At 35.4% G+C, this 107422-nt stretch overlaps 2 protein-coding genes across 5 annotated transcripts; one reads left to right on the forward strand and one right to left on the reverse strand.

Moving 5' to 3' along the window:
* Positions 1-211: 211 nt before the first annotated feature.
* Positions 212-98439, reverse strand: LOC102801496 (calcium uptake protein 3, mitochondrial-like). Of its 3 annotated transcripts, none has more exons than XM_085497751.1 (14): positions 98203-98439; positions 59621-59774; positions 45142-45252; positions 23399-23446; positions 22655-22737; positions 22118-22165; positions 12349-12437; positions 9639-9678; positions 9367-9504; positions 4929-4970; positions 2710-2818; positions 1784-1873; positions 1477-1544; positions 212-448 (listed from the first exon to the last, which is right to left on the reverse strand). In XM_085497751.1, the coding sequence occupies exons 1-14, from the start codon at positions 98416-98418 to the stop codon at positions 374-376; spliced, it is 1311 nt and encodes a 436-aa protein (XP_085353877.1). In that variant the 5' UTR covers positions 98419-98439; the 3' UTR covers positions 212-373. The 3 variants fall into 3 exon arrangements, with proteins under 3 accessions (XP_085353877.1, XP_085353875.1, XP_085353876.1); XM_085497749.1 differs by having other exon boundaries at positions 22076-22165; XM_085497750.1 differs by lacking the exon at positions 4929-4970 and having other exon boundaries at positions 22076-22165.
* Positions 98440-99158: 719 nt separating this feature from the next.
* LOC100313599 (FGF13-like protein) lies at positions 99159-106885 on the forward strand. Of its 2 annotated transcripts, XM_078008662.2 has the most exons (4): positions 99159-99188; positions 101229-101536; positions 104213-104319; positions 105371-106885. In XM_078008662.2, the coding sequence occupies exons 2-4, from the start codon at positions 101230-101232 to the stop codon at positions 105704-105706; spliced, it is 750 nt and encodes a 249-aa protein (XP_077864788.1). In that variant the 5' UTR covers positions 99159-99188; position 101229; the 3' UTR covers positions 105707-106885. The 2 variants fall into 2 exon arrangements, with proteins under 2 accessions (XP_077864788.1, NP_001161536.1); NM_001168064.1 differs by lacking the exon at positions 99159-99188 and having other exon boundaries at positions 101056-101536.
* Positions 106886-107422: the final 537 nt, after the last annotated feature.

Consider the following 107422-nt stretch of genomic DNA (forward strand, 5'->3'; position numbering starts at 1 on the left):
GTACACTTGATTGTGATAACACATCTTTCATGCATGTGAACACACAATATGTATGTATACAACACTGTGTTGGCATTATTACTGCCCAAGTCTAAACCTTGCATACCATTGGATATGGTTGATGACATATTAGAATTTGTGATTTTAGTGAAAAAAATGGCAACCAGAATGTCATCAAAACTAAAAATAATTGTCATTTACAAAAAAAAACTTTCTGACAAGAGTTAACAAGTAGTTTATAATATTGAGCTGAACAAGACATATTACAATAAGTAGCAATTAGTCACAAGTGCAAATAATTCTGACAAATTGCTTTCAATGTAATACAATAAAAATGTAATAAATAAATGATTACAGAATGTACATAGTGATATTATGCAGAGGCTTTCATTTCATGCTTCACACAGGATTTAAATCCTTCCCATCCTTCATATTTCATCAAATGGTACTGCAAGACAAAATAAGAATTATGGTGTAAGAAGTTGAACACATGTATCAATATATTGTTACACTAGTAGTACATATATTAACAGATGTACAATGCATTTCCACGAGTCAAAATAAGGCATATTTTAATGTGTGCAATTTTAGGTTCATGTGCACTTTTATTAGAAATGTGTTTCTAATATGGTGCACACAATGTATTATTAGATAATTGTCAAATATGTTGTGTAATATGTTTACTTGTGGTGTATTTTTATTATTATTTTTTGAGCTTGGACATGGCCCCCAAACTAATGTTAGCACATTACCCCAAGGTACATATGTATTAAATTTGATCAAAATCCAGTCAGAAGTTTTTGAGATTTTGCTTACGCAGACTGAAATGAGAAAATTAATATGTAAATTAGCTACTAAATCTGCACAGGCATGGCTCCAAAACTAATCATGTCTGCACATTACCCCAAGGTACATATGTATTAAATTTGATCAAAATCCAGTCAGAAGCTTTTGAGATTTTGCTTACGCAGACTGAAATGAGAAAATTAATATGTAAATTAGCTACTAAATCTGCACAGGCATAGCCCCAAAACTAATCATGTCTGCACATTATCCAAAGACACCTCCTCACACTAATAAAGAAAGATAGAATAGAAACTTGTAACATATTGGTACATCGCTGATGGGAAACCATCGAGAAAATCTATTAAACTTGTGAAAACAGCTTAGATTAACAAAATCAATCCCTCTTCAATCACAAAATAAACACTGTACACGTTCAGTAATGTAGCAACCAGAGAAACTGAAACTTGTCTATTGCAAAAGCATGACTGATAAATTTTGCTTTATTTATTCACTTGGTTTTATTTTTTCTGAATAAATGAAATTTGCTAAATTAAAATTCCCCAGAAATAGACCTAATTGTTTTAGTGGAAAATTCATGAAGTTGTAACTCAGTGAATATGCTCAACATATCAGTGAAAATTAATTACTGTAATAGCATTTTTTATTTTGGAAGATGAGGCATGTACTCACTCTGAATCCTCTGTTTACTCTGTCTTTCATTACTCCAATGAACTCTTTATAACTAAGTTTACCATCACCTATAATAAAACAAAGTATTAATGTCACTTAGATAGTCTTAAAACGGACAGGTTTAGGGAGACACAATCGCAGACAAAGCACACAGCTGAAAATATTGATTGAAGTTTGATTATAGTACTTGTGGATAAAGTATACTGTTGACCATGATAAGATAAAAGTATTATTCTTGGTATACAAGAAAGTTTTGTAATCATCACAAATGACATACAATCACAACCTCAACAAACAATAGACTTACCATCTTTATCAAATATTTGAAAGACTGTGTTCACTACATGTGGTGCTATGTCGTGACCGGTGGAAATTTTAACAGCTCTTTGAAACTCGCCTGTGAATAGATTGGATAATTAAATTATGTTAATTAGGATAGTCAAAATGAAAAACAGCTTGCACCAGCAGACGAAGGGCTAAGGGTGATAATTGATTTGATTTGTATGACTACCGGTACTTGGAACAATCCAGTACAGCAGAGAATGATTTACTTTACAAACCTTATATCAAAGTCCAATCCTGTAACCAAAATATACTTTGAACAGTATCCAAACTTATTCATTTTATATCAAATTAGCTTAATTTTTCAGAGAATTTTATTTCCTGCCAAATTAATGCATATACTTTCTTGTAGCAATTATAACTATAATTATTGACACGTATCATAATATATATACCGGGGTATATATATATTATATTTCACCATTGTGTCATGATGATTGCAAAGGATTGTTATTGGATGTGAGGTAGTTTTAATTTATGTAAGCTGTTATAAAATACCTGATATACCAAATTTGTTTGTGTTTAGAAGTAGGCCCCAAACGTGAATAACAGAGAGTAAGCTTAAATCCTTCTAGCAACTGAAATCGGCAAAAATATTATTTTGTATTACGAACATAATGCGTAATTAAGAAAATTATGACCATCAGGTATTTTAAGGTTCAAAAGAAAAACATGAAAAAAATAACTTTACAGAATTGTGTAAACAACGTCTGGAGTAGTTGGTTCGTGACCCTCAAAATGCAATCAGACATACAGTGTGAATTACACGAATAAACCTTGCCGAAATACAAGTGCGAATTTTCGTCACAGCTCAATGTATCTATAATTGCTGTACACTAGTTTCAGGGCCCATTTCATTTAACCACGATGTCAGAAAATATCAGCACTTACTTTGTGATATGGGTTGGTTTGCTATAGTATACATTCTCATGGCAATGCTGAAATCATCAAGTGTATTAAGAAACTGAAAAAAGTCTTTAAATTCCTTAAAATTAATCCCCTGTAATAGAAAAACAAGTATGAGATTGAAACATAACAAAACTATGAATGCATTGCCTATTGGAAAATAAACATAACAAATGGTAATACAAAAGGAAGGTAAAATAGAAAACAAATCAGAGAGAAGACCTATAAATGTGAAATTAAAAAAAACAGTGGTGTTAGTAAGAACTTTAATTATTTCCCTTCATGTGTGATTTATATTACCACAGCCTAACTCTGACAGCAACTTTAGCCAATCAAAATGAGGGTCATACCATTGATAGTACCATGGCATGAATAAATGAAATTTATAATTTTACCATCACTCACAATGGCAAGTAAAAATAGTCATTTCCTTCATGTTTTCTTGTCATAGATAGCTGTAATGGCTTGTATCTTGGATACAACACACATTAGATTAAATGTCTGCCAAGATCTTGTTGAAATCAAAAAAGCCCCAAGAATTAGTTCCCTCTTGTCACCATGTCAACTGTTCCATTGATCTATGTGACCATGGTATTCGGAACAGTGGACAAATGATGAGAGAGAATATAATGAATATTTATATTAATATTTATACTAGAAAAACAAACAAAAACAAGCTTCCAGTCATCTTACTCAACAAGATCTCAGCGGCAATTAGTGTCATAGATATATTGATTTGACAAAGTGCACAACACAATAATAATTCATTGCATGTAATTATAAGCTCTGTTCACAATCTACTGTAAAATGACTAATTTTCACTGGGTTTAAATTTCGCTGATTTAGCATTTCAGGCATATTCAGTGGGTTATAAATTCACTGTTTTATCATTTAGATAATGTGTTCTATGCTAATAATTAATCCTTTTACAGTATTGTAAAGGCATAATTTATAAAATGTCTTTTTCTCATGTAAACAGTAAATCTCTATTGTCTGAAATTATGTCGACATATTTTCCAAAGGTGGAGAATAGTCACATTCTAAAACAATGAGTCCTTGCTAATTAATATTATATTTCATCTAGAAAAAACGATAAGATCGAAACTTCTACAATATCAGCTGCTTCGTGTGAATTTCCTTCAAGCTGTACATACTTCTGTATGACTGATCATTACAGTTAATTTAGGAAAACTGTGATTTCAGAGTGAGCTTAAAAGTGAAACACAGACCGTGCTGCTAGTACCTACATGGCATTCTTAGCTACATACAAATACCAAATATACAAAAAAGATGAAACAGTAACACGAATGAACTATATATAAATATATTTATATATATACAAGCACCACTTGAATATATTCACATTAACAAATGAATATTCATTTCTGTAGTGGTTGATGTTTACTAAGAAAATAAACAAAGTTTTGAAATCTTATTACCAGTACATATAAGATACAATACCCATATTTAAAAATAATTCATTTTATGAACGCATTCTGTTGTCAATAATATAAGAAATCATCATGCCCAGCCTAGCAATACATACACTGATCACGCATTCAGTCTGTATTAAACTGGATGAACACAGCTACCAGGGGTACCGGGGGGTAATCACTTTTGTCACAAGTATTTCCAGCAATTTTGCCAAGTTCACCTATATATTTGAATATTCAAAAAGAAAAATTTGGAGTACACAAAACAGTTTTTTTTTTCAAAATATCAAGCTCAGTTTGTATGTACTTTTTACCAGAATGACAACCAAAGTAGGACTTAACACACTACGGGGAAAAATAACTATTTCTGTACTCACTCTTTTTCATACATTTGATAGAACATTTTGCTCAGAAAAACATCAAGAATTTATAGTGCTTTTTGATGTTCTGAATTTGTACTAGTTAGCCGTGTCCATCCTTCACACAAAATTAACATAATACATGCATTAAGCAAATACAAAATAAACAGCATATAAACAAAGGATGACATATAACACAAAAAAAATAGAAAGAAGACATATTAACAAATCATATATTGACTAAACAAAGATAGTAAACCTGCCGTGCAAATAAACATTCCCTGGTGACATCATGGATGGCAATAACAGAAATTGAAACCAGAATGACATCGCCATGCATGAACATATCCCTAGGCTAACTGAATAGAGTAAGCAACCACTGATGCCCAATGCCATAGTATAAATACATTACCTGCATAGCTAATCTATCTTGACCTTGCTTTGTCTTTTCTACCTGTAAGTGGTAGCAGTAATAAACAAATATTCTACTTTATACTGAAATGTTCACATCAGTAAACAACCAAAATTGTCTTCGTTTTCTTACAGAATGGTTTGACCCCCAATAATGTGTTATTTATGAAAACCCAAGGGTGAGGCGATAGTATTTGTACAATACTTATACAAGTAAACTTTGGGTGCAATTTGTTTAAATCTTGGATGCATTGTATTTGCTGTGTTTTATATAAGCATGGTATTGTTTGGGTTGTAAATACAAACTATTATTAATATTATTATTATTGAGTAATATGTGTACAGGTACTTGGTTTTGTCATTGTGATAGTCAGTGCTATGCTAGTCAGTGGAAACAGTAGTTACATTCTGAAACAAACTGTCCATTGATTGTCAAAATTTGCTGATTTGCAGAAAAATTGCTAATGACGTAGTAAATATTGTTTGTAGAAAGGTCAGAAAAGTTTCCACACATATCTAATTTGTATCATCACAACAAGTTTTCCAGATCTGGTAATATGAAAAAATTAACCCAGTGGCAGTGCTATCTCAGTCTCTCATTTTTAACCGAACACCATGCTGTTTTTCTTTACTTGTTTTATCAGACATTCAAAAAGATTTTATTGATTGAAATCTCTTTAATCAACTGATAGGTACATCATGATATCTATTCAACACATGACCATCATTCACAGCAGTAACGTTTAGTACGAAATATCACAAACTGATATTTCACATAAAATGTAATGATAAGCAAAAACATCATCAGTTTGTTTGTGCTTGAACAGTACACAGAGAAAATGTGCAATGGTATCGTTTTTATCGCTGCGATATAAATATTTCAGAAATGATAACAAGCCATGGATCACTTTAGAACTAGCATGTCTACTGATGCCATAGACAAAATGTTGCATCTTAATTTGGGCTGTTGAAATTCAATAACATTTTTCATAAAATAAAATAATGTACACAATGATGTATGTGTGTGTATATGATTTATTTTTGGAGTATTGAAAGGAAAATATAAACAAAATATAACAATTTGTATTTGTAGATAACAATTACTCACAAATCGCAATGACAATAAACTCATTATAATGCTGACTGAAAGTTTATTTCGGGAAATATCGCTATGAAGAATAATGATTCTATCGATTTTGAACATCAACAGCCATAAAATTATCATGCCATTCATAAAGTTTCATTTTTTCTCTGATGTTTTGACAATTGGAGTTGGTTGGTCATGTGATAAAAAGATTATCTGATACCATCTATTCGTAGAGTTGGTTGATACAAGTGACTTTAAGTATTATCCCGCAAACCACTTCATGTAATAACCTCATAATATATATCAAGATATATTGCCAATCCCTCCAAACCGGTCAACAATTGAAAACACTCCTCCCAAATGAAATGACCAACAATCCCACAAAGACAGCCAACCATTCTGCCAGCCAGACAACAACAAACATTCTTTTTACAACATAACAATAATTCATAACAGTCACATTAGTAAATATTAATTAAATTTAACTAACTTGATGATAACATATATGGGCCAGACTACAACATATAGGGCAACAAACAACACACAGGACAACAGTACAACACATAAAAAAAAGCATAACATGCTAGACTACAGAACAACACACAGGGCCACGAAACACACAGGGCCACGGAACAACATACATGGCCACAGAACAACATACAGGGCAATAGTACAACCTACAGGGCCACAGAACAACATACAGGGCAATAGTACAACCTACAGGGCCACAGAACAACATACAGGGCAATAGTACAACCTACAGGGCCACAGAACAACACACATGGCCATAGAACAACATACAGGGCCACATAACAACACACATGGCCATAGAACAACATACAGGGCAATAGTACAACCTACAGGGCCACAGAACAACACACATGGCCATAGAACAACATACAGGGCCACATAACAACACACATGGCCATAGAACAACACACAGGGCCATGCAACAACACACAGGGCCACAGAACACACAGGGCAATAGTACAACACACAAGGCAATAGTACAACACATAAAACAGCATAACATGCTGGACTACAGAACAACACACAGGGCCATAGAACAACACACAGGGCCACGAAACAACACACAGAACAACAGTACAACACATAAAACAGCATAACATGCTGGACTACAGAACAACACACAGGGCCACAAAACAACACACAGGGCCACAGGATAACAGATAGGGCAATAGTACAACAGACAGAGCAATAGTACAACAGACAGGGCAATAGTAAAACAGACAGGGTAATAGTACAACAGATAGGGCAATAGTACAACAGACAGGGCAATAGTACAATGTACAGGGCAATAGTACAATACACATGGCAACAGTACAACACACATGGCAATAGTACAACACACAAAACAACATAACATACAGAACAATACACAGGAATACAGAACAACAGACAGGGTAACTATAAAAAATGCAGAGCAACAGTGGAACACACATCAATAGTACAACACACAGGGCAATAGTACAACACATAGGGCAATAGTACAACACACAGGGCAATAGTACAACACACAGGGCAATAGTACAAGACACAGAGCAATAATACAACACACAGGGCCACAATATACAACAAAACAAAGCAATGATACACCACACAGGACAACAGTACAACACACATGGCAACAGTTCAACACACAGGGCAATAGTAAACCACACAGGGCCACAATATACAATAAAACAAAGCAATGATACACCACACAGGACAACATTACAACACACAAGGCAACAGTTCAACACACAGGGCAGACAATAGTACAACACACAGGGCAATAGTACAACACATAGGGCAATAGTACAACACACAGGGCAATAGTACAACACACAGGGCAATAGTACAAGACACAGAGCAATAATACAACACACAGGGCCACAATATACAACAAAACAAAGCAATGATACACCACACAGGACAACAGTACAACACACATAGCAACAGTTCAACACACAGGGCAATAGTAAACCACACAGGGCCACAATATACAATAAAACAAAGCAATGATACACCACACAGGACAACATTACAACACACATGGCAACAGTTCAACACACAGGGCAATAGTAAACCACACAGGGCCACAATATACAATAAAACAAAGCAATGATACACCACACAGGACAACAGTACAACACACAAGGCAACAGTTCAACACACAGGGCAGACAATAGTACAACACACAGGGCAACAGTACAGCACACATGACAACACATAAACTAACAATCAGACACAATGGACCACAGTACAGTGCACAGAGAAAACAGTACAAACACAGGGTAACACATAGGGCCACAGTAGATGTACACAAAGCATTTAGTGTTGTAAAAACATCAGCCATATAATACACAAAACACATGGCCTAAAGATACAACAAAGATAATTAAAAAGCAATAAATTATATTTGACACACAGAATTCATGCATCACATTATGTCAAAGCATGCTGAGCACACAATAAAAAGCAAGCATCAAGTATTTAAACACTGACATAAAGGTAAAATCTGATATCTTTAAAATTAATCAAAGTTTATACGACATTACGTGGCACCATTGGTAAAAAATATTTCCTATTGTCTGTGTTGTGTGCACTCAGGATTTGTCTTTTGTTTTTCAATGATATCCTAAAAGCAGTCTACAATTTTGGAGATGAAATGATTTTTTAAACACAAATACATGTAAGCAGGGAATATATCACAATGGCTGCTTTATCAGCACAATTAGTCATCAGTTAATCTTTTTAAATTACAACAGACCTATATAACACAATTGCCTGTGTGAGCAGACAATTGGCCACCAGTCAGTCATTTTGAATCAAATCTGTAAAACCAAAATAAGGTCTGACATTTTATGTATGTACATTTTGTATCAATAAATCCATTCATGTCCAAAATCTGATTTTGGTGAATGTCACCACTAAAGTGGCCGCAATTCACAGCTCAATAAATTGGACCCTGAAATTGATGCAAGTGTATACGCATGTATGTGTGACGAGACGTGATGTACGTATGAAGTTTGAATTGAATATGATCCTTCAAGGTACATCTGAAAAACAAGTTTGGACATACAGACAGACGGATGTCCATATGGAGGTGAAGTCCTTGATTGTTCAAGTTATAGCAAACACAAGAAAGACAGGTTGTACAACAAAAACAGTGAACAATTTTTCTCTTGTATCTTTCTTTTCATCTAAGATATAGACAGCTTTTATTGCAATGCAGTAGTTGTTTTCATAACAAAGAACTTCAGAATAAAAGATTAAAATGTGATATAATTCCTTTACCATAAAGGTTGTGGTTTATAAATTACTGTAGCGTCAGCTGGGAATAACTTACCTTGTCTTGTTGGATACGTGTTTTCAGTCTCTCAATGTAGTCTTCTCTCTCAGTATCAACTGCACGTGTATATTTCAATAACACTTCTGCAAATTCTTCTTCTGAGATGGTGTTCATGCCTTTGGAAAACTCCATGAAGTAAGACAAGCGTTAAAGAAAAACAATGTGTCAACTAGAATATAAATTTACTTTGTACTCTTATATTAAACACTGGCAGTGGTATAACAGCAGATTGGTAAAACTCAGCCTGCAATCAACTGTCAAAAGGATATTTCCAATTCTAAAACTTCAACCTGTAAATCATCCATGAACCTGTAAAAAGAAGACAGACAAGTTGTAATTAACTTTCAGCAGTCATTCAGTAGGAAAAAATATCATGAACCTGTAATAACAATAAAAGTTCAAAGTGTGGCACACATTTTTTTTATAGTTATCAAAACGTGATTATTGTTAATAGCTCCACACAAACCATTCAAAGTTCAAGTTCACTTGACAAGTAATTGTCTTCATCGTACATTATTAGGAAATGCAAATTCTAAAGATGTAAGAATTACCCCGTATTTGCAAGATGGCGGGCATGTTTGAAAACTAAACTAAAGTTCCAATTATATCTTCACCATTTTGTTCAGTTCTGAGGTTCATACATCAAGCGGTTGTATAGACATGATGTACAATAGTAAAGTTATTATAAGGATACAGCGAGCAAATGCAATGACTTTAGCTCATTACCCCTCATACAGTACTCATTCCGCCCAACCTCCCGCTTTTATCGCTTAAGTTCCGACCGATTATCGCTCAAGTTCGACTGCTCGCTGCTTTCCGACCGGAAAATGACCGCTTTTTTTCTCGCTCGCTCGCTCGGTTTTGTTTGCTTGTTCGCTCCTGCTATGGCTGGCTTCAGAAACATTGTCCGCTTGCCAACCAACCGCTGGAGTAACGATGATCATACATTGTATGTATAGTATGAACTTATGTTTTTAATTGTAATAAATTTATGTTTTAATGACGATTCAAAATACAACGCATATTGCTTTTCTGTATTGGGAAGGGGGACAAAGACGCCTTCAAATCACTTGACACATTGTAACGTTCGCTACGCAAGTCGAACTGTGACCTGTATTTACATATTTACGTCCTTGTGTGCGTAGTTCAAGCAGCTATATAACTGGTCAATCAATCGTGATATGTATTGAGTACTAGTATTTGTGTGTAGTGTGTGTGTTTTTCTGTGTGTGATTTTGACTAAATTTATTCTGAACGGCGCTCAAAATAATTTGATACTTTGTTATTTGCGAACGCAACTCACACTATGACCCTTACTCAATTTGCATAAGTAATACGAATGCTGTAGTTCAGAAAATCTATCGGGTTAACTATTGCTTGTGTCTGGGAGCGCAACACAAAACTGCACATATAATCATCGCATAGCTGAATTTCTACAAATCAATTGGACTTAAACTACTAGTATAATGACTGTGACGATTAATCACTTGTCTGAGTACATGCGGCAACGAATTATTGGATTGGCAGCAGCCGGACGAAAAATGAAAGAGATCTCAGAACAGTTAATTGTTGAGGAAAACATAAAACAAAACAAACTCAGCCAGTGATACATTCCGAAAATAAAAATACAAAATAAACGCAATCAAAGAAGCCGACCACGCACGTTGGAAATAAATAAAACGTGTTGTGACACAGTCTCATCAAACTCTTTCACTCGCGCAATATAATTATGTTATTTCCCAAAGCACTTATATTTAATACATTGACGAAAAACATCGCAAGAAAAAAGTAAATCAGGCTTGTAATTACTAGTAACTCAACTCGAACGCAATGTTGATCACTGTAAAAGTGGATAAATTCGAACCGTCACCAAATTCAAAATTCAAACAATCTTGTTGAATGTCAATCAAAAATAAACTCGATGTTTAAAAAGACAAAAACAACAAATGTGCCATTTCAAAGGGAATCCTTACAAAAAATGTCTGCAATTGTGTGACCATGATAACGTGCAAACAAGGAACAGAGCTAGTGGTCCACCAAGGAAACTTAGCAATGGGGCAGTTAGATGTATACGGCTGTTGAAAACAGAGACTCTTCGATCTTATATGAGGTTCACGTGGAAGCATCATTTTCAACTATTACCAACAACACTATGATAATAAAGACTTTCCGTTTTCGACATTGTGAAATTCTTTTGTTTTTATGTAGAAAAATACAGTAATTTTACCAAGTAAAATCATATTTATTGAAGTTATTGTTCATACACGAGTTGTCGAACACACTACATAGTTTGTAATTTCATCCAGCTCCTTTCAGTCACAATTCAAGACAAATAAAAGGCACAAATATAGATAATATAGCAAATTATTTTTTTCTGTAATATTCGTGTGTAATCAGTAATTATGAAATTAATTTATGGGTACATATGGAATACATTTCATTCTGAATTATTCTTAATATACATTTCTAAATTAGTTTGTCAAAATCAGTTTTTTTTCAGGGTTTTTCCCCAAAAAGGGAACAGGAAGTCATTTTTTTATTATTTATTGGGAACGGAAAGTCTTTATCGTAGTGCATCGCCTCGGTTGTTTATGAGCTCTTCGGGTCGCTAAAACTGTAAGACCACCTCTGTTGGGGTGAACATTTGTATTATTATACCGAATAAATCTTAAAACAGAAATTGTGGCACTCAATCATGGCAGTCTTCCAGGTCATCGTTAGAAAAGCGGAAATTGTCTGGTCGAATTGAACAAAGCTAGCCAATAAAAAGCAATCAAAATCCAGAAGCGGGCGAGAGTTTGGGCGAAATGAGTACTGTACATGTACTTTGTGGTATAATTTCAGTCCCTTTGTATTATCTAGATTCAGTACATTACTCTAAACAAGGTTATAAGAGAATGCTGGAGTAGAAATACACAAAATACACACTTAAGTGCATGGATGTAAAAACTGATACACTCATAATGTTGGTTCACATACCTATAAAATGTTTGGAAATCAAGAGTGTCTCTTCCTTTATGGCCAAAAAGATGTACCATCAGTGTTGTCTTAGGTGGACCTTCCAGCGACTGTTGACAATAAACAATTTAGACACCATTGGTAAGAAAAAGTAGAATTGATCAATCTTTCTGTCAATTTTTTATGTCAATCAATATTTTAGATGGCAACCTATGATGGTAATACTGGCGTAATTACTGATTACATGTGACAGTCAATCTACCCTGCCAACTGGTGAAATCACTGGATCACTGATTACATGTGTCAGTTAATTCACCCTGCAAACTGGTGAAATCACTGGGTCACTGATTACATATGTCAGTCAATCTACCCTGCCAACTGGTGAAATCACTGGATCACTGATTACATGTGTCAGTTAATTCACCCTGCAAACTGGTGAAATCACTGGTTCATTGATTACATATGTCAGTCAATCCACCCTCCCAACTGGTGTAATCACTGGATCACTGATTACATGTGTCAGTTAATTCACCCTGCAAACTGGTGTAATCACTGGGTCACTGATTACATGTGTCAAGTCAATTCACCCTCCCAACTGGTGTAATCACTGGGTCACTGATTACATGCGTCAGTCAATCCACCCTCCCAGCTGGTGTAATCACTGGGTCACTGATTACATGTGTCAGTCAATCCACCCTCCCAACTGGTATAATCACTGGGTCACTGATTACATGTGTCAAGTCAATTCACCCTGCCAACTGGTGTGATCACTGGGTCACTGATTACATGTGTCAGTCAATCCACCCTCCCAACTGGTGTAATTACTGGGTCACTGATTACATGTGCCAGTCAATCCACCCTCCCAACTGGTGTAATCACTGGGTCACTGATTACATATGTCAGTCAATCCACTGTCCCAACAAGTGTAATCACTGGGTCACTGATTACACCTGTCAGTCAATCCACTGTCTCAACAGTTGTAATCACTGGGTCACTGATTACATGTTCCAGTCAATCCACCGTCCCAACTGGTGTAATCACTGGGTCACTGATTACATCTGTCAGTCAATCCACCCTCCCAACTGGTGTAATCACTGGGTCACTGATTACATGTGTCAGTCAATCCACCCTCCCAACTGGTGTAATCACTGGGTCACTGATTACATATGTCAGTCAATCCACTGTCTCAACAGGTGTAATCACTGGGTCACTGATTACATGTGTCAGTCAATCCACTGTCTCAACAGTTGTAATCACTGGGCCACTGATTACATGTTCCAGTCAATCCACCCTCCCAACTGGTGTAATCACTGGGTCACTAATTACATCTGTCAGTCAATCCACCGTCTCAACAGGTGTAATCACAGGGCCACTGATTACATGTTCCAGTCAATCCACCGTCCCAACAGGTGTAATCACTGGGTCACTGATTACATGTTCCAGTCAATTCACCCTCCCAACTGGTGTAATCACTGGGTCACTAATTACATCTGTCAGTCAATCCACCGTCTCAACAGGTGTAATCACTGGGCCACTGATTACATGTTCCAGTCAATCCACCGTTCCAACTGGTGTAATCACTGGGTCACTGATTACATATGTCAGTCAATCCACTGTCCCAACAGGTGTAATCACTGGGTCACTGATTACATGTGTCAGTCAATCCACTGTCTCAACAGTTGTAATCACTGGGTCACTGATTACATGTTCCAGTCAATCCACCGTCCCAACTGGTGTAATCACTGGGTCACTGATTACATCTGTCAGTCAATCCACCCTCCCAACTGGTGTAATCACTGGGTCACTGATTACATGTGTCAGTCAATCCACCCTCCCAACTGGTGTAATCACTGGGTCACTGATTACATATGTCAGTCAATCCACTGTCTCAACAGGTGTAATCACTGGGTCACTGATTACATGTGTCAGTCAATCCACTGTCTCAACAGTTGTAATCACTGGGCCACTGATTACATGTTCCAGTCAATCCACCCTCCCAACTGGTGTAATCACTGGGTCACTAATTACATCTGTCAGTCAATCCACCGTCTCAACAGGTGTAATCACAGGGCCACTGATTACATGTTCCAGTCAATCCACCGTCCCAACAGGTGTAATCACTGGGTCACTGATTACATGTTCCAGTCAATTCACCCTCCCAACTGGTGTAATCACTGGGTCACTAATTACATCTGTCAGTCAATCCACCGTCTCAACAGGTGTAATCACTGGGCCACTGATTACATGTTCCAGTCAATCCACCGTTCCAACTGGTGTAATCACTGGGTCACTGATTACATATGTCAGTCAATCCACTGTCCCAACAGGTGTAATCACTGGGTCACTGATTACATGTGTCAGTCAATCCACTGTCTCAACAGTTGTAATCACTGGGTCACTGATTACATGTTCCAGTCAATCCACCGTCCCAACTGGTGTAATCACTGGGTCACTGATTACATCTGTCAGTCAATCCACCCTCCCAACTGGTGTAATCACTGGGTCACTGATTACATGTGTCAGTCAATCCACCCTCCCAACTGGTGTAATCACTGGGTCACTGATTACATATGTCAGTCAATCCACTGTCTCAACAGGTGTAATCACTGGGTCACTGATTACATGTGTCAGTCAATCCACTGTCTCAACAGTTGTAATCACTGGGCCACTGATTACATGTTCCAGTCAATCCACCCTCCCAACTGGTGTAATCACTGGGTCACTAATTACATCTGTCAGTCAATCCACCGTCTCAACAGGTGTAATCACAGGGCCACTGATTACATGTTCCAGTCAATCCACCGTCCCAACAGGTGTAATCACTGGGTCACTGATTACATGTTCCAGTCAATTCACCCTCCCAACTGGTGTAATCACTGGGTCACTAATTACATCTGTCAGTCAATCCACCGTCTCAACAGGTGTAATCACTGGGCCACTGATTACATGTTCCAGTCAATCCACCGTTCCAACTGGTGTAATCACTGGGTCAATAATTACACCTGTCAGTCAATCCACTGTCTCAACAAGTGTAATCACTGGGTCACTGATTACATGTGCCAGTCAATCCACCGTCTCAACAGGTGTAATCACTGGGCCACTGATTACATGTGTCAGTCAATCCACCCTCCCAACTGGTGTAATCACTGGATCACTGATTACATGTTCCAGTCAATCCACCGTTCCAACTGGTGTAATCACTGGGCCACTGATTACATGTGTCAGTCAATCCACCGTCTCAACAGGTGTAATCACTGGGCCACTGATTACATGTGTCAGTCAATCCACCGTCTCAACAGGTGTAATCACTGGGCCACTGATTACATGTGTCAGTCAATCCACCCTCCCAACTGGTGTAATCACTGGGTCACTGATTACATGTGCCAGTCAATCCACTGTCCCAACAGGTGTAATCGCTGGGTCACTAATTACATCTGTCAGTCAATCCACCGTCTCAACAGGTGTAATCACTGGGCCACTGATTACATGTGTCAGTCAATCCACCCTCCCAACAGGTGTAATCACTGGGTCACTAATTACATCTGTCAGTCAATCCACCCTCCCAACTGGTGTAATCACTGGGCCACTGATTACATGTGTCAGTCAATCCACCCTCCCAACTGGTGTAATCACTGGGCCACTGATTACATGTGTCAGTCAATCCACCCTCCCAACTGGTGTAATCACTGGATCACTGATTACATGTGTCAGTCAATCCACCCTCCCAACAGGTGTAATCACTGGGTCACTAATTACATCTGTCAGTCAATCCACCCTCCCAACTGGTGTAATCACTGGGCCACTGATTACATGTGTCAGTCAATCCACCCTCCCAACTGGTGTAATCACTGAATCACTGATGACCCAGTGTACCTAAATACACGGCAATTACAAAATATAGGGAAAACAAATAAACAAAATACAAGAATAAATAGAAAGAGAGAAAAACTGATACACACTAGACTTACATGTACATTGCACTATAGTAATGTGAATAACAGTAAAAAGCAACGCTGCAATTACTAGCAATATAAAATGACATGCACAAAGGTTGCAGTGAGAGTGCTATCTGTATTAAAACATTAAATATGTGGTTACACAATCTATAAATTGAATCTAAGTGGACAGAAGAGTTTCAGTGAAGTGACTTGCGCAGTGAAACACACAATACTGAAGTGTGGTGAGCAGACAAACAGCTGGCATTTCTGAGAAAAATTACAGCGAGGGAGTCATCACCTGCACATGTGACTGACAGCGATAGGGTGTTATTGTTTACAAATATGTGTCTACCTACGAGTCTTTGCATTTTTAGTGTATGTTGTTATTGTTGCTTAGTGCTCAATGTCCACATGTGCTAAGAGGATGACTCCTTCGCTTTAAAGATTAGAATATATAGAGGCCAGAAAAAAAAATGTTCATGTTTTAGCTCATTGAGTGCATCAGTTAAAAATCTTAATAAAAGGTTTTTGTCAGAAGAAAAATCAAAATAAAACAACATATAATTTAAAAACTAATCAACATGCAGACTTTTTTTCCTGGTCTAACAAGAGATGTTTGGTGTATTTCTTTCGTGGTGAATGACAACAGGGCTTGAACTTTGGAGTTGAGAGGACAACCGTTCAAGAGGCTAAAATTTATAATGGCCTTAGCATATAGATAAAATATAGGGATATTAAGGAGTGCACTAAGGCAAACTCATTGGACATCAAGACAATGACCTTTGATGTGTACATGAATTTCAAGCCCTGTGACAGTATAGATATATAATATGTATGCACACACACAACATACTACTATCTAATATATAAAGGTTGAAAGAGATCATAATATATTTTGTGTCCAAGTGATATGGGCTGATATGTTATACACACAGGTTATGTCCACATGAATAAGTGTAACTGCAACCTGTACTACAAGGAATGTGTAGAAACCTAAGACACCTAATAGAAAAATATTCATCGCAGAACTTGCAATCAAAATGGCATCTTGCTAATTATAAGTATCTATACGTGAGAGAGAGTTGATGCAATTCTCTGTCTCAGCTAACAACATTCAAAATAGATGACTGCAAACAAAGTGTCAAAATTGAGAGTAAAAAAAGAACACAATCACCATAGATACCTGAGGCTTGAACTGAAAGTTTAAAGAAGATTGCTCAGACCCCATCTTGGAAGAAAAGATAAAATTAAACAAAACAAGACAAGTGGTGTATATATCATTATTGAAGGTGAATGAATAGAATTTGTAAAACATGCAATAATGTCAATTGATGTTGTACATGTACCTTTACAATAATAGGCATTTGAGATAAAGGCAAATATAAGAGAGTCCATTGCAATTAGTACATGGCATTTTAAATATCTCATTGAATAATTTAATATTTAAAACATGCTGTGTATAATCATAGACACTAGAAAAAACAAGGATGTAGTAGAACAGTTGTACTTCCGTTAATGTACATGTACAGGTGAACAGCAAATGTTCAACAAAATGCATCACACTGGCGCCTCAAAGCGCATTGTCGTCATCAAAAAATTTGCAGGTAGTCAAAGTGCACAAAATGACCAAAAACAAGTTATTCTTTTGTACATAGCAAATAACATGGCTGAAGGACTTTTGAGAGCATGTCACATTATAACAATATGTGTTTGGCCTGATGATTTGTTATTAATTTATCTACAGAAACAACCACAGTGTGAAAGTACATGGCATGTTTCTTGGTTTTTCTAGTGTCAATGTGTTGTTTGATTTGAATGATTATGTGTCATGTTGACTGTTGATGTGATGTTATATCGATAGAAGTTTTAGCTGGCATGATTATAGATTACGCTGTTTTTTCATGAAATCATATTAGCTGTTGTAATCATTGATTGAGCTGTTTTTTCACTAAATCATATTAGCTGTTGCAATCATTGATTGAGCTGTTTTTTCAATAAATCATATTAGCTGGCATGATTATAGATTGAGCTGTTTTTTCATTAAATCATATTAGCTGTTGTAATCATTGATTGAGCTGTTTTTTCACTAAATCATATTAGCTGTTATAATCATTGATTGAGCTGTTTTTTCAATAAATCATATTAGCTGTTGTAATCATAGATTGAGCTGTTTTTTCAATAAATCATATTAGCTGTTGTAATCATAGATTGAGCTGTTTTTTCAATAAATCATATTAGCTGGCATGATTATAGATTGAGCTGTTTTTTCACTATTAAAATCATATTAGCTGTTGTAATCATAGATTGAGCTGTTTTTTCATTAAATCATATTAGCTGGCATGATTATAGATTGAGCTGTTTTTTTCACTATTAAAATCATATTAGCTGTTGTAATCATAGATTGAGCTGTTTTTTCATTAAATCATATTAGCTGGCATGATTATAGATTGAGCTGTTTTTTTCACTATTAAAATCATATTAGCTGTTGTAATCATAGATTGAGCTGTTTTTTCACTAAATCATATTAGCTGTTGTAATCATAAATTGAGCTGTTTTTTCAATAAATCATATTAGCTGTTATAATCATAGATTGAGCTGTTTTTTCAATAAATCATATTAGCTGTTGTAATCATAGATTGAGCTGTTTTTACACTATTAAAATCATATTAGCTGGCATGATCATAGATTGAGCTGTTTTTCACTAAATCATATTAGCTGTTGTAATCATAGATTGAGCTGTTTTTACACTATTAAAATCATATTTAATAGCTGGCATGATCATAGATTGAGTAGTTTTTTCAATAAATCATATTAGCTGTTGTAATCATAGATTGAGCTGTTTTTTCAATAAATCATATTAGCTGTTGTAATCATAGATTGAGCTGTTTTTACACTATTTAAATCATATTAGCTGGCATGATTATAGATCACACTGTTTTTTCACTAAATCATATTAGCTGTTGTAATCATAGATTGAGCTGTTTTTTCAAAAAATCATATTAGCTGTTGTAATCATAGATTGAGCTGTTTTTACACTATTAAAATCATATTAGCTGGCATGATCATAGATTGAGCTGTTTTTCACTAAATCATATTAGCTGTTGTAATCATAGATTGAGCTGTTTTTACACTATTAAAATCATATTTAATAGCTGGCATGATCATAGATTGAGTAGTTTTTTCAATAAATCATATTAGCTGTTGTAATCATAGATTGAGCTGTTTTTTCAATAAATCATATTAGCTGTTGTAATCATAGATTGAGCTGTTTTTTCAATAAATCATATTAGCTGTTGTAATCATAGATTGAGCTGTTTTTTCAATAAATCATATTAGCTGTTATAATCATAGATTGAGCTGTTTTTTCAATAAATCATATTAGCTGTTATAATCATAGATTGAGCTGTTTTTTCAATAAATCATATTAGCTGTTATAATCATAGATTGAGCTGTTTTTTCAATAAATCATATTAGCTGTTGTAATCATAGATTGAGCTGTTTTTTCACTATTTAAATCATATTAGCTGTTATAATCATAGATTGAGCTGTTTTTTCACTAAATCATATTAGCTGTTATAATCATAGATTGAGCTGTTTTTTCAATAAATCATATTAGCTGTTGTAATCATAGATTGAGCTGTTTTTTCAATAAATCATATTAGCTGTTATAATCATAGATTGAGCTGTTTTTTCAATAAATCATATTAGCTGTTATAATCATAGATTGAGCTGTTTTTTCAATAAATCATATTAGCTGTTGTAATCATAGATTGAGCTGTTTTTACACTATTAAAATCATATTAGCTGGCATGATCATAGATTGAGTAGTTTTTTCAATAAATCATATTAGCTGTTGTAATCATAGATTGAGCTGTTTTTTCAATAAATCATATTAGCTGTTGTAATCATAGATTGAGCTGTTTTTTCAATAAATCATATTAGCTGTTGTAATCATAGATTGAGCTGTTTTTTCAATAAATCATATTAGCTGTTATAATCATAGATTGAGCTGTTTTTTCAATAAATCATATTAGCTGTTATAATCATAGATTGAGCTGTTTTTTCAATAAATCATATTAGCTGTTATAATCATAGATTGAGCTGTTTTTTCAATAAATCATATTAGCTGTTATAATCATAGATTGAGCTGTTTTTTCAATAAATCATATTAGCTGTTGTAATCATAGATTGAGCTGTTTTTTCAATAAATCATATTAGCTGTTGTAATCATGGATTGAGCTGTTTTTTCACTATTTATATCATATTAGCTGTTATAATCATAGATTGAGCTGTTTTTTCACTAAATCATATTAGCTGTTATAATCATAGATTGAGCTGTTTTTTCAATAAATCATATTAGCTGTTGTAATCATAGATTGAGCTGTTTTTTCACTATTTAAATCATATTAGCTGTTATAATCATAGATTGAGCTGTTTTTTCACTAAATCATATTAGCTGTTATAATCATAGATTGAGCTGTTTTTTCAATAAATCATATTAGCTGTTGTAATCATAGATTGAGCTGTTTTTTCAATAAATCATATTAGCTGTTATAATCATAGATTGAGCTGTTTTTTCAATAAATCATATTAGCTGTTATAATCATAGATTGAGCTGTTTTTTCAATAAATCATATTAGCTGTTATAATCATAGATTGAGCTGTTTTTTCAATAAATCATATTAGCTGTTATAATCATAGATTGAGCTGTTTTTTCACTAAATCATATTAGCTGTTATAATCATAGATTGAGCTGTTTTTTCAATAAATCATATTAGCTGTTATAATCATAGATTGAGCTGTTTTTTCAATAAATCATATTAGCTGTTGTAATCATAGATTGAGCTGTTTTTTCACTGAAACATTTTAGCTGTTGTGATCATAGATTGAGCTGTTTTTTCACTAAATCATATTAGCCGTTGTGATCTCAGAGTGAGCCATAAAAAGAGCATCCATTCAATTCACACTTGTGAGGCAATGTGTGTGTATGCTCAAATGATGTATGGTGAAAATAGAGTGGTACTCTGGTACTTGCAACTCCTATATATCAAAACAAAGTAATAAGTGCATTTTGACACATCTACTACTTAGAGACGCATTTACATTCATAGAGAAGAAGAAACTAGCAATTCATTGATTACTATGACTTAGTGAAAACAAACTACAACCCAATTATAAGGTGCTTAATAAGAAATTTTGCATACAAACAATGGGTAATACTTACCTGCCCATACATTAAATCATAACGAAACAAGTAAGCATTTAATGCTTGATGTAAAGTCCATCTAGTCAAACAACAAATCTTAATAATATCAATTTCATCAATTTTTACGTTAATAACACTTGACCATAGTAGTACTTTTCTAACATTTTGCTACGACTTTCATTAGTTGTTTTTTTTTTTCGTTTTTTCCCCCTTTAAAGGTGAACACTTAAATATCTCCATTGGAATAAATCCCAAAGTGCACACGGTTACAGTAAGTCTTGTGGAAAGAAAAGGCGACAGTATCTAAGCCCTGTTGTATGAGAAGAATAGCAAAAAAATAGAATTGCTTATGGAAGATTATAAATTCAGAGAAACAAAATCTCCAGAAAAGCGTGCAAACTCATAAGCATAAAATTAGAATATTTGACAAAAATCAGAAATGAAGATTAATAAAACTGCACTGTGGCGTAAGTATTATAAGCCAGACAGAATGAAAAGAATGGGAGAAAGCGGAACTACAATTTGACTAACTGTATGGTGTGCAGAGATTATATACCGCAGGAGATTTAATGTGAACACCTCAAGGGGATGGACAGATACATACAGTGTCACGGTCACGGCCCAGGTATTTGGATACTAAACTCACACTTTTACTTGGATCAGTATCAGTTTTCTTGCCAAATATCTCTTCAATCTGTAAATATAAATTATACAAAAAAATTATAATCTACACGTAATTACGACAGCTACATATGAAACTATTGTAAGCTGTCTTTCTCATTGTCTTGCGAGAAGAACTGACAGCCCAGCCCAGCCCAGCCCAGCCCAGCCCTCACATATTAAGAACTTGCTACCGAAGAGGAGTGTCAAAGTCTGACAAAATGAACCAGATGATCACCATACAGAGAGACAGGCAGGTTGCTTGGTGACATGTGAGGGTATACTAGCCATGTCAACAACAACAACAACAATGAATTAATGAGCAGTGTAGCAGTGTACCTAACATGTAGTGTACCTAACATCATCATGTCGTGCAGTGATGTCAGAAGCAGAACATGTGCAATAGCAATAGCAATATGTGAAGGTGATTTCTCAATATTCAGTTGTCTACTTTCAATCAAATAAAAGAATAGAGACTGGGTGTATAGTAATAGTACAAGTACATTACAAAAATTATTCTTACCACTAAAAACTCCTGTCTATCAACTTTTTGGTTACCATCTCTATCAAACATATTGAATGCAATCTTAAATCCACCCTGTGGTTCTAGAGAAAAAGAAAGTATTAAATAATTGATTAAATAATTAATTAATACAAAATATTATTTTACATCTAGCACCAATAGAATTTGCCATTCTGTAAAAAGCCAAACAAAATACATAATCCAAAACGTATCAGCACTCGTAATGTATCACTACAAGCAAAGAGAAGATGTATAATAATACAGTTATCACGAGAATACCACAAAGTATACACTCAGGCAGTACAGGCTCGCATTCAATCTCTGCTGTCCTGGCTTTGTTATTCTCATGATAAGCTCATAATACAACAGATATTGGAGCCTTGGAGGAGGTGAGGTTCATTAGGCAGGAAGGTGGTCAGGAGTGTGGGATCTAGATAAAAAATTAGTTAGTACAAACCCTTATGTCGTGTCTTGTATCAAATTTCCTCAAACACAATCAATTGTTTCCATGAAAATGGCTTTAGACAACGGCCATTTTGAATCAAATCGTGAAGCAAAATGATATACAAGATACTGTGCTACTAATTTGTGACATGAATCTGGCAAATTTTGTGATTTTTCATTTCTTTCCACTTGTGACAGAAAAAAAACATTGCAGTAATAGCCATGATGACTACAATTAGTTTACTCCATTAAAGATGCCCATGTTGTGGTTATGAATATATTTTGATGAGAAATACTTACTAGTAAGAATGCACAATAAAAATACATATTCCGTGTATGATATTATTCCTGTGAAGAAAAATAGAAATTCTAGTAATTAAACAAAAAAAACTTGTAGACTACCTTATTTGAAAAACAAATTGCCTCAAATGAAATACAAGAAGTCTGAAATGTCTTCCTGTCTTCAAGTATTCAAAAAAATAAACTGAAAGTTTCAAAGATATGCAACAGAATCACAATTGATTTCTGGCATCTGCTGCCCTCTAGTGGTTACACTCACAAAATGGTTCGTTTTTATCGAAAAGTCCTCTTAAAGTCACATACACATGTATTAGAAGCTGCGGCTTGTATTAAAATGCTACAATGCAACAGAGAGGATACAGATTCTATTAGAAGCATCTACATATAGGAGAAATTGTAAATTTTTAGTTCTCAATTGTTCAAAAAAATAGGGGCAGCTTTTATACATATTTTATGGTATTACTAATTAGCATATCACATCAGTTATATGGTGCTTGTTAACCAACTCCGCTGCCCTCCAAAAAAACATAATTCAAGAGGGCTCACTTAACTATGTCATTTGTGAAGGTCTTTTTCTAAATTAAAAGTACCACTGATCTGAGAATCAAGACAACTGTTGATTGGACACCTCAAAACTGGTTCTTTTTTCTGAGGTTCTTGAAATCAGAAAGGTTAAAAAATCTGTGTACTTTTCTTCAACTTTTGTGACAGCTTTTGAGCTGCACATTGTTTTTGTCAGCATCTAGGCTAGACAACATGTGTAGTTCTGGCAAGAAGAAACAGAGTCCAGACATGTGGCTTTAGCAAGTTATCTTTAAAACCCACATTTTTGAAAAATGCACCAAAATTGAAAGACAAATAGCCCTGACTACAGAGAAAACCTCAATCAACATTTAGGGTATTTTGTGGCCCAGTGTGACTGTATTTACAAAGTTATGCCTTTTGTACGAACTTATGTTTCTCTGTGAATGGATGTTAAAGATGGCAGCATTTGCCAAAGTTCAGTTGCATTTTGTTCAATACAAATTTATTCAGTTTGTAATACATTATAAGTCTCAGTCTCTACCAAATACTGTTTCAGAGCTTAATTATTTGTATTTTTGCTGATTTTTCTGGCAGCTAAATGCGCTCAAATATTTCCTTTTCCACAGTACCAGTAGTCACTGTTTTTGTAATCAGCGCCCTCTAAAGTTTCAAATTGTATTCATGAAAAGTATACTATGCCCTCTACAGTTTAAAGTTTGATAAATTTCATCATTGAACATTGCTGTTCATTCAGCATATCAATTGCCATCCCAGACTAGAATCGACTAAGTAGTCTTGACGCAGTAAGAATATGCACATTTGTTAAATGCCCCCACACAATACCTCAGGTGGTGACTGATTAAACGTGAGGTGAAAGCCGGGTCATTACCTATAACCGAAATAAATGCCTACAAAAATATTGACTTTTGGTAAATTGGCAAGGGTTGACAGAATGACTTGCATGCAGCAATACTCATGAATAAACACTACACTGGCAAAATTACTCCACTCTTTTCTTTCTCTTCAATCAATGCATCGTTAAGTCCTAAATATTTACTGATAACCCTGGAATTTGTATTTTGATTAAAAAGATTACATACGCTTGTACTGTGGAGCACTTATAAGTACAATGGCTAATACACGGGGACATGCTGGCAATGGATACCGTGGGTATGTATGCAATGCTCGACTACATTTCAGGTACCCCTTTGTCCATTAAAAACAAATAATACCGGTTTTATAGAGGGATTGAGATAAAAAGGTGAGATAGTCACTTGTAATGAGAATGCAACAAAGAGTAATAATCTGACTTCAATGGTGCACTGATGGGGAAGTATAACTGCCCATTGTTGGAGCCATGACAAAACTAAACACACCGTGAACAGTATAATGCAACAACATGGCAAAACACTAATATAATTGATATGTTGACATCAATATGTTTTAAAGAACACTACAATGCAGCTCAACACTGCAGAACACTAATATAATTGATATGTTGACATCAATATGTTCTAAAGAACACTACAAAGCAGCTCAACACTGCAGAACACCAATATAATTGATATGTTGACATCAATATGTTCTAAAGAACACTACAAAGCAGCTCAACACTGCAGAACACCAATATAATTGATATGTTGACATCAATATGTTTTAAAGAACACTACAATGCAGCTCAACACTGCAGAACACCAATATAATTGATATGTTGACATCAATATGTTCTAAAGAACACTACAAAGCAGTTCAACACTGCAGAACACTAATATAATTGATATGTTGACATCAATATGTTTTAAAGAACACTACAATGCAGCTCAACACTGCAGAACACCAATATAATTGATATGTTGACATCAATATGTTCTAAAGAACACTACAAAGCAGTTCAACACTGCAGAACACTAATATAATTGATATGTTGACATCAATATGTTCTAAAGAACACTACAATGCAGCTCAACACTGCAGAACACTAATATAATTGATATGTTGACATCAATATGTTCTAAAGAACACTACAAAGCAGCTCAACACTGCAGAACACCAATATAATTGATATGTTGACATCAATATGTTTTAAAGAACACTACAATGCAGCTCAACACTGCAGAACACCAATATAATTGATATGTTGACATCAATATGTTCTAAAGAACACTACAAAGCAGCTCAACACTGCAGAACACCAATATAATTGATATGTTGACATCAATATGTTCTAAAGAACACTACAATGCAGCTCAACACTGCAGAACACCAATATAATTGATATGTTGACATCAATATGTTCTAAAGAACACTACAAAGCAGCTCAACACTGCAGAACACCAATATAATTGATATGTTGACATCAATATGTTCTAAAGAACACTACAATGCAGCTCAACACTGCAGAACACCAATATAATTGATATGTTGACATCAATATGTTCTAAAGAACACTACAATGCAGCTCAACACTGCAGAACACCAATATAATTGATATGTTGATATCAATATGTTTTAAAGAACACTACAATGCAGCTCAACACTGCAGAACACCAATATAATTGATATGTTGACATCAATATGTTCTACAGAACACTACAAAGCAGCTCAACACTGCAGAACACCAATATAATTGATATGTTGATATCAATATGTTCTACAGAACACTACAAAGCAGCTCAACACTGCAGAACACCAATATAATTGATATGTTGACATCAATATGTTTTAAAGAACACTACAATGCAGCTCAACACTGCAGAACACCAATATAATTGATATGTTGACATCAATATGTTTTAAAGAACACTACAATGCAGCTCAACACTGCAGAACACCAATATAATTGATATGTTGACATCAATATGTTCTACAGAACACTACAAAGCAGCTCAACACTGCAGAACACCAATATAATTGATATGTTGATATCAATATGTTCTACAGAACACTACAAAGCAGCTCAACACTGCAGAGCACCAATATAATTGATATGTTGACATCAATATGTTTTAAAGAACACTACAATGCAGCTCAACACTGCAGAACACCAATATAATTGATATGTTGACATCAATATGTTCTACAGAACACTACAAAGCAGTTCAACACTGCAGAACACCAATATAATTGATATGTTGACTTCAATATGTTCTAAAGAACACTACAAAGCAGTTCAACACTGCAGAACACTAATATAATTGATATGTTGACATCAATATGTTCTAAAGAACACTACAATGCAGCTCAACACTGCAGAACACTAATATAATTGATATGTTGACATCAATATGTTTTAAAGAACACTACAAAGCAGTTCAACACTGCAGAACACCAATATAATTGATATGTTGACATCAATATGTTCTAAAGAACACTACAATGCAGCTCAACACTGCAGAACACTAATATAATTGATATGTTGACATCAATATGTTCTAAAGAACACTACAATGCAGCTCAACACTGCAGAACACTAATATAATTGATATGTTGATATCAATATGTTCTAAAGAACACTACAAAGCAGCTCAACACTGCAGAACACTAATATAATTGATATGTTGATATCAATATGTTCTAAAGAACACTACAAAGCAGCTCAACACTGCAGAACACCAATATAATTGATATGTTGACATCAATATGTTCTAAAGAACACTACAAAGCAGCTCAACACTGCAGAACACCAATATAATTGATATGTTGACATCAATATGTTTTAAAGAACACTACAAAGCAGTTCAACACTGCAGAACACCAATATAATTGATATGTTGACATCAATATGTTCTAAAGAACACTACAATGCAGTTCAACACTGCAGAACACTAATATAATTGATATGTTGACATCAATATGTTTTAAAGAACACTACAAAGCAGTTCAACACTGCAGAACACCAATATAATTGATATGTTGACATCAATATGTTCTAAAGAACACTACAAAGCAGTTCAACACTGCAGAACACTAATATAATTGATATGTTGACTTCAATATGTTCTAAAGAACACTACAAAGCAGTTCAACACTGCAGAACACCAATATAATTGATATGTTGACATCAATATGTTCTAAAGAACACTACAATGCAGTTCAACACTGCAGAACACTAATATAATTGATATGTTGACATCAATATGTTTTAAAGAACACTACAAAGCAGTTCAACACTGCAGAACACCAATATAATTGATATGTTGACATCAATATGTTCTAAAGAACACTACAATGCAGTTCAACACTGCAGAACACTAATATAATTGATATGTTGACATCAATATGTTCTAAAGAACACTACAAAGCAGTTCAACACTGCAGAACACTAATATAATTGATATGTTGACATCAATATGTTCTAAAGAACACTACAATGCAGCTCAACACTGCAGAACACTAATATAATTGATATGTTGACATCAATATGTTCTAAAGAACACTACAAAGCAGCTCAACACTGCAGAACACCAATATAATTGATATGTTGACATCAATATGTTTTAAAGAACACTACAAAGCAGTTCAACACTGCAGAACACTAATATAATTGATATGTTGACATCAATATGTTCTAAAGAACACTACAATGCAGCTCAACACTGCAGAACACCAATATAATTGATATGTTGACATCAATATGTTCTAAAGAACACTACAAAGCAGCTCAACACTGCAGAACACCAATATAATTGATATGTTGACATCAATATGTTCTAAAGAACACTACAAAGCAGTTCAACACTGCAGAACACTAATATAATTGATATGTTGACATCAATATGTTCTAAAGAACACTACAAAGCAGCTCAACACTGCAGAACACTAATATAATTGATATGTTGACATCAATATGTTCTAAAGAACACTACAATGCAGCTCAACACTGCAGAACACCAATATAATTGATATGTTGACTTCAATATGTTCTAAAGAACACTACAAAGCAGCTCAACACTGCAGAACACTAATATAATTGATATGTTGACATCAATATGTTCTAAAGAACACTACAAAGCAGCTCAACACTGCAGAACACCAATATAATTGATATGTTGACTTCAATATGTTCTAAAGAACACTACAAAGCAGCTCAACACTGCAGAACACTAATATAATTGATATGTTGACATCAATATGTTCTAAAGAACACTACAAAGCAGCTCAACACTGCAGAACACCAATATAATTGATATGTTGACATCAATATGTTCTAAAGAACACTACAAAGCAGTTCAACACTGCAGAACACTAATATAATTGATATGTTGACATCAATATGTTCTAAAGAACACTACAAAGCAGCTCAACACTGCAGAACACCAATATAATTGATATGTTGACATCAATATGTTCTAAAGAACACTACAAAGCAGTTCAACACTGCAGAACACTAATATAATTGATATGTTGACATCAATATGTTCTAAAGAACACTACAAAGCAGTTCAACACTGCAGAACACTAATATAATTGATATGTTGACTTCAATATGTTCTAAAGAACACTACAAAGCAGCTCAACACTGCAGAACACTAATATAATTGATATGTTGACATCAATATGTTCTAAAGAACACTACAAAGCAGTTCAACACTGCAGAACACTAATATAATTGATATGTTGACTTCAATATGTTCTAAAGAACACTACAAAGCAGCTCAACACTGCAGAACACTAATATAATTGATATGTTGACATCAATATGTTCTAAAGAACACTACAAAGCAGCTCAACACTGCAGAACACCAATATAATTGATATGTTGACATCAATATGTTCTAAAGAACACTACAAAGCAGCTCAACACTGCAGAACACCAATATAATTGATATGTTGACATCAATATGTTCTAAAGAACACTACAAAGCAGTTCAACACTGCAGAACACCAATATAATTGATATGTTGACATCAATATGTTTTAAAGAACACTACAAAGCAGTTCAACACTGCAAAACACCAATATATAGTTAATATGTTCGCATTAATATTCCACAGAAAGCTACAAAGCAGCAACACTGCAAATATAGTTGATATGTTCACATAGAGATACCACTGTAAAGCAGCAATATGGTTCATAAAACAAATGAGATATATGAACAATTAATTTATTATGATACAGAGTTAAATGAGAAAAGTCTACCAATGCTATGAAACTGATATTGTGGACTGTAAAAGGGCGCACATACCACAACACTTCAAATGATTTTAACACACAACATAAGACTTTAAAGGTTTCTATGGAAGGATAGTAAATCACTCATTGTATTTGAGCTAGACGAACAGTAGAATGGAAAATGACTTGACCAGTCTACTATAGATATTTTAAAAACACCCATGAGAAATCTATCCTCTCCCTCAATTAAATCACGTCAATCATTCCCTAGAAGTTAAATAAATCAATGTTGATGATGGAGACTAAGTGACTTTGACCTTCAGCAATCATCTTTATTAAATTGAATATTCAGATGAAATTCAGGTCAAGTAAGTAAAGATGATATTTTCAAGTACATTTAAAAATTTTGAACAAAGACAAACATAACACCACTTTTTGCATGGTGTTTAGCATTAGAAATTTTGGAACAGGAGGTAAAAATTAAAATTGGTTCATCAGTGACAACCCGTGAAATTGGTTAATCAATGATAACTAGTGAAATTAGTTCATCAGTGATAACTAGTAAAATTAGTTCATCAGTGATAACCAGTGAAATTAGTTCATCAGTGATGACCAGTGAAATTGGTTCATCAGTGATAACAAGTGAAATTGGTTCATCAGTGACAACCCGTGAAATTGGTTAATCAATGATAACTAGTGAAATTAGTTCATCAGTGATAACTAGTAAAATTAGTACATCAGTGATAACCAGTGAAATTAGTTCATCAGTGATGACCAGTGAAATTGGTTCATCAGTGATAACCAGTGAAATTGGTTTATCAGTGATGACCAGTGAAATTGGTTCATTAGTGACAACTAGTGAAATTGGTTCAACAGTGACAACTAGTGAAATTGGTTCAACAGTGATAACCAGTGAAATTAGTTTATCAGTGATGACCAGTGAAATTGGTTCATTAGTGACAACTAGTGAAATTGGTTCAACAGTGACAACTAGTGAAATTGGTTTATCAGTGATAACTAGTGAAATTTGTTCATCAGTGATGACCAGTGAAATTGGTTCATCAGTGATGACCAGTGAAATTGGTTTATCAGTGATGACCAGTGAAATTGGTTCATTAGTGACAACTAGTGAAATTGGTTCATCAGTGATGACCAGTGAAATTGGTTCATTAGTGATGACCAGTAAAATTGGTTTATCAGTGATGACCAGTGAAATTGGTTCATCAGTGATGACCAGTGAAATTGGTTCATTAGTGATGACCAGTGAAATTGGTTTATCAGTGATAACCAGTGAAATTGGTTTATCAGTGATGACCAGTGAAATTGGTTTATCAGTGATAACCAGTGAAATTGGTTCATTAGTGATGACCAGTGAAATTGGTTTATCAGTGATGACCAGTGAAATTGGTTCATCAGTGATGACCAGTGAAATTGGTTTATCAGTGATGACCAGTGAAATTGGTTTATCAGTGATAACCAGTGAAATTGGTTTATCAGTGATGACCAGTGAAATTGGTTCATTAGTGACAACTAGTGAAATTGGTTCATCAGTGATGACCAGTGAAATTGGTTTATCAGTGATAACCAGTGAAATTGGTTCATTAGTGATGACCAGTGAAATTGGTTTATCAGTGATGACCAGTGAAATTGGTTCATCAGTGATGACCAGTGAAATTGGTTCATCAGTGACAACCCGTGAAATTGGTTAATCAATGATAACTAGTGAAATTAGTTCATCAGTGATAACTAGTGAAATTGGTTCATCAGTGATGACCAGTGAAATTGGTTCATTAGTGATGACCAGTGAAATTGGTTCATTAGTGATGACCAGTGAAATTGGTTTATCAGTGATGACCAGTGAAATTGGTTTATCAGTGATGACCAGTGAAATTGGTTTATCAGTGATGACCAGTGAAATTGGTTTATCAGTGATAACCAGTGAAATTGGTTTATCAGTGATGACCAGTGAAATTGGTTCATTAGTGACAACTAGTGAAATTGGTTCATCAGTGATGACCAGTGAAATTGGTTTATCAGTGATAACCAGTGAAATTGGTTCATTAGTGATGACCAGTGAAATTGGTTCATCAGTGATGACCAGTGAAATTGGTTCATCAGTGATGACCAGTGAAATTGGTTCATCAGTGATGACCAGTGAAATTGGTTCATTAGTGATGACCAGTGAAATTGGTTTATCAGTGATAACCAGTGAAATTGGTTCATCAGTGATGACCAGTGAAATTGGTTCATTAGTGACAACTAGTGAAATTGGTTCATCAGTGATGACCAGTGAAATTGGTTCATTAGTGATGACCAGTGAAATTGGTTCATCAGTGACAACCCGTGAAATTGGTTAATCAATGATAACTAGTGAAATTAGTTCATCAGTGATAACTAGTGAAATTGGTTCATCAGTGATGACCAGTGAAATTGGTTCATTAGTGATGACCAGTGAAATTGGTTCATTAGTGATGACCAGTGAAATTGGTTTATCAGTGATGACCAGTGAAATTGGTTTATCAGTGATGACCAGTGAAATTGGTTTATCAGTGATGACCAGTGAAATTGGTTTATCAGTGATGACCAGTGAAATTGGTTTATCAGTGATAACCAGTGAAATTGGTTTATCAGTGATGACCAGTGAAATTGGTTCATTAGTGACAACTAGTGAAATTGGTTCATCAGTGATGACCAGTGAAATTGGTTCATCAGTGATGACCAGTGAAATTGGTTCATCAGTGATTACCAGTGAAATTGGTTTATCAGTGATGACCAGTGAAATTGGTTTATCAGTGATAACCAGTGAAATTGGTTTATCAGTGATAACCAGTGAAATTGGTTTATCAGTGATGACCAGTGAAATTGGTTCATTAGTGACAACTAGTGAAATTGGTTCATCAGTGATGACCAGTGAAATTGGTTTATCAGTGATAACCAGTGAAATTGGTTCATTAGTGATGACCAGTGAAATTGGTTTATCAGTGATGACCAGTGAAATTGGTTCATCAGTGATGACCAGTGAAATTGGTTCATTAGTGATGACCAGTGAAATTGGTTTATCAGTGATAACCAGTGAAATTGGTTTATCAGTGATGACCAGTGAAATTAGTTCATTAGTGACAACTAGTGAAATTGGTTCATCAGTGATGACCAGTGAAATTGGTTCATCAGTGATGACCAGTGAAATTGGTTCATCAGTGATGACCAGTGAAATTGGTTCATCAGTGATGACCAGTGAAATTGGTTTATCAGTGATAACTAGTGAAATTGGTTTATCAGTGATAACTAGTGAAATTGGTTTATCAGTGATAACCAGTGAAATTGGTTTATCAGTGATGACCAGTGAAATTGGTTTATCAGTGATGACCAGTGAAATTGGTTTATCAGTGATAACCAGTGAAATTGGTTTATCAGTGATGACCAGTGAAATTGGTTTATCAGTGATGACCAGTGAAATTGGTTCATTAGTGACAACTAGTGAAATTGGTTCATCAGTGATGACCAGTGAAATTGGTTTATCAGTGATGACCAGTGAAATTGGTTCATTAGTGACAACTAGTGAAATTGGTTCATCAGTGATGACCAGTGAAATTGGTTCGACACTAACTAGTGAAATTGGTTTATCAGTGATAACTAGTGAAATTTGTTCATCAGTGATGACCAGTGAAATTGGTTCATCAGTGATGACCAGTGAAATTGGTTCATCAGTGATGACCAGTGAAATTGGTTCATCAGTGATGACCAGTGAAATTGGTTCATCAGTGATGACCAGTGAAATTGGTTCATCAGTGATGACCAGTGAAATTGGTTCATCAGTGAAGACCAGTGAAATTGGTTCATCAGTGATGACCAGTGAAATTGGTTTATCAGTGATAACTAGTGAAATTTGTTCATCAGTGATGACCAGTGAAATTGGTTTATCAGTGATAACCAGTGAAATTGGTTTATCAGTGATAACCAGTGAAATTGGTTTATCAGTGATGACCAGTGAAATTGGTTTATCAGTGATGACCAGTGAAATTGGTTTATCAGTGATGACCAGTGAAATTGGTTCATTAGTGACAACTAGTGAAATTGGTTCATCAGTGATGACCAGTGAAATTGGTTCAACACTGACCAGTGAAATTGGTTCAACACTAACTAGTGAAATTGGTTTATCAGTGATAACTAGTGAAATTTGTTCATCAGTGATGACCAGTGAAATTGGTTTATCAGTGATGACCAGTGAAATTGGTTTATCAGTGATGACCAGTGAAATTGGTTTATCAGTGATGACCAGTGAAATTGGTTTATCAGTGATGACCAGTGAAATTGGTTCATTAGTGACAACTAGTGAAATTGGTTCATCAGTGATGACCAGTGAAATTGGTTCAACACTGACCAGTGAAATTGGTTTATCAGTGATAACTAGTGAAATTTGTTCATCAGTGATGACCAGTGAAATTGGTTTATCAGTGATGACCAGTGAAATTGGTGTATCAGTGATGACCAGTGAAATTGGTTTATCAGTGATGACCAGTGAAATTGGTTTATCAGTGATGACCAGTGAAATTGGTTTATCAGTGATGACCAGTGAAATTGGTTTATCAGTGATGACCAGTGAAATTGGTTTATCAGTGATGACCAGTGAAATTGGTTCATTAGTGATGACCAGTGAAATTGGTTTATCAGTGATGACCAGTGAAATTGGTTTATCAGTGATGACCAGTGAAATTGGTTTATCAGTGATAACCAGTGAAATTGGTTTATCAGTGATAACCAGTGAAATTGGTTTATCAGTGATAACCAGTGAAATTGGTTTATCAGTGATGACCAGTGAAATTGGTTCATTAGTGACAACTAGTGAAATTGGTTCATCAGTGATGACCAGTGAAATTGGTTCAACACTAACTAGTGAAATTGGTTTATCAGTGATAACTAGTGAAATTTGTTTATCAGTGATGACCAGTGAAATTGGTTTATCAGTGATAACCAGTGAAATTGATTTATCAGTGATGACCAGTGAAATTGGTTTATCAGTGATGACCAGTGAAATTGGTTTACCAGTGATGACCAGTGAAATTGGTTTATCAGTGATGACCAGTGAAATTGGTTCATTAGTGACAACTAGTGAAATTGGTTTATCAGTGATGACCAGTGAAATTGGTTCATTAGTGACAACTAGTGAAATTGGTTTATCAGTGATGACCAGTGAAATTGGTTCATTAGTGACAACTAGTGAAATTGGTTTATCAGTGATAACCAGTGAAATTGGTTTATCAGTGATGACCAGTGAAATTGGTTCATTAGTGACAACTAGTGAAATTGGTTCATCAGTGATGACCAGTGAAATTGGTTCAACAGTAACTAGTGAAATTGGTTTATCAGTGATAACTAGTGAAATTTGTTCATCAGTGATGACCAGTGAAATTGGTTTATCAGTGATGACCAGTGAAATTGGTTTATCAGTGATGACCAGTGAAATTGGTTTATCAGTGATAACCAGTGAAATTGGTTTATCAGTGATGACCAGTGAAATTGGTTTATCAGTGATGACCAGTGAAATTGGTTAATCAGTGACGACCAGTGAAATTGGTTCATTAGTGACAACTAGTGAAATTGGTTCATCAGTGATGACCAGTGAAATTGGTTTATCAGTGATGACCAGTGAAATTGGTTCATTAGTGATAACCAGTGAAATTGGTTTATCAGTGATGACCAGTGAAATTGGTTTATCAGTGATGACCAGTGAAATTGGTTCATTAGTGACAACTAGTGAAATTGGTTCATCAGTGATGACCAGTGAAATTGGTTTATCAGTGATGATCAGTGAAATTGGTTCATTAGTGACAACTAGTGAAATTGGTTTATCAGTGATGACCAGTGAAATTGGTTTATCAGTGATGACCAGTGAAATTGGTTCATTAGTGATAACTAGTGAAATTTGTTCATTAGTGATAACCAGTGAAATTGGTTTATCAGTGATGACCAGTGAAATTGGTTTATCAGTGATAACCAGTGAAATTGGTTCATCAGTGATGACCAGTGAAATTGGTTCATCAGTGATGACCAGTGAAATTGGTTCATCAGTGATGACCAGTGAAATTGGTTCATTAGTGACGGCCAGTGAAATTGGTTCATCAGTGATGACCAGTGAAATTGGTTCAACAGTGATAACCAGTGAAATTGGGTCAATGATGATAACCAGTGAAATTGGTTCATCGGTGATAACCAGTGAAATTGGTTCAGTGATGATAACCAGTGAAATTGGTTTATCAATGATAACCAGTGGATTTGGTTTACCAGTGATAACCAGTGGATTTGGTTCACCAGTGATAACCAGTGGATTTGGTTCACCAGTGATGACCAGTGGATTTGGTTCACCAGTGATGACCAGTGGATTTGGTTGGATTTGGAGGTGCTAGGCTTGTTTATTTTAATTGATTGAAATGAAACAAAAAATGGGGGAAATTAAATGTAACAGAAATGACTAGTGAAATCAGTGTAACAAAAATTAGTGGACTTGGTTCATCAGTGACAAGTGAAATCTGTGTAGAAGTGACAACTAGTGATATCATAGTAGAAGTGATAATTAGTCAAATCAGTGTAACAAAAATCAGTGAACTTGGTTCGTCAATGACAAGTGAAATCAGTGTAGAAGTGACAACTAGTGGTATCATAGTAGAAATGATAATTAGTGAAATCAGTGTAACAAAAATCAGTGGACTTGGTTCGTCAGTGACAAGTGAAATCAGTGTAGAAGTGACAACTAGTGGTATCATAGTAGAAGTGATAATTAGTCAAATCAGTGTAACAAAAATCAGTGAACTTGGTTCGTCAATGACAAGTGAAATCAGTGTAGAAGTGACAACTAGTGATATCATAGTAGAAGTGATAATTAGTCAAATCAGTGTAACAAAAATCAGTGAACTTGGTTCGTCAATGACAAGTGAAATCAGTGTAGAAGTGACAACTAGTGATATCATATAGAAGTGATAATTAGTGAAATCAGTGTAACAAAAATCAGTGGACTTGGTTCGTCAGCGACAAGTGAAATCAGTGTAGAAGTGACAACTCGTGATATCATAGTAGAAGTGATAATTAATGAAATCAGTGTAACAAAAATCAGTGGACTTGGTTCGTCAATGACAAGTGAAATCAGTGTAGAAGTGACAACTAGTGATATCATAGTAGAAGTGATAATTAGTGAAATCACTGTAACAAAAATCAGTGGACTTGGTTCGTCAGTGACAAGTGAAATCAGTGTAGAAGTGACATCATAGTAGAAGTGATAATTAGTGAAATCAGCGTAACAAAAATCAGTGGACTTGGTTCATCAGTGACAAGTGAAATCAGCGTAACAAAAATCAGTGGACTTGGTTCATCAGTGACAAGTGAAATCAGCATAACAAAAATCAGTGGACTTGGTTCGTCAATGACAAGTGAAATCAGTGTAGAAGTGATAATTAGTAAAATCAGTGTAAAAATGATGATGAGTATAAAAGTAAGTATAAAATAGGTATGTACAACCTATTTATCGTATCAAATATTTTAATTGATTGAATGAAGCCAAAAATGTGAATAATTAATTATGAGACACCTTACAGGTGTTAATTATTGTCTTATTTATTTTGTACATAAAAATGTTTTCACCTGATTTTAGTCGGAATTCTGTACTATTACTAGAATCAAATGAACTAGTATTTTGATTCTATCATTTGAAGAATGTTGAAGAAACGATCTCAGGTTTTACAACTTTAAACAAACAGTATAATTTAATACAGATTTCTCATACGTCAAAACTTTCAACAGAATGAGCTCACAACCTTGTCATCAAACCTTGTTTTCACATTTTCTTCAGTAACTCCTAAAGTCTATGAGGAAATTCCATGCCTAATCCCCACAAATTTTGAATTTCAAGGACTAGTCATGCTTAATTGTGCATTTGTGGAATCTGAAATCTTCACAAATCGGAGCCAACATGTTTGAAGTCGCATGAACCCATTTTGATCATTCACTAGGTTATGTAATAACCACCGATACTGTAGAATGTATAATTTTACTGTTTTGAATTTTCACGATTTTATGTCATTCATGAAGACAACATTTTACAAACGCCACTAACAATCGGTGTCATAGAACCCCAGAGAAGTTTTCACTGCGAAATTTCAAAACTCATGAAATCCGGGAAAATCTATCTCTTGCAAAATTTAAGTGGTTAACACTAGTTTTATTCAAACAAAATAAACTCTTAGGTAACTGTGTTCTAAAAGCTGGGAATCATTCTGACGGAAAGCACAACAATAGTGCATTCTAGGAATTTCCAATTTTCTGGGTTTTATACAAAAATAATTTAATTTATACATGTTGTACACATGAATAAAACATACACACATAAATCAACCACAAGTGGGATGGTGACAAGAGTTATCGTCCAAATAGCGATTTCTTGGAGAAAACCCAAAATCTCAAATGTTTGGAATCTTTATGCGTACAATGTCGTAGGTGATTTGTTCAACAAAATATAACTTATCCCCAGTGAAGGTGAAGACAAGTACCTTTCTAGAACTAGACCACAGCTGGTATAACACACAACTTTCCTTCATGCTTGCCTTGATGAAGAAAAACAAAATAGGTTTGCCAATTTGCACTGCTGCTTGCTTGAGCACACATGGAGCAAACAGTTGCCACGCTCTACCACAAACACAAATAAATGAGTAGAAAGACCAATTGTGTTTTGAGTTGAAGATCACTAAAAACTAAAACAGGAGAACTGAGAAGCCCTCTTACAGAGTTTACAGACTGTAACTAAAGTGAGAATAAACAAACTCATTAAATCAGAAAACATGTTGCATTTCTAATTTATGTACATACCTAACACAACCGAGCAGAATGCCTTTCTGGTGAACCTCATTTAAGTAAAGGGAGACAAGTACCAACAATAATAAATTATTGAATGTGATTTCTGTAGGGTGAAACCAACCTCTGTTTAGATATTAGATTGCACTCAAACATCAAGTGTTCTAAAAACAACTCTGCTTTCAAACAAAACATTAATCTCTTTCAGTAGGTGCTCTACCTCCGGATTTGTATAGAGGAAGTAGTAGAGATGGAACAACACACCGATTTGTTTCTCTATTTCACTTCAAGTGTTATTTTACGTTACCTGTTCAAGTCAAGTGATTATAATACTCTTGAAACTGAAATGTTAGAATGGTTAGGATCAGCCAATTAATCAATCAAGTAGCAAGCATGCCTCTACATGTGCACTTGTATTTGCAGTATACTGTAAACCGCTTAATTTTCATGATTTTATCATTTTATGGCATTTGTGAAAACAAAATTTCATGATAATCAATGACATTGTACGGCTCCAGAGAAATTATCACTGCAACAAATTGGTCCCTTGTGAAATTAAAGCAATTAACAATATTTACCAACCCAAACTGCCATTAGTATTATTAACCATTTCACCACCAGTTCCATCTTTTCATCACAAATTCACAAAATACTCCTATTTATAGTCTGCACTTTCCTTCAGAAGACTGGGGCAAAAATAGCCAAATTTTTTGAGTAAAAACTGAAAATTGTCTCACATTTTGTCTGTTGGCTCCAAAATTAGGGTTCATTTCCAGAAATATTGAAGAATATAAGAAAAAAGTGCATTCTAAGTTTTGAATTAAAACCATATTTCAATTACTACTGGTCGGTGAATACCAAAGGACTCTGGGTTAACATAGCTATTCCTTACTACAGTATGCAAAGTATGCATAAAACAGTATCGTAGTGATTGTATCGTCTAATTGGTAGTTGAGTGCATACTTTGCAGTAATCATATGATAATAATCTTAACATACATTGCAATGGATGAAAATCGATACATGACAATAAACAAAAATTTAAAAAAAAAATACAATACAAACATTAATAAAAATAGGGAACAACTTCAAAATAGGAGACAAAAAAATCTTTAAGAAAAATATTTTGAAGAAATAAACTATTACACTTATACATTATTAATAGTAACCCAATAAAGTGATTATGATTATGACATTTTCTTTCTTGTGATCATAATTTAGACATACACTAACATTTATGCAAAAACATTCTGCCTTCAGTTATATTATTTCAGTTACATGTACATGCTACAGAAAAGTGCGGAGGGGGGGTATCATAAATGTTACACTTTAGAAAAAGTTCCATAAATGGATTATACTGTTTTGCCGGATGCATTAACAACATTTGTTGATATTTAACTTAATATATAGAGACAAACTAATTATCACAATATGTTGTTTCAAAATGTCACTTAATAATTGATTAGAACATATGTCATCAACTTTTCATTATTATTAACCAGATGAAAACTAAAAAATGCAAGGATTTTTTGAAAAAAATTTCTAGAAAAATCCATGTTAAAGCAATAATAAAGAGTAATCATCAGCATACAATTAAGAGTACCTATCTTATTATGAGCGTACAACATGTGATTTTTTTCACCATACATGCAACTAAAATATGGAGATATGATATCAGACTTTTTTCCCAATTTAGCTCATCTGGTTCTTTTTTGTGCCTAATTCTCAAAAAACTTTGATTTCAAGAACTTGTCAGAGACTTTATTTGTACGTTGTACGTTTTCGCAGGTTGTGGTGTCGACATTTTATTGTCACATGACTCCATCATGATCAACCGCTAGTTTTGTAATACTGTAAAATGCTTAATTTTCGCTGCTAGAAATGTTCTCAATTTGAAGATTCTAAAACATTTGTAATGCATTTTTTCAAAGTCGCTGACTGTAATTTTCGCTGCTACAAATGGTCTCGATTTAAGATTCTAAAACATTTGTAATGCATTTTTTCAAAGTCACTGACTAATTTTCGCTGCTAGAAATGTTCTTGATTTGAAGATTCTAAGGCATTTGTAATGCATTTTTTCAAAGTCGCTGACTGTAATTTTCACTGCTACAAAATTTGATGGAAAATTAATGCAGCTACAGTAATTCATTGATAGTTACAGAAAGCCAAAATACTTATTTTATCAATTTATCCTACTTGTATTGAAATAAAACTAACAGACAAAACCTGATCTAAAATTCATTCATGACACTAAGCAGAGATGTATTTGTGCTGCAAAATATTTATATTAGTTAATTCCAGTTGATCTCTAACTATATAGACATAAGTAGGATATTGGGGTTTAAAAGCGTATCGGAAACACTACAACATCTAAAATTAGCAAGAAGTATGAGTCAGTGAGAAGTACCCAGAGGACTTAACACGTAAATGAGGAAAAATTGTTTTTGTATTCTGAACTTTCCAGACCTGTGGATGTCAACGGCTTGATGATTCATCTTTGTCTGTTGTCTTCAACAACGTTTATTACTACTATGTAGAAGTTCAGTTATAATACGCACTTGGTGTACAAAGTTATCAGGAATAAAAAGTTCTCATTATATCTATATCAAGTTTGGAGGTTGTATGAATTTTGAGGTAGTTTGCTCATACTCAGAAATCCTTGAAATTCTGCAAGAGGGGTTGGATTATTGTATTGTTCAAAAATCTGAAATAAAAATTTATGGTTATTGAACTAAGTTTCTAAGTTTTCCACAAAACAACCTTGTAAATTGCATTTTTTGAATAGTTTATAATTGGTTCCTATAACAGAAACATTCAATCATATCTAACAATTTTGTTTGGTGACCTATGCTAAAAAAAAGATACATATGACTGTCATGAAAAATGGGAGAATTTGAAATATTAGTATAAGTTATCCATGTTATTCATATCCATGTTATCTATGGTAAATGTTCCGAAATGAACCCTTTTTAGATTATTTTGTATTTGTTTTCTTGGAAACACATTCTTCTTTCTTGGTAAAAACTTTAAATATGAATGACGTACACGTATGTGATTCATCACAAAAATTTGTGAATGATTTACTGGGATCAATTGAGAAAGTGAGAAAGTTAGGCAGATAATTGACTTTACACAAAACTTTACTCTCTTTTGTACAATTTAATGGAATGATATATATAAAAAAGAATTTCTTTTAACCAAAACCAAATTGCTATTGTAACATTTGGCATCATATGTTACAAGACTTTCGCTATTCAATTATATAATATGACAATTGCTGATAAACAAAAACTTTGATGTGACATTAAGTCACCACTGTCTTGATAGAGTTGGAGGAGATCCAACATAATATGTGATGACTCATTTAGCATGCAATGTATCCCAGGAGGAATACATAAACAAGCATGTCAAGTAGTTCTGACTCATACTGTACTCAAACGCTATTTACAAATTTACTATCGATTCCAAGTCGGGCCGTTGGATGCATACACATTTGATTCACATAGCCAAACATTACTTCTCTCAGTTCAATTTGTTTCATACAGCGCTTGGCTTAGTTTGTTTGCATGGCAGTCTCATTACTTGTCCAATATGAATCGGCAACTAATCATGCTATACTGTAAATATACTGTAAAATGTTTTAGTTTCATGGGAGAACAATTTTAGCGAGACAGTGAAAACGGTGAAATTTTGTAGCAGTAACAATGTGTCAGGGTCTCACATCCCCTCTGTTGCATTTAATAGAAGACGCAGCTTCTAATACAGATTTTACTTGCTGTTCACTTGTCAGTGTCCAGTCAGGAAGGGTTGCAGCCCTTCTGCATATAGGAGTTTCTATCCTCAGTGTAACACACTTGTTGCAAAGAGTAGAAGCTACATGTACAGCTGAATAACTACAACCTTTTATTTTAAATTTGCATATATCTAAACAGTGGTTGAATTCATTGAATTCAGTATTTTGAGGCAACATAATTTCTAAAGCCAAAATTTCTGGAAAAAAAAAACAATGTTAAAAAGCCCTAGACTGAGGTACATGTAAGTATGCCCCCCCCCCCACCCCACCGCCTCTAGAGGTGAAGTGCAATCAAAATATGTTTGTGATTTAAACAGACTTTCAATATCTAAGTTAACTTACAGTGCTCATGTACATGTAACTGAGACTGCTCTTTTGAGCAGCAAATGAGAAAATCTATGTGAAAACGACAAGTGAGATCTCATGCAAGTTTCAAATTATTTGGTTTAATGATACTTACATTTTCGCATACAATTGTAATAGAGACTGTGGTATGAAGTATGATTTTATAAAAGTTTTTCGTTTGTGTTCAGCATGAAGTGTTCGTATGCAAGACTTGTAATTTCTATGTTCATATTAAATTATAAAGGCAACTAAACTGCATGGTTTGCCCATATTCATATAACTGACATGATCAAAATATACATACGCACAATCACTATGGAGCCGATATGCACACTATATGAATCAAAATCCAACTTGAACCAGCACATGATATTATACTGATTTCAAACTATCGGAATATCAATTTAAGTCACGCACTTTGAGGTACTCGAACCAAGAATTGTATATAAAATTGAAGTAATTCACACCTCTAACAACAGTGGATTCCAGACCAATCTATAGAAGGACTGTGATCAGCAGTAACAGAAGAATGTTTTTGGTTGCGAGTGTTGTAATGTATTTGTCAACATTGAGAGTTGGGAACAATGTGGCGATCTATCTGCACTAAGAGATGAAGAAATACACACTGAAGGAATGACCAGAATGTCACTCAGGTCAACAGTGAAACTTCAGATTGAAGTTTGGAACTTTACAGGTTTCAGCATTGATGTACTTATATAATAACTAAGGTGAGCAGTGCCGTCTAAAATTACAGATTCCTATTACACTGGGTACACACAAAACACATTACATGGTTTTACCAGTCCAATCAGTAGAGTGTAATGTCTTATAAAAGAGAACTAATGAGTCTGAAATATGCATTATGTTATGAAAACTGAGTTGAATATCAAAAGTAATTACTATTCATCTCAATGTAAAACTAACAGTGATGAAATATTAACTTGCAATGTACTATGGGTATGGCTGTTGCATTGGTCTGTTCAATGTCACCATTGTCCAGCTGGCAATTGATACAGTCAAGGGAGGCATTTTGATAAATTAGTTTTGTAACAAGTTCAGAATTTTTACCAGTTCATACATGTATTGTATTAAGTGATGAAATATTAACTTGCAATGTACTATGGGTATGGCTGTTGCATTGGTCTGTTCAATGTCACCATTGTCCAGCTGGCAATTGATACAGTCAAGGGAGGCATTTTGATAAATTAGTTTTGTAACAAGTTCAGAATTTTTACCAGTTAATACATGTATTGTATTAAGTGGAAGGGTTATAAAAGACCCAGTGATGAAATATTATCATATGACGTACTAGTTGCTGAAATTTGGGGGTCCCATCATGAATACTGACATAAGGTCTGGGATGTATCTTCAATGAATAAAATTGAAATGAAAGTGAAACCAAGCGTATTACACACACAATGTAGTGTCATTTATCAATATAGCTCAATATATATTACATTCACGAGGGTTTTATTTTTGTCATTAACAATTAGCAGACAGGGACATCGCCAGATTTCAACATGATATGACAGGCAACAGCTCACTATACCGCTAACCACTAGGTACTGTGAATCAAAACATGACATGATCCCAGGAATCCAAGTCCAAGCTCAATGACTTGATTTTTCGACCACTCATTAGCAAATATCATGTAGTAAAAAAGTATTAAAACACATGTAATGATATTCTCATACAGGAAAAATATGTCTTGATTGATGAGAATAAAGGAATTGTCCATGGTGAAAATTAATATCATAGACCAACAGTAAAACATAAGAATATAGTATTATAGATTTCAACCTAAAACATCTGTATGTTTTTCCAGAGATTGTACATACCATTATTTATTGAAATATGATTATTGCTTTTTGAGATAGCAGTAAAACAAATATACAGACAGTTTTATTATTATTGTAATATTACGGCCAATTTGAATCAAAAAGTGAAATATTACATCTATAGATAATTTTAAATAACCTACCATGGGTGATGTCAATAGTAAGTCTGAATAACTACATCTAATAGGGGATTCACAAGCACAAACTTATGAAGGCATTAAATGTAATGCACAAAATACCAAAACCAAATATTTTTTAATCATATCCCTACAAATAATTGAATGTTGTTCTTACCTTTATCATTTAACTGTCTAAATAATTTAGATGATGCCTTGCGTTTAGTCGGTGTGCTGTGTAACATCTTGGTCACTTCCTTCTCTGTTAAACGAACTCTGCCAATACGAGCTGATTGTACATAAAACAGAAACAGAAAAAATATAAGATTTCAGTCATTGTTATGCTATGTTTGTACATTGTTTTCTGCTAACCCCATCTGGTATGGCATAAAGTGAATGCATCAATTAAAGCAAACTAATCTGCATGGGGAGATGTCACCTGTGCCTACAATGGTACTAACAGAAAACATAGTAAAACTGTGGTTACCTTGCCCGCTGTGGGTATTCTTAAGATAAACAGGCTTACTAAAGGCCATATTACACAAGGCAGTTCATGGGGCAATGCACCAAGCATTATATCCAATGCCTGAGAAAATCCTCACGTCAGTTTTTCAGGCAGCTAGTTAGTTGCCTTGTAACGTTTAATGTCGTCCTTTGCTTTGATTGGTGCATTGTCTCAATAATTGTGTTGGTTAAACTGGCCTTCACAATGAACTTGAGTAACATCTAGTGCAATGTTTTAGTAATCGACTTTAAAATTCTATTTTATTTATTGCATTGAAAGTTATGATACCATAACATCATCTACTATAAATGTAAATGACAGTTTTGTGTCTATGGTCTAAATAAGTCATATTTATATGATTGAGTATACAATACATGCAGTCGTTTGCATGTACTTCTGTAGGAGATACATTTCTAATTAAGCATTATGGTACCCATGAAACTATATACCTGTAACCATATATGCCCTATAAGTAGTACATCTCCAATAAACTGCTAATAAATCGCAAAAATTGCAATTATTGCTGAATTATTTTGACCACAGAAACACATGTGCACTATATGCTAAATGAAAGGTAAGACCATGGCTAATCTTGCTATGTATCCAAATTTTCCCTATGCAGTCCGCCATAATGAAGGTCATGGGTTCCAGTCTCGCACTAGTCGACTTGCGATTTTTTACTTGTCATTTATAGATGTTAATTTCCATTGCTTGTACATCAAAATCTGTTTCTTTCCATTATAATTATTCGCATGCGCTACGAATAAAGCATGATCAGCTAGACATTATTAAATGTGTTCGCCACTGCCTACAAGCACCGAGACACTTGGCACCAGAACACAACAGCAGGATTAAGAGATCACTTCTGGCACACAAGACACACAATAGAAACTGATAGAAATCCATTGATAGCAAAATGGTAAAACCTATAATTGCAGAGCTATTGAAAATCTTGAAGTGGATAAAGTAACATCTTTATCTTCTAGAGCATCAATTGCAGACATGGATCATTTAATCTCAATGTTTTGTCCCTGATCACGGATGACGGTATAAATGAATGTATACACAGTCAGTTTTTACATCAAAGCAACCCGAACACTGTCAAACTATATCAGTTGTAAAAGGTCCACATATATGAATGCTAAACTACTTGTTAGCTATTTAGACATGGTGATGACTTTTGAATGACATTATCATAAGAATGCAACCAGGTGCCCACTGAACATGACATTGGTTTTCATCTTTTTCTTTAATGGCTATAACAATACATGTGTGGCATCTTTATCCCCTCCAAGCATACATGTAACTAAAGCAAAAAACATAATAGGAACATTTAATTGATTATACTGATGTCGAAGGTCAACCGTATAAAGTGTCTTGACAGGATGGTAGAAGAGTATTTAGGGAATAAAGGGCTCCACACTGCCAATTATTGCATGATAATATGACAGTATTCAATCAAACATCCAACCCGATCCCTGTTATAACACAGTTAAGAACATTTAATTCAATTACTGTATTGCTCTACTGAAAACACATCTTCAGCACAAGCGCACACAATTCTAAAATTGCATATATTGAATTTAGAAATATGCATTTGACCACCACTTTGTCATTTACATAAACACATATGCTTTTAATAGAGCACATTTGACAAATGTATAACACCACAAAATGTAATACAGTTTAAGTGAAAGCTTATGAAGACAGAATTTTTTTGTAAATTTTTTTTGGCATATCAAAGACACTTATATTTTAGTTATGTGTACAATGTGAAAACGCATTTCCAGAAGAAAGGAAATTATTTGAATTATTTACAGTGAAACAATCATAGCGGTTTTGTTGCTTAGATGTTTCATTCAAATATAGGAATAAATTAAATCTTGTTGACTGATGCAAAATTGTTTTCACATCTGACAAGCAGGTTCCATGTCATTGCTAACATTCACATACATGTGCTGAGAGCGTAAAAATACCATCTGAAAATCTTGCAATGAAAATGCTTCTGTCCATTTATATCTAAATGCCTCTAGTGTTCAGCTAATATTCTCAAAAAACATGAAAGACAGTTATCAGAAAGAAGTTACGCAACAATTCGAAGGACAATATGTTAAAATAAGTTCTTCAGACCTTTTGATCCCTAACCCATATAAAATGTGATGGATATTAATGGAGACTAGACATCTATCTTGTACATTTTGACCAACTCACTTGATATACAGTATGTGATAACATAAGGAATTTGCCCAGCTGCTGATTACTGTTACCATACATATAAGATTGCAGTTACATTTGTCTTCACTTCACAGTTGTCAGATAATGCATAACTGCAACAGATGAATTGTATATATAGTTCAACAATGGACTACAAATACATGTAACAATGAAAATAATGATTATTTACATTTGGTTTTACACCATAAACCAACTAGTCAACCAACTTCTGGTGATTGGCCACTTACATTTGGGTTTACACCATAAACCAACTAGTCAACCAACTTCTGATGATTGGCCATTTACATTTGGTATTACACGATACACCAACTGGTCTAACAACTTCTGGTGATTGGCAATTTACATTTGGTATTACACAATACACCAACTAGTCTACCAACTTCTGGTGATTGGCCACTTACATTTGGTTTTACACCATAAACCAACTAGTCTACCAGCTTTTAGTGATTGGCCATTTACATTTGGTTTTACACCATAAACCAACTAGTCTACCAGCTTTTAGTGATTGGCCATTTACATTTGGTTTTACACTATAAACCAACTAGTCTACCAGCTTTTAGTGATTGGCCATTTACATTTGGTTTTACACTATAAACCAACTAGTCTACCAGCTTCTAGTGATTGGCCATTTACATTTGTTTTTACACCATGAACCAACTAGTCTACCAGCTTCTAGTGATTGGCCATTTACATTTGGTTTCACACCATAAACCAACTAGTCTACCAGCTTTCAGTGATTGGCCATTTACATTTGGTATTACACCGTAAACCAACTAGTCAACCAACTTCTGGTGATTGGCCACTTACATTTGGTTTCACACCATAAACCAACTAGTCTACCAGCTTCTAGTGATTGGCCATTTACATTTGGTTTTACACCATACACCAACTGGTCTACCAACTTCTGGTGATTGGCCCGTTACATTTGGGTTTACACCATAAACCAACCAGTCTACCAACTTCTGGGGATTGGCCATTTACATTTGGTATTTCACCATACACCAGCTGGTCCTGGTGAATGACCATTATTATATGGTATTACACGATACACAAGCTTGTCTACCAGCTTCTAGTGATTGGCCATTTACATTTGGTATTACATCATACACCAACTGGTCTACCAGCTCCTGGTGGTTGGCAATTTACATTTGGTATTACACCATACACCAACTAGTCTACCAGCTCCTGGTGGTTGGCAATTTACATTTGGTATTACACCATACACCAACTGGTCTACCAACTTCTGGTGATTGGCAATTTACATTTGGTATTACACGATACACCAACTGGTCTACCAGCTTCTGGTGATTGGCCATTTACATTTGGTATTACACCATACACCAACTGGTCTACCAACTTCTAGTGATTAGCCATTTACATTTGGTATTACACCATACACCAACTGGTCTACCAACTTCTAGTGATTGGCCATTTACATTTGGTATTACACGATATACCAACTGGTCTACCAGCTTCTGGTGATTGGCCATTTAAATTTGGTATTACACCATACACCAACTGGTTTACCAGCTCCTGGTGATTGGCCATTTACATTTGGTATTGCACGATACACCAACTGGTCTACCAACTTCTGGTGATTGGCAATTTACATTTGGTATTACACGATACACCAACTGGTCTACCAGCTTCTGGTGATTGGCCATTTACATTTGGTATTACACCATACACCAATTGGTCTACCAACTTCTGGTGATTGGCCACTTACATTTGGTATTACACCATACACCAACTGGTCTACCAACTTCTGATGATTGGCAATTTACATTTGGTATTACACGATACACCAACTGGTCTACCAACTTCTGGTGATTGGCAATTTACATTTGGTATTACACGATACACCAACTGGTCTACCAACTTCTGATGATTGGCAATTTACATTTGGTATTACACAATACACCAGCTGGTCTACCAGCTCCTGGTGATTGGCCATTTACATTTGGTATTACACCATACACCAACTAGTCTACCAGCTCCTGATGATTGGCAATTTACATTTGGTATTACACGATACACCAACTGGTCTACCAACTTCTGATGATTGGCCATTTACATTTGGTATTACACCATACACCAACTAGTCTACCAGCTCCTGATGATTGGCAATTTACATTTGGTATTACACGATACACCAACTGGTCTACCAACTTCTGATGATTGGCAATTTACATTTGGTATTACACAATACACCAGCTGGTCTACCAGCTCCTGGTGATTGGCCATTTGCATTTGGTATTACACCATACACCAACTAGTCTACCAGCTCCTGATGATTGGCAATTTACATTTGGTATTACACGATACACCAACTGGTCTACCAACTTCTGATGATTGGCCATTTACATTTGGTATTACACCATACACCAACTGGTCTACCAACTTCTAGTGATTGGGCATTTACATTTGGTATTACACGATATACCAACTGGTCTACCAGCTTCTGGTGATTGGCCATTTACATTTGGTATTACACCATACACCAACTGGTCTACCAACTTCTAGTGATTAGCCATTTACATTTGGTATTACACCATACACCAACTGGTCTACCAACTTCTAGTGATTGGGCATTTACATTTGGTATTACACGATATACCAACTGGTCTACCAGCTTCTGGTGATTGGCCATTTAAATTTGGTATTACACCATAAACCAACTGGTTTACCAGCTCCTGGTGATTGGCCATTTACATTTGGTATTGCACGATACACCAACTGGTCTACCAACTTCTGGTGATTGGCAATTTACATTTGGTATTACACGATACACCAACTGGTCTACCAGCTTCTGGTGATTGGCCATTTACATTTGGTATTACACCATACACCAACTGGTCTACCAACTTCTGGTGATTGGCCATTTACATGTGGTATTACACGATACACCAACTGGTCTACCAGCTTCTGGTGATTGGCCATTTACATTTGGTATTACACCATACACCAACTGGTCTACCAACTTCTAGTGATTGGCCATTTACACCATAAACCAACTCGTCTACCAGCTTCTAGTGATTGGCCATTTACATTTGGTATTATATGATATACCAACTGGTCTACCAGCTCCCGGTGATTGGCCATTTACATTTGGTATTACACCATAAACCAACTAGTCTACCAGCTCCTGGTGTTTGGCTATTTACATTCGGTTTTACACAATATACCAGCTGGTCTACCAGCTCCTGGTGATTGGCCATTTGCATTTGGTATTACACCATACACCAACTGGTCTACCAACTTCTGGTGATTGGCAATTTACATTTGGTATTACACGATACACCAACTGGTCTACCAGCTTCTGGTGATTGGCCATTTACATTTGGTATTACACCATACACCAACTGGTCTACCAACTTCTAGTGATTAGCCATTTACATTTGGTATTACACCATACACCAACTGGTCTACCAACTTCTAGTGATTGGGCATTTACATTTGGTATTACACGATATACCAACTGGTCTACCAGCTTCTGGTGATTGGCCATTTAAATTTGGTATTACACAATACACCAGCTGGTCTACCAGCTCCTGGTGATTGGCCATTTGCATTTGGTATTACACCATACACCAACTGGTCTACCAACTTCTGGTGATTGGCCCGTTACATTTGGTATTACACCATACACCAACTAGTCTACCATCTCCTGGTGGTTGGCCATTTACATTTGGTATTACACCATAAACCAACTAGTCTACCAGCTCCTGGTAGTTGCCAATTTACATTTGGTATTACACCATAAATTTAAATTTGGAAATATACCATGTTGACCCTGAAAGCATTCAGAGGTCTATAAACCAATAGTAACACTCATACCAGGAGAGTTCACATTCCACATGTTAGAAAGCCAGTATAGCTGTTCCAGTTTTCCCTCATCTCATAAAATGCCTGACAGGGCATCTAAGCTTTCACACTTTGACCTACTTTGACAATTTCACAGTTCAAGTGTCCATTCATAATCAGTCTCACTATTACTATTATTTGGCATCTCAAGGGTACCATCATTTTGTTTAATATGGAAACTTTTATTAAAAAATTCTGCAAAGAAGTAGCTTTACAATATCAAAAAGACACATCAGCAACACTACAAATGCATTATTGGGTTAGATTTGCATTTGAATGCATTTGGGCCAGAATAGGTACATGTGCAATGTCAATGGTTGAAGATGAAAGCTTTGATCTACAAATAACATACACACATACAAAGGGGAAAAGTTCAGCATTTTTTTCCCCACAAATGACTACCAACTGTAATAATAGAAAGGAAGGTGGTAAGTATGTTACAAGGACGTTTAGAGTGCATAACCCTAAAATCATAGTACATCCCATATTAAAGTTGATGAAGCTAACACCTGCTGATAAAAGAAACATTTCACATTATAAAGTTCTTTGTTTGGCCATAGCTAATTGTTCTGTTGGCATGGCAATCAATTATTGCAAATTCATGTTACTGAATTTGCTTTTTTTGTAGTGTATGTACTTATGTAAAAGATAGAGGGTCCCATGGTCAAATTAATTAATTAATCCAGTAAATTCAATTTGTGGTTAATATGTGCTTCTATATGTTTATCTGTTTAAACTAATTGATATTGCTTTCATCCAGGTGTTTGTTGCTGATGGACATGAACATAACTGGATAGGTCATTCTGACCATGATATTGTAGCTTTATATCTGTGCAGAATATATTTAGCATGTTGTTTGCGATGTCAGAAATTTGAATTGTGCATGTCAATTTGTCATTGTGAGTGCACTATTTTAAACTGTCTTTTTGAGACTAAGCATTGCAGCGTAATAGAAAGTAATTAATATTCTAATAAAGAATGTTAATTTAGTCTCAATTCAAAGATGGTTAATGTCAGTATCAAAAAGATTCACACTTCTTTTTCAAGTTAGGGTTATATATAGGTTATAGCATCCTTGTTAAACTTGACTGGAAGAGACATTGGATATAATTAAATCAATGAGTGTCTAGACATCTAAACGAGTAATGCTTCCACCATGGAATTGAAACAGCATAAACCATGGCAAGTTTAAAGTTTTATGAGCTATGTATGCCAGTCTAGGTGAACCTGAGCATGGAGAACTAGGGTATTTTTGACCTTCTTGAGAACCAATGAACCACAAGATCAGCTCATGTTTTTCAACTGGCTAATAAATTTCTATTGGATGACGCAGAACCAGACTAGCACATACGATAAGTATAGTTCAACAAAAAAACTGGGGTATATATTGAACTTGGTGGAAACCACTGAACTCAATAATGAACTCATACATTTCAAATGACAAATAAATTTCCATCAGCATGGAGCCAGACGAGTATAGAGTAAATCAAGTTCAACAAAAAAGTGGGTTATATATTGAACTTTTTGAGAACCAATGAACTAGAAAATCAACTAACACTTTTCAACTGACAAATACATTTCTACTGGCACAGAACCAGACTAGTATATACAGTTGATAAAGTTCAACAAGTCAGAAAGCAATTTAATGGAAGAAGTCAAATTGAAAATATCCCCACAAAACTAAGACAAGTCCATCCACATATAAAATATCGAAGCATTGAGAATGATGAAAAAAAGCATTTTCCATAAATAATGACAGAAATATTAACCAAAATTAAATTTATTCATACAAATTGAACAAGTTTGAAAGAGGTTACTAAAATTAAAGATTTGAAGATATCACAAAATGTGATATCAAGATATTCACTCATACAAATTCGAAGCAATCCAGCCAGTCATTTTCACGAAGAAGTGTAAGAAAAATGACAAAATTTCCACTAAAATTAGAGAATTATTAAAAGTTATCATGATAAAATGAACAATTCTAACAGAGGTTCATCCAAGGTACCTAATTATAAAATAATCAAAGCAATCAAGCAGTTTTTAAAAAGTTAGTATTTCTTACCAAAAATATTCACTAAAATTAGATAATTAAAGTTAACATCAAAAAATGAAAAATATCAGAGAAAATCACTCGAGGCATCATCCTAGAAGGTATTAAAACCATGTGGCTGAAAGTTTTTAAGAAGTACGTTATGCTTAACAGATCATCAGTAAAATGAAAATTAAACAGTTATGTTTTTTATGCTCATGTGCCGAATAATATGCATTGGCCAACGAAATTTATGTATGGTGTTTTTAAAGCAATGTCCTTTAATAATAATATGCATAGGGTATGAAGAACAAAATATTGATATTGTTTGTGTATTCATGTCCTTAATAATATGCATAGAGAGTGGATAATAAGAATTGACTGGGAACTATGGATGGGTGGGGGATATATTCCATTTAATGTATGTGCATGTCCCAGACACTGAATAAGAATGTGGGACAAAAAAAGCTAAGGAATGCCTGAAAAAAATAAGAGGCCAGAATCTGTTACATGTTAACATCACATATAATGAGACAGCTGTGTGATTTATGGCAGTACACTTGGTCAATGAATTCAACAGACATAATTCTTTCCATCCCATTTAGAGGTGAGCTGGTTATTAAATAATGAAAGCTCCTTTTACATTATGAGCATGGGTGTTATCTGCAGCTTTAATTGCTCTTTTAGAAATACAAGTAGACCAAAAGATGCATTTAATTGTTAAGAACGTAGTGTATACCATAATGTATACAGTGATGAAAAACTCTATATTGCTGCCAATTATACTGTAAAATACTTTATTTTCGCTATTTTCGCTGAGGGATTGATTCAGTGAAAATGACATTCAGTGAATATATCTTTCTCCTATATATTACTGTGGAATACTTTATTTTCGCTGGAATTAATTTTCGCTGAAAAGGCTTTTTGGGTGTTTTGTGTGGAATTTATTTTCACTGATTTTTGATGAGTTTAATGTAAAATATAGGAAAAAAAGTATATTCGCTGGATTTTATTTTCACGGAAACATCCCTTCAGCGAAAATAGCGAAAATAAATTCCAAGCGAAAATAAAGTATTCTACAGTATATTACATTCAACTCATCAAAAACCAGTGAAAGAAATTCCATACAAAACACCCAAAATGTTTAATCAGCGAAAATTAATTAAAATTAATTAAAAATAAAGTATTTTACAGTACATGTATTTCCCAAACATTATCCAGTTTGCAATAACATTGGCTATGTATGCAATTCAAATCTCATAAAAGTACACATACATAGGTCAAAAAACCTCATCTTCAAATTGGTGCCGGTTTGTGATTCACACATTTGTATGAAGAATTCTGTACAACCAATAAAAAAAAAACTGAGGTCATGTAGGATAGTTCGGAATGTACAATATGTACCAAATAAATCTGGAAATAGATTTCTTTCTCTTCTTAACTTACATGCTATATAATTTTTATCAGGCTGTTTACATCACATCTTGGATGTCTGACAGACAGTGATGCATTTTTGATTACATTATTAAAGGTAGTGAACAAAAGTCTGACAACCACAGTCCAATTTACTGTACACCACTTCTACCAACATGTCACATCAGTACTGTTGTTCTATATATGTACCATTTTCATCAAGGTAAAAAAACAGTGGCGTTCACATTAGAGATCTCGGCACTTGCCGAGACTCAGAACCGAGTCAGCAAGTGCCAAAACATGTATGTGAACAGTTGAAACCAAGTCAGCATGTGCCAAAAAAAACGTACTCGGTACTGAAAGATGCTCGGGACCAAAACTCGGCACTTGTCGACATTTGCTGCATGAATTTAAGAGAACATGTACTGATTCATTCTAGTATGACATGACAATGAATGAATGGATGGATATAATTTCAATTAGCAATTATTATCATCATCATATGCATGTAATTTTTTCCATGTTTTGGGTCATATAACAGATCAACGAATAAGGGTGTAATTTCGGCACAGTCCAAGTCGGCCCCAAGTGAGTCCCGACTAACATGAATGCAACTAATGTAATCTCTCTGCAAAACACAAAGGACTACAAATTTTGGTATGTGCCGAGATCCCATAACATGAATGTAGCAAGTGAATACTGATTTTGCTTACAGAAATGACTGAGGTCAAATTAAGTTATGATCTATTACTGTTGAGGGAGAAATTTTCACTGGGTTTAATTTTATCAAAATTGATTTTTCAGATATGTTCAGTAGCATTTAAATTCTTTGGTTTCTCAATGAAACGATGCATTATTTTATTAAATCTAAGTATTCACTGGGTTTTAATTTCATGTGAATAACAAGTCATTTTCAATGACATAATCTCAATGTATTAACTATTATACAATACATTCTTACCAATTAATGGTGTAATACATGGAATTTACATCTCAATGTATTATACATTACATTCTTATCAATTAGTGGTGTAATACATGGATTTTACATCTCAATGTATTATACATTACATTCTTACCAATTAGTGGTATAATACATGGAATTTACATCTCAATGTATTATACATTACATTCTTACCAATTAGTGGTGTAATACATGGATTTTACATCCCAATGTATTATACATTACATTCTTATCAATTAGTGGTGTAATACATGGATTTTACATCTCAATGTATTATACATTACATTCTTACCAATTAGTGGTGTAATACATGGATTTTATATCTCAATGTATTATACAGTACATTCTTACCAATTAATGATGTAATACATTGAATTTACATTACATTCTTACCAATTAGTGGTGTAATACATGGAATTTACATCTCAATGTATTATACATTAAATTCTTACTAATTAGTGGTGTAATACATTGAATTTACATCTCAATGTATTATACAGTACATTCTTACCAATTAATGATGTAATACATTGAATTTACATTACATTCTTACCAGTTAGTGGTGTAATACATGGAATTTACATCTCAATGTATTATACATTACATTCTTACCAATTAGTGGTGTAATACATGGAATTTACATCTCAATGTATTATACAGTACATTCTTACCAATTAATGATGTAATACATTGAATTTACATTACATTCTTACCAATTAGTGGTGTAATACATGGAATTTACATCTCAATGTATTATACATTAAATTCTTACCAATTAGTGGTGTAATACATTGAATTTACATCTCAATGTATTATACATTACATTGTTACCAATTAGTGGTGTAATACATGATATTTACATCTCAATGTATTACGCATTAAATTCTTACCAATTAGTGGTGTAATACATAGAATTTACATCTCAATGTATTATACATTACATTCTTACGAATTAGAGGTGTAATACATGGATTTTACATCTCAATGTATTATACATTACATTCTTACCAATTAGTGGTGTAATACGTGGAATTTATATCTCAATGTATTATACATTACATTCTTAATAATTAGAGGTGTAATACGTGGATTTTACATCTCAATGTATTATACATTACATTCTTACTAATTAGTGGTGTAATACATGGAATTTACATCTCAATGTATTATACATTACATTTTCACCAATTAATGGTGTAATACAATTTTGCATGTCTAATGTATTATACATTATTATACATTTAACACTGAAAACAATATAATTTGTCAGTCAGTAAAATGCTGTACGAACATGTTCGAAAGTGTTACAGCCCAAAACATTTTTCGTTAGTATTTTAGCAGCAGTGCAATACAAGATTCTATAATGCTCGGTACATGTAACAGAAATGGCTTTGTTACCAATTGGCAATGTGAGATAGACTTTTGTAACGCTATGTATTACAGCAGTTTTGTATCACTATTAACATGCAACAGAAATGGCACTGTTACCAATTAGTGGGTAAGACAGTGGCTGTTAGCATATACTAAACATAAAAACAACTTGAAAAGTGTGCCTACAAAACAACATCTCAACTTCTCCCTAATGAGAAATTCAATTTTTGCCCACCACTCTGCCTGTTATGTCTGCTCTGAATGATTGTTGTTTACTTAATGATATCAATTACATGTTTACAGAGTTCTCAGTACTGTCGATTACTACACATGTAGAGTATGTTCTCACCACCCATCAATAACATTTAAGTATTCACGTACACATGTTAATGTATGGTACATGCAGAATTACAATTTTTTTTATCATTTGAAGTTGCCCACAGATTACAAAATAATCTGAAATTTGGGCTAAAATAAAATATTCGACAATATGCAGCAGAGTAGATAGATCTATTGTGAATGAAAGTAAGATGGAAAGAGGAAGCATTTCTGAAACAATCACCAGCTAATCTTATTGTTATTATCATATGTAAAGGACACAAGAGTCTATCGGCAAAATAAGCCATGATTGAAGCGGGAGGGTCGTCACCTGAGCACACGCGGGAAATGAGTCCCAAGCGGCGATTACAACATACGCTAAAAACGCAAAGGCTCATGGGTAGACACTTGTTTGTAAACAATGACATGCTATGGCCATCTGACGCATGCGCAGGTGACGACTCCGCTGCTTTAAATTCTAAAGATGTATTTTTATTTATTGTGTGCTTCTATTGGAGATGGGTTTATAATAAAGCAAATACGTTATACCTTAATCAGGTATTATTTTTAATTTCTCTATTTTCGCAGATAAGTGAAATTAGATCTATGTGAACATGTAAAATAACAATAGAACTTGTTTCTTATTGTGAACGTAACACCCAGTGAATTTGCTCAATACATCAAAAAACTGAAAATTAAACGCCAGTGAAAATAAATGGTTCTACAGTCTACCAGAATACAATATTTTTTTGTCAGATCATTATATCAATACAACAAATGGTGTAACTAAAAACATTGTAAACGCTCTCCAGTAACAAGTGAATTGGCCATGTGCTTCTAACAATATACCAAGCATGTATGAACACAGGTATATTCTTGTATTGATATTAAAATACACTCTGAACAGGGCATACTGTAAATAGGTTAATTATTCACTGGGTTTTAATTTGGTTTATTTCGCTGGCTGGAAAATGCGCTAAATTAAAACCCAGTGAATATGTAAAATTTAGCATAGAACACATTATCTAAATGATAAAACTGTAAATTTAAAACCACTGAATATGCCTGAAATGGTAAATCAGCGAAATTTAAACCCAGTGAAAATTAATCATTTTACAGTACATAAATATAATAATTATGTAAATGAGCATATAAAATCAATTATATCTCTACATTACATAGATATTATTCAGCCAATTGTGTTTTCTCACCAAATTTCATTACATGGCCAGTGACTTTAATAAGACGTCAAATAAAGTTCAAATCAATTAACAGATCCCTGAAACCCTCTGCAGATGGCTAAAATGAATGGGAATTTAAAAACAGTGCCAGCCAGTGATGTGTCGAATATACAAGACGACAAAATTCAATATTACCCAGTGTTCACAAGAAATGATGTTTGAAGGACCAGGTATCAAAACACAGACTGTCCAAAAGATCAAAGCTTATCAAACAAGTCATTTTTTTAAACAGCATTCCCTTCAAACAAATTCACCACACCTCTACTGTGTACTGTACACATGTTTTGTTAGGATGATGTCAATTCTGCTATGTTTTTTTGTAAAGATAAAACACAATGAAAAGCCATTTTTCAGTGACAATTTGAACTCACTAATGTTAGTAGTTCGTATATGCCATGCTTCTGTGTATGTAGGGCCATGATTTAATGTTTAAACCCATGATTCCTTTGACTCCACTGTATTAACCCTAATATCAGGTTTTCTTACCAAGCAATTTACAATATTCAAATGACATCTACTATTTGGTAATGACATCTACTATCCCTAAATCTCAGATAAAATCAAGTTCTATTACTAAACAAGGATTAATTCCACCCATACAATGATTCAAATGTGTTGATTATTTTCACTATATTTGGAATGAGTCTAAACATCGTTACTTTCTTCATGTATGCCATCAACGGACACAAAATGAAAAAAGCCATTAAATCCTACCTCTAGGCTCTTCCTGTGTGACTGACTCTAGGAAATCCTGAGGTGTCATAAACATTTGACCATCATATTCACAGGAAGCAAACTCCTGGAACCTCTCCTCTTTTTTTGAGAGATGCGGAGTGAGAGTATCATCCTGCTCCTTGGTGTCCTTCTCCTGTAGACAAAATAAACAAAACAAAAAACAAGGTTGAATTAAGTAAATAAACCAAAAAAAATGAATGGTTCCACATGTGTAAGAATCTGAAGTAATGAGGAGGGTAACCTTCCTATGGCTGCTATATTGGCCTCAATTATCAGTACCAGTAATTACTGTAAATTACTTTATTTTCACTTGGAATTAATGTTCGCTATTTTCGTTGGAATGAATAATTTAGTGAATCTACAAAATCCCGCGAATATACATTTTTTTTCCATATTTTACACATAAATCATCAAGAATCAGTGAAAATAAATTTCATACAAAACACCCAAAAAGTCTTTTCAGCGAAAATAAATTCCAGCCAAAATAAAGTATTTTACAGTATTAACTGCGAACCTAGTCTTCCAACACTTTAACACTATGCCAGTCACTAATGGTGAATTACTTCACGCTATAAGTACCACAAATTTATTATTTACCACCACTGGTTAAGATGAATTTCAAAGCATGAAAATTGTCATCGTTCAGAAACAAGTTAACAGCTAGTACCAGTATCTATACATTAAATACTAAGTGGCTATGAAAATGAAAAAGCAAAAATTCTTTCTCTCCCTATTAAATTACTCTGAAACATTTCCACTAAATTTTAAACCATTCAGTACATGACATTTATTCTGCATCAAACAAATCACAGAAAAACACGACATTAAGTATTCTAAAAGTACAAGTTGTAGTACATGTAAGTTTAAGTCTATTGCAAGTTTACTGTGACCTGATTTTGCAGTTGAATAGTTTATATCGTCATTACACAAACTACTACATAGACAGACTGAGAAATGCCTTGTGTGTGATTACCCAACTTATTTAACAATAGCAGCACTACATGAGTTACAGGATTCCATTCCAGGATTCACTGGACTCCTATATCTTTTATATTCACTGCAGGCGACATTGAATGTCACTGTTGCCTCACCATACTTAATATGCAAATTAAAAGTGCTCATATTATACACAAATTGTAGTGCATTTTTGCTACAGAAGCTAAAATCTTGTTTGCAACTATATGACTGTCAAATAGCAATTTAATGCACTATCTTGGTGTAAACCAGGCTCGGTCGAACACAAGCACCTGTTGACTTTAACCAAGGTTTCAACAATGTCGCATTTGTTAGTGAATGAATCTCGGCCAGTGGAATTAGACTTTCCATTGAGTCTGTGGCACCTCACCCAGGGTAGGAGGGTCAATACTTAAGTGGTGTTCAGCTTAAGGTAGGATTTGTAGCTCTACCAATCTCATCGCTGACGCAACAGCCACTATGCTGCCAGTGACTGGTGCATAAGGTTTGAAACTTTGTAGCATTTTAATTTTAAGACAACAAAATTTTGCACAATTTTGTGCTTATAAAAACACCAATAATGATCAAATATTCTGGCAGGAAAATTAACAGTTTATATAATATTTCATAATACATGATTCCACTTTGAACAGATATTTTCACATATACATTATCCTGAACTGGTATTCAGGAACTGAATGTCCTTATGCCCTTCCTACCATGTTTTGGTATTAACATTATAAATCAATGTACTTTGTACACAAGTTATAATAGATGACTCCCAAACTGGTCACGAACAGGATGTGAGTGGGAAACTATGCAATTTAATATGAAAGTCAAATTGGTGGGAGACTCAGACCTCCACTTTCGGCATTTTCACAGTACTGTTAAAGTATAAATTATTCACTGATTTTTAATTTTATAATTTTTTCTGATATGTAAAATTCACTAAATTAAATACACAAAATAACAACAACAAAAATCATCGTTTTCCTGCCAAGTTCGTAGACTTAAAAACCCAGTAAACATCAAAATTGTGAAAATTAGTGGTTTTACTGTACCTACATGTTTCCTGGGAAAAAAAAAAGAATTTAATACTTTTTGAGCAGGAAGATCCTAACTTGACTTTGACTGACATTGTCCCCAACAATTTTTCAGGTTTATTCTTTGAAAAATGAGAATGTTTGTTTTTTATTTTGAACTCTGGACTGGGAAAGCAGACATCCAGAAACCAATGTACACACTAGTCATCATTGATTGGACTATTTGTAATGAGGTGATATGGGTTTGAGCTTGTGTTCATTCAAGCTTGTCACATAGCAAGACAAATCTGTGTTAACATCACTATCAATTTGGTTGATTTGATAATTTGACATCTTTGGCAGAGACAATATTGCATTCTGTGATCAATCATAGTGCTTTATTGGGGTCATGGTGATATAATTTGACAAGGACTGTAATTTCATAAGTTGTGGGAAATGTACACCTTCAATGCTTTTTGGTGCGTCTAAATGCCAGACATCGTTTTGGGTTTTAATTTCCTTTGCTAATACTTCTGAATTGTGTGAATTTATTTTTTGTTCAGCTTTATTAAAGAATGTAGTATTTTAAATACTGGCCAATTCTCATATTTTCACACATACATATTCAGGTAATCAAACTTGCCAAACAACAGTCACAAGACCCCAAAGCGAGACGAAAACACTCAGTACAAAATTACACTATACTGTAAAGGGGTTAATTATTCACTGGGTTTTAATTTGGTTTATTTCGCTGACTGGAAAATGTGCTAAATTAAAACCCAGTGAATATGTAAATTTAGCATAGAACACATTATCTAAATGATAAAACCGTGAATTTAAAACCAACTGAATATGCCTGAAATGGCAAATCAGTGAAATTTAAACCTACTGAAAATTAGTCATTTTACAGCATTCCTTGCTCTATTGGATTTGTGAAAGTTTATCACTAATCCCCACATATAAAAAAAGATGACGGATTGATTCCCACAAATTACCATTTTTCAAATGAATAATTATCATCACATCCTGTCTACAGTAGTCTAGGAATTGTGTCTCAATTATAAAACAATCCAGTTAGTCAAGTAATTTGATATGAGCTGTGTACATGTTACAAGTCTCATTAATTCATCTCTCAGGGCTTTTTCTACATCCACTTCACAACACCAGCTACTGTATGTGCTGCTATTTACAATATCACACAAAGAGAAACACAAATAATTTTAATGTCAATGTTTTGATTTTGCCCATATTCACTTGGTTTTAAATTCATGGAACGGCCAGAGTAATTTTACATATTGGGTAGAACTAGTGGATTTTTTTTATTGGCGGAATTAAAACAATGTGAATAATTATGTATTCACTGAAATCATACTCTGGTAGAGAACAATATGTGGATTAAGGGGTTGACCATTTGAAACTCAGGGGTATAGGGAAGGGGAAGTAGAACTATTGAGGCAAATCAATTTTTCTTTACTTATTTTCGAGGTAATTTTTTTTTAATGAAGGTGCTGCTAGAATTGATTTTGGTTCTTGTGCTTTTCTTCGTTAAATGTGTACAAGATTATATTTTAAAAATATATTTTTGTTATTTTTTCTGTAAATTCCAGTGGAATTTTATTTTTCAAAGTTTGCATACCCCCCCCCCCCCTCCCAATGCCAGAAATCTTTCACCTCCAAGTTTCAGATGGTCAATCCCTAAATTTAAAAATGATTCACCAGACAGTGACGGTGGTCCACAACATTTAGCTACAATGTTTCGAATTTTTAGCAACCTTGAACAATTAGTGTACATAGACAACTGTAAACAAAACAGAACACAATAGAGTAATATCACAAATCACTTAACTACAAATCAGCCACTGGGCAAATGTAGTAACTTAAACAGCAGAGTTTGCTTTTAACTTGTCAATAGCTAGGGGGGTCAATGCAGTGGTCGGTCGGTAGATGATCATATATTACTTTACATGTATATCCAGAAACCCATCAGTGTAACATTGCCGATTTACTGTGCATCTGCAGGTTACGTTACAAGAGAACTTTAAGGAGGTACCGGGGGTATGTATAAAAACCAAAACCTACACGCAAAAAATACATGTTTTATTCAAAAACACAACAATGATATGAAAAAGTACAGCAGAAAAAGTCTAAACAATTGCATTTAGAAATGACCAACATATTTCACAATAAAGTAAGTGAAAAATATTCTTTCACCAGAGCAGGTAACATTAAAGTTTTACCAGCCCAGTCAGAAAGTTATTAATCGTGCATTAAAGATCATTTTAAAATACACATCATTCCCATTTCAAAGTAAGCACCACAAAAACTATTTTAAATTGTAACACCCATCAGAGAGGGAATGGTGTTCAACTTAATCCAACAGTATTATTTGTATTGAAACAGACCATGAAAAATGTTGCCAGACCACCGGGCATGCAAGTTTTAATTTTAACCAGCCCGATTGGAAAGTTACCTGTCTTGGATGTATGGGCGAGCAGTGATTTCAAACACTGACAAAGTGAATAAATTATGAAAAAAACATTGAGCAAATCAATATCAGTTGTATTGTTTAATTTGTCAAACTCTGAGAAATTGTTTGTATTTTTGGTTCTGTGCAATTCAGTGCAGTGCTCGTCACATTCAAGTCATGGCTAGAAAGTCACTTTCAACAGGTAAATATGTTGATTTACAACACATCATGTTGTTGCGTCATCATGTAGTTTTACGATCCCAGTGTCGACCCGCACTCATAGATCTAAAGAAGGTAGTTAGCACTGTGAAAGTAAAGCTCTCACCTCCCTCCCTAAGTGACCCACTTAACCAATAACAATAAGACAGAACACCGCAAAATGGATAGACTATTTACAAAAACGATGACAAATTGTTGTTGCACACATAGTGAACTACTGGTCTTTGTGAGACATCGCACGTGGTGAAACATACTCGCTTCAAACAGACCAGTAAATTGTTTGGAAAACACCATGCACTAAGCGTAAATAAATAGTCTTTGTTGTAACCTCAGCTGATGCCGACAATAGTCATATTCTTTGACACGTGCGACCTGCCCTCAGAAGAAATGGCGCACAAACTCTGAGTAGGTTGTTAAAAACAGAAAGGAGTGATGCCGAGGATCACAGACAATTCAGATTGAGAGATTATAATAATTATTTTTTAACACTTGCAGCCCTACAATATATAGAAGTGAAGCATAAACTTTGGTTATTATTAGTTATCCACATTATTACAGCAAAAAAGATATGTACAGTGATGAAAAAGATATCATTTAACTTGTAGTACCAATGCATAATCCGTTTTCGTTCCATTACAAAGGGAGTATACCAACAGAGATTTCCAGACGTCTCAATGCTTGTAGTGAATCTAAATAGAGAAATCAAGACGTCTCAATTTTTATATATCCAAATAATCAGTATTGTACCTATAAAACTGATACTTTTCAAGTGTGGTTTAAAGACACTAGATTATTGATTTTGTTGGTAAGCAGATGTTAAAAAGCAGGTGCTTCAAGCTTATATCTTTAGTGTAAAGAGAGTTCTCCTGCTTTATAAAGACTATCTTTGATATTCTGAATTATAAGCATTCACAGAGAAAAAGTTCAAAGGTTTTGCACAGTATGATTTTTAGCAGATATTACATAGTGTGGATCATTGAATGAATGAATGAATGAATGAATGAATGAATGAACTAATGAATGAACGAATGAACGACTGACGTATAGATGGACAACCAAAATGGCTGCCAGTCTACCCTCTAACACGACTGCTTTCTAAGGATCTTGAGTTGAAATATAATCCCAAAAATCAAGTTGGGGGGGGGGGGGGCTTTTTGACTGCTAGGGAGAGACGTCTTTGAGACGGGCTAATTCGACAGCGGAGTTAAAAAAAACTAAAGATGTGGCTGTGAGTAGCTTTTGAAGGCACAAACTAAACTGTTGCATAATGAGATTTTACCAGGTGTCATAACTATAAGCAAGATGTTTTTCAAGACCACTGTATCATTGTCTGAATGCACCATTTGCATACCAGTAAATAAGTGGTAAGCATAGTTTTGTCACTAAAAATAGTGCAACCTCCCTGCTTAAAAGACACATTGGTGTCTGTGAGTCTGTCAAATTTGATTAAACGGAACACAAAGAACTCCTATGTGCTCTAAAGATATTGGAGGCATGGTATAGATACTGAAACATGGTTTCTACAAATGTCTACACATGCCAATGTTCCAAGTATACAGAAATCATATTAAATACTTCATAATAATCTGCAAATCAAAATTGTGTATGTACCTAAGGATGCATGGTCTGTGTGCCAACTCTGAACCATATAGAGGATTTTTTATTCACTGTGGGATTTTGCATATTGTGTGAAAAGTGCAGATCGTACATCTGCTGCAAAATTCAAGCAATATGAATTTCTGTTTTTAATGGCTCAATTTTGAAATGCTAATCTTTGAGAGGGAAATATTGTGTTGTGATAACCTTACTTCATCAAAACGGACCATCATCAAAGGTATATAGCGAATTATTCAGCATAAAAATAAAACAAAATATTATAGGCTGAATTGCTCAATATGATATGCAGTCTTTAAGTGTTTACCAAGTATTGGGACAATTTTACTTTAAATCGTGGACTTTTCTAAGGTCTATTGTTAAATATATTTTTTTTGAAGAAGAAAAAAATCACCCAGAATTGTAAGATCCCAACCTGTGATATTTTTAATATACAATAACGACTGCAATTATGGTAGATCACATATTTTCAAGCGATTTTTGAAGCATTGGGCTAGATCAGAGTTTGTTAGAACAATAAACCCCACCCTAAATAACATCAACTTGAGGTAAGCTTTTATCTGTGTATCATCAGAACACACAACATTGTATGAATATTTATTCCACTACTGCATAGCCATGTGAATGCCTCATAGTAAGAATACAATGAGGACAATTTAATATATATCTTATCTATCTGCCTTTGGGAGGGAATGGGATAAAAAACACAAGAATATGGCCTAGAATGATGTCAAATTGAATCAGCAAATATAATCTGCTGGGAGACTTGATACTGTGACTGGTAGCGGTACTACACCAATACCATCATCTGTCAGCTAGACATCAAAACTCTGACAAAGAAAATATACAAAGATAACAACTGAGTGAAAACGGAGCCAGGCTTAGCTCAAAGTTTAGTCTATAGAAGTTCAAGTGAGAAAGGCAACAACCTGAAGAATCAAGGACATAGACAGAAATGACTAATTATATGAAAACAAACAAATAAGACAGTACATTAACACACTATTGGAAATACTTTGTCCCCAATTATTAACATGATATCCTTGGGGGGAGAAATAGCTGCCTGAAGCAGAGGAAATAGTTGCTGATGATTTCATGGGGTTAATGAAGGATACAGGGTAAGGATTCACTAATGTTTGTTGATGGGCTTCACTAAGTAGTAAGCTGAAAACAAATATAAATTTCCAAGTGACAGATTGAGATAGCTGAGAAGAGTTGAATGGTCATCATAGTAATGAACCCAATACATATATATATATATTGAAGGTTCCGTTTTCATATTTTCTATCTGTTTGAATAAAAGATTGAAATCAAATAAAGAGGTCCTTGACATACATGTATATACACAGAGACAGGGGAACCGTAACAACTCCCGCTGTGTGCCTGGTACAACAGTCACAAAAAGAGTAGAGGTGACTTCATGGGCAAACATATCTATCTATCATGAAGTTAATATCTGATATGGATTAACATGAAGAAGCATACTCATATTCGGTTGAGGAAGTTAATCATATCAAGAATTTAAAAGATATGACAGTATGCAAAATGTTGACATATACAATAAAGATCTCACAAAACTAAAAAAAACTGCGAGATCCTTTGCTATGTGTGTGAAATCGAACATAAAAACAGGACAACGAAGGTAGTAGTGATGTCAAAACAGATTCAACAAATGTAACAAGGGTATTTCCATGCTTGATAATTTGATATACTAGGTACATTTGACGATGGCTAATTTTGATGAAATACGAGTATCTCAAAGCAAAATTTGTTGGAAAGCAGTTTCATTTTTGATTATTGCACAGTTATGTACAAATATAATTCATAGATTTCAGTTTAATTGCCAATGTATTAGCATATGACAAACTACTAAAATGGACATATCTTCACAGATAGGTCTGTATTTTCTTTTTCATAAATGTTCTCCCCATCGAGAATTATGTAATCAGAGTAAAGTAATGACACATTTATCTCAAAAATGTGGTCTGTGACCCCAATTTTTTCATGCATATGATATGACCATGCATAGCAACAAGCAATATTTTCGCAAAGTATCACCAACTTTCAAGAAATTGTCTTGATCAATCTTAAGTCAACACTGGCCAGTCTTAATCAATATTAAATCAACATCGTTCAGAAATACAATTTTATTTAAGTACATCTACTATTAAAACTGCATAGAAAAAATGTTGATGTTAGCAACTTAAAACTGACAATGATTCTAATTACATCCAGCAATGTATACCACATGTATCGGTTCCATTTCAATATTCACAAGTATATATTTAACTTCTATGAGTAAATATAACTATAATCGAGAAACTCAAAACTGAATCATAGATCAATATCTGAAGTACAAAACCAACAGAGAAAGAACAACTTCTCATGCCCTTCAACACAGAAGGTCAGAGTTTCTTTGAAGAAGAATGAATAATAGTATTGTTATAATTTGATTGTTATACATGTCTATTGTTGAGATATACATGGGTATAAAGTACTTGCTAGCACAGGAGTCTACCCTGCATTCATCAAGATTAAAAAAAGAAGAAAAGGAATTGTTTGGTAATGTCAATAAAGCATGTTACCAAGGGTATAGAGGGAGATTTCATAGATTCTAGAACTTATAGCAAGCATAGGCACAATCTATTGGGTACTATCCATTCTAAGACTGCTCGCTTTATGCTTATATTCTGTTTAAGACAGTTGATTACACAAATCAGGAGGATTTAACCACAAAGGACATCGAACACCACTCTTGATCTTCATGATCCCTTTTTTAAAAAAAAAAAAATCATAAACAAGTAATCTGACGGTCAACTAGTGCCACTTTCCTACTAGAACATTGTAGTATCCAACACACACCCATAAATGCAATTAAGCCACAAATAAGTAGTTTGGTTCTGGTTGTTGAGAACAAGCCAATCCAACAAATATTAAAACAATCAGGCGGGTAGTTTTTCAAGAAAAAGTTGAAATATCATTTTGTGACAAAAATATTTGTGAAAATAGATAATTAATAATGTCATCACAAAAATAAAATCTGATAGAGATTGACAGAAGATGCCAACATGTACATATAAAATATCAAAGCAATCAGGTTGGTAGTTTTCTAGAAGACAACAGACGTGCAGGTGATCGACAATTACCTATATGAACATCTCGGCTCTGTCACCTATAATGACAGCAGAGCTAAAACAAGTTCATGCACCCCTGTGTTTTACTTACTGCAATTTGACATGTTCAAGTACAGTATTTGCTCTATGAGAAGGACATAAATAAAATGTAATATCAATCATTGAACAAGCCATGCATGGCACAGTCCCCGTTAGTTATGTTTATAGTAATATAGCTGGAATATAACCATGTCAGGAATATGATATTTTTAACATTAAAATGATTGACATTTGTATCTGATCGTCAAACAAGTACTTGTCCATATTGAGAATTATTGCTCTGGAACAGCATTCAAAATCAGCCATTTTGAATACATGTATATATATAACATGATGTATACACATATATAAAATTTGAATATAATCAGTCAAAGCATTTAAGAGATATGGCTCTAGAAGCCCAATCATTAAAACAAAATGGTCGCCAGTCAGCTATTTTGAATCCAATCTGAAAAATAAAATGACATGCATCAGGAACCTGTAATGTCTAACGTGTGTTATAAGTTTGAACAAAATCCATCCATAAATGCAAGAAATGCTTGATATTCGAGAGTTTTTTCAGCACAAAAATAGCACACTTTGAAAAAGATCATCAAACCAATATATCCGTATATCTGTGACATGATGTATAATGAATATGAAAAATTTGAACATAATCAGACAAAACAAGTCAGACATATGGGTCTGGAAACCCATTCATTAAAACAAAATGGCCGCCAGACAGCCATTTTGAATCTGATCTGAAAAATAAAATGACGTGCATCAGGAACCCGTAATGTCTAATGTATGTACCAAGTTTGAACAAAATCCACCCATAAATGCCAGAGTTGCTTGATATTTGATGATTTTTTAGTACAAAAATGACAACCATTCAGCCATTTTGAATAGGATCGTCAAAACAATATATCTATGACATGATGTATAATGAATATTTAAAACTTGAACATAATCAGACAAAACAAGTTGGAGATATGGCACGAGAACCACATTGATTAATACAAAATGGCCGCCAGTCGGCCATATTGAATGTTATCTGAAAAACAATATTATTTGCATCAAGGTCCCATAATGTCTAATGTAAATACCAAGTTTGAGCAAAATCCATCTGTAAACAGCCGAGAAATGGTTGCTTTTTATGATTTTTTAGCAAAAAAATGGCCGCCATTCGGCCATCTTGAATCAGATCGTAAAACAAAATGATGTGATGTGCATCAAGGTCCTATAATGTCCAATGTATATACAAGGTTTGAACAAAATCCATCTGTAAACAACTGGAAAATGCTCGATTTTGATGATTTTTAGCACAAAATTGGCTGCTATTCGGCCATCTTGAATCAGATCATGAAACAAATTGATGTGCATATGTATGATATCATGTATGATGTATGTGTGAAGTTTGATTGTGATTGGTCCAGGCATTTCTAAGATACATGCACGGACACACGGAGGTCAAAACATAAGTCCCCGTTTTCGGACTGTGTCCGAACGGGGACTAAATATGACCTTTATTTGACCATAAACATACCTCTGTCTTTTACATAACACATGTATAACTACAAATACAATCCAAGGACTTATATTTCTACATCCAAAATTATTAGTCAGCCATATTTTATCACTTGGTATGCATACAGATGACGTCAAATATTCTTGTGAAATTGGCATTGACTGATCAGCAAGAAGACATGGACTGATAGCAAGAGAAATATTACAGGAAACCAATACCATTAGATTTTAAGATCAAGACTATTGAATGTAGAGATAAAGTATTTTTAGATTTCTTACAACACATGACACACCATGCATATCCACTTACTATAGACTTACAAAAATTTCTTTAATAAAAAGAAAATAGATTATACATTCAAGTAAAAGCCCAAAGTAGAATTTGAAACTTGATATGCTTTAGCAGTTTATGCCATATATATGTAAATATTTCAAAATACCAAGTTAGTAGTAGAAAGTGGTAAAAATAAAGTTAGAACTCTTGAACCCAAGAAAGTCTCACCAGAAACTCCTGAGAACATAGATCACGTTTTGCCCTCTTCATGGTTCTCAAAACATATGACCATACATGTGCATACATGTTATCAATCCTATATATAGGCTTCGAGTTACACTCTTGTTGAAATTGTGAACATTTTATATGGCTTATTTAATAAGAAGCCTGTTTTCAGGACATCACAAGACAGAGACTAAGAAAACTGGTAATATGTAAATGAGGTAATTTAATATGCAAGAATTTGGTCAAAAAACTAATAATGACCTCTGCATACATATAGATGTAATATGTAAATGAGCTGATTAACATCTATGAGTTTTTGGTTTGAAAACTAATGATGACCTCTTCATACATATAGATGTAATATGTAAATGAGCTAATTTTACATACAAGAATTAGGTTTGAAAACTAATGACCTCTTCATACTTGTAGATGTAATATGTAAATGAGCTAATTTTACATACAAGAATTAGGTTTGAAAACTAATGACCTCTTCATACTTGTAGATGTAATATGCAAATGAGCTAATTTTACATACAAGAATTAGGTTTGAAAACTAATGACCTCTTCATACTTGTAGATGTAATATGTAAATGAGCTAATTTTACATACAAGAATTAGGTTTGAAAACTAATGACCTCTTCATACTTGTAGATGTAATATGAAAATGAGCTGATTTAACATACAAGAATTTAGTTTGAAAACCAATGACCTCTTCATACATGTAGATGTAATATGTAAATGAAGTAATTTAACATGCAAGAATTTGGTCTGAAAACTAATGACCTCTTCATACTTGTAGGTGTAATATGTAAATGAGCTGATTAACATGTATGAATTAGGTCCAAAAACTAATGATGACTTCTTCATACATGTAGATGTAATATGTAAATGAGCTGATTAACATGTATGAATTAGGTTTGAAAACTAATAATGACCTCTTCATACATATAGATGTAATATGTAAATGAGCTGATTAACATGTATGAGTTTTCGGTTTGAAAACTAATAATGACCTCTTCATATATGTAGATGTACTATGAAAATGAGCTGATTATTAAACATGTATGAGTTTGGTCTGAAAACTAATGATGACCTCTTTATACATGTAAATGTAATATGTAAATGATCTGATTAACATATGTGAATTTGGTCTGAAAACTAATGATGACCTCTTTATACATGTAAATGTAATATGTAAATGATCTGATTAACATATGTGAATATGGTCTGAAAACTACTGATGACCTCTTCATACATGTAGATGGGTCATATATGTGTATCCTAACATGTACAATGCATGCAGCAAATTTGAACAAAAACTGACAAAGCTTGCATAAGATACCACATTTTACAAAAAAGTCCCAGATAAAGTACTCGGCACATGCAAAGAATGAACAGATTTGGTCCACAGGGTTCTGAAATATGACTCCGGACGGAAGGGCGAATGCAGACCAAATTACAAGTCTTCGTTTTGAACTTCGTTTGAACCAGGGACTAATAAAAAGTTTGAACATTGACACTTTTGATACAAAATTATTATCTAATATCAGCTTACACAAATCAATATTTTTCAACATCTTATTGCCCATGTACAACAGTTTGAAAAAAATCAATGTCTATTTGAGATTCAAGCAAAATCATGCTACTGAGAAATTATGACAGACAGACAGCCAGCCAGTCAGTTATTTTGTATTAGAATACAAAACAAAAACACACATTATTTGTCTACCAAGTTTGAACAATTATCAATCTCTGCAGCATAAATAGAAGAAAATTTATTACATAAAACCCCAAATCCAGTCAATTTGGGAATCATCAGAAGTGCATTATTACTTCACTGGTACAAATGTGTGAGAACGAGACAGCTGATTTATATCAGGAGACAGGTGGATTAACTGTGGATCAACTAACATACTTTAGTAATACTTCTCACACACTTCACATATTACTCACAGAAACAAACGTAATTCTTGACAACACCCAAGTAATATGGAATGTTTGCTTTGATCATAACATGAAACATGCAGCAATAAGAATTTAACAAGATTACAGGCTTTAAAGGATAACGACAAGCACTAAAACCATATGATACACTATAAATATATCCTGTCAGATTGTAAAGTTACTTCAGATAATACTCAATTATATGGTGAAGTGCATTACAATGGCTCTCACTGTACACAACATGTTGGCTCTCAGGGAGTGAGGCTGCATACCCTTCAGACTGCCATGGTACAACTAGTCCTCCATGAGTGGCAAACTTTTCAGACTGCCATGGTACAACTAGTCCTCCAAGAGTTGCATACCCGGCAGACTGCCATGGTACAACAAGTAAATGCATTACATATTCAGACTCCCCATTATCAAGTTTAAGAAATATATAAATTTCAACATGATCGGTCAAGGCATGTCAGATATATGGCTCTGGAACAGTATTCATTAATATAATACAACCACCAGATGACCATTTTCCATCTGTTCTGAAAATCAAGATGATGTATATCAAGGTCTATAATGTACAAGGTATATACCAAGTTTGAAAAAAAAAATCCATCCAACATGACAGAAATGCTTCATTTCAACAATAAAATGGTGGCATTCCAATTCAAACATTTCAAATTTGATCTAAGGTTCTATAATGTTCAATGTACTGCCATGGTACAACTAGTCCACTATGAGTTGCATACCCGGCAGACTGCCATGGTACAACTCGTCCTCCATGAGTTGCATACCCGGCAGACTGCCATGGTATAATTAGTCCACTATGAGTTGCATACCATTAGACTGCCATTGAACAACTAGTCCTCCACGAGTGGCAAACTTTTCAGACTGCAATGGTACAACTCGTCCTCCATGAGTTACATACCCGTCAGACTGCCATTGAACAACTAGTCCTCCACAAGTGGCAAACTTTTCAGACTGCAATGGTACAACTCGTCCTCCATGAGTTGCATACCGTCAGACTGCCATTGAACAACTAGTCCTCCACGAGTGGCAAACTTTTCAGACTGCAATGGTACAACTCATCCTCCATGAGTTGCATACCCATTAGACTGCCATTGAACAACTAGTCCTCCACGAGTGGCAAACTTTTCAGACTGCAATGGTACAACTCGTCCTCCATGAGTTGCATACCCGTCAGACTGCCATGGTACAACTAGTCCTCTGTGAGTTGCATACTCGTCAGACTTCCATGGTACAACTAGTCCTCTATGAGTTGCATATCCTTCAGACTGCCATGGTACAACTAGTCCTCCATGAATTGCATACCCTTCAGACTGCTGTGGTACAAGTAGTCCTCCATGAGTTGCATACCCGTCAGACTGTCATGGTACAACTAGTCCTCCATGAGTTGCATACCCGTCAGACTGCCATTGTACAACTAGTCCTCCATGAGTTGCATACCCATTAGACTGCCATTGAACAACTAGTCCTCCACGAGTGGCAAACTTTTCAGACTGCAATGGTACAACTCGTCCTCCATGAGTTGCATACCCGTCAGACTGCCATGGTACAACTAGTCCTCCATGAGTTGCATACCCGTCAGACTGCCATGGTACAACTAGTCCTCCACGAGTTGCAAGCCCTTCAGACTGCCATGGTACAACTAAGTCCTCCATGAGTTGCATACCCATCAGACTGCCATTGTACAACTAGTCCTCCATGAGTTGCATACCCATCAGACTGCCATTGTACAACTTGTCCTCCATGAGTTGCATACCCATCAGACTGCCATTGTACAACTTGTCTTCTATGAGTTGCATATCCTTCAGACTGCCATGGTACAAGAAGTCCTCCATGAGTTGCACACCCATCAGACTGCCATTGTACAACTAGTCCTCTATGAGTTGCATACCCTTCAGACTGCCATGGTACAACTAGTCCTCCATGAGTTGCATACCCATCAGACTGCCATTCTACAACTAGTCCTCCATGAGTTGCATACCCATCAGACTGCCATGGTACAACTCGTTCTCCATGAGTTGCATACCCATCAGACTGCCATTGTACAACTAATCCTCCGTGAGTTGCATACCCTTCAGACTTCCATGGTACAACTAGTCCTCCATGAAATGCATACCCTTCAGACTGCCATGGTACAACTAGTCCTCAATGAGTTGTATAACCTTCAGACTTCCATGGTACAAGTAGTCCTCCATGAGTTGCATATCCTTCACACTTCCATGGTACAACTAGTTCTCCATAAGTTGCATATCCTTCAGACTGCCATGGTACAACTAGTTCTCCATGAGTTGCATACCCGTCAGACTGCAATGGTACAACTAGTCCTCCATGATTTGCATATCCTTCAGTCTGCCATGGTACAACTAGTCCTCCATGAGTTGCATACCCGTCAGACTGCCGTGGTACAACTAGTCCTCCATGAGTTGCAAGGCCTTCAAACTGCCATGGTACAACTAAGTCCTCCATGAGTTGCATACCCATCAGACTGTCATTGTACAACTAGTATTCTATGAGTTGCAAACGCTTGAGATTGCCATGGTACAAGTAGTCCTCCATGAGTTGCATACCCATCAGACTGCCATTGTACAACTAGTCCTCCATGAGTTGCATACCCGTCAGACTGCCATGGTAAAGTAGTCCTCCATGAGTTGCATACCTATCAGACTGCCATTGTACAACTTGTCCTCCATGAGTTGCATACCCTTCACACTTCCATGGTACAACTCGTCCTCTATGAGTTGCATATCCTTCAGACTGCCATGGTACAAGAAGTCCTCCATGAGTTGCATACCCATCAGACTGCCATTGTACAACTTGTCCTCCATGAGTTGCATACCCATCAGACTGCCATTGTACAACTCGTCCTCTATGAGTCGCATATCCTTCAGACTGCCATTACACAAGAAGTCCTCCATGAGTTGCATACCCATCAGACTGCCATTGTACAACTAGTCCTTTATGAGTTGCATACCCTTCAGACTGCCATGGTACAACTAGTCCTCCATGCGTTGCATACCATCAGACTGCCATTCTACAACTAGTCCTCCATGAGTTGCATACCCATCAGACTGCCATTGTACAACTCGTCCTCTATGAGTTGCATATCCTTCAGACTGCCATTACACAAGAAGTCCTCCATGAGTTGCATACCCATCAGACTGCCATTGTACAACTAGTCCTCTATGAGTTGCATACCCTTCAGACTGCCATGGTACAACTAGTCCTCCATGAGTTGCATACCATCAGACTGCCATTGTACAACTAGTCCTCCATGAGTTGCATACCCTTCAGACTTCCATGGTACAACTAGTCCTCTATGAGTTGCATATCCTTCAGACTGCCATGGTACAACTAGTCCTCCATGAAATGCATACCCTTCAGACTGCCATAGTACAAGTAGTCCTCCATGAGTGGCATACCCTTCAGACTGTCATGGTACAACTAGTCCTCCATGAGTTGCATACTCTCCAGACTGTCATGGTACAACAGATGTTACTTTCCAAGCCAAGTGATCACTTCACTCACCTATCACTCAATCAAATCAAGGTCTGAATGAGCGAATCATGATTCTCCCAATTCATGCTATTGAAAATATCTCCCCAAATCACAGGTGTTACTGTTCAGGAAAGCAGTTTCTCATTCCCCACCTATTTTTATAAGTCAAGGTCTTGGTACGTTAGCCCTTCATGACTGTCGCGCTAAATGATTCAGTACACAACACACAATTCACTGAGTTGAATACATGTTAAGTGGTACTACAGATAGTAAATGCCTATCTGTGTTAAAAGATACATAAAATACAGACGTCTCATGGGAAACGCTAACACTAAGGCATCTTATAGGTATGGCACCTTCAACATGCACAGCTGTCTCCCACCAGCTGTATTTCCATTAAAGTTTGCGTTACCTAAACCCCATAGAATTGACCCTTCAAAGAATGGAGAGATCACTGGTCTAACAACGAAAACAAAAAAAACATGTAATATGTGCGTTTTAAACAGTCATTTTCAAAATTTGCAGCCAGGTTATCAAGATTAATGATCCTTGCTATGGTGCTAGGTCGAAAGTCATTTAAGGCAGATGAATGGAGTGAAACATGAAAGCAAACAAAATGAAGTCATAAAATAGCAGTGTAAAACAACCAATATATTAGCAACAAAAGTGAAACTAGCTTTGTTAAAATTCATGGACACCTGTAAACGTATAGTAGTACAACCAAAATAATGAGGGTCAGCAGACATCATTAACTACATAACATGCCTATTAAGACTGCACATAACTGCCACTACAATCTATAGGTATAATGTATGCTTTGTTGGCACGTGCCCATAATAGAGTAAAGCTGAGCTGACTAGATTGAAATTTAGGTTTACAGTACTGTATAACGGTACATGCACCCAACTTCCATTACCTATCATAAGTGTACAGAACACACTATTCAGGATGAAACCCACATGTGCTAAAAACAAGTTTATAGCCACCACCAAAGAAACTTAATTAAAATGGTCTTAATAAACAGGTGATCTTTTTATGGAGATTGGAATGTTTTTTCTATTGAATGTCAACATACATTTGACGTAATATTTGTCCAAAAATTATTAGATGGTACTGTTGCAGCAGAAACACATTTATCAGAGTTGTGGTCAAATTCAAATAAGTTTGACTTTAAGAAATTAAAAATTATTATTTTGGTTGTGTGGTCACATAAGTCTTTATACACAAATGGATTTACGTTATGCTTTGGAACTGCCTAAATGTGGTCACTATAGACAGGTGGTCTTTATACACAGGTTGTTTGTATATTATGCTTTGGGACTGCCTAAAAGTGGTCACTATAGGCAGGTGGTCTTTATACACAGGCTGCTTGTATATTATGCTTTGGGACTGCCTAACAGTGGTCACACAAAACAGGTGGTCTTTATACACAGGTTGCTTGTATATTATGCCTTGGGACTGCCTAAATGTGGTCACTATAGACAGGTGGTCTTTATACACAGGTTGTTTGTATATTATGCTTTGGGACTTCCTAAAAGTGGTCACTATATGCAGGTGGTCTATATACACAGGCTGCTTGTATATTATGCTTTGGGACTGCCTAACAGTGGTCACACAAAACAGGTGGTCTTTATACACAGGTTGCTTGTATATTATGCTTTGGGACTGCCTAAATGTGGTCACTATAGACAGGTGGGTTTTTATACACAGGTTGCTTGTATATTATGCTTTGGGACTGCCTATATGTGGTCACTATAGGCAGGTGGTCTTTATACACAGGTTACTTGTATATTATGCTTTGGGACTGCCTATATGTGGTCACTATAGGCAGGTGGTCTTTATACACAGGTTGCTCATATATTATGCTTTGGGACTGCCTAAATATGGTCACTATAGGCAGGTGGTCTTTATACACAGGTTACTCATATATTATGCTTTGGGACTGCCTAAATGTGGTCACTATAGGCAGGTGGTCTTCATACACTGGTTACTTGTATATTATGGTTTGGGAAGGCTTGTAGTTTTTCAAGAAGAAGTCAAAAAAGTAAAAAAGTGTAGACGAACAACGACAGACGCCGATGGGCGACGGAAGATGGAAGACGATGGACAATCCATCATATGATAAGCTCCGCTCCACTAAGTCAACAGCGGAGCTAAAAAGTTTACATGAACAACAACGGACAATCACTGAGATTGCCTAAACTAAATATGAATAAATTTTTTGTTTTGAACTAACATGGTGCAATATTAGACTGAAGGTATGCGATCTCCCACCAAATATGCACCATAATTCATACCATTAGGTGAACAGCTGAGAATATACTGTAAAACATGTTGAAAAAGCCGCATACAATTTTAGCAAATTGTGGTAAAATGACGTAATAGCGAAGTGTTGATTCAGCGAATCTCTCTTGTTATTGTTGATTTCTTTGTTTGGCAGCCATTTTGAATTGATAATAAAGTCATTAGCGACATCTTGAATTAGCGAATCAGTTCTCTTGCTAAAATCGCAAAAAAGACATGCTCACGAAAAAGACATGTTTTACAGTAACCAGCTCAGGGTTTGACAATGAGGAGAGTCCTGTAGGCAAACATACATGTACATTTTGTACAAGTGAGTTTAAAAGTTAATGTCAAGCCATGAACATACTTAGATATTGTACTCCAGTCTGGTTACCAACACACAAGTTATCTTGCACTCTCAGTCAGTGTTTCTGACTGTTGTTTAATTTAAATTTCTATTAATAGTATTACTGTTGTTTATTTATTGTTGTTGTTTGTTTTATTTTATTTTCCACTGCCACAGCAGTTTATCGTGAAACTCTAAGTGATGGCTGGATGAGAAAGCAACTAACTGCAACTGTTTATTAAAAAAAGCCCCCAAAAACATGTATGAATCAGGTTTTCATGTGTTTTTTTATCTGAAGAGTACCTAATTAATGTATCAGGGTCAAGTTTTGATTTTGTAAAATTTAGAAATATAGAAAATAAATTAGTCTCAGTTACTTTCATGCACAATAATACACATGATGGTGGCTACACATTGAATAAGCTTACGAAGGGAAGGTGGCTGTTCTAACGCATTTTAATTTATGTGTGAACACTTCATGGAATAGGGGTGTGTACTGACTGATCATCTCGTTTGGATTTGAATGAGACTAACTTCAACTGAAAACAGTTGAGGTCATAAATTTATATAAGGCCAGACTTTTATTATCTCTTGTTTCGCGAACCCGCCGAATGAACAGGATCCAGAAATTAAATAAAAATATAATTTTATTTCAGCGTAATTTCTCGCGCCCGCCGACTTGTAAGTGCAAAAAATTGCTGAAAAAAACTTATTTTTATCTTCATTTTTTTCCCCCACCCAAGTTGCATTTTCGTGGGAGTATGATGATCAAAGTACCGAAGTCTCGCGCAGATGAGAAACAAGGTTATATATGGAATAAAATTTTATTTAATTTTTTCTCTTCGATCAATGATTTCACTTACAATTCTTTGAGAATCACACAAAACTAATGGAAAAAAAGAATTAATTTTATTTATTTTTCGCCCGCCTCAAAAAAAAGTGCCTTATAAAAACTCGAGAAACAAGGAATAAAAAAAGTCTGGCCTAAGTATAAACATGTCTTTGCTGTCTTACATCTCAAACCATGTTTATGGTGATCTTAGCAAGCAAGTATAAAGTGACATAATTTCGTCAATAAATCAAAAAATAATTTGTCACTAGCGACTGGTGAAAGGAAGCCCAGGACAAGTTGCAATTCTTATTTCAAGGTCAACAACACATAATTTACAAGTTAGCTACTTATTAGTTGTATGTTACGAAGAATTTCAAAAAAAATTTATAAAACATTTTCACCATGGAAGACTCTTGATTACATTTCTATCGGCCATGGAAGACTGTCTTGCTAAGTTTCTATCGGCCAGAGAAGCCGTTTCGTAACGATCATTTAATACCAATAAGTTTCTTTTCCAGAATCATTGACGATTTACACAAAAATTAATCATTCACGAATACAAATAACAATATAGTCACTGAAGTTTGGTTAAAGAAAACCTAAATTGTTAAACATTTCCATTTAGCAAAGAAACTTGTTGTTTTAAACCACCAGTTGAAACTTATAAAACATTTATAATTACTTTATGAGAACATCTATGGCATTCGGAAGTAATTTGTATCATGTGGTTTTGACTATTTAAGAAAACAAACATACACACACATTAACCAGTTTCATAATTAAAATATAGTGTTTTATTTGGAGAAATAAGTTTAAAAAATTAGTGCCAAAGACTGAAGTGATCTCATAAACCTGTTGACATTCTACCCTTGAAAGCCACAGTTGTTTGTTACACTACATTTCTTTTTACAACATCTGGCACAGGAAGGTTACGGGTTATGCTTGATGAATCGTGTGAAAGACAATTTATGTACCTTACCGGTACTTCTCCTGGAACAATCTCCAACAACAAGCAAGAGAGATACATTCAAGTGGGATATCTATGCTTCACCACAGATCAGGAATTTATATCTTCTTAATATGAACATTGAACTTGAGGGATACACATTTTGTATTTCTTCTGTATACTGCTACAGTTACATGTACAAGAAGAATTTTGAGTAGTTGTAGGTATGGTAGTTGTCTGTCAGATACCGGATTACAGCTACCCATAAATCTGAGAATGCAGAGGTGTAGAGGCAAATACAGTAGATGTCTGTCAGATACTGATTACAGCTACCCACAAATCTGAGAATGCAGAGGTGTGGAGGCAAATACAGTAGATGTCTGTCTGATACTGATTACAGCTACCCACAGATCTGAGAATGCAGAGGTGTAGAGGAAAATACAGTAGATGTCTGTCAGATACCGATTACAGCTACCCACAAATCTGAGAATGCAGAGGTGTGGAGGCAAATACAGTAGATGTCTGTCAGATACCGATTACAGCTACCCACAAATCTGAGAATGTAGAGGTGTGGAGGCAAATACAGTAGATGTCTGTCTAATACTGATTACAGCTACCCACAGATCTGAGAATGCAGAGGTGTGGAGGCAAATACAGTAGATGTCTGTCAGATACTGATTACAGCTACCCACAAATCTGAGAATGCAGAGGTGTGGAGGCAAATACAGTAGATGTCTGTCTGATACTGATTACAGCTAAACAGATCTGAGAATGCAGAGGTGTGGAGGCAAATACAGTAGATGTCTGTCAGATACTGATTACAGCTACCCACAAATCTGAGAATGTAGAGGTGTGGAGGCAAATACAGTAGATGTCTGTCTAATACTGATTATAGCTACCCACAAATCTGAGAATGTAGAGGTGTGGAGGCAAATACAGTAGATGTCTGTCAGATACTGATTACAGCTACCCACAAATCTGAGAATGCAGAGGTGTGGAGGCAAATACAGTAGATGTCTGTCCGATTACAGCTACCCACAAATCTGAAAATGCAGAGGTGTGGAGGCAAATACAGTAGATGTCTGTCAGATACTGATTACAGCTACCCACAGATCTGAGAATGCAGAGGTGTGGAGGCAAATACAGTAGATGTCTGTCAGATACTGATTACAGCTACCCACAGATCTGAGAATGCAGAGGTGTAGAGGAAAATACAGTAGATGTCTGTCAGATACTGATTACAGCTACCCACAAATCTGAGAATGCAGAGGTGTAGAGGCAAATACAGTAGATGTCTGTCAGATACTGTTTACAGCTCCCACAAATCTGAGAATGCAGAGGTGTGGAGGCAAATACAGTAGATGTCTGTCTAATACTGATTACAGCTACCCACAGATCTGAGAATGCAGAGGTGTGGAGGCAAATTCAGTAGATACACAACTTTATAGTATTACCTACAAGTATAGTACATAAACTTATGTGCAAAGTTTCATCTGAATCAGGCTGGGCGATATACTAGTGAGGAATCAGCATGGACATGAACAAGATGATTGGCAATTCAACATATTTGATCAAATCACAAAATAACACAACCAACAGTATTACCTACGTGTATAGTACTTGTTTGCAAACTTTCAACTGAATCAGGGAATATATTAGTGAGGAATCTGCATGGCCATGAATAAAAACAAGATGGCCGCCAGTTGGCCATTTTTGTGTGAATCTCAAATATGACATGCACCTGTAACGCAATCTGCATGATCATAGTTTGAATAAACTTGCCCTATTCCTCTCTGAGTAGCAGTCACAGACAGGTTTAAGTATCAGAATTTTGATAACCAAAATGTCCACAAGTCAACCATACTTGATCAAATGGTAATGAAAATTGATGTGCATATGAAAGTCATCATACATTAAGCTTGAATTTGATTGGTAAATGTATGTCTAAAAATGGCTCCAGATGCACAGATGAAATTCAAAATAATAATCCGCTATTCGTACAAAACCTGAACTAAATAGCATTTAGCATCAAAAATGACAAAAATATTAATAAATATTATTCAGACTACAAAAGAATATATTTTTGTTTATATTTTGACAGGTTTGAATCACTATTTTGTATGTAAAAAACAATTCTTGAGACAGCTTACCTCTTTAAGAGGTAGCCAATAATGTAAAGTTGACAATCAGTAATATGAAGTTTTTGTACCAACTTTGCACAAAATCAGTCCAGGCATGTTCGAGAAATGATGATGGACAGATGCACAGAACCCAACACATAAGTCCTTGTTTTGAACTTCATCAGAGACTATAAAGTTATCTTCTATTTAACCCATGCTTCCATAGACCCTCTCCACTAATCACTGTATCTATTAATAGCTTCCAACAAGATTCAAGGGAACTGTAATACACGACCAAAATCAACTGTGCAGTGATCATGACAGAGGCAAAAGACAAATTTAACTATACTGTATGTTCAAGTAAATAAACAAATCATACTCACTGTGTGAGACCTCTTTAACGATTTACATGTACTAAGGGAAACAGTACCCCCTACTTTCCTGTCAACTGCCCCAGGTAATATAAAAACTTGAAAGTACATATCGGTATTATGCTGGGTTTCAAACTACTAGGTTACGAAGTTTTGGTAGGCAAAATGGTGCTCACTAGACCCATTGTCATAAATGGTGAGAACATTCCCATGAAACAGACAAGGGCTATCATTTTGACAAACTAGTAAAAAGGGGTAAGTAGAAGAGTCAGCTGCTATTTCATTATTTATTTATATATTTACTTTTTCCTACATTTAATGTTGTTGTTTTTTTGGTGAAATAAATTTCATTCATTCATTCATTCATTCATTCATTCATTCATTCATTCATTCATTCAATATTTAAAACATCAGTATATGCCACTATATTGAAGAAGTAAAAAGAAGAAGAAAACATTTTGGATACCTGTGTGCATAGAGAGAAAAAAATGTACTGCCTTGACATGATATTGGTGAACTAACGTATATTACTTACATTTTGCAGGCTATCTCACTGCCGAGTGATTAAGAATGTGATGTTATAACATCACATAATACAAATACGTAACTTTCCCTGCCATTTGGGACCTATGTATGAAGTGTTTCCTTGATGTGTTTCCACATCACAGAATGCATCACTCAGAAATATTTTATTGCTTATTGCATATTGTAATTCTAACCCACACAATTGGATTGCATTGTGGTACATGTATAAGTATTACAGTAGGAATTTTTATGACCAAAATAGCCCCCAGTCGACAAAATCCAATCACGTCACAGAACAAAAGTAGAAACATATGCATCTCATGATACACTGACTGTGAAACAAATTTCAACACTGCATGAGAAAACAAAATCATTATTACCTTAAATACACAACCCAACATACATGTATAAGTCATCATACCACCTTTGATTGCAATCAGCCAAGCCAACTCCAAGAAATGTTTGAGGATATTTTCAAAGACAGAATGTATACGCAACATTCACTTTAAAAAAGAAATGATCTACATATGTTTGACATTCTGTAATGTCTTTAATACTAAGTTTGAGAGAAATCAGACGTTGATTGTTTGAGAAATGACTCCAGATGGACTCCTGCACGCAAAGAACACAAATTAATAGTCCCCGTTTTTGGATTTTGCCGAACAGAGACTAATAACATCCATACTGTACATCATATCTGGGTGGCGTAATGGTGATCTGTCGGTTTTTGTACTAAGTTTGAATGAAATAAGGTCAATAAATGTCTGAGAACTGACTCTGGTCTCCGTGTGAACATCGATGACCAACGCTAAAAACCTGAAAGTGGCATACTTTCCCATAGGATTACTATTGGGCAGTTTGAGAAATGAGATGCATGTGCACAGTAGGCATGATATTAAATACTGAAAAGAAAGCTTAACTATCACTGCTTCAAATTTTTACAATTTGATGGTTTTATTGCATCCGTGAAGACATGCACATACCACATGCACACCCAAGCACATGCACACAAATATACATACAAGTATACCATACGCAAACATCCATAACATCAATACCATGAATGCACACTCATGAATTTTTATCATAGATGCACACTCACAAATGATAGCCATGTATTTACACAACAATTTAACACTTAGAAGCTCCACTGATAGCCAGCCAAAATGAATGCAAAACATGCAGGTTCTCTGCTGAGATAGCTCCGCTGTTAGCAATGCACATTTCAATTAAAGAACTGAAGATATCATTAGAAAATGAACAAATCTTAGATGTCTATCAGAGGTAACTACATGTATAACATCAAAGTAATCAAACTTGAGATTTTTAACAAGTCAAAAAAATATCACTTTTTACCAAAAATATACCGGTACATCAAAATTAGAGAACTGAAGATATCATCATGAAATGAACAAATCTGAGATTGGCCCAACTGAGGTACCTATATGTATATTATCATATACCTCGTATTGCCCGGCCTCGTAACGCTATGGGAATCCCGATACGCGAGCCGTGCAATAATTTTCCATATCACGCCCGGGCCCCGTTTACCATATTTAGTAAACGCGTCTATTTCCTGGAACTACTTTCTGCTTATAAACAACGCGCGTAATTTGCGTCTGCGCTTCGATAATGGCTGACGATATTATTCTGTGGATGGAAAATATAGCGAAAACACAAGTTGGACTCATTATTAACCTGACGAAAGCCGGCATTCCACCTTAACCAATCATAAATATAACTGGTCACAAAAACGTGTCAAGTTTACAGCACTACGATACTCACATTCAGCTGGCATCGGTGTCACGGGATACACCCAGCGACACCGATGCCATCTCAACGGAAGATCGTCGGCGCATTTCAGATGTTCTTGGTTACGCCAGAATCTGGAACTGTAAACCAAACTGCTTCTTGACAAGCAATTGTTTCTCGTTCACCGACTAAGGTTTTTAACAACTGTGAAATTAACGTGTCTTTACCCGTCTTTACCTGTGGCTACAACATCAGCTCCAAGAAATCGTCCGTTGTCGGATGGTCAGTAAATGACCAACTTAGCTGGACTGTAGTGTCTATTCTTAAGAAAGAAAGTTTATAATGAGTTCGTATTTATTACCGTTAAAATATTGTTATAAATTTATGTTCATTTGCTGTTTCATTAAAACATAATTTGTGGATATATTTGGTGACATTAGTTTGTCTATAGATCCCTGTCACTGACGTCATGCGGTACCGGTCTATTGTGTGAGAGATGTTGACGCGTTTGCGTCATTTAGAATCCATTGTATAAATCCGCACCAGTAAAAAGGCCCATATCGAAACCGGGATGAAATCGAATAGGTTTTTTTTTGGGCCAGACGAGCGAAAAATAACATAACTAAAGACTTTTTTTTCATATAAGGTATATGATAAAACCTTTATGGACTGGATACGGCTTTTGCTGCCCTCGATCGTACGGCTTACGCGCGACCTCGGGCCGCAAAAGCCGTATCCAGTCCATAAAGAATAATATCAGAGCAATCAGACTTGCAATTTTTAACAAGAAGTTGAAAATATAACTTTTCACCAAAAATGACAAAAATATTCATCAAAATTAGAGAACTGAAGATATTATCATGAAACTCTACTCAAGGTACATATACACCAAGTATCAAAGCAATCAGGCTTGTAGTTTTCAAGAAGAAGTCGAAAAAATAAAAAAATTATGTGGACGATGGACAATCACTCAAATGACAAAGTTGACAGCGAAACTAAAAATTACACCAGCGGGGATGTGTTAACACCATAGATGCACACCCATACATACACACAAAAAAAACATATACATACCTAATACATGCACACTTGTATATTTATACCACACCTACACCACACACAGAGCTATGAAATTACCACCCACTACACAGGGGAAAATCAACATCGTCTACACTCAGTTGATATACAGCCACTTGACTTTAATAATAAAGTGAATACACTTGATAACATTCCAACAAAACATGGTAACTCAATTTGACTGTGTTGTTATGTGACGACTAATTAAACAGTGTATATAAACCATATTGGAGACAATTAAACTACCATATAAATTTGACAAAAGTACAGTGCTCACATGCATGATGGTTCAAATATACCCAAATATACGTGCTGATATTAGTTGCAAAAAACTGCCCATCATTTAGGGAAATTGTCAATAAAACAGCAGCAGTTGAAATAAATAATTAAAGTTGCCTGTCCAATAAACTGTTTAGAAAATAAAAGTACCTGCTGCAATTGATGATGAACCTGTCCCTAGCAAGATACACTATGACGTTATTTGAATTAAAATTAATTCTTGATTGATTTAGATCGTCCAAACTTGATATCTCATTCACCTGCCCACAGGGACAGGCAATTTGTAAATTTACTTGTCCCAGCTAAAATATAACTATCTGGAACAGGTGGTTAGGCTTTAATTTTGACCCCTGCACAGAGATTCTGTAAATCAATTGCCAAAACAATGCCTGTACTGTCTGGTAGCAGAACATATCTTATCAAGCTTTCAGGACAATATATATAACGACTTAATATTTCAGTCATTGATCTTGTCCTACAACATAATATTATAGCACTAGTTGCATGTCTCTATCTGCAACAGTTCTTAAGAAATTACAGTTACGCATATTATTGAGGTCACATGACCATATATGGTCATCTGATACACTAGTCATATCTCATGTGCCAAATTGTGATTGCTTTGGAACACCTATCAATTGGTTAATTTAACAAATGGTTAAAATTAGCTAATTAATACGTAAAGTCATTTATAATTAGGGATTTCAACCAAAAACTAATCCGGTCTGCACATAACCCCAAAGCATCTATGTAAGTTTCATTGAAATCTGATAATTGGTTCTCGAGATATCTGACACACAAACGCACTAACCGCAAAGAATCCCATTGTGAGCTTCGCATACAGGCAAAATGATGCATGAAAATTTTGCCAGGAAAAATTAAATTTCAGCAATTTGCTGGTAACAAAACGTCAAAAATTGTTTTCAATCATTTCAGTCAATGGGACAACATGTTTTCACTTAAATCTACTGTTTTATACCCAAAATATGGACAATAAATGCTCCATGACACAAGTTAACATTATGGCGAAATGTCCTTGAGAAAACTGATGAGTTTGAGGAAACTGATGAACCCCTGTAGTGTACTATATAAGTGCATATTGAGACACTTTTTATCATGGCAACCGACAGCTGCATGGTTGTCTGCTAATAACTGTCAATTATATATATATATATATATATATCACATACCCTAAATTTGGGTGGGCCCATATTCTAAACTGGTATCTCTAAGTAGGCAACAATCCAGACATGCAACTCTGCACCTAACATTTAGGATATAGACTGATCGTCTAACTCAAGTAACTTACTCTATTAACACTAGACACTTAGGAGCTGTTACTTCAGGTCTTTCTGGTGCAAACACAAGGTAGATGAAAGGTATAGGCTTGTGTAAAGAAATCAAGGGTAATTGGACAGTAATATTCTAATTTATTGCCATTATCCAGCAATTCAATGATGACGAGTGAGTTCAAAGAACATATTTACTCAGTAAAACAACTTAATTCAGACACTAATACCACTTTAGTTTGCACACCAACAAACAGAAGCCCTGCTGACTGTTTTGTTTAATCCAGTGACACAGAAACTAAAATGTAACCATCAGTAAGGGAAAAACGAAGTTTAGACATGAGCAATATAATGAAATGATTATTCAGTAAATCTGTGTACTGTCAAAACAGAAAAAAACCATTTACTCGATTTGTATAAATATTCTTAAATTTCACAATTTAAAGTAAAATGAAATGGTCCACTTTGCTGATGGAATAAGAACATTTTTTAAGGGCATATTTGCACACTGTGGTTGTTAATTGACTGGGTGAATTCAACTGCCATTGAAATTTATAAATATTTATAAAAATCAAGGGGAAATACTTACTAATTTATAATAAACTTTTTGTACTATTGTGCTATACTGTAACAACACAACACAACACAAGATCAGAATCAAAAATCGCACCCTTCTGACCAGACTGACCAGAGTTGTACAGATACATAGTGTCAATTCGACTCAGCTGATATTCTTTTCTTTGGTGTCAGTAGATGTTGATGGTGATTAAAGGTCACTGAAGAACACCCAAATCTGGCTTGTTGGATGTGCTTCGTAGGAGCCCATTGATGTTGTATGCCATGGAGTTGGCAACAACATTCAGTGATGAATACCATACATTTAGACACAGTGTCCATCATATAGACCACCAATCTTTTGCCCGAGTCTCCAAGTGCATGTAGTACATACACCACAGACTCAGCGGGAGCCTGCCTCTGGGACAGCGTATCTGAGTTGTCAACAGTTTGGCCACCAGTAGATCAAACAGTAGTGGAAAGTAGCACTTGACGAGCGAAGAAAAGCCTGTCAGTGTTTCATGACCAAGGTCAGTCATTGTAAGGGTGGACAAGGCCAACACACTTTTTTCGGAAATGTTGCCAAGTTATTCTTAATGTCTAGCTATTGGAAAGTTTGAAGCAAAAATGTTGGATAAATGCATTTGAACTCATTTTTCCATTTTGAACTTCAGTTGTTTGTATTTGGCCAATTTTCAATTCAAAATGGCCACCACATTAGGGGAGGTCAAACAAAATGCTAGCCAGAAATCATTGTGACCATGGTAACAAGTTTGGGTACTCCCTTTCATTATATGCTCTATGTAACAGGTGTTCAGTTTATTTGGGTTTGGTTTAGACAGATTTTTATTTCACAAATAAAAATGAAAACTACAAAAGCACCAAACCTTGCTTGTTAAAGTTGTATTGTCGGCAAACCTTTAATTTTGAGTAACTTTGGCAAAAATCAAATCTGAAAGTTACAACGCTCGCAGTTTGTATGGATCCAAAGCTGGTATATTATTAAGTTATTTATTGTCTTCACTTCAATAAATCCTGTCATGCATTATTTTTCGAATTCTAGTTTTTGTGTGAGTTAAACACTATAAATGCATTTAATAGCAGGCCATCATCCTGTAACAACAGGCCAAAATAAAATAAAAAGGCTCTCAGCAGTGCGAAGCGCTGCAGCGAGGCCGGCGTAGGTTGTCGAGGGAGGGGGAGAGATTACAAAGTAGATTTCGGATTTGGGCTTGTAGCCGGAGATATGGCCGATGGCCGGCTCTTGACGAAACCTCTGTCACATTAAATACTGATTTTGTAATATAGTACATTTTAGTTTGTTAAACAGAGAACCATGTGTACGATTCAGTGACACCCAAAGATGCTGAAAACTTAATCATAACTGCTTGGTGATATCAGTGATACGGATATCTCGCGAATACCATAATTTTTGCATTTATTATAGTATACATTAACATGTCAAAACACTTTGATGACAATGAAGCCAAGTATATCTTTAAAGTCCTAATATGGTTCAAAAACAACCAAAATGTTGCTAGTTGTTTCTGACTTTCCAAGTTATAAAATATGAAACATGACAACAAATGACAAACCACGGTATTGACAACAAATTAATATTAGTGAGAAGCATGGAAAGTGATGCAGTTATTACAGGACTTCATTTATAAGTACAACCTATTAGGATCTGTTGAAAGGCGAGTTAGGTGGACCACACACCACAACAGCTACAATTGTGCTCAAATAAGTGTGACTCTATTTGTATTGGGTTATGTTATGAGGTTGTTCTACTGGGACATGCGAGTTAACTCCAAGTAAAAAATACTGCAACATGAGCTAAGAAAATCTCACAAGTGAATAAACTGTGAAAAATTGCATAGTAATTGGAAAGGGAGTGTTTGTGGCTATAATGCAGAGCACTGAAGTATATCCGTGGTACCGATACAGCATGCTAAGTGATAGAATCTCACCATGTCACTATATCCAGAGAGGATTAAAATGATAATCAGTCTGGTATCAGTGTTGATGATAATACCATAGAACAGTTAGCGGTTGAATTAATACATCCAATCATCTTGAGAGCTCACTCTAACTTGCATACCCTTCACGCTAAATGCATTGGGGTTCAACAGATGGAATGCATATAATAGTAAAATGTATACCACTCTTTCAAGCGACAATAAACCTTTCTATCAAGAGGCCCCTGGGCAAGACTGATTGCTTGTCCAACATATAGAACACATACATACAACTGTGAAATTCATGATGCCAAAAGGCACCATACATAATTCACACTTCTTAGCTCAATAGGGTATTTTTAACTGTTAGTCAATTCAGCCTTTTATACAACTGTTTCTGAACACACTTTTGAATGACTGCAATCTTTAGAAATGCCTGCCCAACATAATCCTCAGAATGTTCTACTTCACTCTGACCATGCTGGCCAACATACAGACCAACAACAGATGAAAGCAAACCAAAAAGGAAAGGAAATTGTTATTATCTGAAATGCTGAATCAATACCAGATTGCAAGGGTGGAATGCAAAGGATGTTTAACCCAAAATGACTTTGACCATTGCTGTGATGGTAGAAGGTACCCTCTCTTGTATGTGTTCTCTACTCTCTGCATCCACCTCAACTACTGCTACCATATTTGCTCTATTAGTAGCGTATTACATAAATTACAGACATGTTCAGTACACTTGTATGCACTTCTAGACCATATACCGATGATACACATACTCTCTTGTATTAACTGCAGGAGTTTTAAATACAAGAACATCAAAAGTATACTTGGCTAAATAAAATGTATTGTAATTTTACCAGAGACAAATTCTTTAAAATTCCATGAGTCTGTGAAAATTATGTAGGAGTACAAATTTCTCTGGGGTGGGGGGTGGAGGTGTGAGGGGGGTGCCAGTGACTCTCACACAAACTTTTGCTTCATAAATGCTATCAAATTTTAAGTTTGAAGCCTTACAACAGGAATTATGTACGATTCCTTAAGGTTACACATCCTGGTATTTCAGGGGGTATTGTTGCCCAACAATAGTAATATAGTATTAAATAGTCAAATATTCTCATTGATAGTGAATTTATACCCCCAGAAAGTACCAGGATGTGTGACCTTTTGTGGGTCATGCACATGGCTCATTACTAGCCATATTCAGCATGCATTCCTCAGTGGCTGTCGCCAATTATATCAGTAGATACACTTCACAAAGTTACTAGGACACACCGTCCGTGACCATCAAAGTTTGAGAAAGCCTTGTGATAATATGAAATCAGACAATGACATGTTGTGAAAGCCTAAGAAGCGGGACCAGAGAAAGGGAAACATCTTGCGTAAACAACTCCAGTGTAGCCGCCAAACAAGCAATGACAACAGAATGTAACCTAAGTGGGCTTACTATTTGTTTCTCAAAAATGTGAAATAAATTGTTGACAGAAAAACAAGTGGTATAGAAATGCACTCAAGCACAATAGATTGTGTATCCCTTCAGGGGCCACACTAAATACGAACCAGCATTCCACTGACTTCAGCTGTATATGTATAAATACACTGATTAACCTTATCGTTAAGGTGATTTGGTACAGTGCTAGAGTTTCTGTCTGGAGAAAGGATTAGTCCATGTGAGGGCAGATTGATCATCTGGGACAAGTTGTCAGTATCTATATTCTTATGTCAGGTACATGTACATATGTAGTGCTCAATGTATTACAACATAGTAGAGTTCAGCATGTTAATAAACCGATCCAAACTAGTACTGTAATACTGTATTAGAAAGCGCGGCTTCTATTAAAATGGTACAATGCAACAGAGGGGATGCGGCTTCTATTAGAGCACCTACACATACGAGAAATGATGAATTTTTGGTTCTCAATTATTCAAAAAGAATTGGTGTGACTTCTATTAGGGATGCTGCTTCTAATACAGATTTTACGGTAGACTACATGATTAATAATTAAATAACATATATATGCCGAATAGTTATTAAAGTCAAATTTCTCGGACCAATGAAAATCGTGTCAGCAACATTCCTTAAATTGCGTCTTCGCAAATTCCGTAAAACGCCAAATCACGATTAGCCCTAGCAGCAAAAATTACGCGGTTAACAGTTCCTTTGGTTGCACTGATGGACGAGTCAAAGACCTTACTGGGTACAAACAGTTACTCTTGGAAGACATCCCCGAGTAATACTTGAATAAGCAATAGCACATGGAATGCATTTTCTTTACATACAATCTGCATGTCTTGCAGCAAATTGTGCATTACGAGCATTAAATGCAAAAAATGCATTGTAAGCAGAACATGCATATATATGATATGCACATTTTTACTATTATGTACAGGAAGTGAAAAATGCGACAGGTCGCATTTTATAGAAGTCTAAACGCGTGCTCTGAGCGTGGCCAGCGTTAAATTTAGCATACTGCCACAAGCCCCAACAAATTAATAACACCTGGTCACAACATACCTGTACTGGAGGTCAGGTCACAAAACAGACAAAGGAAACATTCCATTGACAAGGCTGGTAAGAGGCAAGGAAGGCTATCATACTGAAGATTGAACTTTTTGAGGTCAGAAGTCAACTATACTTATGTAGGACACCAACCACTAAAAACATTATATATACTTCCACCGTTTTATGTTCATTACTACTGGCAGGTGTAAACTAGATTGTAATCAAAATGTAAGATTGAATCCAAACAATAGGTGATTTTCCGTACAATTGCGAGATCTCACGAGATGCATGAAAGACGCGCGTCGAACGTCTGCGGCAAAAATCAAACGATTTGATTTTGAACTCGAATTTCCTTATTTCGTAGCTCACACCGACCGGCCGATCTTCGACAGAGGAATATTGCTTCCGAATACCCTTACTTAATCGAAATTGCCTATCATCAAATGTGTACAGCACATTATTAAGCATGGAAATGTCCCCAAAATACTTTCGCGTTTGTTGAATCCCACGCGATGTTTGACGCGACTACGACGCTATGACTTTTGTTTGTCCTGTTTTTACGTTTGATTTCACGCATAACGCGTGATTCTCACAGTGAACGGAAAATGGTCTATTGATTCAAAATGTTATTTTGAAAACAATAGACATTGTTACGAATGACACACCTAGTACTTTAGTAATTTCCAAGAAAATGGAATACAATTGGATTATTATTCTGAAAATTGGAATCACTGCACTTAAATTATTAATATACCATGGCTGTCTTGAATCACAACATCTAATGAGTTATTGAGAAACAGCATGGCAATACTATAATTTGTTTTATCAATCTGTTTGTGATTTGATGAATTGAAGGAAGTCATGACAAACATGCTAACTGCTGCAAAATGCTGACCCTCAAATTTTAAGAACATCAGTTATTTATACTGTATGGCATGGTTGGTGTTTATGACATCATAAAGAGAAAGTAATATCAAATCAATCAGTTAGCCATTTTCAAGATAACAAGCCATGCATGGCACAGTCCCTGTTAGTTATCAAATTTAAAATACATGTATATAGTTTTGTTTATAGCAATATAGTTGGAAAATAAACATGTTAGAGATATGGATCCAGAAGCTATTGCTTTATTATGATTTTTAATATTAAAATGACTGACATTCAGTCATCTTGTATCTGATCATTAAACGAGTACTTGTCCATATTAAGGGATATTTCTTTGGAACATGATGTATAATGAATATATAAAATTTGAAGATAATTAGTCAAAGCATGTTGGAGATATTGCACTAGAACCACATTCATTAAAACCAAGTTTCAACAAAATCCATTTGTAATCACCTGAGATCCAGTTCCAGAATGCCAGAAATGCCTGATTTTGATGATTTTTCAGCATAAAAATGGCTGGCTTTCGGCCATGTTGAATCAGATTTTGAAACAAATTGATGTGCATATGTATAATATTATGTTTGATGTATGTGTGAAGTTTGAATGTAATCAGTCCAGGCATGTCTAAGATATAGGTCTGGATGGACGCACGGACGCACACACGCATACCACACACACACAGATGCATGAATGCACAGGGGACACTCCCATAAGTCCCTGTTTTTGGACTGCATCCGAATAGGACTAATAAGAATATTCACTAAAAGTAAAATTATAGAAACTAAATGAATTCTGAGTAATGACTTGAATAAATCTGTCAGTGGGCCATCCAATTAAAATATCAAAACAATTAGGCTGGTTGTGTTCAAAAAGACATCAGGAATATTTTTTTTTTTTTTACTGAAAATAACAAAATTATTCACTAAAATTAGAGAATGAAAAAAATTGACATTTCAAATTCAATCACTTCTGACATCAATCACTTGACCCTGTATCATATTCAATTGTAAGATTGCAAACTTTTCATTAAATTAGATTACTAATTTGATGCAATGAAAAAAACATTCATGGTAGACGGAAATTCAAATCGATTTGTTACACATGTTACTAGACTTTATTTTTGTAATCAGTTTTCAATATCATCCACTAGCACCACTCAGTAAGCGGCAATCATATTAGTGATCGCATATTGAGACACTGATTGTGCATACATGTGTTGTATAAAGCCACCAGACAACTAATTATTCAATAATATTTTGCACTCCATGAAATAACATAACAGACATTTACTCCATATTTAATCGATCTACAAATATTCTACCTATGGTATTTCCAAACAACAATATCTCAAACTAGTAATTCACACTCTTGTAAAAGAAATAGTTTTTTCGGCATTCACTGCATGGCACTTGCATGGCTTCACACAGCCTTTGGCATCTCGCATCACAGCATAAGGCCAAAAAACAAACAAACTTATGTTGCCCTCAAGTCGGAAAATTGAAAAATTGGGTCGATCGGTCGGATTTTTTTTTTTTTTTTTTAAACTTGTGAAAACTATGGGGATCAATCAAACGCACGATAGATATTAAACACAAAAATCAAAGTGTTTCCTTCAGTCTTTTGTATTTAAATACAGATCAACCCGATGTTCAAAGTCGCCACTTATCCGCCTGTTTACTGCTTAAAATGGTGAGTTTATAATATTTGGGCCTATTAAAAAAAAAACGCGACCCGATATCGGTCGCTGAGGGCAACAAAACAATTTTTTTTTTGGCCTAATAGTACAATGAGCTACTTGATTCAAATTACAATGAAAAACTTTAGGCCGATTAATATTGTAAGCAACACAAATAGCTTTCACTGATTCACTTGTGCAATCCCCAGGATCGACAGCTACCCCTTTAAGTGTTTTCACATGTTGTATCCGTTAAAGGCCATTGTGACAAATTGCAATGTAATCCATGTGCAGTTGTCAACTTAACTCCTAATTAGCAAACCATATTAATAGTTATAAAGTCAAGCTTTGTTAGTGGAATCAAAGACAATAGAAAAGATGTCTTTGATGGAATACAATAATACTGCGCTACAATAGATTTTGATATAAACTAGGATAGTAATCTAAGCTTCTGTTTATAGTGATTCAATAATGATTCAGAATAATCTTTGTTTTTTCTCTACTGGTACATGGCATGATGACTATGAGAATAAACCATTATTTTCAAAAAGAAATAAAGCATTCATCATAGTGATGTTTACTGATTAGAAGTGCCATTGAGGCAAATCAGGTGATAATATTTGTTTACACCACATTTCGGGTAGTTTCTATAGCAATAGAGGTGTTTATGGTTCATACATTATGTAACAGCTATTGTTATACCAACACCATTCTTAAATGGCCCACAAGACAAAAATCCAGGGTTGCATAGCATCCAGGTGCCTAGTCAACAGTGAAATCCAATGTTACATAGCATCCAGGTATAGCAACAGTAAAATCATGGGTTACAATCCAGGTGCCAAAGGCAACAGTGAAATCTCGGGATATAATCCAGATGCCTAGGCAAAAGTGAAATCTCGGGATATAATCCAAATGCCAAGTCAGCAGTGAAATCCAATGTTACACAGCATTCAGTCACAGCAACAGTTAAAACCAGGGTTGCAATCCAGTTGACTAAGCAACAATCAAATTCCCTTTTGCAAGTGCCCAGGCAACAGATGGCTTTATGAACATGTTTATGTGAGTATTAATATTTGTATTAATATTTGTATCTGCATAGTTTCTCGAATAAGAATTGTCAGTACAAGATCAAATGTTACATCACTATTTGGGAATGTTGTAGGACAGGAAGTATAATGTTGGAGTGCATTGGGGGGGGGGGGGTCTTTGGTAGTTTTGCCTTTAATACTTGAAGTCTTCAGCTGAATATTCAGTTTTATTTTATTGTAAGTCCTTTTTATTTGCATGGGACAGTGCATAACATTTTTGAGGTATGATTCAGTTCCTTGTTTTTTTTTCTTTATTCACTACAATAATACCAATGTTTATCACATGACAGCCAGGCCTGAGTGGAGAGGGCACCACTTTTCAGGGACAAAATTTATAAAATGGCCTTAGCAAATAGGAAATGAAAGGATACCAGGGCAAACCAATTGGGTTGATGTCTCTGTGAAATTCAAATCCTGTCACAGGGTAATATGTAGTTTTTGTTAAACGTCCAGAGAGAACCATCAGGCTTGGATGACAATACTGATTTCAGGTCAACAAAACTGTGTATTGATGTACATGCTATGTGATTATAATAATGCTAATGTTTATGTAATATTCTAATAATGTGCACAAGTAATATTTATTGTAACACAATAACCAACAAAGAGCAATCTAAATTTAGCCTCAACAAGAATAGTGTTATTGACTCAAATTGCGCCTTACTTGGATCACCTGACAGTTTATGTGTGTTTCTTGTCATCTCACAAAGCCGGTAGTCTGCTCCTCCCATCGCTAAATGCGATACTGCAATAATGTATACACATTCACTGCAAACTAAAAATGCCGGCGCCTTTAAAATGTAATGAGCTGCGCCTAACCACCGAAACGTCTATATGAATGGAATGCATAAACATTCATTTTTTTGTGTTAAGCTAAACCTGTCGATAACGGAATGTCATGTTGGTGGATATCAACGTACAGTCCCGAAATCGTTCACACATTGAAAACAAGTCCAACCAGAGTGTGTTACTGGCATTCCGATCGTCGACGTGCTATACAAGCACTGAAACATGTCATGAAATACACGCGACAGCCGCGATCTTTAATAATAGGTGACATTCTTGGCGTGTGGGCAGTCACAATTGGCGAGGAAATTCAAGCGCCAATATTTTGCGGCCGACAACAACTTTAGCAAGTTTGTTTATGTTTTTACCTTTTCTTTCGCCAATACCGCCGGTAGTTTCGGTGGGTTTCGTACGATATCTCTGCAGATGTATATCACCAACGCCCCGGCACCTGCACATAACGCACCGGTCCCTACCAGCGAAGCTTTAAGGAATCTCTTTTGCGGATAACTTGACGACAATCTACGCAAATTCGCCCCTGAAGACCGAATAATATTGAAAATTCTACTCCCAGCTGTCGCCATCTTGGAAATAATAATTCATGTTTGCGCATGCGCCATGCTAAACCACGCCCTCTTTGGCTCAAAGAAAGATACAAATAATAAAAAGTATATTTTCTTAAAATTTAGCAAGTGGTTTCGTTTATATTTATTATTGTTCAACTTTTAGAATTTGTATATATCATTATCAAATGCCATATTACGTCAGAAGTGATTGATAATTCTTTAGGATTCGGAAGTTGTAGGAGAGTGAGTAAATTGAAAAGCAGGATTGCTGATAACGCGAACCAATTAAATTCATTCCCATAGAAACTGTCTTTCACTGACGGCTTGTCGTATTTATTATTGCGTTAGCATTAGGAAATGCTGTCTAAGCCACACAGCTATTAGATAATGAAGTAAACGACAATCAATGATGACCGCTAGCGCCAGTTATAACCTTCTTCTTCACGACAGCTTATTCTGTTTTACCCGCATGTATTGTGGAATCTTCTACCACTCCTCTATTTTAGTTTACATTGCACCGTACAGCTCGATTTACGCGTTCTATTATTGCCAGTAACAATACCATACTCAAAATAACAAAACAAGGGATTCCCCGACACTGTAATAATATAATATATTTGAAGAGGCAATTCACTAAATACTTACGTCATCAAAATTGTCCAATGGTGACCCTCGGTAGGTGTTTCGCCTTCGCCTTCGCTTTTTACTTCAACTTAGTACATTTAAGTAGTAAACAAATCCTCACTGGTTAGTTGAGGTATCGAGAAAAGCTGTTAAAGCATTGACAGGTTAGTCTGCTTGCTTAATTGGTACTTTTACGTCTTTTACGTCTTTGCAACAATCTGATTTTCGAGTTCACACATATAATTCTCGTAATTCTCTTGAGTGGTATTTCGCGCTTGTGTGAGTGGCGTGATCGAAAGTGGGTCCTGAGGCGGGTGAAATATTCCTTCAGTCCTTTTTGTGTTAGACGTCAATTCCAGACATTTAACGTCACTGTAGTCTCTTCCGAATTTGTATGTGTAAATTTCAAGTGTTGATTGTAGATATATTGATTTTTTTTGCCCAATATTTGAACCATATTCCGTGTTCCTTGATACATGGCAATCTCCCAGACGTGATGACATTACAACAACCCAGTACGCTATACCAACTTCGCCCATTCTTGGTTTGGACACACTGACTTACCAAATCACAACTCATTAGTGAATGAGACTAGTGGTTTTAACCTCCACGTCGGGCATATGGGTATACTCACCCTAAAGTGCTAGACCCCGACTTTTTTTTCTGTGTTGGTGTTCAACCACCAGTATGATTTGAACTGGCATTTGAACTTGCGTTTCAAGTGACATTTTGCCTAAAAACAAAACCGTTAATTGTTTCAAGTTTCGCGTTCTCAAACTGGTCGCTTTCAAGTATGATATGATGTGATATATAATGAGCCAAGGTCATTAACCTTTTATTTCTTCGCGTTAGATATGTATTGCGAATCGCTAACTGTTAATGAAGGTCAATATTTACGTTTAATGAAATTTGACAAGTACATCAGTAAATGATATCCACCTTTCTCGTTTTAATTTGTAGCTATAACTGATTATGACGTTGAGTGTTGTTTTACTAAATACTCTAATCCTCCCACAACATATACGTTGACAAAGGGTACAGGTGAATTTCAATACAAATACTTTCGGTATTGCTGTACCATGAACTGACAGAATTATATATAGGGTCATGTATCAACAATGCACCGTGCTAGAACACTATCTCTCGGTCGGCACCGCGTGGAATGTTTCGGAGCAGCCAAAGATTGTATCATTGAAGCGGGCGACAGCGGAATGCTTTGCTTTGTACGGCGGTCCGAGTTAAGTTCCACGGTAACAGAGTCGGTGGTTTACCTTGGCTAAACAATGGCGTGTTTATATTTTATACCTCCATTCAAATTTGTCACCCCCACTCAAAATTGCTTAACATTTTTGTTCACGTATGCTTATAAAAGAAAGCCGACAGAAACAGGTAAAATTAAGTACTGTATTCATCACTCCGAACGGGATATTGGAAAACTGACACCAATTAAATTACTATATAATGACATATTTTACGGAGTAAATTAATTAATGATCAATTAAATAGTCGATTAATTAATTAAAGAACAAATAAAAAAAGTATTTAATCTATCGATCAATCCATTCACTAAACTTTGATTAACGCTTCCATTTTATATTATTTCTCGAAGTTACAACACATAATTAATATAAGATACTGAATTAATATTTGAAAAGACGGCAAAGAGAAAATTAGTAACAATTTAATTGTACGGGTGTGATTCTGCCCAGCCCTAGATCGTCTTGTGCCGGCATGTAGGACGTAGTCTTGCTGCACCAAGGCGACATGCTGGGACGCAGCATTCATTGTTCATAGCGAGGGCACCTTAATAAATAGTGCCTACTTTCGTGTCTTGTCACTACACGAATTCTCGTCATTGTTCAACTCTGCACTTTGAATTGGGCGCGTCATTTGGACAGTAAAACTTCTCTGTGTAGCAGCTTCCTGTACTGGGACGCAGAGTGGAGGCTATGGGTGGACTGGCTGGTTGATATTCCTCCGCATACTAGACTCAGCTTATTTACATATGCAGTTTTCTAGCATGTATATAAACAGTCGACACACTGACTTAACGACCTTATACGCTAAGTGGATGGTAGAGCGAGGCTATATGCATTGCACGTATACGGACTTCATGATTTGAAAGGCCAAGCACGGAGCCCACAGAGGCAGGATTATCTACTGTTTTATTTTAATGTGATCAACAATTTACCCGTTTCTTACAGTATGGATATTTCTTCGATGTTAACCGTGGTGGGGTTGGTCGTGCTCATACTAGGCATGTCCATGGCTGTACCCACACCAACTACTACTACCACCACGAACAGTATTCTACGTACTACGGATATACTACCAGTGAACACTACCCATCCCGACGAGAACAGGACGATTGGGCTCTCCCGTGAACTGAGGAGTACAGTCAGTACATCTAGAGAACTTGCGAGTTTAAAGCAGTTATATTGTAGAAGTGGTTCTCATTTACAAATATTAAATGGAAGTATTTCGGGCACAAGAAAAGATCACGACAAATACGGTGAGTTATGCAATTTAATTTTAAATATACATATTGTTAATTACAACCTTGATATATCAATCGCGCTAGTGTGGTTCATTTTCTTAAGATTTCAGCAGAAACGTTGTAATTTTTATGTTAAGCATAATCCATGCGTGTATTGCATATATGCCCTCTTTGCCGTATCCCGTGCATCATCCTTCGCGACTGACGATGTTAAGTGTGTCCAGTACACTCCAAGGCGGGCGCCTGCCTGACAGCCTTCGGCGATGCGTGTGTTGAAGAAAAGTCTAAATTCTTGTCTTTCTTTCGGGTCTATTGCCACTCTTAATGTCGCGTACTCGGTTTTTGTGTGACACTGCTGTCTCGTGTCGGTCTTTATCTATTTATGACACATATATCTTTGACGCATCACTGGTTTGGGGTAGGATTTATTTCGGTAACTTTATTTTGTTTTTCGTTCTCGGAGACGTGTCTAATCACGATTTGTGGGGTGCTTTAAATCTCACCAATGACACAGTCACATGTTGGAGAAACCTAATCGAAGAGTTCCCGCGTTCCAGCATTTCGAATTATGCCAAGTAGGGAAAATGATGTCTCTCGGCGCCGATATTAGAATAATTTGTGTTCATTCATTCCGATTGGTTTGTCCGATTTAAACGAGCTCGCTCCTCGTGCTTGTTTGCACTCTATCAACTTTGACGGCGGTGTTTTGAGCACTCGTCATGTATACTACTCGGTTGTACTACCCACTTCAGTTCATGGGATATACCGCAATTGCAACGTGGTTAATACAAAGATCCCCATCGCCTAGTTGGTGAAATATTTTCCACGGTGGAGTCCCATGAGCATGCCAGGGCTTGCTTTGTTAAAACTATTGTGTTAAAAGTTCCAAGTTGTTTAAACGACAATGTAATGCGATAGAATGTATGTAAATTTCAGACCGCCTTTATGCGGCTCCACAAAGCAAAAACTCTCAAAGCCTAGTAACATCTACAGCAGAGATGTTAGCTCAAGTCCAAACGGTTCTCTCACTGATACAAATTGTCCTTGCCAACCACTGACCACTACGTTGAACTTAATCGGCCATTTTTTAAAGTCAGGGTTTCCTTTGATATTTTGGGGTGGAGGAGAAACGTGCCACAGTCATGACCACACGAGATATACACGTTCCAGACATTCGTTCGATGTCCTTACTTTAAGTTGAATAGTTCAAATTCCATTTATTTAGTTTCCACCAAATCCCACGTGTTTAGGTTACAATTGCTTGACAATGGCATATCAACAGTCAAAAATAAATAACCACAGTTCAATGACTGCGTACCATATCAGTTATCGGATCACAATAAATAAATTAATGCTATTCACGTTATGACAAACAGCTATTAACACCTCGTGCTGGGACACAACATTGTTTTTTTTTTGCATTGTGCAATTGGTCTTTCAAGCTCAGAACAGGTTGTATGATGCACACAGGTGTGTATACGAAATCGGTTTAAGATTCTGTGCAATGTAGGTGTAATAACAAATGGCGTATGCTTGGGCCTCCAAAAAATTCGGTCGTTGTAAGTATAGGAAATTCAGGGTCGTATATCAAAAATGCATGTGTCAGGTGTTTCCATCAACGGCGGCGTCTGTCTAGCAGACCGTCGCATGCACCCCATCCACTAAAACACGCGAACTTTATTTTATTGAAGGAACGGGGGACAAAGATCGTGGCCACCTCTCGTTTTTTAATGCCACGCTTGGCGAACATCAATGGTCCTCGCATGTAAATCAAGAGTGCATGTTGGGAGGGACAAGTGCTCCAGTCTTTGTTGCTTGTCAAGTGATACCCGCCAAAGGTTACATACACCCGATGGTTGTTGTGAGAGAAGTCCAGCATTATACCTAATCCAGCCTATCCATATAGAGCGTATAACGGTTACGATAAATGCAACAGCATCCCGTGCTGTGCGTCTTTCTAGTCACCGAAACGATCGGACATCAACGAGTTCATTGTCACGAAGAAGGAAAAAAAACGCATGCAATAAATGAACTCGACTCTATAACTCCAGGGTCAGCATCATCCATGGTCACGGTGTTAATTCCGTCAACAATTTCAGATCATTGGGAGGGGAGGGGGCGTCTGGTTCATGGTTAACATTACTTAGCGTAATAATGTTTTCTCGTTTTCACAAAGTGCATTCGACGAAGAGAAATTAGTGTGATACGAACATACACGGCGTGCTATACCTTTAAACCACACCTCTATAATCGGTGGCGAACTTGTGATAGTACCGCGACGTGACTTAGTAAACCTATTGAAAAGACAGTATTTAACTGCCATGGCATCCCGTCTGTCAAAGCCGGTTGAAAGGGTAACGACTTTTACTACCTGTTATAAACTTGAATTCAATATACCAAACTTCATAGATCCCGTAAAACAATTTACACATCGAGTCATTAAAATAAGCGAAGGGAACTGGACCGCGGTGGAAAAAAAGTATCTCATTCTCAGCAAACTAAGTGTTTCATTGCTATTGCTGACGTAAAAAAAGCACGTTGGGCGAGCCATAAAAATATTAGCGTAATAAATAAATTACTGATGTTCACCATCTGTGCGTAACCACCCGAAATGCGGGCCCTACTTTGTGAACGCACCGCTACATTTACTGAGCATTAATTTCTATGTGATTTTCTTTTCTTTCTTCACAGCAATTGTAAATGTCCTGTCAATACGAATACCAAGCATCGTGGCAATCAGGGGTGCTTACACCGGCTACTTCCTAGCAATGAATGAAATGGGGCAACTTTATGCATCGGTAAGTGCCACAAAACCTTCCCTTGTTTGTTTGTTTGCACGAAGTCTTTTTTTTTTCTCGGGTTCCCAATTTGGCTTTCCCACGCATTATACGTGCATGCATATACGGGGATTTGTTACAACACTGACACTGGCTGGTCAGCATTTTTCCACGCATATATATTACTGTGAATGTCAAATATAGCGTGGCAATTTTCTGCATTACACCACTGTATGGCGCTATAACACTCTCGATGTTCTCCATCAACATGAAATATCAACTAAAGATTTTAGTTCGATTTCGGCTTATTTTTTAATTTATTCAAAGCAAGAGGAATATTTATCCAGCACACTTTGACATACACAGAGTAACTGTGTTGTGCATACGAGGAAAATATGTCATCGATATCTTTTACGTTTGATTTCGTTATTAAAGGGCGGTAGTCGTCGCGCCACGCATGCGCGAAATATATGGGTCTCATATAAACAAAGATGGCGACTTTGACTGTTGCGCAGATCAACGAGTACAAACTGAGACGTTACCAAGCTTTAATTATGTATTTTATTAGGTGTTTAGAAGGTATCGAGCGGTATTTAGTGCTAGTTGCGACAAATGTCGCACATGCGCAACGCGACGACTATCGCCCTTTAAATTACTAAGAATTGTCGAATAATATATACATTTACCTCAAATAAGTAATTGTTGCGCTATAATCTGTTCATTGGAGACTCGTGTTTCTGTGTGTGGATTGATTGTTCGAAGCTTGACACTGGTGGCGGCCACCTTCGTCCAACTACATGTATTAGGATATTATCTTGGTATACGTGGCCGTGGTACAGGTACTGCTTACATTGTGATTATGGCGTGGAGCAGATGAACCACTGGTTCTGTGCCTGTTTCTAACAGTGTGCGTCCTCCCGGTGAATAACTCAACCTGAAGCACACATTGTCAAGGCGATTACGGTGTTGCTGTCGGTGTCAAGTGGACCGGAGTAATTTCACATTTGTGCTTGTACATACATGAATATACCTTACAAAGGGGTTAATTTTACTTGTGATTGTTTTTCCACAGAAGAATTTAACTGAACACTGCCACTTTAGAGAAGTGATATTGGAAAACATGTACAACACGTACGCATCAGCCAAGCATCCAATGCGCAGTGACCGGGCAAGGAGGAGAAAAGAAAACAAAAGGAGGAAAGATAGTCGGAGAAAGAGGAAAAAGCACAGGAAAGAAAAGAAGAGAGACAGAAAAGACAGAAAGAACTGGTACGTGGCTTTGGACAAGAATGGGGAGCCGAGGATAGGTCCCAAATCTAATTCAAAACAGAAAATGTCGCAATTTCTTGCAAGGCCGGTGGATCTCCAAAAATTGTCACCTAGGTTTATGAAGTCGTACCAGAATTAACTCCCTTGCCTGGAAACAAACGACTGTAGTTATAAAGAGACATACGCAATTTCTTGAACGTTTACTGTGGATATTTTGTACATAATTGTAAGATAACATTCTATTAAGTGAAGTAGACAAAAATACATTTTACTGTTGGTGATGACGTGGACCAATATCTGCTTTGTGTGTGTGCCCAGTGTTGTGTGTATACGACGCGAGTCCCGTATCCATGGAAACAACAACGTGCGTCCACTGCTTCCAATCATCAAAACTGAAACGAATTCAGAAATGGCTGAAATGAAAGACGTCTTTAAGAAAGTATGAAAAACTTGTATATGCTTGTATGTATTTATTTTTCTATTCAAAGAAGAAATATTATTTATTTATTTATTTACAAAGAACAAAATCGTTTTTTTTTCTTCATCAAGGCAACATTATTTTGCCTTCATTAACACCGAATCATGTCTTCAACAAGTGCGTTCGTTTTGGAATGCATACGTGGGGGTTCAGCGACATGTTGGTTTCACTAAAATACATGTATATGTGGGATAACTTAGGCGAGACCATTATTTACAGGTTGGAAAGTCTCCGTGTTAGAACAATACGTAATACTGTTTTTTTTAAATATTTATTTGCTTCTGCGCAGTGAATTTTTTTTCGTTAATGCTATGCAATCAGTGAACCGAAATCCATCCGGATAATAACTTTATTGCTACGCCATACGTGTGGCGCTGTCACAACTTAAAGTTAGTCGCACATTTGTATCATCGTTCATACAACCACGTGTGTGGTCGTTTCGGCAATCATGACGTGTGAACAGACACGAGTCACATGGGTAGATGTAACTCGTCCCACCCAGCATGAACATATTTAACCCCACGTACCTCATTTTGATTTCCCGGAACGCATATCGGTCACGTGCTAGTAATCAACGTATCGACAAGAGTTATTTGATTGTATAAAAATGGTATGAATTCAAGGAATAATTTTGAAAATATTATACATTTTATACAGAGGTCGAGTTAACACTATTGCAAGTAGATCCGTAGCTAGGGTTCAGAACACAAAATCATGGAATTTCAAAAAAATTATACTTGTATGACGTCATAACACACTGCCTGCCAGTTCTGAGATTTACTGAAGAACATACTGCAATATTTTCTTTTTTTAACCAATAAAATGTGCGCTTAAATGTGAGTTACATTGTCCGTGTGTTATTATTCACTGCACCAATCGCATCGACATTGTCTGTGTTACGCTTTCAACTTTCAAATATGACAGCCCATACCCACATTTTCTCATATTTTTAAAATCACAGCCTCGCTTTCGTCACAAACTACCGAGATTATGACAATGAATCTTTTATCGGCAGAACAATCACTAATATTCACCCATGGCCAAGACAATACGAGTATACATCATTTCTTTATTTTTTTACCCACGATTTAACACTTTTCAAATGTACGTTTGGCATTTTTGAAGAATACAAGAGTAAAAGATTTTCATTGTTGAAGTGCATGTTTTGATGTAAAGTTTTCAAAAATGTCAAACTTGTATTTTTATCGAAAAAAAGTGCAAGCCTTCTCAGCTCAAAGTCGGGGTTTAAAATGTGCCTACAATGCAACCATGTGTATTAGTTTGGTTGGCTATAGCTTCTAAAATTGGATAACTTTAGAGGCAAAAAAAAAAACACTGAACCAAGTTTTGAGCCGAGTCCAAAACTCGTGTAGCCAT

The sequence above is a fragment of the Saccoglossus kowalevskii genome, chromosome 4 (genome assembly GCF_978046115.1).
Source record: "Saccoglossus kowalevskii chromosome 4, keSacKowa6.1, whole genome shotgun sequence".
Lineage (NCBI taxonomy): Eukaryota > Metazoa > Hemichordata > Enteropneusta > Harrimaniidae > Saccoglossus > Saccoglossus kowalevskii.

What these genes read in the sequence shown, in the direction of transcription:
- LOC102801496 (XM_085497749.1), bottom strand. Translation starts at nt 98,418, where the DNA reads ATGGCGACAGCTGGGAGTAGAATTTTCAATATTATTCGGTCTTCAGGG. An exon ending in TAGACAGTTAAATGATAAAG is followed by an intron (nt 23,447 to 45,141) that starts GTAAGAACAACA and finishes TTTTCTTCACAG; the next exon opens with GAATAATATCATACACGGAA. An exon ending in TCAAATATTTGATAAAGATG is followed by an intron (nt 1,545 to 1,783) that starts GTAAGTCTATTG and finishes GTTTTATTATAG; the next exon opens with GTGATGGTAAACTTAGTTAT.
- LOC100313599 (XM_078008662.2), top strand. Translation starts at nt 101,230, where the DNA reads ATGGATATTTCTTCGATGTTAACCGTGGTGGGGTTGGTCGTGCTCATA. An exon ending in AAAAGATCACGACAAATACG is followed by an intron (nt 101,537 to 104,212) that starts GTGAGTTATGCA and finishes CTTTCTTCACAG; the next exon opens with CAATTGTAAATGTCCTGTCA. An exon ending in TGGGGCAACTTTATGCATCG is followed by an intron (nt 104,320 to 105,370) that starts GTAAGTGCCACA and finishes GTTTTTCCACAG; the next exon opens with AAGAATTTAACTGAACACTG.